At 43.8% G+C, this 144179-nt stretch overlaps 1 protein-coding gene across 1 annotated transcript; it reads left to right on the top strand.

Moving 5' to 3' along the window:
* The first annotated feature begins 54731 nt into the window (after positions 1-54731).
* LOC146867279 (guanylate cyclase activator 2B-like) lies at positions 54732-132265 on the top strand. The gene is made up of 3 exons (XM_085614881.1): positions 54732-55132; positions 113668-113830; positions 131045-132265. The coding sequence occupies exons 1-3, from the start codon at positions 55049-55051 to the stop codon at positions 131110-131112; spliced, it is 315 nt and encodes a 104-aa protein (XP_085471007.1). The 5' UTR covers positions 54732-55048; the 3' UTR covers positions 131113-132265.
* Positions 132266-144179: the final 11914 nt, after the last annotated feature.

Genomic DNA, 144179 nt, shown 5'->3' with positions numbered 1-144179 from the left:
CACAGTGATGCTGCCCCATCACCTTCGCAGTCTGATGTGTCAGTGGCACACAGTGATGCAGCCATTACCCCGCCACACACACCGGACCCACCGGACACATAACCCATATCAGGGGAGTAAGATGAGGATGGTAATTACTGTGTGAGGAAGGAGGTAGTAGCATCCATCACCGCCATATGGCCTGTCCCTGCCTGGTTCTGACCCATGCATCATGCCCTGGGACAATACCTCCCACTGACCCCCGGAACACTCTGCGACATTCACCCAGACCCCGACACGGACTGCCATATCTTCACTGCTGGAGAATTACACAGCAATCCTGCTGCGGACTGCACTCCCTCTCTTCCTAATCACTTTTCAATCCCCAAAGGACTCTGGTTGGCCCACCACTGGGCTTTCATGTAATGTGGGCTTGGATGGCCATGTACAGCTCCAGCTCCGTCAATCACCTGAATGTGAATAAAACATTCTAAATCACACAGATGTGTCATGACTATGTTCACTCACGTATGGAAGTATGGTTGGATGTAGGGACAATGATTGCACATGAAGGTACACCCTGGTAACTGACATCTATACGCATGTGTATCCCTGAGACACATGGCCAATTAGATGACTGTGAAGGTGAGTACTAGCTGTGTCCCCATTGCACATCAACAACAATTTCACAACCCCCCAACGTAGGCACACGTCCATGTATTGAATAGGGTTGTGTGTAGGAATGACCAAATCGGTAGCAGGCCAGGAGTGGTGTCCTACAACTCATGTGACAACAGAACTTTACGTCGCATACCTACTCACACACATCTGTGTGGACACATTCTGTTATGATACATGACATTGCTCCACATGGTCAGAGGTTGGACACCATACTCACATTGCTGTAGTCACGTAAGCGCACAGGTCGGCCAGCACCTAGCCCAAAACAATGTCTGGCTCACAGAGGTGAAGCTTGCAAAAGGGAGCCACCCCCATTGTACCTTCGTCAGTCAGTTCCTCCCTGTGTAGGGACAATGCTCAATGTGGCACACGAGTGGACAATCTAATCAACACTCATCACAGTTAGACACCAGCGGAATTGCATAGATTTTATTGGCATGTGCGTGTCAGTACGGACGAGGCAACGGCCACAACAGGCAGGGACATGCTTAAAACACTTACACGCAGCTTGGGAACATGTCGAGGTGCAGAAAATGGTGAGGCTAAAATGCACAACATTCATCATGGATGGCAACGGTCTCAGCTCACCTTGCCGTGCTGGACAAGTCATGTGTTGTTTGGCGTCTGCCCATTGCCCCGTGTGAGGGGGCATGACTCACTGCCCATGGGATCTGCATAGTGCTCTGCCACCGGAGTGCGCCAACTGTCTTCTCTGCTGACAGTGATCAGGTGAAAGGGTCCGACAGGTTCACATGTCGTGCTACACTGCCATGTGTGTACTCTACCCCCAGCAGTGTGTCTTAATTGGTAACGTTGCCAAACGACGCTGTGTTGCTCCGACCATGGACCTGCATCACCTTGCACTGGTGTATGTCCACACGTGTAGTTTCACGCACATGCATCAAGAATCCTGACGGAGCCAGACATGTCCTCTGTTGTGGTGAGATATGTGAGCATTCCCCACGATGAAACAAGGTGTTGGGACCTGTGCTGTGGGTGACAATCCGATGTGGCTGCAGGTACATAGTTACTCGTCCATGAATGCCCATGCAGCTTCATGTGCAATGTGTTCCAATAGTACGTCGTTGTTGTGTTCAAGGAACACCAGGGTGAGCCAGTGCATTAACTGGTCCAGGCAGGTGTGATCAGCCCACGCCGTTTTGCCAATCCGCAACATAGCCCAAAAGGGGAGCGCCTCGATGTGGTCACTGCACACGAGGAATTGTGGAATCTCTCATGCACAACTGCCAATACATACAAAGTATGTCAAGGCATCCCATACACGCCTGTCTTGGTTACACTTCTGTTCGTGATCCATCAGGGGGCGCACACACAAGTCACAGTCCAATTAATCTACTGTTGTGTTGGATAGGCGGACATCCATTGGACACTCGAATGTGCATGTTCGGCAGTGGAACCAGGGCTGGACGCAGGTGAAGTAGGCGAGGCGGAAGCTCAGCCGGTAACTGATCCACAGCACTACCGGTGGCAGTGCGCCCAGTAAATGCAGCATACGTGCACGGTACTGTTCCACGTGGCGGGGGTTGTGCATGTGCTCGGATGGCCTGCCATTGCGTTGGTGTGTCTCGTGGAACCGGCACTCTTCTGTACTGCGGCAGTTGTGTGGAGGATATGCCACAGCTCTGAGCAATGATTCGAATGTGTGTGCAACGTTGGTGAGAATGGGTCGCTGTTTCCGTGGTGTCAAGGGCATCCCATGTGGGGGTACCTCAGGCAGGGGCTTCTGTGTGTGGGGTGTGGATAAGTTGAATAGTTCATTAGCGCAATGCGCGGTGTGGGAGTCGTCCCCATCTGCCATGGCATCTCTCTTAGGGTGTTCCAGCCGCGTTCTGGACCAAGGTCAGAGGTGCAGGTGTCCTCCCACCTTCTGCATTGGAACAATGGAGCTTTCATCCCTGATGTTTGTCTGACTACTACTTGCGTTTTCAGAATGTGATGTGGCTTTGGCGCTGAGATTGGGACAAGGCCTTGGGCTCATGGTGTACGGATGGCCATACACACACACACATGTTGGCATGTAGAGCCAGGTGCCCACGAGGCCTTGCGCTGCTTGTGTAATCTCACTCCATCTCTCCCTCTCTCTTTCCTTTGTTGGGCGCATGACACACCTTCTTCTCTTGGATTTTGTCTTCCAGGCTGTGTCCTACAGATTGTCCAGTGAGGACCCGCTAGGACTCATCCGAATGGTTGTTTTGGCTTTTGTTTGAACTGTGTTTTGTGTTGGTGAATGCATTGCTGTATGACTGATTCTCCATTTTCTGGCCACGCATTTTCCTGCTTGTACGACATAAGGCAAAATATTTGTTTTGGGATTCATGGTGTTGGTGTGCAGTTTCTTTGTCTGGGGTTGGGGGTGGGCCCGGGGTGGGGGGTTGCGGGCCTGAGTGTGGTGTTGGTGGGTGTTGTGGCCCTCTTGCTGCATGGTCAGTTGCTCGGGGGCATCTGTTGTTCTTCATGTGTGGCTATGGGCTGTGCTCTCTTGTCTGGTGCAGGTTGTGGACTGACTTTGCACCAGGTCTGAGCAGGTGTTATTTTCCTGCTGCTAACGCGGCTTATCGCCTGTTTTGTGCTCTTATCGCAGATCTGGCTGGTCATTGAGAATGTTGTGGAGTGGTGTTGTCACGGTTTTTTGCTTGGGAACGCCTACTCTGCATCTCATTAGTGATAGTTGCCGGGGCCATCCGTGGCGATGTTTGTTGCTGATGCTAACACGGGAAAAGTGGTGCTGTCGGCTGTTTGCACCGGCTTGTGAATAGGGAGGTAAATTTATCACGACTTTGGCTGCTCTAAAGTGCCGTTAAATCGGAGATAGATCCTTGTGAATATCCCCCTATGTTCCATTTCCTAAGGGAGGTAATGGACACATTTTCCACCTTCTCGAGGCAAGTGGTAAATGTGTGTGTGGGCTTTTGTCTGGTGTAGGGTGGGGGGAGAGGGGTAGGGAGAGTTGGGAAAGGTAAGGGATGTAAGATGAATATTTGTTCTGGAAGGGAGGAGCAGGCAAGGCTCTCCCTTGTCAGAGAAAAAAGATTCACTGTGGATGCAGTTTCAAGATCCGGAATTACTAGGTGATAAAGTTGGGTCCGGTGTTTCCGCCCCTGGGAAAACCAACCCCAAGACCAGTCGTGATCAGGCGGAGCAGAATTCCATAGGGCAATTCTGCTGTTTTTACGGGTGTCATTATCCTGTTGTAATGAGGGTCTAAAGTGCTAGGAAATTAAAATATACTGTTTCTGTGTCACACTTCGAAAGTACCTCTTCATATATATATCTATATATATCTATATCTATAGGAAACGTCCTCTGTGTATAAACTGCCTCCTCCTGAACGGAAGTCGCTTCGTTACGGGAGGACCCCACAGAAGCGGGTCCTGTTAAATTGCAGTAAGTCCTTCTCAGTCCATGGAAGGAAAAACGAAGCCGTGTGTGGTCCTTCAAATCTTTATTCAGCCACTTCTGCCAAACGCGTTTCGAGTGTCACGCACTCTTGTTCACTGACAAATGAAATCAAAGCGAGCGGCCATTTTTACGTTGATAACCACGTGATAAAATTGAACTACAAACACAGTGCATTGAAAGACAGACTTGTAGTTCGTAAATCAAACTGTTGCGAGTGAGCAGCGCATGATGATTGACAATTTACGCAATTGGTTAAAATTCATTTGATATTGAATACAACACGCGTAAAACAGACTGTATAAAATATATACAAGCTTTAAAATACAACTATATACATATTAATATATATTAAATAATTTTAAAATATTTTACATGTTATGAAGCTTCTGTTAATTGTCGATGTAGCCCCAGTGGGCTTACGTTAAAAGATATTGCCTGTTGCGCTGCTAGTTTGTGTTTGTGGGCTACATCGACAATTAACAGAAGCTTCATAACATGTAAAATATTTTAAAATTATTTAATATATATTAATATGTATATAGTTGTATTTTAAAGCTTGTATATATTTTATACAGTCTGTTTTACGCGTGTTGTATTCAATATCAAATGAATTTTAACCAATTGCGTAAATTGTCAATCATCATGCGCTGCTCACTCGCAACAGTTTGATTTACGAACTACAAGTCTGTCTTTCAATGCACTGTGTTTGTAGTTCAATTTTATCACGTGGTTATCAATGTAAAAATGGCCGCTCGCTTTGATTTCATTTGTCAGTGAACAAGAGTGCGTGACACTCGAAACGCGTTTGGCAGAAGTGGCTGAATAAAGATTTGAAGGACCACACACGGCTTCGTTTTTCCTTCCATGGACTGAGAAGGACTTACTGCAATTTAACAGGACCCGCTTCTGTGGGGTCCTCCCGTAACGAAGCGACTTCCGTTCAGGAGGAGGCAGTTTATACACAGAGGACGTTTCCTATTTGCAACGCTACCTCCCCCCCGCCGCAAAAAGACTAAAAACTTTTGAAATCGTGAAAATTTCCAGCACCGAGGTTTCCAGCGCGGCCAACTCCGGAGAGGGGAAGACAACGCTGGAACTTTGCGGTAAGGCTGGGTTTCGCTTTTCGATTGCGCGAAGCGGGAGGAAGTAAAGTTTAGGTGCAGTGTATTAACGGCACGCAGCACCAAACGGTTGTGGTCCACAGGGAATCCCTGTTAACAAGTTCTAATGTCAGCCACTGAAATCAAAGAACGCGAGGAGGCAGCTTCTCTAATATTCAATGATGAGTATACAACAACAGATAAAGAATTGGGGGCAGCCCAGAAAATCGGAGCAGGCAGCAATTTAAAAATGCACCTTAAACGCTTTGAAAAATTGCATCGCCTAGAACTATCAAAATGGTGGGAATCTAAATCCCTGCAAAGGTATTTGGAAGTACAGCGAGTGCCCAGAGGTTTACGAATCATGGTGACGCCTACGTACGAGGAGCCCAACCCGGACATGCTACGAGAGTGGGCAGCCAACAATAACGATGCTTCAAGAAGAATGTTAGCTATCCTAATCAAGTATGCGGACATTGATCGCAAAAAAATCCTTGCTGAAATAGAGACACTGTCGGCAATCTTGAGTAAAGAGGAAGATCAAGAACAGATAAAAGAATTCAAAACAGCAATGAAGGAGAGAATAAAGAAATTGGAAATATCGATCAAAGAGAGAAAAGCCCAAAAATTTACAAGAGATAAACAAGATTATGACAGAGGGCAAATTTACACTTTTGCAAAAAAGTTCGACAGCATAAGGAGAAACAAGATGGGTAAAGCTAACAGCACAACTCAAGAACCTCATTCAGAACAAAGTAGCATACAAAGCTCTGAGGTGGATACAGATCAGGACGAAGAGCAACAAGTCCAAGGCCAAACACCATCTGTAATCGATGAATTCGATTTTTTACAAGAAGAACGCAGGTTCAATCTACGACCAAGGCCACAAATACAAGTATCAAGACCACCAAGAGGAAGAGGCAGAGGACGAAGAGGAGGAAGGGGGCAGCTCGCAGGAAGAGGGCAGCAGGGACAGGAGAAGAAGAAGATCAATTGGGACTAACAACACCAAATGAAGTAACAATAGTTAATTTAGCAAAAGTTACTCTCACCAACCAAGAAGAAGAAATATTGAAATTGGGATTATCATTCTGCCCAGAAACCAACTTAGACTATGTCCAGACCCGAATTGACTTATTCAAATTTATTAGACTACTAAAATTGAGGAAACATTTTCTATCGAACCCAATGTTGAAATCATTCCACAGCAACACAAACATCCCTCAGAAAGAAGGGTTACAAGTGGTAGACTTGGATTTGATGTTGGAACTTAAAGATATGGACATGGACAATGAAGAAACAATTGATATAAGAGCCGAGACAATTGCCCATGAAGAAAGTATATCTATTTCGCAAGAGGCACCCACACAATTTAGACCAGCTTCACGCTTCATTCCTATGATGGCCAGAGATGGGATAGACGTGTTTTGTGACATTGTAACCAATGAATTGAAAAAATTGAGCACACAATTGAGCATGAGTGGAAAATCAAATAAATATAGCACTATTAAACATAAAGAATATGAGGCTCTAATCAAAAAATTGTCAGAGAATGACAACTGTATTGTGAGAAATGCAGATAAGGAGGGCAATGTAGTCCTCTGGGATAAACAAAAATATCTAATAGAAGCCTATAAACAACTGAATAACAAACTATGCTATACAAAAGTGGGAAAGAAAGACCTAATAGAAAGCAATAACAGCTATAATATTAAACTGAAAATTTGGTTCGAACAGGGTTTACTCAACCATGATGAATACAAATTTCTTTTAATTGATCATCCCATCACCCCAGTTTTCTATTTAATCCCAAAAATCCACAAAAGTATCACAGATCCCCCAGGGAGTCCAATCATCTCAGCCATAGGAAGTGCCTTAGAGAACACGTCCAGATATGTAGATACTTTTCTGAATCCATTGGTGCAATCTTTACCTTCCTACATTCAGGATACTGGAGACTTCTTAAAAGGAATCTATGATATACCCTGGGAAGATGATTATTTACTTGTAACCATTGATGTGGCAACACTATATACCAGCATTCGCCACAAGGACGGGCTGATGGCTATCAAGCACTTCTTGGGAATGCGGCCGATATCATTATGGTCGCATACCCAAATGATCCTTAACATGGTTGAAAAATGTCTGACAAGTAATTATTTCCTCTTTAATGAGGAATTCTTTCAACAAACCTGCGGTACGGCAATGGGCACCTGCTTCGCCCCCAGCTATGCTAATTTGCATATGGGCTGGTGGGAGGAGCAGGTGGTCAGAACCCAATATAACAAAGAATGGGAAGAAAACATTATGCATTGGAGCAGGTACATAGATGACCTATTTTTAGTGTGGAAAGGCACTGAAAACGAAGTAAAATCTTTTATAAATAGTCTCCAAACGAATGACCTCAATTTAAGTTTTACAAGTGAAGTTAGTCAGACAAGTGTCAACTTTTTAGATGTAACAGTGTTTATAGAAGATGGCAAAATGCAAACCAAATTGTATAGGAAACCCACATCCACTAATACAATTCTACATGCCAAAAGTTTCCACCCGGTAAAATTAAAAAGAAGTATCCCCTACGGGGAATGCTTAAGAACTAAACGGAATTGTAGCAGTGAACAAGGATGCAAACAAGAAATGAAAATTCTAGAAAAACGGTTTAAAGCCAGAGGCTATCCGGACAACTGGGTTGAAGATGCAATGCGTAGAACTAAAGAAAAGAAAAGAGAAGAAATCTTATTTAACAGCAAAAAAGTAAAGCAAAAAAATGAAGTTAGCAAGGATTGTAGATTTGTGACGTCATACAGCATTCAGCATGAAAAATTAAGGAACATCTGTAATAAACACTGGCACTTAATAAAGAACGACCCTATTTTAGGTAAATCTGTTACACGGAGACCCCAAATCACATTCCGGAAAGTAAAATCTCTCAAACAAGCACTTGTGAAAAACACTGTGAGCAAACCACAACCAAAAACTACATGGCTCACAAAACGTAAGGGATTTGTGAGATGCCCCAAGTGCAAAGCTTGCAAACATGGCATAAATACAGAAAGATACAAACCATGTTTTAGCAAGCAATCAAAGAAAGTAAGAGGCAAGTACACCTGTAAAACTGATTTTGCTGTCTACGTGCTTCAGTGCCCTTGTGGGCTGAAGTACGTGGGCAGCACAATCTTAGAGGTACATAAGAGAATCTTACAGCACCTTAGGGCCATCAAAAATGGCGACCGGACATATCCGGTCGCCAGGCATTTTGAGAAATTTCACAAAAAAGATGTACAAGGATTAACATACTATGTAATTGATGCGGTGCCAAGTAATGTAAGAGGGGGAAACCGTGAAAAGACTCTAAGAAAATTAGAGTCACGTTATATTGTTGAACTTAATTCTAAACAACCGGATGGTCTGAACATAGAAGAAGATCTGTACACTCACTTAGTTTGAACAATGGATTATTTTATTTTATTATCTTTTCTTAGCACTAGGTTTTAAAGTTGGGTTTTAGTAAAGGGTTTTAGATTAGTTCATGACTTGTAGTATAAACATGATCTAGAATATGGTTGCAGGCCCACTTGGGCAACACAAACTAGCAGCGCAACAGGCAATATCTTTTAACGTAAGCCCACTGGGGCTACATCGACAATTAACAGAAGCTTCATAACATGTAAAATATTTTAAAATTATCTAATATATATTAATATGTATATAGTTGTATTTTAAAGCTTGTATATATTTTATACAGTCTGTTTTACGCGTGTTGTATTCAATATCAAATGAATTTTAACCAATTGCGTAAATTGTCAATCATCATGCGCTGCTCACTCGCAACAGTTTGATTTACGAACTACAAGTCTGTCTTTCAATGCACTGTGTTTGTAGTTAAATTTTATCACGTGGTTATCAATGTAAAAATGGCCGCTCGCTTTGATTTCATTTGTCAGTGAACAAGAGTGCGTGACACTCGAAACGCGTTTGGCAGAAGTGGCTGAATAAAGATTTGAAGGACCACACACGGCTTTGTTTTTCCTTCCATGGACTGAGAAGGACTTACTGCAATATCTATATCTATCTACATATATATATATATATATATATATATATATATATATATATATATATATATATATATATATATATATATATATATATATATATATATATATATATATATATATATATATATATATATTTAAGTGGATGTGAACTGCTTCATACTGGCTCCAGCACCTCAAGTTTTGCTGGTCTGGAACGGTTTATTATCCTTCATGGCAGGAGAGGGTGAGGCGGCGGAAGGAGGCAGCAGATGGCAAGCGATTGTCTCCTCAGCCAAGATCTTTGGGCCAGATTACAGGTCTGTGACTCACTGACTCACCACAGATCTGATAACAATGAACTTCCCTGTCACAAGAGAGCCAGACAACTGTACTGAGCGCCACGCATCTCAACTCTGCAACCTCTTCACTTCTCTGCATTTCATTTTCTACCGCTGTACTCTGTCCCCTGATCCACAATGTCACAAGTCATTCTTTCGGGATGGCACATTAGAGCTGCACAGCACGAATCTGGATGCAAAACATAATAGTGGTTATACCGTAGACCTCGCTGAAATTATTGGGTGTCTTTAGAAACCTTTTGCTGTTAAAGACTTCTCTAAAATGGATAGACAAATTCAACATTTTGCAAAAATAACTGCCAGTAATGTAATTTCCTACCTGCTATTCCCTCAGTGTTTGTAGTGGAAGGCCTGCCTGCAAAGATTGGTGCACACCACCACACCACACTTCCATCTCATCATTTTACCCCTCTTCCCTCCTGGTGGACACAAGTTACCCCACAGAAAATACAGTCAGACAGACTCTGGATTGAGACTATTGAGGTATCCCTCAGGTACATATAGTTAATTTACATGGGCATACCTCACACAGAAGCGTTGTCTATCTAGTTGCACAAAGTTGGCAGTCTCAGTACTCGTACAGCAGATCTATCCCTCATATTACACTGTTCCTGTGGCATGACTGCATAAACATCAAATAGATCAAAGAACGAGTTGCCTTATTACTGTAAGAATCAGCAAGAATTCTCCTTCCCGTTATGCCCTCATTTTTGGAAGGATGACTAATCAGGGATTTCGATCCTGAATGCTTTATGGGGTTATTTTATTTAACTGTAATAGTGTCACTTCTACAGCAAATTTGGTTGCATGTGGCTCTAACACTAAGCCATCACTGCGAGGCCCACAGTAATTTGGGATGGCATCAGGTTGCACCAGTAATTACCACAAGTATCAGAATAGATGCAGCTTTCCCACAGGATTTCAAATAATCCCACACAGACACCCACGAAATGAGGATTAAGAAGTAGAATCCTGTGTTTTTCCACTAATTTCCTCGTGTGAGTCCTGAATTTCTCCAGCTGGCATTATATACCACTCTCAAAATCAAATGGAAAAGAGCCTTACAGACACATTTTCATCACACATCAGAAGGCCAAAGAATGCTTTTGTCCCTCCACAAGGTACTTTCACAATGGTCTTCCAAAGATAATGAGCTGCGGTTTAGGAGCCACCGCCCAGAAGGCCAGCAACACTGGTTCTTTGCACCTTGTGGCCAATCAACACTATGGGATCGATTCTGATGTCGTTCGGAAGGGCTCCGGATCGGTTTCGGGCTTCCCGAATCTGATCCAGAGCCCTTGTTTCCGACCGACTCATTCCCCATTTGGAACAACCAAGTACGATGCCTGGAAACCATTAGGACTGACCGAAGCAGTTACAAACGGCATCCAGACAGGACGAGCCATTCCGGAGCCGATTCGTACAGATCTATGGATATGGTTTCTGAACGAGTGAGTACGAAGACCGATCCGGACAGCCTTTCCAATTCGGTTTGCCTGAAACAAATCTGCTGCCAGAATTGGTTATGCGGGCCCGTAGCAGGCCCCCCTTCATCCGGGGCCCTCTGAATCGGGCCCGTGGAGGTAACCATGGGTCCCCCTTCCAAAACATGCAGGTTGGGCCAAGCAGAAAAGGGATGACTCTCTTGTCTTCCCCCTGCATAATTCACAGTTTGTTATTTCTGCAGCACACAGTCAAGCAGAATCATGTTTGTTTATTTCCGTTGTCACGCTGATTTATTCCCTGGCCTAGTCACAATTATGAAACAAACTTCCTGATCATTCTGTTAGCTCACTGTACCCTATTCATTCATAGTTACTTGCTGTAGTTCATGTATCTAGTTTGTTCCACCATCTCCGTATAGAATGGACAGAATAAAAAATGCATGTAGTGGGTAGCGCTTAGGTGCTAAGGTAAGATGATGTTTAATTAAAATGTTCTCTGATTTGCTAAGAATGTAACATATTTGTTCATACCATGATGAAACTACAGTTTTGGTAATTTCATATGTGGAAATAATATATAAAAACCCTCTATTTTGGGGCGAGTCAGAAGGCTTTCTTGAATACTTAGATGCTGCAATATACGCTGTCCATTTTCTTTTAATTTTGCTGCCCATTTGGAATTTAAAATAATTTTCAATTTTGCACTTTTCTGTAATGCCCTATTTGCTGAACGAATTCATGGCATTGATTCTATATCGCCTTACTTTTGAATTCTTGTAAAAATCCTTTAAAAAAATCCATTGATTTAGATCTCAGTTATTGAGCGGGCCCTTTAATTTAATTGACTACATTTCTGATTTTTTTTATGTGTTTATCTCGAGAACACATTGCTTTATTGAATTGAGGTTTAACACCGTCTCCAATTCATAAAAGTTTGGGCATTCTTTAGGGTGTCGAAATTGAGGGGTCCCACACTTGAGAACATTTGGGAAGCTATCGACAGAGGTTGACAAACCTGGTAGATGGGTCCCTGGATCTCATATGACGGGTCAGAGTCAACCGAATGGTAGCAACCTATAAAACCTGGTAAGCACCCACTGGGAGAGAATTTATAGTGCACCTTATCGCTACCAGTGTATGTCAAGCTCTTATAAAGTTTTCCGGAGGCCGGCTCAACATACATTGTGCCATAAGGATGTTTGGGCCTTTACTCTTAACCCCTTCCATGCCCATGACGGAACGGTTCCGTCATGAGCATCGGTTGAGCTGTGCTCATGACGGAACCGTTCCGTCATGGCCCCGCCCGCGCTCGAACCCTTCAGCACCGCGGGGGAATCCGCGCAGCGCTGAAGGGGTTAAATAAGACCCACAGTGATCTGAGTGACAATTTTATTGTATTGCATGTGGAGATATGGGGGAGAATATTACATTATATCACTCAATGAGCCGGAAATGTCCTGATCTATCTTGCTGATTACCCTCCACAATTGCGTGTCTTGGGGTATGCGAATATGGGAACTGTTGTCCTCTGATGCAGAACAGTGCAATGTTCCTGCCTGCAAATACATTTTCAGTAACTCCCCTTATGGCAGCTCAACCGCATAATGGGAAATGCAGATGCCAGATAGTCTAGAATTACCCTTTGATGCCAGATGCTCCAACTGTAACATAGGTAGAGAGCAAACTGCCGAGAAAATGGATGAGTTAGTGGCTCAGAGCTCAACAGAGAACCAGGACATGAAAGAAATGCTGAGAAACATGAAGCGCAGCCTACAATCTATTGTTGTGAAAATCAACTGCTTAATAAACCGAATAGACAGGATATCTGAAAGACTTGATAAGCACGGATATTGGATATTGAGGACAACACAAAAGCTAGACTAGGAAAGGACCGTAAAAGAGACATGAACATCGAAATACTGAGAGCCAAGTGTTAGGACTTGGAGCTGTGCTTCAGGTGTAACAACCTACATTACACCATAATAGCCAAATGTACCAATATCAGAAATATGAAATCGTATGTGGAAACTCTATGAAGCGACCTGAAGATCAATTTTCCTTCTTTTTGATGTTTAACATTTTGAACCTGTTGTTATTGAGTAACACAAGACACTGAGAGGGTTCCAGCAGATTAATAACCAGCTAGAAAGGTCTCCCTAACTACATGAACAAATACACATAAACGGTTGCTTGGCGGCCCTCTCTTCCACCCCTAACTATTTTCTCTACTGAGGAGGGAAGTTATCCCGAAACTCGAGACATGTATCGGGTCTAGAGATCATCAGTTCAACAAGTACTTACTTGCACCCACTGGGGTGAACCACTCAAGAACTCCATCAGAGATCATCAGTTCAACAAGTACTTACTTGCACCCACTGGGGTGAACCACTCAAGAACTTCATGTACCAGCTTCCATTGGGGCGACCCGGAGGAGGGGCTAGCGGAGTGCGGTCCATTGCGGTTGTTTATAAAAATGGCTCCCTCGAGCTTTGAGCTGACGAGCTCCTGGACGACGCACCTGCGTGCCTGTGCGGGCACTGAGGCCCTTGACGGTTGCTTGGCGGCCCTCTCTTCCACCCCTAACTATTTTCTCTACTGAGGAGGGAAGTTATCCCGAAACCCGAGCCATGTCTCGGGCGATATTTTAAAACCCGGGACATGTATCGGGTCTAGAGATCATCAGTTCAACAAGTACTTACTTGCACCCACTGGGGTGAACCACTCAAGAACTCCATCAGAGATCATCAGTTCAACAAGTACTTACTTGCACCCACTGGGGTGAACCACTCAAGAACTTCATGTACCAGCTTCCCTTGGGGCGACCCGGAGGAGGGGCTAGCGGAGTGCGGTCCATTGCGGTTGTTTATAAAAATACACATAAATGCTCCTGGTCGCCAGTAATTATGGCCCATTCTAATGGAAACACCCTAAATTGTCTCTCTGCTGCTGAAATAAGTACAACTTCATTTGTTAAGGATGAAAAACCTCACCCACCCTTGGGTGGTATGCTTCGTCATATGGTTTCTCCTCACACCACTGGCAGAATCTAAATGAGTAGAAGAGCCAGTGAGATATCTGGAATCATGGTCCACCTCAATCCTCAGTGGTGTTTAAAGATAACTACCGGGCCGCTGCAGATCGCTGACCTGACCTGATTGCCAGATGGAATACATTTCTGCTTTTCCTAGAGGGTTCAATGACTATGATGAAAATGCTGTTTCTTTTAGACTCTTGTATCTTTTTCAAAATATGCTTATGGCTCCTTCAAAGGGCATTTTAGCGATCCTGAAATATCACATTATTGGACTTGCTTGGGCAGGCAAGCAATTCAAAAGTAGCTAAGCGATATCAACACAAACATATACCAGGGGACGAGGGGATTTGATAGCCCCCGACCAAAACATATATTTCCTTATCACCAAAGTGCAGTTTGGCCATTTTTGGACCAGAAGACTGCCAGATCCTTTACACCTCACCAGAGAAGGAGAAGTCTTTCATCCTTTCCCACTACCTGCTATATTCATTAAGAAACATGATAGATCTAGGGGTGGGCTGCATACAGTCAAGTGCACCTCATATTGAAGGCACGGACTGGCACATAAATGAGCAAGGAGATGCTATATTCTTCTCTAATTTCAGTGGAACACAGTCCCCGGCTGCCAGCTACAGGCTGAGTCCAAGGTGATTTCCCAATTGCAAGGGAGGGAAATCAAGTCTTCGGGTGACTATTCTATAACAGAAAACCCAAAGACCTGGTGCAATTTTAGGGTGAGGTCACCCCACCCAGTCAAACTGTTATACACTTATATTTTATGGATGCACAGCTCCTTAAAAGATATCCTTGCCAGCTTCCCTGAGCATCTGTAGGGTCACGCCTATCTAGATGTTAACATTGTAGCCCACTAACCGAGGCAACCTGGTCTCTCGACTATACCAACAGATAAAAGCTACTGAACCTTAGTAAAGCAAAACAGGAATAGGAGGCAGATCTTGCTCTAACAATTTCTTAATAAACAAGAGAGATTCTGCTGCATGCAGATTGGATTGATGCCGTTGAATTGCAAACATAGACTCATTCATTTCAAATTCCTTCAAAGATTCTATGACACACCATACAGGTTGAGTAAATATGGGCTCTTAGAGCGTAATGCTCTATTCGACACACTAATGATGCTCATATTATGCACTCTAGAAAGGCAACAATGTCCAATCATGCATCATTAACAGCCAAGATATTTTTGGGAAAGTTAAATATAGTAATTTCTCCTGTCTATTCAAAAGAGTATTCATATTGTACACAAAGCTTCAGAGAAACACATCAAAATTGAGTTTCTTTTATTGGCATATAGTCAAAGGAGACATTAGGAAGCATAAGATATCATAGCACAATATACATAAGAGGGAAGATATTGCTATGTGGAATGAGAGGTCACACAGTGAAGATGAAACAAACAGCAACCAAAAATGCCTGATAAAGTGTGATTAATTAAAAATGGCAAAATACATAAAAGGCAAGCAAGTCCAATTGTAAAGTTATTCCATTAGAACATGTATTATTTAAATAAAGTTTAATGAGTTCTGAGCTTCTTTATAGCCAATATAAGCCCAAGAAGTCTTTTTGCCATGGAATGTTGACAAAGTTTTGACCCTCCTGGTGTTCCAGGGTCATCATAAGGATGTGAATAAATGAAGAGCACAATATAAATCCTAAGGCAGATATCCAGTGGCGATAATGCGGGACAATGAGACATTAGTCCTAGTATAAGGAAATTATTTGGTGTTTCCAAGGATGAGGATTTATTTTAGGAATTCTAGAAATGAAGTAGAGAAAAGACAGATATAAGGGTCCATTGATTGAACCAGTCAGCAGTGGGTAGGCACTAAATGAGGTAGAGATATTTAGAAAGCCCAAAACAGGGCGGTCAATTACTAAAGAGCCCTTCAGGAAAGTAATTGATAATTTGTAGGAATAAAACCTTGTGAAAGCATAGGCAGTAGCTGGACCTGCATAACAGGTCTGCCAAACAGAACAAACTGATATGGAACTCGGGGGTTGGTAAAAACCTTTTTTTTTAAGGGACACTGACTATGTCTTGATGTAAACAGTAATGTTTTATTGTCTTAGCACTTTTTCTTGAAAAACTGGTTTTGTATGCAATGATTTTAATTAATTATGCATATTAAACTACAATTACATTGACATTCTCTCCATAGAAAGGATTGAATTCACATTCAGGCACGAGCAGGTCTGCCAAACTGAGTTTATCAAAGTTTTTCACTCGATGTGTTTAAGTAGCCCCAAGGCTATCTTTATGGTATAAAAGTCATACCAGCACTAGGGAGGTAGAGGAGAAGCTTCATGCTGACACTAGATGCTGAAGTCCCGGCCTGCAGAAGCTACAACATGCAGTGGTCTGGCATACCTTGTGGGGTGTCCAACTCGAGACAAGACGGGGTCCTTCGTTCTCTCCCATCAGGTAAGGAGGTTGGTGTAGGAAGGTGGAATCTGACTACATGGTTACCCCCACTTTTTTCCTGGTGTTTTGCTGTTTTTTGACTAGTCTGACTGGGATCCTGCTAATCAGGGCCCCAGTGTCTCTGCTTTCTCCCTAAATTGGTTGTGCATGTACTTTAGGTACACTCCAGATTGGATTCTGGGGTATTTATTTATTTATTTAAACAGTTTTATATAGCGCTGGCTAGACCCGTAGGTATGAGAGCGCTTTACATAAGGTCAGCAAAGTTACAACAATAATAACAATTAAACGTTACATCAAATAAATGAGACACATTAACATGAGAGAAGGAGAGACAGTAGAGAGGGCAGAGGGAGAGGGGGAGTGAGAAGGGAGAGGACGAAGGGGGAAGACGGAATAAGAGATAGAGGGAAGGTGAGCCCAAATACCGAATGGGTAGGTGACGGCCAAGGAGGTAGTCCGAGGCCGGTCTCCCCTACAGCTCTCGAGGAAACTCCAACGGGTATCGATGAGACAGATGGAAAGAAAGGTGACTAGGCAAAAGCAGAACGGCAGAAATACGCTGAGGGGGAGACAGGGAGAAGGGGAGAAACTGTGTCCAAGGTCCGGCTGGGCAGGTGACGGTCAGGGGATGAGCCCAGTCCAATCTCTGCATTAGCTGAACAGAGCAGCTCCACCGGGCGTCGGACATAATGCTCGGACTCCGCTGTCAGGAAAAAGGTCATGTGTAAGCAGGGATTGTCAGATTAGAGCGAGGGAGGGGGTGGGGGAAGCCATGGACCGAAAGAATTGTAGAAGTCCTCTTGAGGTCAGGCATAGTCCTGGAGGGGTTGAGAAAGGTACCCTTATAAGTCCCTAGTATATAGTATACTATGCACCCAGGACCTAGGTATCCCAGAGGCCTCCCAGGGTCTGCAGCATGGATTGTGCCACCCCTGAGACACCATACAAAATGACACCACAGGTCTGCTACAGCAGCCTGTGTAAGGTGGTGCGTGCACCCCTTACTTAGATATAGGTTCACTATATCTATTCTATATCACTGCACATATAAGTCACCCCATGGCAGGCCTTATCAATCCTGAAGGCAGGGTGCTGGGTTTTATGTGAGAGGGTGCCCATGCATGAGCAGAGCCCCTCTGCAGCCTTCGGAACCTATTTTTCGGGGTTATTTGTGATGCAGCCAACCATATATATTTAAGTGCATTATAACCTCGCAGTAAATGCTATCTTTAAAACGGCTGCATAGAAACATGTTGTGTTTGGTGTCAAACACCTTGGAATCTTACCTCCCCGCCAGTAACTTGCAGGGGAGGTATGATTCCACCCTCCTAGAGGTAGAAATATGACACACCGTGCTACATGGTACCAGCTTTCCCGAACCTGGCAATCACAAAATGGATGCTGCCAGCCAAAGACACGAGTCTGCCCTCCAGCTGCTGAGCCAAGCTCGAGCAGGCGAAGGCTTGACAATAGGCTTACTGTCACAGGGAGGTGTGACCACTTCCCAGACAGGCTTTGGTGTATTGGGGCTGGATGGGTGCACTCTGAGAGTGCTTTGAAGTCTGCACTGGGGGCACATTTGGTGTCCCTGTGCATGGTCCAGCTCAAACCGGTTGCAGGAGCCATCAGCTCCTGCTCTGGCGTGAAACTGGACAAAGGACAGGGGTGTAGCCACCCCTCTGTCCTGACCCTCCCATAGGCGGGTCCCCAGAGCTTGTCCCACCCCTTCCTTGGGTATAAAGTAGGAACCCCTAACTACAGTACTTTAGATTGTACCTGGACTAAACTCTGCTACAGAAACCAAGTACTTCGATGATCTACACTACGCTCGATGACTGAATAATCTCCCTTGGAGTAAAGGAGTTACTCCCCTGCAAGACAGGCTCCTTTAACGCATCTGACCGGTTTGCATCTCCCGAGTTCCTGAGCACTCCGAAGATTTATGCAACACAGGAGGTGGGTTCCCGAGGTCTCTGAGGTTGATCTGTGCTGTCAGCAATTCTGAGGCCCGTATCCCTCGTGGGGACGGTGCAACCCGAACCCCTGTGCACCGCAGCAGCATCTGCTTTTTGGTGATCCCTGAGGCTGTGGTTTGGGCTACGTGTAGTCCTGACCCGAGCAGTATTTCCACTGAAGATTTCCAGCCTACACTCCAAGAGTGTTCCGTGGGCTGGTATTTGGTGAATCAGCTCGAGGTCCCTTCGTGATCCCTGGTCCGTCGACCTGTGGGTCCCTGTGAAGGTAACTTTGACTTTCCTGGTTGCTCCAGATGTGCCCTGACTCTCCATAGCTTGGAGAGTCCCCAGGACCTTGCTGGTCCTCCCCGAAGCACTTTCCTCTGCCCGCGTGGGTTGCAGTTGCCAAGGCTTGCTGGTGTTCAATCCGGACACGGACCACCCAGCACTCGACATCCTCCGTGGGACACCTCACCTCCAGACTTTGGTTGTCGTCGACGTCTCCTGGTCCCCGTGGCTGCAGAGTCAAGCTTCACCTCTTCTCACCTGAAGCACCCGACATCGGTGGGCATTCGTCTATCGTGCCCCTGGTCACCCTGAAGTGACCCAGACTCTGTCCCCTCTGCTTTCAGGTTCTTCTCATCTCGGATCCAGGCTTGGATCCCACAGGACACTTTTCATCTCCCCGACTGCAGCACTTTTTCGCATCACGCCATTGAAAACGACGAAGGTTTCCGACATCACTTGACCCCTACGCACCTGTCTCCTCTGGGATAGGTAGCACGGGTATCTCGGTACTCTCAAGGGTGCTGGCCTTGGAACCTTCTATGTTTAACTGGGTTTGCTTATAGTCTGCTCCGAAGTGTCCTTAATCTTAAAATATCCAACCGTGACTTTCCCGTAGAGTTGTATGGAGCTCATCCCCTATGTTCACACACTGCACCCGTCCTCCGTGGGTCCCCTGTGTCACTACCTTGGGTGGTTCCTTGAGGTCCCAGTGATTCTATGTGCTCTAGGCACTGTGTCTAGTCAAGTTGTGGTTGTTATACCACCTTCTTAGTATATGGTTCGGTCTCCCCCTGGAGCCTGCTGTGTATTGTGCTATTTACTGTCGTTCTAGTGATTTAATATTGTGTGCTTTGTTCGCTAATCTCATAAAGAGGTTAGTAGAGAGTGTTTAGTAATAAATACATATATTTTATATATCCCTTGTGTGGTCCTCCTTTCATTTGGTCATTCAGGAGGTTATGATCTGGTAAAACAAGCTGCTTTACATTCCTTCGAGACTTAGCCTGAAGGCTGCTCTCCATAGCTACCACTAGGATAGCTTTCAATAAAGGTTCTCTTTAACCTAATCATCAATAAGGGTTGTTTGGACTGGTGCAAGGTGCCCACTTTAATTAGTGGACAGCATACACCAGCCCAACTTCTCACAGTTGGCTCTTTCCCAGAGGAATCTTGACTTTGCACACACATACATGCTAAGGTACACTTAGGTAGGGTTTGCATCTTAGGAGTACACTTGATTACTGTCATGTATCTATATGCCTGCATATATTCACTGTTTTAGCACCATGGTAGAGTTCTACCTTTTATTTACTCTGTTGGTGCTTGTAATCTTATACACCTGTTTCTGTCTAATAGTTGTCACAGAACACATATTTTATACTAGAATGACGCTGGTTCAATAAACACTTATTGAAAATGTCCCTATAATTTATTCTGTGTATTTGCTCTGAAACTAAGTATGCATGAATGACTGAGCAAAAAGTTCTGTACTATTTCCACGATCCCTGAAGGATCAAAGGCTGTCATGTTCGATAGTTGCCAGAAACTATTTGCTCCTTGGTGAGGTTATGGGGCTTATGGTGGCACTATGAGCTAGCTAGTCTAAAAGGCTGACAAATCCTTTGGAGGTGTCTGGAATCATTCTGGACATCAATCCCTTAGTTTATGCTGTCTAAATGTGCAGATCCTATGAATATGTAGGAACTATGTGAACTATGTGACACAATGGGATCTTCTTCCATAGCGTGGAGGTCCTTTTTCAGTTTTCACAGCCCCTAGCCACCAGGTTTTACCTAGTGGTTTTGCACAGTGAAAACTGTCCATTTCACTGACCACTCTAAATTGGGCAGGCGCCCAAATAGCCAAACCTCTAACAGTCCTTACACCGTTGTGTCATTGTGGACATAAAGAAGGTCCACCCAACACAAAATTAGGTAGGCGGTCCTTCAGGTTTGTGAAGAGGGTACTCTAAATCAGGCAAAAAGTCACCTCAAACTGTATCAAGAACTAAGTAACGTTAATCCCATTCATCTAAATCAGGCCAGGCAAATTGTAGTCCAGACAATTATTTTAAGTCATCTGGGCTACCAAAGACAATATGATTGTAAACTATGAAAAATGCAGCTGCTAGTCTGACCTTTGGACAGAATCAGTGGACATCTTTTCCATAGCATTAGGACAAGCTGCGAAGGCTTCTGATCAGGAAGGGATTGGCCTTCAAGTTCCCTTCTTTTTACCATTGAATATTCTATTAAAAGAACCCTTCTGTTGTTCAGAGCTGTAATGACAAATTTAGATCTCACCTGGAACAAGGAATGTACCGTCACTTTCCCAGGGAGAGAATATCAGTTCCAAACTTATGGAATATAACATATACACAGCACTTCCTAAGGTGGGCAAACTTTCAACACTCCCCCAAAGGCAAGGCAAGAAAACAATAATTTGCGCATCACATGTCAGGAGTAGCACAACTTCCTATAACACAATTACCTGCTAGAAGGGAGTTCACCCATCCTTCTACAACATAATACTTGGCCAAGAAGAGTCCACACCTCCTGCTACAAGGAAAAGACGGATTGGTATATCTGGGATGTATTTATTTGTAAATAGCATCACACAGTAAGCCAAATGCACCTATCATAGCAGACTCTAACATATCAATAGTATGATTGAAACACAATCAAGGCACATATATATATGTAGAAATATATATGTATGGATATAAGAATCAGAAAATTAGAAGGAAAGGATAGAATCAGTAAAGAATCAAGAGACAGTTAGTAGCAGAGACACCTCACCTAATGCTCCATCATTTCACCCCACTTTGTTCAAGGGGAGTCCATTGCTTGAACCGGGCGAAAACTCAGAGGTGAGACCAGCCTCCACTCTTCCGTGACAGCACGTCTGCTCCACGGATGAACTTCCGCTAGGCCAGTGTCGGCTCCCCTTTTTAATACACATTCAAAACACAGCGAAGCTTCTAGCAAGCCCCGCCCCCTAGTTCTCATGAGAGCCCGTACCAGCCTGCTCCAAGGTCACAGCAATGGTTGATCAGGCCCTTGCTATGACTACAAGACAGACCATGTACATTCCTCTGATAAGAACCAGTTCTCTCTAGTCAGTAAAGACAGGAGGAAAGCAAAACATGCCCTCTTCTTCATGCAGGCACAGAAAGTTAGTTAAGCCATGCACACAAAGGCCCAAAGCAAGATGGAATCAGGAAAGCAAGGATGACATGAAATCATGTCAAAGGAGCACATATAATTCTCATCCACACAACTTACAAGCACCACTGTGCACACAGAAAAGTTTGAAGCAAGGTAAAGTCAGAAGGCAGAATGACATTAGACCACGTCAAAGCCAATAGGTCAAAGTCATAATTCACCTAACCCAAATAACATTATACACTTAATCCCTCAGTATACAACATTGAGCACATGTGTGCACCACCACCCACAAGACTGCACCTCAACATCCCATACCTTCTATTCTTGGAAAGACTATTCCACTCAAAGACAGAAGAAAAGCAGGCATATGCAAACCCATCCTACATTAAGGCTAAGGTAACATAACACACTTAAATCAGTACAAAATGGTGGTGGTTGAGGGTCATCATAGGGTGTCAGACCACAAAAGTGGCTCATTCACTACAAGAGCCTACTTCAACGTATTCTTTTCTCAAGTATTTGGGTCTTCTGTTTCCTTAGGTATCAAGAATCCTTCAGGCTCAGAATGGGGGGTGCAATCCTTAAAACCCAACAATAGAAGGGCGATTTGCTTCCTTTCAAAAAAATTTGAAAAACTAGTTTTTTTCAAATTTGAGGTATTGTCAATTGTTATCAGTCATTCCACAGCACTACGACCGTCAGGTATGAACATCAGTGCCCTTTACAAAATTTTAAATCAAATTGATGGTGTCCAATAATTACATCAGTAGTGTAATAAAAGGAAGTCCACCAGTGGCAAAAGTCAGTGCAGGGCTGAATGCACATCTACTCTGTCTCTGTATCTTTACATCCCTGGGGACCCATCAGAATACTGAAGGGACTTTGTGTCCTTGTATAGATGGTGATCTTGGAGATCTGAACAATACCTAAAGCTTCCATGGAGTTGCTGGAAATAGATATGAATATAGATTTTATTTAGTAGTAGCAATCACGTTTTAAACATACACTGCACAAAGGGCGCTATCCATTGAAAAGAAGATGTTTGAGCCCCCTCAAGAAATTTCCAGAACCAAATCGTGCCTGACGTTATGCCCCACCAAAACTAAACTGCTTTATTGTGATATGCCTTCCACAACAATTTGCTGAATTTTAATGACAAAAGAAAATGTTGTTCGAAGTTGTTAGACTTGGCCCTCTCTGCAGGGTCATCCCCAAACGTTTGCCTTCACCCTCCTGTTTTCTGAATCTGTTTTGTTGGCCTTAGGACTCTGTGTACTTTAGCACTTTTAATCAGTGCCAAAGTGATTATGATCCCTCTTTAAAACATATTTAAATTGGCCTACACCCAATGGGACTATTTGGGCCATCAATGGCACAATGGGAGAGAGGAGCTGGGCCCAGCCCCACTTACACTTGACTATGAAGTGTCCTGTCTCCACACAAAGGGCTGCATACCCCCTGTGGTTAGGAGCCAGGGCCGCAAAGGCAGGGTATCTGTTCACTTCAAAGGCATGCCTCTAGAAACTTCACCCACATCAAAGGTGCAACTGGGTATAGATACTGAACCTCAGACACCAACTCTTCAGTACACTTCTAGATCTGTGGCTACTGTGGATACTCTACCATGAAGAAGGACTGCAGTGCTGCTGAAAGGACTGCAACTCTGCTGGATGCTGCTCTAAAGTAACTGCGCCCTACTGTGCTGACCTACCGCGCTCTTTCCTGGAGAAAGAGAACTGGGTCTTCAACTTAATCTTGAGCCCAGGGAACCAGAATGACTCCAAGGGCTAGTCTGCTAGCCTCCTGATCTGAACCTCAGAGACATAAAAGGCTCCCTAACATACTTTACTAGTCCCTGGACAGCTGCAGCAAGTTCCTGTCCTCCAAGTAGTGCCTCTTAGGTCCTGGACCCTTTATGTGGCACATGAGCGCTGGGGCTGATCTTAACCACTATTGTACTTTTGGTAAAATTTTCTCAAAGTTCTTTAAAAAGTTATGTCGTTTTTGGTCTTGCTTTTTTTTATTAAATCCAGCTCTATTTTTTTAACCTTGTGTAGGATCCTTTTTGTGTTGCACAATTACTTTACTCATTGTCTCTAAGTTAAACCTGACTGCTCTGTGCAAAGCTACCAGGGGGTTGAGTTTGGGTTAATTTGGGGTTTGCTTGTGCCTTATCCTGACAACGATTGTGGTTGCTGCATGAGCAGAGGTCATACCCTAGTCAACTAGTAACCCAATTTCTCACAGCCTTGAATTACCTGGGCCGGTACTTCTCATCCAGTATGTTCAGGCACTGGAAGATAAGGGCTACTCAGAATGGCTTGAGCGGTGTCTCCACCGAGAATACAGAGCCAGGCCTCTCCTAATGAGGGCCTTAGAGGGACTGGGGATGAAAACTGGGGACCATCCAGCAATAATAAGGAGGCCATTGGGGGAAATGACAAGATGGAAAAAAGTAATTCTGGTCAGAATGGCAACGCACTTTAACACTTTCATGTTCTCAGTAAGAGAAAAGATGCAGAACTGCTTAATGAGCAACAATGATATGCAGAGGGGAAGTTTCCCTTGGCCCCAATGCAAGGAAGGAAAATGGGTTATACTGTCCCCTTATAGAATAGTAAATGACATCCATAATTGAGATTCACTGGGACCCGCACACCTTAAGCAGGGTATATGAAAATACTGAGCAAAGTAGGTCTGGGGCATTTTATTAACTATCTAAAGTGAAAAATAGGTGACAAAATTGATAACACAAACGTGCCAAAAGGACTTTCAAAACGAAAAGCAGAGTAGGGGCTACAGGGCACCCAGAAACTTGAACAATTTGAAACAAAATAATACATTATAGGCTAGAAGCTGACAGGGGCCTATTCCCAAAAGCATTTTTGCACAGGGAAGTAGTTCTCCAGTAGGACCAATGTTTGTGCTCTCAAATGCTTTACATACACCCCAGCCGGAGATCTCCACCTATGCCTTTCCTATTGCTTATGCACAGATATCTCTGCTTTAAGTGTGGAGAGCTCCGCAAATGGAGCTGCATATTTTTGTAGTAAATGTGCCAGAGACAAGGACAGTAATAGGAAAATGGGGACTATTTACTACTAATAGGCATGGTTAAGAAATATTTAAGGAGGGATTGAGGGATGGACATGCAAATACTATAACACGCTTACAAAAGAGCATGATTATTGCTATTCACAAAAGTTACACTGTTAGATATGGAGGTTTCTAGTTGGCAGGTTGTTACCCTGTCGAAGTGGAGACTCTGCTTCCTAGTCAGGATAAGGGGATACACTTATAAAATTACCACTTCTCGCCCCCTTGGTAGTTTGGCAGGAGCAGTCAGGCTTATCTCAGAGGCAGTGTGTAAAGCATTTGCACATAACATACAGTAATAGAGTGGAAACACTACAAAAGGACACAATACCAGTTTTAGAAAATATCCAATATTTTATCTGTGCAAACAACACCAAAAACGATAAAAATCCACCATACAGTTCTTAGAATTATCAATAAGCAAAATTAGGCTTAAAATACAGTTCCTTGAGGTGGATAGCTCCATCTGGTGCTCTCACAGCATTGTGAACAACAAATCCAAGCAGTTCTGGCTGACTGCGACATGGTGGGTCAGCTAAAAGATCAGGAAGACCCACAAAACAGTTCTGGTTGCAAAACAGCATCAAGGACGGTGTCGGCAGGCGTCGGTTCCAGAGGTCGGTGCAGGAGTTGTCGGCCAATTGAAGTCACACGCGTTGCAGATCAAACTCTGTGCATTTGAAGTCGGGAGCATCGGCAGGCATCAGGGCAGTGATGCAGAGTGCAGCCGTGCTGTGTGCGGTGCCCTCTGGTCATGGTGCAGGCAGCGGCTCGTTGACGGTTGTCCAGGGGAATCTGTGAGACCAGGGCTGCGGTGCGAAATCGTGCGGTTCTCATTGCGGTGCTGGCAGGTCACAGTGCAAGCAGTGGCGTTGTTGTTGCTGAAGTGCTGACGTCAGCTGACGAACCGGAGTTGATGGTACCGGCAGGCCAAGGCTGCGGTGTGGGATGGGGTGGTGCGTCGTGTAACTAAAGAGTGGTTCCCTCAAACCACGGTGTAAGCAGCGTTGATGTTGGCATTGGAGCATTGTGTTCGTGGCTTCCTGGGCAGTGGCATGAAGTGAGACAGTGTGAAGTGCGGTGCCCACAGGTCATGGTGCAAGCTGCAGCTCAGTGGCATCGTCGGTGAGATCAGGGTTGCGGTACGATGAGCCGCGGTGTCCTCTGCCGTGCCCTCAGGACACAAAGCTGGCAGTGGCATCTTTGACGGTGTTGGTTACTTTTTCTTCTGTTGCAGCGCAAAACACACAGTTCCTAGTGCTGGTAACAAATGAACTTGAAATCTTTGCTGTTCCTGAGACTTCTTGAACACGGGGACAGGCTCTACCTCAAGCCCTTGGAGAAACTCAAACAAAGAAGTTGCAGAAAGTTCAGTTCAGTCCTTTTCCTGCCCAAGACAGAAGCAGCCACTGCAGGTCAACACTGCAAAGCACCCAGCAAAGTGGTAGATCCTCCTCACAGCTTCTCCAGCTCTTCTTCTTGGCAGGTACCTTGATCCAAAAGAGTTCTAAAGTCCTGGGGTCTGGGCCCCAATATTTATACCACCTTTTAGTTTGTTCTCTTGTGACAAAAAGTCTCTCAGCTTAGTCCAAACCAGTTGTGTCCTCTCTGGTCCAGCTTCTTGGCAGTGGGTGGAGACAGAATTGCGCAAAGGAGACATGACCTATTCAGGTGCAAGGGAAACTCCTCCCACTACTCTAAATGCAGCCCAGGTCTATTCTGCTCAGCTCTGAGTCACCCAGGAAAGGCAGGACACACCTCAAACCCCCAGTGGCTGTCTGCAGTGAATGCACATCCCAGCACCTGTCACTCCAATACCAGACAGTTAATACACAGTCCAGTAGAGGCACATAAGATGGCTTAGCAAGAAAATGCCCAACTTCTAAAAGTGGCATTTTCAAACACTCAACTTAAAAACTATCTTTACTAATAGATATTTTATTAAATTCTGAGTTTAGAGACTCCTCTATCTTGTCCCAATGGAAAGTTATATTATTAAGATGTTACAAAGCAACCCTCGTGTTAGCCTATAGGACAAATAGCCTTGCAATAGTGAAACACGAAATACACAGCATTTCATGATCAGGACATGTCACACACACCAGAACATGCCCTACCTATCAAATACACTGCACCTTGCCCAGAGGACTACCTTAGGCCTACTTGAGGCAAAAGGGAAGGTTTGTGCCTGGCAAGAGGGTGCACTCGCCAGGTGGACAAGACAATGTAAAACTGTGCACAGACACTGCAGTGGCAGGTCTGAGATACCTTTCCAGGGCTACTCATGTGGGTGGCACAATCAGCGCTGCAAGCCCACTAGCAGCATTTGATTTACAGGCTTTGGCACACATTGTGCACTTTAATAGAGACTTACCAGTAAATCAAATAAGACAAACATGGGAATACCAATCCATAAACACAATTTACAGTAAGAGCAGTTACACTTTAACAGTGAAAAGCAGTGAGAGGCACTAAACCAGCACAACAAAGTCCAACGTACCATCAAAAAGAGGAGGCCAGAAAGCATAAAGACAGGTGAAACAAGCCAAAATATGCCAGGTCTAACATACACTTACAAATTTTTCAATACTAGTACTACCAAAGCAGGTTTAAATCATCTCCAGCCAAGTCTTGGAGCAAGTCAAGTACTGCATATGGCAAATCGTAGAGCCAATGGTAATTCAGTCTCATAAAAATCAGTGGAGAAAGGAAATAACAATAACACCAATACTTGATAGGGAAACATAGACAATTAAATGGAAAAATAGTTTTGAATGTCTAAAAAATATTTTTTTATTAAAATATGTATTAATACACTTACAAACAAAAACAACATGAATTTTACCTTCAAGTTCTGTAAAACACATATTCCAACAAGGCTTCAAACACATGCAACACACCTGCTACTCTAACAAGGGAAGGAGTGAACTGTCAGGACTCGCCACACGCAACAATGTTGACAGTCATTGTATCATTAACCAACCACACACAACCTGCCCACAGCAGCCACTGCTAGACACTGCTTCTCACCTGATGTGATCCTTGACATGTTTACAGACTGGGAGTAGGAGCTCATTTCACCTGCAGCACTCTTTGGTAAAAATAACCTGTCCTCCACTACCTAGCAACTGTATCTTTTTCAGATTGTCATTGAAGATACTGTGGCCATCTCATTGGCAAGCTAATCACAATACTACTGGCTGATACTGACATAGTTCACAAGCTGAGTGCACCACGTTAGCGTCCTGCCATAGTCATAGGTACTCCTTCTCCAGGTAACAGCTACTATAATATGGGGACTCAATGCCAGAAAGGTAGAACACACTGATAGCATTTTTTTTATAGATTACTGGAAAGGAGGGGGCTGGTAAAGGCTGTGTATGAGGGACATGGATGTGATGCCTGCTCATCTGTGAAGGATGGAAGGAAAACAAAATAGCATGAGCGACAATACAAGCCCTATTTGTGAGATAGGGTTGTTGAGTTCTTAACTGGCTTTACATGGGGTTCTTGAGGTCAGGGTGGATAGTAGTGACAATATTCTCATCGAGTGACACCAGACAGACTTGGGATTTATGTCTGTATTTGGTAAGAGTGTGTAGAACCTATTTATAGGAGAAGGCCTCCTTCAACCACCTCCTCTCATCCTGCCACTGTTTATTGAGGTCTCACATTGTGTGTGCTTCCACCATTAATCCATTAAGAGAGTGTGTCTACCCCGGTCACATTGCCACCTTCTACGGTCCACAGAAGAAATATTGAGGCAGACCACATAGTTCCATGTAATAATCAAGAACAAAGGTGAATGCAAGATCTGTCTCCTCCTCCTCAGTAATGTTCCTCTTCATCTTGAGTGGGGCTCCCTGCATCTTGGAATCTGTAAATATTGTATAATATCCTGTTAGTTAGGCAGTCCAAGAGGTAGTGAGAAGAGCCTAGGATGAGTGTTGTTTTTTGGTGATTGCAGAACTCGTGTGTCTGGTATGTGAGATTTGGGTCATGTGTTTGTTGTTTTCTACTCTGTTCCATTTTGAATTCCCCACCTTGGTGGTGGGATCTCTGCCCTGGTGGTGGAGATCTCCACCAGTGGGTAGAGAACTCCCCCAACATCTGTTTGGTAGACATGTGACTGTAAAGTTACTATTAACTCCATCACTCATCTCTCCTTCTTTGGAAAGGTAATTGTAAAAGAAGTAGCATTACAACGTTTGCCCAACATCGACCAACACAGCCTACCGCAAGCCTTCCAGTCGAACTTCAACTCAATGCAGCATAAAAATGTAATTTCTAGAAGTCATTAGTGAGGGTCTGGTGCTCACAGACAGATTTGACCGCTCATTCCTTCTTGTTTTATCAACTGCCTTTAATTTTATTTATAACCAAATGCTGATTTACACATTCTCCTCAATAACACACATTAGTGACACCTTACAAAAAGGGTTCATCTTATTCTTCCACAACTATTCTCTTCCAAATCTCCCTTATTTCTTATCAGTTGCAGAGTTAAAAAAAACCCACAAATAGTCAGCAACACCTCTGGGAAAGTTTGATTATGGGAGAAACCCTTCACATAAAAGCACTTTCAGCAGGAAAATACAGTAGCAGAAAGCTTTTAAAAGCAATAAAATCCCTATGCTCTTTTTTGCAGGAAACCTCTGCAAACTGCATGAAGTAACTTCACATTAAGAAGGTTAACTCTCAGGAGCAGGAGAATAATTGTTTGGATCACTCACAGCAAAGTTTTTAGAGAGAAAGAGCAAAGTTCCAACACCCTTCTTATTGCAATGATTTAGTATGTCGCCATCTTTATGAACATCACTTAGGTTGCAAAGTTTCTAAAAAAAACTGTGGGAAATAGCATCGGGAAAGGATGATTTATGGGGGGAAAAACCATCACATAAAAATACTTTGAGCACGAAAATACAGTGGACAAGGTTTTACATCACAATTCCCAGTGTTATCCCTAAATGTCAACGAAAACAATATTTGATCATAACATTCTGGTCAAAATATCATGCCTAACAAAATATTGGGGCAGAAATATTGCTGCTGACTGTGCTTTTGTTTTTAACAATGCTATCAATAGTTTTAAAAATAGTATACTACGCTAATGGTTTCTAGTATGTTGTAATATGTTTTGATTCATTATTTATGTTATAGTAAACTTTGATTGTAATCTTTTTTGATAATATTGTAGTAATGTGTATTTTGTTGTTTGGCTTTTTAGGTTTATGGGGAATTGGTTATTTTAGCAGTGTATATATGTAGAGGCAGTTGGGGGGGAAATGTTTGATGACGCCCGACCACCCAGTACCTTGGCATATTCCCATATGGCAACGCAGGGAAACAGCAACACCAATTTAAAAGACAAAATTAAGACACTAGAGAAACTCATGAAGCAAGGGCAGAGCAAGTGGTGAGAGACTAGATCGTTACAAAGATATTTGGATGTGGGAAGAATCCCAGGGGGGTTAAGGATACTTACTGCCCCTAGTTACGAAAACCCAGACCCTTGCATGATGAAAGAGTGGGCGGAAACAAACTTAGAATCTTCAAGAAAACCAGTCAGTATACTAGTAAGATATGCGGAAAAGAACAGGATAAAAATACAAGAACAAATTGAGCTAATCAACAACGAATTGAGCTAGATTGTGCAAAATGAGGAGCTGAACAAGCTGAAGGAAGAAATGACCAAGAGACTGCGTGAAGAGGAAGAAAAAAAATTTGCGAGAGAAAAACATACAAATTCCATAGAGACAAAATGGATTATGACTGTGGATGTATATTCACATTCGCTCACAAATATGACTCTTTGAAAGTTTCCAAATTTGGAGGATCTAATACCACACCAAGCACGTCTACCAACAGGGAACAATACGCAAACACATCTAACTCGAACCTTAGTTCCGCAATGGAAAGCGATATGGAGCAGGACCTAAACAACTCAAGGGCAACACAAGTTCCATCCAAATTGTCATTAGCGAAGGAATTGGATTTTTTAGTTCTGGATGGAAGACAACCCTAAGGCCAAGATTACAGGGGAACAAAACAGCAAAAGTAGTTCCAGAAAGCACAGGGAGAGGAGAAAAGTGCAATGGAACCACAACCAATCCCAACAAAAAGCTGAATACCCGCAGATGGAAAGAAAAATAGGGGATGACCTTACCAATAATCGGATAGTCATCAACCTGGCCAATATAGATCTAGACAAAGCGGAGGACCAGCTTTTGGCCCTAGGATTGTTGTATTGCCCTGAAAGTACATTTAATTTCGCAACCACTAGAATGGACATATTTAAGAGTGTGCAAACACGAAAGTAATTATTTTTAATTTACTCCAGAACAAGAGAATGGAAAACACATCATGCAGCAGTACGCCTACAACACAATCGCCCCTTCTAAATCTAACGATTTCAGATCTACCAACTCTAGGGGATTTACAGGATTTAGCCAAAGAAAGCAAAACTGCGAACTCGCAAGATCCAAATTTAAACAGTCAAAGGGTAGAAGCAATCTTGAAAACAACGCTGAATGGCCAATTAAGCACACCTTTCAAACCTAGGTCAACCTTCAACCCAGTAACCCCCAGAGATGCATTAGACATTTTTCCTGAGCATGTTATAACTGGGATTAAACAGCTTCATCACAAAGTGCAGGAAACAGGAAAAAAAGAACAACAAAATAAGCAACAACACCAATACCACCAACTCATGAACAAGTTACACAACAACTCCCAGATCATTATCCGCAATTCGGAGAAGGGCGGCAATTTGGTAATTTGGGGAAGAGATGAGTATGTGGAAGAAGCCATGAGTCAACTAAATGACAGAAACTGATACAAAAAACACAGACATGTTCTCTTTAAAATCCATCTACCATGAGTACTGCAGTAAACTCCTTGCATGGAAGAGTGCCGGTTTGATATCAACGCAGGAATATATATATTTTTGAAACGACAATCCTATAGTCTCTGTAATGTATTTTGTACCCAAAATACATAAGAATCCTTTAAAGCCAATAATATCAGCACGCAACAGCCTTCTAGAAGCATCATCACAATATGTGGCCTTCTTTCTTCAGGAGCATGTACGCCGACTACCATCCTACATCAAATACACAAGTAACTTTTATCTAAAATTCAGTATTTTACATTGCAGGATGATTAGTTACTAATAACACTTGACGTAACTGCGTTGTACACTAGCATCAATCACCAAGATGGATTGAGAACCCTCCAACATTATTTGAATGGCAGATCGAATCAAATGCTGCAGCATAACAAAATGTTGGTCAATATGGTAGAATTTTGTCTTAATAATAATGTTTTTATGTTTCAAAATACACTTTACCAGCAGCTACGAGGGGTAGGAACGGGTGCCAGCTTCTCCCCCAGCTATGCCTGTCTTCACATGGGCTGGTGGGAGGAGCTGGTACTCAAAACCACTCATGAGGTTTATTTCATGGAAAATGTTAAAGTGTGGCTGCGATTTATAGATGATCTCTTTGTGATTTGGCAGGGGACCCTGTCAAGTGCACAGGAGTTCATTGAAGGGCTTAACAATAATGAAATTAACCTTAACTTTACCACAACCATCAGTGTAGAAATGGTGAGCTTCCTGGATGTGCAAGTCTATGTCAAGAACAACCAGATAGAAACTGGAGCCTATAGAAAGGAGACTGCAGGGAAGGCAGTGTTGCATGCATCCAGCTCACACCCACGTCATTTTATACAGAGCATCCCCTATGGGGAGATGCTAAGATGAAAAAGAATGTGCAGTAATGATGATGACTTAAGAGTAGCACACCAGGCCAGCAAAGAGAGATTTCTGGCTAGAGGTTCACGGGCCGCCTACCCTTTTCTTCACCTCTATGAAGAGAGTACCACCTTATAATAGATAAGATTTTTTTCATTTCACCTATAGTCACCGTTACTGTTGTTTGTCTCTGGACAGTACCGAACATATAAGAAAGTTTTACCACTGGGCGATGGTATTGATTCTCATATTCTTGCATAGATAACTTGTGCCATATATGTCTGTATGCTCAGGAGTGACTCATGCCACTTGCCGCTAGTACTACTCCCTATGACTGAGCAAATAATTTTGCTCTCATGCTCTGGTCCACAATTAGCACTTTGACTAATCTGAACTGAGTTGTCTGTTTTGCCACTTTGGCGCTTGGATCACGGCTAAAATACACCACAGCTCAATATCTTGCATGCACTTAATACAGCAGCATACACTGCGTGTGTTAGACTTGGGGGTCTCTAGCTGGCACAGGTATGCACTTGTGACAAATAGGGACCCTCGCCTCTAGTCAGGGTAAAGGGGTACACTCCTAAAATAACCCCTGCTCACCCCCTTGGTAGCTTGGCACGAGCAGACAGGCTTATCTCAGAGGCAGAGTGTAAAGCATTTGTGAACACATACAATAATCAAGTGACAACACTACAGATGGACACCACACAGGTTTTATATCAAAAATAAGTATTCTTTATATAGATTTACGACAAGACCATAAGCAACAAAATCCACAATACTGTTACTTTAAGATGGTAGAATTTAGCTTAGTTCTCTATAGTTCTTAAATGCGACACTTTAAGTCAATGTACCTTTAGATGCGACACGCAGGGCAACGAAAGTGTTGCAACGATGTTGATGCGATGAAAGTTTGGTGCAAAGAAATAAAGAAGTGAAGATCTTCCAGATGCGGCACGCTTCTCCGATGTTGCGAGAAGACTCGATTCGATGCTTCAGCTGCAGCGGTGACACCCCTTTACGCGATGCGACAACAGCGGCTTTGGCGGCGACACTCTTCTCTGACGTTGCGAGATGCTTCCGCTCGATGGGATACTGCAGCAGCGACACCCCTTTACGCGATGCGACGACAACAGCTCCGATAGCGGCACGCTTCTCCGTTGATGCGAGGCGCTTTACTTGATGCGGTGCAATGTGTCAGCTACGATGGCTGCGATGGCGGCACGCTTCTTCGGCGTTGCGAGACACATCTTCGAAGATGCGAGATTCCTCCGCACGATGCGACAACTGCAGTGGCGACACCCCTTTACGCGATGTAACAACAACAGCTCAAACGGCGGCACGCTTCTCCTTCTTGAGTCGCGCTTCCAGCTCCTTGCGACACGCAGTCCCTCAGAAGGCCCCAAAACAGCAGCAGGCACTTCCAAGGAACTCTGGGGAGCTGGTGGTTGAAGTATGTTGTCCCTGAGACTTCAGCAGGAGGCAAGCTCTTTTCAAAGACCTTGGAGATCCTTCACAAGTTGAGCAAAAGTACACACAAAGTTCCTTTCTCCTCTCTTTGGCAGTAGGCCGCCCCTGCAGCCCAATCCCCCAGTTTCAGGGATAGTCTCTCCTCAGTTTTTTCTTGGTTCCTCTCCTCAGCAGAGGTTTCTTCTTGTTTTCCCAAAGTGATCTAAAATCTTGGGATCAGGGTCCCAATACATATACCCCAAAATCCTTTTTCCTCTGAGGGCAGAGGGGCCTTTGCCTTGTTCAAACCGGTTCTGGTCAGTCCTGGAGCACTTTGTTTACCTGACTCCTTCTTTCCTTTCAGAGTGCAGGGCAGAGACATCAGACGCACCACAGGAGATGGAGCCAGCATTGTGGAGGGAAGGCACAGCCCTATTCTGGTCCCAGGTGCAATTCCTCCCTCCCATCTAGATGCAGATCTCTCTATTCACCACCGGGCCACCTCACCCAGACAAGGAATACACAGCCTAGCAGAGGCAGGTTTGAATGGTTAGACAAGAAAATACCTACTTTCTAAAAGTGGTATTTTCAAACACAGGCATACTAAATTCGAATATCTACCATGCTCCCTGAGTCAGTTAGGATTATAAGATGTAATAATCAAACTGCCCATTCTGGCCTATGGAGAACGGGTAGCCTTGCAATAGTGAAAAACGAAAATAGCTGTAATTCACTATTAGAACATGCCACACACACCATGGCGTGTCCTACCTTATCCTTACAATGCACCCTGCCCTTGGGCCTACCATAGGGGTGTCTGATATGAAGAAAAGGGAAGGTTTAGGGACTAGCAAGTGGGTGCACTTGCCCAGTCAGCATGACAGTACCAGACTGCACGCAGGCTCTGCAATGGCAGACCTTAGACACACTTTTACAGGCTGCTTCTGTGGGTGGCACAACCAGTGCTGCAAGCCCACCAGCAGCATTTGGATTTACAAGCCCTGGGCACTCCTGGTGCACTGTACTAGGGTCTGACAGGTAAACCAAATCAACCAATCATGGAATCACAAATTCATACATCAAGTTACAATAGGGAGCACTTGCACTGTGGCACTGGACAGCAGTGGCACAGTGCCCTGAGCATCTAATACCAGCAAAAACACATGAGGCAACAGCAAAAATGGAAGGGAGACCCACGCCAAGGTGCCAGGTCTAACAGCGTGCATGAAGGACAACCATTATTATTTATTTCTACTAACCCCTCTGCTCTTCTATGAGATGTATTGTACAGTATAGTATTGCATTGCATTTACATTGTATACAATCAGTAAGAGCTAATGTTGTGTTTTTTACAGTGTTCTACAGTCTAAAATGGCCGACACTTTTTCAGTTTCTGTGCAATTGAACAGTCATTTGTTCAGTGCCAAGACTATGTAATGCACTGCTTTCACCCGGCTCTTTGTGTGATCAAGGAAGTTTCTTCCAAAACGCTTAACCTTGAGCTTTAAATAAATTACCCTTTACATTGGATTGTGAGAGCGCGTATCATTGGATTTGGTAACAGAAATTGTAACGCCGGCTCAGCTCTACCGGCTTCTGAACGCCATCAAACCACGGGCGGAGCTCCCATGAGGAGCGTCTGGATGGTGGAATATATATATATATATATATATATATATATATATATATATATATATATATATATATGAACCAAACAATCCACCTCCCACGGCGACACCATAGAGGAAAGCACGGACACAAGTGGTTCAGGATTCGATATCACTTTATTTAGTTGTTGTCGCCCTCAATCCCATGCACCAGGAGAGACGTGTTTCAGCCTTCAAGAGGCCTTTGTCAATCTGAACAAGAAGCAGGAGCTCCGAAATGCGTCGGGCTGGATTTAATAAACTGTGACCAATAATCCCGGTTTTCTACAATAAAGAGCGCTGCAAAAAACTGTAGGACTCGGCTGTTTCCTGAGTGTGCCCTCGCAGGGGGACCCATTTTTGTTGTGATGTTATATGGCCAGTCCCAGCCGAGAGGGTTGCACCACCATCATCAAAAGGACATGGGCCATCTCGCACGGACTGACTGTGTTTGAGGTTGCGGAGGAACAGATAGGAGAATACTGAACCAGGTTTTTTTGTATTACAGGCTCACTGGAAAGGTCAAGATCATGCGACAACATATGTGATTGGGACGGAGTCCACTGAGGGAATTAATTGTAAGAGAAAGCGCACTACGAGTCCCGTAAAGCCGAAGGATATGGAAATTTGCCAGGCCCACCATGGGGCGATAAAACAATTAACTAAGAGACTCGGCTGTTTACTCTCTTCCAACCCAATCACTCGCATTGCCTGTGAACAAGGAGCAGGAGCTCCGAAACGCGTTGGGCTGGCTTTAATGAACTGTGACAAATAATCCCGGTTTTCTACAATAAAGAGCGCTGCAAAAAACTGCAGGACTCGATTGTTTTCTGAGTGCGCCCTCGCAGGGGGACCCCTTTTTGTTGTGATATATATATATATTCACTGAAAAAACCATAGGTTTCAGGGGTGTTATAGTTAGCTGGACTTTTCACTTGTACAAAACCATTGAAATTCCCCCGTTATAGTTAGTTCAGCTAACTATAACTCGCGCGCCCGCAATGCACTGCTGATGACGTCACATATTACATCACTCATGACATGGTCAGTGACATCACTCATGACATCACTGATGACATCTCAAATGACATCACTGATGACATCACTGATGACATCATCCAGTGAATGTGTGTTATTCTGAAAATTAAATATGTTTTATATATGTATATCTCAAGGTCGATGGAAGAATAAATGGGTATATAAGTGTCTAAATGGATGATTTGTTTTTGAAAAATTGATTGTGTAACTGACTGATTAAGTGTATCATAGTGAATACATGGCTTAGTGAGTAATGTTTAAATATGTAAATATCTGTATCAGTCTCTCACTTTGTGTATAAGTGGCTGCATGGGTTGGTGAGTAGCTACATGGGTGTCTATATAGGTTATTAGTTGGTTTTTTGAGTATCAGTCTGAGTGTCTGCATGGTTCGGTGGGGGTATTACGTAGTGCATAGGTGCATGAATGAGTGACTCACTGTTTGTATGTGTTGAACACAGTATGTGTGCAGGACTGTATGGGTGGATGAGTGTGTGTATGGGTGTGTTAGTGAGTGAATGACTGTCTCAATAGTGTCTTTATGATTAACTACATATGTTTTAAACTAGTATATGTGACTATTGGTGTATATATGTGAGTATATGTGAGAGTGAGAGATTGAAAGAGTTCCTGTATGAATAAGTATGTGTTTCTATAAGTGATTGTTTAAAAGACTAAGTATGTGTAAGTTTCCGTAGAAGTAAGTGTGGTGGTGTGTGTATAACTGTATATGCAAGTAAATGTATGTTTGATTCTTTATTAGCATGAGTGACTATGTGTGTGAGTAACTATGGATGAGTGGCATTGTGTAACAGGATGTATAGGTGTATGAGTACATATGATGAGTGAGTACATGTATGAGTGACTGTATTGGACTGTTGGTGAATGAGTGGATGTGTATGTGGATCTTAGAATTACTGAAGAGGTTGTTGTAACTGGTATTGGTATGTCCATTGTTTTGAAAATTTTAGTCTCTATTTTTGAATGTGTGTATCAAAGGTTATATTAGGGTGAGAGGAGGTCTGCCACTCTATCACAAGGATGATGTCATCAGTGATGTCATCAGTGATGTCATTTGAGATGTCATCAGTGATGTCATGAGTGATGTCACTGACCATGTCATGAGTGATGTAATATGTGACGTCATCAGCAGTGCATTGCGGGCGCGCGAGTTATAGTTAGCTGAACTAACTATAACGGGGGAATTTCAATGGTTTTGTACAAGTGAAAAGTCCAGCTAACTATAACACCCCTGAAACCTATGGTTTTTTCAGTAAATTTCTGAGGTTTTTTAAATGCTAATTCCTAACTATAACGTGCCTGAAACCTATGGTTTTTTCTGTTAATTTCAAAGGTTTTTTAAATGCTAATTTCTAACTATGCCTACAGAGATAGGACATGTGAAGAAAGAAGAAAAAATGCACAGAAAGAAACAAAAGAAGTGCAGAAAGAAGCAACAGAAGTCCTCAAATACGAAGATAAGTGCAGGAAGAAGGATAACGTGCAGAAAGAACAAAAAGAAGAGCAGAAAGAAGCCTTGTTGCAAAATCATCCTGTACCCTCAACTTTTTCAGACGGATACTGGTGGTAACTGAGTCTGACTAACCAGTCCTAGAGCCAGTGCTATGTTAATAGACACTTAGAATACAGTGAAAACACCTACATACACTAGGGAACATTATGCGTTGGGGTCCCCCTGTGATTAGCCTTACCTCCTCTATAAGCCCCTAGTATATAATAGGGCATGGGGATTAAAACTACCTCTTAAAACAGGCCACAGGGCGTTTTTGCACACGTTAACTCAGGCCCCGTCCCCTCCTTTCACCATTGTGTAAACACGCCCTGTGTCCGTTTTTAGTTGGGAGATTAAGTTCATTTGAGTCCTGAGGGTCCCTAGGGTCCAACTAGCCCACTAGATACCTCCAGTAAGTGCCACAGAGCTGCGTTGCAGAGAGGTGTAAAAAGTGGCACGGCCTGGACCACCTCTCTGCAATGCAGCTCAGTGGCGCTTACTGGAAGCACTTGGTGGGCTAGTTAGCCCCCAGGGGCCCTCAGTATTGAAGGGAAATTATATCCCCAATTTAAAACGTGCCATGGTGCGTGTTTGCACACGTCACCTCAGGCCCCGTCCCCTCCCTTCACCACTGTGTAAACGCGCCCTGTGGCTGTTCTAAGTTGAGAGATTAAGTCCCCTTGAATCCTAAGGGTCCCTAGGGTCACACTAGACCACTAGGTACCTCCAGTAAGCGCCACAGAGCTGCGTTGCAGAGAGGTGTAAAAAGGGGCTTGGCCTCAGAACACCTGTCTGCAGCGCAGCTCCCTGGCGCATATTGGAGATGCCTGTTGGGGGCGCGTTTGCAGAGTGCTGCATGGAGGGGGCATGGTCCCCGGCACGATGCCAGTCTTTTATTTATTTTAATTTTTTAAGAAGGGGGGCTGTGTGGTTCCCCTTCTTATTCTAATTTATTGGCCCTGATGACCCCATCCCCCAGGGCCTGTCTCCTAATTATATTTTTTTGACCCCAATCCCCAGGGCCGGCCACTGTTTTTTATTATTTTAAAAAAATATATATTTATAGACACACCTAGGACATGCTGGACAAACCGTACGTACCTATCACCATGACGATTTGCGTGATATTCATTAAAAGGCGACTATGCATGCAATGAATCCACGTGGAATGTATTTACACCACTAGTGAAGCTCTGACATGTCTGATGCCCTACCGTGCCTAATCCCGGTAGACACCCTTGTCGTTTATTTATACAAACATGGGTAGCTATTGACGGGCACATTTAATACACATGCACACCAAGCCATTCAAAGGGGATTCGACAAAAATTCGACCAAAACTATTCAGGAAACCCCCCTCACGGTTAATAAAACACACATCCACTGCCGGATGTGTAATACTTTTTATTTTACTCTCTGGAAAGGGGACGAACATCACTTGAGAGTCACAGCGCGCTCCTGACAGAGCCCAATGCTGTGTTACACCCACCATTGCCTGCCGAGTGCCACACACCTCTGTGATGTATTCCACTAGCTAGTGCATATGCTATGACACTCTCTAGCCCATGTGCACTGTAACACCACCCCGTGAATATGTCATGCCACACTTGTCTTCGCACGGGTTATGTTGCCCCATCTAACGTGCCTTCCTCGATGCCTATGTTATAACGCACAGTGCTATGCCATACATATTACAATCTGGGATCCATATCTTTGTCACAGTGCATATGCAACGTTACACTCCCCAGCACATATTTTATATTACAACTTTATCCAAGTCCATGTCCCTATCCCATTTCCTTCCATGATTCAATGTACCATTCTTGCGAACATTTTGAACTTGGTAAGAGGGAGATTTTGAAAAAAAACTGGGGTATTGATTTTCCCCTTTGAGTTACATTGAAAAAGAGGATATTGTAGACAGGAGACAGATCAAATAAAGCCCATTTGAGCTTAAAAACATTGGACGTTTCCTGGCTGAATCGGGTCTGTTGGCATGTATGGTTGTACTACCATTGCCTCTTCCTTCTGCCCACAATGGTCTATTACATTGCCACAGCCTTGAAGGAGGGTAGATTTTGTATCACAGGGGGCCCCTGGCCCGTTCTGTCCACACCTGAAGTATGAGACCCTTGTCCTTGCCCTGCCAGCCGCATTTGTAGGCCGTATTAAATTGACCAGCGGGTCCTGTGTTGCTATATAATTATCCTGAGACATCCTTACCACTCAGCCAGCATAAAACCCCTGTGTAGGCCCTTCTGTTCAATATGTAGGCCTCTTTGTTAAATTGACCATAGCTCTGCAATTTTAGTGTATAGCAGTCTGAAGGCAGGTCTGCGAGGCCTTCTGCTCCAAACTAGTAGCCCCCACCCTACCCGAGTGCTCCGTGCTCGGTATCAAAGTTCAACATCCCCCTGAAGCTGTCGACATACAGTAGGCTGCATCCAGGACTGGTACTTGCTTCCTGGGCAGGTTTCCCGCTTTTAAGGAAGTGGCAACCGCAGAGCGTCAAGTTAGGAGAACTGAGGAGATTTTATACATGAATATATTGAATTCCTGTACAATACCCATTATTTTCTGCTTGCTCTATGGAACTTACGATAAGCGATTGGCCTGAGAGACTGACCTTTTCACCCAGTCCATTGTCAGCATTAAGTGGGTAAATGACGAAATGTCTGGTAAAATCTGCAGACGAAGCTTTTCGGTAGCATACGTAGGTAGATGTAGCGTGCAAAGGAGCCCACAAAATGATATAAAAAGGGAGCACCCACAGATATCGACGGACAACCTCGCCGTCTGTATGTAGGTTAACAGGCTGTGCAGGTTTTCCCCAAGAACTGGGAGCTCTTGTCTTCCTTTGCTTAAAATGTCTTGCTCGGCTTTACTTGAAGTATCTTATTCTATTTTACCTATATGAAATGTCATGTTATGTTTAACCATTGTTCTCTTTACTTTTGCATTTAAAAGATGTTGTATTGTAATTGCAGGAATGCTTGCTCTAAGAGTAAATGTGAGTGTCCCTAGGTAACATTTTCCTTGGTGTAACTTGTTTCTCATGATGCATTTATAGATGTGTTTTCTCTCTCTCTCTGTCAGTCCATTAATTGAGATACAGAGAATATCATGACAGCTGTATGATTATCTGGATTCTGTATTTTGTACTTTAGGTCTCTATTCTGCGGTTTCTTTGAAGTTGCATCTTCTCATTAAACTGCCATTGTATTCTGCCTCCAATTCCATGTCTCATATGTCTGTTTTCTTCATTTTTGGAGCAAGCGTTCCTAGGCACCCCGGCTCAAATTAAGGTGCCCCTTTTGTCCCTGACTCACTCTCCTGCTCAGTTCTGTGGTGGCTCCCGGGGCTCTGGGGACCGCCCCTAGCTTCCTTGACCCGTAATAGATCTTCCCTCCAACAGCCTCTCTTGCAAGTCCTGTATTGTTGGTTTGTTGCCCCTGCCCCCCTTTCCACTGCCCTCCATAGTCTGTTGTGCTTCCACGGCCCTTCCTGCCTGCTCAGTGTGGTTAAATTGTTGCCTTTGCACCCTCCTACCTGCCTTCAATTTTCAGAGTCCGTGCCCCTGGCCTCTGCCTCGCAACAGTATCCTAATGAACAACTAGATTGCTAACATTCTATATTTATTACAAAAGTGTGGAGCGCCTGACATCATCTTGATGTAATCAAAACTGTAATACCTAGAGCATTCCTTTAGAAATTACATATATGAGAGGGTCTTATTGGCATCAAAATTATGGTTAGTGCTCTAAAAGACTAAAAGAAGGACATATTTTCTGAGTTTTCAAATAGCGACAAAGCACTTTTAAATTATTTGTTATCTTTATGTTTTTTTATCTAGTTGACAACTTGATTAAATGTTGCACTTAGGGGAGAGGATGTGGTGTTACTTCCAGAACTGCAGACTTTGCAACTGGGGAACCAGGTTGAAGTTTCTGCTTCAGCTCGACATTCTGTGATTCTGGTCAAATCGCTTAGTCTCCCCATGTCTACAACCAAAATGAATTTGTTCTTGTGTGATGTAACCAATGCTCATGTAAAGCACTCCAATACCTGACAAGTCTGCACTATATAACACTGCAAAAACACAAAATAATAAGTGTTTTGCACACTTCTGTCATTGGGCTATATTTGGGCTATATCTGGGTGATTTTGGGCTACATTTGGGCTCTTTTGTCTCCGGTGGCCATCTTGGGAGATTTATTTGTTATGAAGTTTCCTAATTTCCTCATGTACTGCAGTCTCCTCAGTCGGAAATGCTTTCAGTTTTTTACTTTGATTCCATCATGAAGGTATTCAGATATGTCACACATTTGCCATGAATTCTGAATGTTAGCACTCTAGTTGCTCATTAGATCACTGTAGTAAAACTACTGCTCACCATGGAAGTCTGCTCCTGGTATTAAAAGTGCATGTTTCAGTCTGCATGTCAGAATTTTTTAATGAAATAGAAGAGGTTTTGAGAAGTCACTCAAAATGTGCCCTCATTTTCTTTCTTCAGCATTAATCATAATTTCTATGGCAAAATGAACCCCCTCATTGTGTTCCTTTTTAAATTAAATGTTTTAAGTGTTACCAGTTTATTCCAATCAAGATGGCTTCAGGTGTGCCATACTTTTGTCATAATGAAGACAGTAAGTGCTCTAGTTGTTTTTAAGAACATTCTTGGACATTCTGTCATTGGGCTATACTTGGGCTACATCTGGGTGATATTTGGGCTACATTTGGGCTCTTTTGTCTCTGGTGGCCATCTTGGGAGACTTATTTGTTATGACGTTTCCTAATTTCCTCATTTACTGCAGTCTCCTCAGTAGGAAATACTTTCAGTTTTTTACTTTGATTCCATCAAGAAGGCATTCAAATGTGTCACACATTTGCCATAAAATCAGAATGTTAGCACTCTTTTTGCTCATTAGATCACTGGAGTAAAGCTACTGCTCACCAGGGAAAACTGCTGCTGGTATTGAAAGTGCATGTTTCAGTCTGCATGCCAGGATTTGAGAAGTCACTCAAAATGTGCCCTAATTTTTCTTTATGCAGCACTAATCATACTTTTTATGGAAAAATGAACCACCTCATTTTGTTCCTTTTTAAATTAAATGTTTTAAGAGTTACCACTTTAATCCAAGCAAGATGGCTTCAGGTGTGCCATACATTTATCATAAGTAGGACGGTTAGCGCTCTAGTAGTTCTTTGGAACACTCTGGAAAGCTGCAGTAGAACACAAAGGAATCAACTGACAGTCTCTGCCCTTGTTGGATGTACATGTTTTACTGAGAATGTCAGACTTCATTCTCACATGACTGAGAAAGATAATGTGAATTTACAGAAAATAAGCTCTCAGTTTAGCTTATAGATCACCTTCCAAACCTCTGTGGTAAAAGCATGAGAAAATATTTTTCTCTCAATCATGATATCCCAGCAGAAGGCTTTTTCACATGGTGAAATCACCTTAGAACATACCACAATTCCTAAAATGAGTATGGTACCATCAACAAATGATTTATAATGTAACTAAAGTCTTAAAATCTTCTATTAACTGCAATGCTTTTTAATGAGGTGCTATCATGTATATTGGTCCCAAGATGGCTGCCAACACTTCTTGGATGAAGTGCTGACAGCCAATCAGATCTCAGGATGAGATGTGTGGTTAGGCTCCGCCCACATATATATATTGATTTAAATCCTATTTTCTCAGGAACTACTGAACAGATTTACACCAGACCTACAAAAGGCACTTCCTTGACCTGAGGACTACCTCTCTGCCAAATTTCAAGTAACTCTGTTCAGCCGTTCGGGCTGTAGCTGTGTCTAAAGGTCCTATGGAAAAATGTATGGGAAAAACGCGTTTTGGGACCCCCCTTTTGTCTCAGCCCCCGCTTGACGAATCCCCCCGAGACTTTCAGGGTAGGAGCGGAGCATAGCGCCCCACCTATTTTGAAAATTTTGCGAGGATTCATCGACCGGCGCCAAAGTTATTCCAAATAGAATGTTGCGGATTTCCTATGGAAACAGGGTCCTAACTATAACTATCTACTGGCGACTGCCAGTAGATAATATATATATATTCCTATGTCGGGGGTTGGAGCGTCAAGGGGACCGAAGGAAACTTGTGGATATTATTCCTGTCAGAAATGCCATTCCTAAAACAACGCGTCTTTTCCTGCAGTCTTCCCCTCGCAACCCGTCACTAGAAACACTGCTTTCTGGGACATGTAGTTGGTATGGGACCGCAGTGGCAGTGCGGTCACGTGACTTGGGGTGGTATTTTCCCTCCTATGAGGGTAAAGCAGGACACAAAAAGGCGGGGAAAGAGGCTAATTCAGTTAACAGCGGCGTCAGAAGGCTACAAAGCCGAAATGCATCATGCCTATGCTGTATACCATGAAAAGGCTTCCGTGGTTTCACCAATGTGGCCTCTTACCTTTTCTTCGTTGGAGGGGTGTTCTGCTTATGGACATTGTTCACGCTAGCCAGCGGCGTGAAAGAGCCCCGCTCTGTCAAGTGGCGGGAGTTTTGTTGGCATCAGCTGTTCCAGCTTGCTTTTGTGTTTCCGAGCGATCGGATTTACTCCTGCCCACCTCCGCAGTGGACAACGCCATGGATGCTGCCAGAAATGGCCCGTGATTACACGAGGAGCCAGGTGCACTGCCATTATGACTCACATCCTGCCAGATTCCTAAGTCAGGGGTTGGAGCGTCAAGGGGACCCAAGGGAACTTGTGGATATTATTCCTGTCTGAAATGCCATTCCTAAAACAACACGTCTTTTCCCTGCAGCCTTCCCCTTGCAACCCGTCACTAGAAACACTGCTTTCTGGGACATGTAGTTGGTATGTGACCGCAGTGCGGTCACGTGACTTGGGGGCGAATTCAGTTAACAGCGGCGTCAGAAGAAGGCTACAATGCCGAAATGCATCATGCCTATGCTGTATACCATTAAAAGGTTTCCATGGTTTCCCCAATGTGGCCTCTTACCTTTTCTTTGTTGGAGGGGTGTTCTGCTTGTGTATATATATATATATATATATATATATATATATATATATATATATATATATATATATATATGAAGAAATATTCCCCAATCTCCTATGATTGAAGAGCCGGCACTCGAAATCATGGGTATTCTCCCGTTTATTGCATGATTACAATCCACACACAGACACCACAGGGACGCGTTTCAGCAGTCTTGCTGCCTTTCTCAACCAGGTTGAGAAAGGCAGCAAGACTGCTGAAACGCGTCCCTGTGGTGTCCGTGTGTGGATTGTAATCATGCAATAAACGGGAGAATACCCATGATTTCGAGTGCCGGCTCTTCAATCATAGGAGATTGGGGAATATTTCTTCACATTTTCAGCGCTGGCGGCAGCACTATCTTTTGTGCACCACCAGCGATCAGGCAGCATATATATATATGTAAAATCATTGATTAATACATTAACTATGTTCTATTTAATTTTTGATCTATATGCTCAATTATTTTTGACATAAAAATATGCTAATTTTTTGTAAACTACCATTTTAGGCGCTTTTTATTTATTGTGCTGTTTAAAGTGTATATTAATTATTCTAATTATTTTTACCTATTTTTTTAATAATGATTTATTTTGAAAATATTTCTAGTTTTTATTTGTTGGTATGTTTGTATATTAGGGGAAATAGTGGATAGATTTGTCTTTAAAAACACTTAAATTTAGTTATTTATTAACTATTTTTTTTATTTGATAGATCTGTTACGATTTCCGGAGGGAGTCGAGGTTGTCATGTTCTGAGGTTGCACCTCAATTTGTAGCCCAGTAAGGATAGGGGTACAGATGGGGCATTGTACCCTGGAGATTGCTCCGGCTGTGGTGGTCCCAGAGTGGCTCAACTTCCCTAGTCGTAATAGGACGTTCGAGAGACCTCATTTAATAATGGCCTTTGTAGTAAATATGGAATGGACTGAAGGAGTGGGTTTAAAAGGGGGCATACATACTACTAAATGGGAGAGGTTTATGGATGAGTAAGAAGGGATTTAGAGAAGGTTAGAGAGGGGTTCATAGAGTGACCTGCACCCACCCACAAAAGAGTATGTCCAGTGCTATTCGCAATCTTCACTTCTACATCTATTACAGCCAAAAAGAGACCAAAATCAATAGTAAATTATTCTAACTCAGAGCTGAAGGAAGTCTATTGGGACAGAACATTCCTCTTCATGTCAAAGACAGGTATTCCTGCTCTGAGAGCCCAGCTTGACCCTTGAGTGGAACTCAAATTCAGATTTTTCATCATAGGCGAACTCGTATACACATGCATTAAAGGTGATGTGTAGATTTAATTTAAATAGTTTTTATTATATTTTATTGAAAGGTAATGTTACAATACTTTACGCATTTAAATCGTTTGTTAACATTAAATTATATGCAGTTATATTTTTACCTATTTAAAATAATTTAACTTAATTTGTTTTAAAATTATTTCCTATGGGGTTTTATTGTATGTCTTCCACTTCTATGGGATGGTGCTGCAGTACCAGTGTTTGTCCATGTGTGGTACTGCAACTTACTACAGCTCTAAGATTGGGTAATTTGCTACTGTCCTGTGTCCCTTATTGCTGTCGAAATCTATGAAATGCAGTTTGTGAATAGCAATGGACTTATTCTTTTGTGAGTGGATACACATTCCTCACTAAATCCCTCCCTAACCCACTCTAAACGCCTCATTACTTCTCACTAAATCCCTTCCATTTAGTAGTTTTAAACCTCTCCCATTTATTAGTAATGTTATCCCTTTTTCTAGCCACTCCCCTTGGCCTCTACCACGTTGAGTACAAGTAGTAAACTTACACTTGTTGGGAACTCTCCATAGAAAAACTAGGAGAGGTGGAGATTTGTTTTTGTGGGTTTGTGAGTACCATTATGTAGTACTTTAGTATTACAACTGTCGCACTAGTAAACATACTAAAAAATGCGGTTTGTGAATAGGTCCAATATACATTTTCTTTTTAATATAACAGATTTATTTTATGTTTCTGTCATTTTTGTGTGCTGTGTTGGGGGTGACTATTATAAATACATTTTATTTAATAAAATAAAAATAAAGTTGTAAAAGACTGATATATTTGTTTTTTAATGACTTGTAATTTGTTTGATTTGTGATATATTTAAAATGTTAAACTATGTATATTTATGAAATAGTTGTTAATGTTTTTTTTTATCTGTTATAGGTTGCATTTGAGCATCCAAAGTATGCACTTCCCTCATGTTTTTTAGACTAGAAAATAGAATAGTAAATCTGACCCTCCCATTGTATGCTCTTTCCCCAATGTTTGTTACAAGTTTTCAAGCTTCAAGAAAGTCATACAGGTACACAAACCTGAGCACTGACATAAAGATTAAGGGGAAGCAATGAGTATAACAGACCAAACAGAAGAAGCTACAAATCGGTTACATCAAATATAAACATGAATTAGCGAAAATCGAATACCACCCAAAGGTCTCCAAAATTTACAGTTCACATGGGGTTACACTTCATTATTTCTGATAGAAAACCGATGTCCAATAGCAAATTAATTCCTACAGCCCAAATTTAGTAACCTGGAAAGTCAGAAGACAAAGATATCAGCCTGCAGGAAAAGTCAAAAGAACTTTGAGGCCCTTTACAGACATTGAAGATTGACCTGCTGTGTACATACAAATGTGAAGGACCACATGGCATCCTTAACTGGGGCGATAAAATTAGAATCTTGAGAACTTTCTATCTATTTAAAGAATGAATACAAGTGACACCACACATATTGAGCTCTACCCATCCCTAGTTTAAGAACATATTGAAAGAAACATTCATTATATGAGCGGATCACTTCCAGTGTTCAATGCTTTGCCATCATAATTCACCATTAGAAGAAAGGATATCACAACAGAGGAAACTCCACTGCTCAGATATCCAGTTCTTCTGCGAGTTACACCTCAAGGTCACACGCCAAGTCGAAAATACCTAACCTGAACTGTTATGTTGAGAAGCATCGTTTAGATATGAACATACATTTAAATTAGTTTCATTGACTATAGCAGGTCTGCAAACACACATTGATTTAGTAGGGGAAGATTGCAACACAATAATGCACACTAGGGTGTCTGAATGGCACGCTATTTGTAGCAATTACAACCCTCAATGAAGCGCGTCCCAAATGTATACTGCGCCTCTGAACAAACATGTATTTCGGTGACCGTAAACGGTGAAAACTTTCAATATCAGGGATGACAGTCTCTCCCTGAACCACCGAGGCACAACCCTGATACGTTGCCACCTCTAAGGTCCCAATGCAAGCGGCCGCATGTACGCGTCTCGAGTAGGTGTTGGAGGTTGATTTAGCACCCGCTTGCTTAAAAAGCAATGTGTTTATGACTGTTCACACTAAATATTGTTATGGTATAATATATCAAGTGAATGTGGGGATAATTCCCCTTGAGGGAACACTACTACCTGTTTGGTTTTGTATTAGTAGGGGAAGACTAACGCCCCAATTATGATTTTGGAGGTCTCGCAGCATGCAGCCATGCCAGCGATCCACTGCAAGACCGCCAAAGGCATCCGTTCACCGCCCACCAGATTAGGAGTTTAATCCTGTTCAGGCACAGCAATGGAGGCACCAATGAACATTCCTGCGCTGCATGGATTGTGCAGTCTGTGCCATGCAGGAACTAGGGGTGCATGTATACAGGGGGGCACAACATGTGCCCCCCTGCATGCATACCCTGGCCCTGGGGCAACTGGGGGGGGCTTAGTTTCCTCACCACCACCCTTTACATGGCGAGCTCATTATTATTTATTTATTAAAATAAAAAGACATTTGTAAAAGACTGATATATTTGTTTTTTTTAAAGATTTATTGTAATTAGTTTGATTTGTAATACATTTAAAATATTAAACTATGTACATTTATGAAATAATTGGTAATGTTTATTTCATTTGTTATAGGTTGTATTTGAGCACCCGATGTATGCACTTCCCCCATGTTTGTTAGACTAGAAATACAATATTGAATCTGACCCTCACATTGTATGCACTTTCCCCAAAGTCTGTTACAAGTTTTGAAGCTTTAATTAGGTCACTCAGGTCCACAAACCAGAGCTCTGACATAAAGATTAAGGGAAACTGTCTGTTAGGCAGGACTAACGATGAAGCATTATTCATCCTTTTCTCGTGTATCCATTATATGGGCGGTTCATGTAGTGTTTAATCACACGCCGGCTCGTCGTGGCTGGAAGATACATTGTAGTGGTTGAAGGTGAGCAGATAGCCAAGCTTGCTGCATTGAAAGAATGCAGCTTCTGCTGCTTGGTTTAGCTGACTGATGCATTGTACATTGTTTTCAGGGCCTACTGTGATTTATGCGTGAACAGGCGGATGTGGAATTTGTTATCCAGAGAGAGTTTGGGGGATTTATTCAATATGCTGGGTCAGAAACACTCTCCATTTTTGTGTTTTGGGCTTTGAATTCATAAGAAATAGTTATCTTCATTCAGATGGAGTAATTGGGATATCTGGTCTTTTCGCAGAATTGTATTGATTGAATTTACCTATACAGACCATTTGACCTCAAATTATATTCCTAAAGTGAGCCTTTCATTCCACTAAGTAAGGTTTCCCAGCCCAAATGTTGGCCTAAATAGTAATAGCACATATGTTTGTATAGGTGAAATAATTCTGCCAAAGAATGAGGAGCCTACTGGCCTTTAATTTTTGTTGAAATTCTGAATGGTTCTTCCACACATGCATGATGGTCATTTCCAGGTGAGGCAGTACTTAATTTGAGCTGGTGATTTCCGGTGCTAAGCACCAGCACTTAATGATCAACACTTTTTCACGGTCCTGATGAATTGCCTCGATCTTCTTTGACATATTGATGGCAAGAACCATGTTGACCTACACCTGTATCTAGAGCCAACTTGGATCATTATATCGCCTCTGGCCTATACCTGTTTTTAGCATTACCGAGGGTTCCATATATTACATTTCTGCTTTGTCAACACCTCGAGTTCTTTTTAATCCACCACTCTACTCACTTACAACACTTCCACACAGCACCTCACACTTCGCTACGGCAGCTCAAAAGCCCAGTTGGGCATTGCTGCGCCGGCCCAACGAGGAGCTGCCCTATGATGAAGCATGACACCCCTTGGGGTGTGCGAGGGCCCTTGCTCCTGAATGATCAGATCCCCTGCCTTGCTCCTTCAGGCATCTCCGACCTCTTTCCACAATAGGAACAGCATACTTCTGTGTAGACATACATTCAAGGATAACTAGTCAAATCAAGAGTGAAAAGCCTGGTCTTTAAGGCTTTCCTGAACCTGAGCAAAGAGGTGGCCATTTTTAACTCTAAAGGCAGATGGTTTCAGTTTAGTGCTGTACAATGAACAAGGCACCTGTCGCCGCAGGTAGCCAGTCCAGAGGTTACTGGTCCTATTCTGCAACCCTGCCCAGGATCACATCTGGCTGAAGGTGACATCTCCCTGAAACCTTCTCCTCCTCCTCAAGTAGCTGTTCCTCAAGTCCAAGGGCGGCAGTGCAACAAACAATGACATAGTAATTGTCAAAAACGTGTTGTTTCTGTGATTACAGGGCGGAGAGGGTATTCCATTGCAATGGAGAGGGAGTGCGCTCGTAACCAATCTCTCAGTCCACCTACTCGGTTTGTTACTGGCTGGACCATCAGTAGACCAATGACTAAGCATACTCCGGCGCCATCACCGACATACTCCTCCAATGGCCTGACAGAGTATGAGCCTTCTGAGGTAAGCCATCCCAACATCCACACAATTTAGACCGTTTAGATGGCTTTTTTGTTGTTGTCCCTCACCGACTGGTAAAACATGGTGGTGAGGAACAGTAAAAATAAAAGAAATGTAAGAAAAAGTCCCTCATACCATAAGACAAAATTCCCATGATGTGGGTAGAATTAGGTTTTCTTATTTCAAAAGTAAACACTCGCTTTGGGAGTTTGTTTCTGAAAAAGGTAAAGCTTTCAAAAGTTTGGTGTAGGCATCCCTCAGCAATGATGGATGCACACCATGTTGTGACTGCAGTTCATAATGGCCCAAAGAGTTCACCCTTGTGTCGACTGTGAACTCTCAAATAGGTGGGCGGAGTAAAGGCATGGAGAGCGGGGTAAAGCCCTCTACCACATAGAAGTCCTTTACTCTGACCGCCAAATCCTAAATCGATTTCTTAATTACTTATGCTGCTGTCATGTATGTCACTGGTGGCTTGATTCACTGATTGTAGCTGAGGTCAGATGTGGCACGATTACTCTCAATAAGTCTCTCTCCTTTTGTATTGGTTGGTGTGTGTAAATAATTTTAATGCACTCTTTCTGCTGCATATCTTTTCTTTGGGTGACAGTGTTCGAGTGTTTGTATGTGTGCTGATATGCCATTTCCGTTTTTTGTTTTGTTGTGAATTACAGAAGTGTCATTCTTTTGTGTACTCTTTTTTATTTTTTTCAGCGTTTTTCAATAGGTATGCCTTGTGTTTTTTTTAATGTTGTTTTCATAACTCTGGCTGTGTTTGTCATACTATACCACTTAACCTATATTTCAATTGCTCTTTCCTTTCTCGTGACAGTGTCATTCCGGAATCTGTTGTTCCAGTGTACTTCCGTTGTGATTTCCCTGGGGGTACTGCATTTCCGGTATTTGCCTTCCAAGCTGGGCGGGACCAAAACGAGTCTGGTGATGTCTAGTACTACTTGAGAAGTACTAGGTGTTTCCTTTAGTTTGCATTACCCTGTCAGCGCCGTCCCTTCATTTTCAACTTGCCACACTCACTTTAGAAGAGATAATACCCATGTAAGGGTCCTTCACCCTGATCAAATCAACATGAATTCCTTGGTAATACATTTGTCCTTACTCCCATTATTGGCAACACACCCCACCCACACCACAACAGAATATGCATGCATAAATAAATACACAACACAACTTTTGTTTGGGAAAAATATTGCTGCAGGTTTATTCCATACAAAAGTATGCAATATGGTGGGTTATCTTACGGGCGATCCAAGGGCAGGCAGCTGTACCAACCTACGCTGCCCTGCCCGCCTGATGAGCCAAGCACTGTGGAGAATCCAATCAGCGCTACCCTTTTGGGGGTGATCCCCTTACTGGATCATGTGACACATTGGTCCCTTATTACTCACGCCCCTTTCAGGGCGGAGCGTAGCAAGGCAAGCCCCCGGTTGTTCAGGCACCCAACCGCCCGAAGGACTAACGGGGCGCCAACGTAATTATTCCAGGCCTCTCTGCTGAGGTTCCTGGGATTTGGCTCTGGCACCCCAATTGTGCTCTTGCAGAGGTACCGTTCTGTACCCATATGCTTCCAGATCGCCCTGTAACTCCGCCTGAAACGACAAAAGAAAACATTACAACGTTCTATGTACTTCGCCTGACATCCCCACGCCGGGTAAGCTGTAGGGTGGGAGACGGCGTGTCCGGCGCAAAGAGGACGCCAAGATGGCCGGGGGAGGCATAAATACCTCCCCACCTCCTCGGAGCACAGGAAGTGACGTGCCTCTCGCATCTGGTAAGGGGACTCCTCCTCGAGTCCCCCTTATTCGTGGAGGTGATGAAGTGCCCAAATGGGACTAAAGAGGCCGCCCGTTTAGGGTGCCCCCCTGCGGGGGTCCGCGGGCAGCCACAATTCCACTGGCTTCACAAAAAAAATATGAAGCATAATTCAGGCTCTACAGCGCTACGCATTTCTGAATGGAGTTTTATGAATACTAAATATTTCAAACATGTGTAAGGTGCACACATTCACACGGAGGACCATTTTGTGCTGTCCCACATTGGTTTGTGAATTGCGCCCCCGTTTCTGAGATCAAAACATGTTTGGACTTTTAAGGAGATGTTGAAGACATGGGCCGTAGGGTGATCGGATGCTGGCCTTGTCTGACTTGCGTGTCACAGCTATGGCTGATCAGTCGGTCACGTGTTACTCTGGCCCGGAAGCTGCCATTGTAACTGAGCGTTGGGCATCACCCGACACGAGCATGGGAGTGGATTGGGGCGCTGACGCCTGTTTATGATTTACACAGACGTTCTGGCTCGCTTATTTCTTTGAAAATATCTTGGAACTTAATCAAGCTTATGTTATACTTGGCCTCTCATTGGTGCAAGTGTAGGAAGAGAATACTGTGCCTTTCATAGTTTGCATAGGTTGCATACTTGTGGCTAAATCAACTCGATTACTGTTCCAGCGGACACCTCTCTTTTCTCTTATAAATGTATAGGGCTCGAGGTATGTATGTGCCTTGGCTTTATAAATAGTTTCAATTAATATATGTATACGTTGTTTTGATAATTTAAGCTGTATGTCGTCTCTCACAAACAACCGATGGGAAAACGGAGTAAGTAAGCTTGTTATGTCTGGCATTAGCCTAGATCTTTTGATCTTACAAAAATCCTATTTATAACGTATTAATTTATAAGGGCATTCACATAGCCCTCTTGATCCATTGGTATTTTATTGTGTCATTCACATGTTTCTTTTGTCCATTACATCGCACCCATTGGGGACTGGGATTGACGGCATTCTGCCTTTTACACAAGGGGCACATGCCCCCACAAAGTAATTCCCATAAATGCCAGGGGCTATGATAGCAATATGTGCTTTATTGGGACCAAAATATATTTTTGCTTTCAGACAATCTTTTTGTCTATGATGATGTGACCCTGGCAGCTTCCCCAAAAGTAAAGTTTAGCAAAAACCATGAATAAACAAGCATTGGCATAGCCAATAGGTCGCCTTTGGGACCTTATAAGTGTTTAACCATGCAACAGTTGCATAACTAAAAACTTATAAGGTCCCAAAAGCGAGACCTATTGGCTATCACGATCAAAAATCAAAGCGGCCGTGCGGCCGCGAAAGTGAAAGTAATCGCGGTAAAGCGCGGCGCGCGCGCCCGCGCACATGCACTGTAGCTCTAGGCTGGCCTGGTAGCACTTTTTGTAGCCCTCTCATGCGCTGGGTCAGGCGAGACCTAACAAAACCAGCACTGAAAAGCCAAAAAGGCTGGCCACCTTCGCCAGACCTATTGGCTTTGCCAGTGTTTGCTTCCATCGCCGTATGTTTCTGGTGCTGCATCTGTTATCATTTCACCAAATACAATCCTCTCATTATTGTGCCGGTCTTGGCAGGCAGCTGTTCGCCCGCGGGTATCCTGTTGGAGACACTCACTCATCAGTACCTCCGGGCACGCCAGTGATAAGGATCGAAGAGCCAGTATTCCCGCCCAGCAGATACTGCACTGATACGGGTGGCGATGACACCCATGTCCATTTGTTTAGGAGATAGCTCTATGTTGCCTATGTCAGTGTACAGATTAATACATTACCAAGTAAGAGCATCCTGGCTATAACCGTTCGCATCCGACTTTGGTGGAAGCACAGAGCTGTCTTTCAAAGAAGGAGCGCGCGATACAAGAAACGCCAGGCACGAGGCTCGAGACTTCAGCCAAGCACGAGGCTCGGCTCGAGACTCCAGCCAGGCACGAGGATCAGCTGAACACAGAGACGACGTACAACATCGACGAGGGCCGCACCACGGACATACAAGGGCATACATTGAGAGTGGGCGTTCGAGAAAATGTCGGCCCTGAACTACATCACACTGTCGGTGCTACTTGCCCTCATAGTACCTGCGCATGGCTCGAAGGACATCTACATTAAGGTATGCTCTACTGACACCCCACGTCAGTGTTGCTAGGAGTGCGGCGGGTACTCTCTTCAGAAAGCCCAGCTTGCATTTCTAAAAAAATATGCGGTCTGATATGCGGTCCGTCATGACTTTGATTATGATGTTTGATGATTCCGTTGACTTATCATAGTTATGTAACTGCATTCAATCTTCTGATTTACGTTATATTGTTTTGTTATGTGTATAGTGTCCAGGCTGAGTTAGTATGTATGGCCTCCTAGCACTTTTGGCTGTTAGGGCGTGTCTCATTTTAGGAGTCAGGGAGTTCCCATCAGTGGCATAATTCAAAATGATGCCCCCCTCCCTGCAGAAGAGACCCCTGACATTCTCATGGCTTTCGCGTGTCCATAGGCCTTGGGCTGAATGGAAGCACCAGGAAAAGTAGTGGTGTGTGGGTGGGAGCCTGCATCCCGCCTATAGTTCACATTACAGGTCAGAATCTGAGCCATCCTTTGACGATATGTTCTGGTTATTGTATTGAGGATAGTCTCTTGTTAGTTGCGTTTTCATGTTCAATGAGCTGAGGGTTTGTGATTTTTGTGTCTATAGTTCTGCCAGGGCATTTACGACTTTTCTTCCGTATTATGAAACACCTTAGGATTAAATGTACGTTTTTTAAGTTTCTGTCCTCCATTCATCCCTGTTTTTGTCTTACTACATATGTGTTATAACTGGGGGTCTCTAGTGGGCTGATGCAGTTGCCTTATTCCAAATAGGGACCCTTGCTTCTAGTCAGGGAAAGGAGGGACACCTTCTTTGATAACCCCTGCTCACCCCCTGGTAGCTTGGCACGAGCAGCCAGACTTATCTTCAAGGCAATGTGTAAAGCATTTGAAACCACGCTCCCAGTGACACAGTTATAACACTACAAATGGACCCCACACTGATTTATGAAAATAGCGGTATCTTTATCAAGAAGAAAAATACGGTAAGACCACACAATATAAATCCAACATATGCGTATTTCGTAATATATCACTTTGCCGGTTATTAGGCCAACAAACACTTGTAAGTTCTTGTGTTATTATTGAGCAGTTCACGATGTTCAAATGCAGTCCTAATGCAATGTTATGCAGTTCCTATTATCAGACTAATGCAGTTCGTAATGCAAGAATAATGCAATCCTCAATGCAAGTAATCAGGCAGTTCGTAATGCAAGAATAATGCAATCCTCAATGCACGTAAACAGGCAGTTCGTAATGCAAGTATAACACAATCCTTAATGCAAGTAATAAGGCAGTTCGTAATGCAAGAATAATGCAATCCTCAATGTACGTAACCAGGCAGTTTGTAATGCGAGAATAATGCAATCCTCAATGCACGTAATCAGGAAGTTCGTAATGCAAGTATGACGCACTCCTTAATGCAAGTAATAAGGCAGTTTGTAATGCGAATAATAATTTAATCCTCAATGCACGTAATGAGGCAGTTCGTAATGCAGGAATAATCCAATCCCTAATGCAAGTATTAAGGCAGTTCGTAATGCCGGAATAATACCAGGCCAATCAACGTGATTAGCGCGGACACCACTAGGCCCCAACCACAGATAACAGTCCTAAACGTCCGAGGGCGGCCCCAGGGCTGCTGGGCAAGTCCAGGCCGCTCGAAGACTCAGCGCGTCTAACGCGATGCAGCGGGAGAGAGATGGGAGCAATCCTGTACTCCTCCTGCACGCCTCTCCAGGCCACACACGCTTGCGGCTCCCGACCGGAGTCCAAGCCTTACCTGGGGGATGCACTGCCTCGCTCTCTCTCTCTCTTCCCGCTCGTCGGACATCCAGCTGGGCGCTTCCGATGACGACGCAGCTCCGATGCAAGGCGAAGCTGTAGCCGGACAGGTAGCGACGCTGCCTTCTCCGTTGCTGATGATCTTGGGCAGATTCCTTTTGCGAACAACGATCACGATTACCACACAACTTCCTTAGCTTTACAAAATCCTTCAGCACGTTGTGGCTCGGGCCAGCGGCGGCGTTCTTGATCCGCAGCCCCCGTTATGATGGAGGTTCGGGCCACAAACAGCTACACAAGAGCGTCGAGGATGAATGACGCTGCGGAGGCACTGCAGTCACGGGGCACTTTCCAACCTGCACCACAGACTCCCACAGCAGTCTCAGGCTGCACACGCACAAAGCATCGCTGAGACTTGGATGGGTTTCGGGTCACACAGTCCCAGGCAATGCTTACGAAGGTCTCAGGCTGCAAAAAGCATATGCACACAGCGCCGCTGAGACACACTTGGAAACTTTGATGTTCCTGAGTTTCCACAACAGGGAGCTATCTCTCCTCGGGCCCTTTGGGACAAGTTACTTCGGGACACAGCACACAGCAAATTCCTTTCAAGATGGGGGACACAGCACACAGCAAAGGCCCTTAGCATCTCCTTAGTTAAATCAGCAAACTGCAGGCCAGCCCCAGAACACAGAGCAAGGGTGAGTCCTTCTCTTCAGTCTCTTCAGCTGTTCTTCCTTGGCAGATGTTTCTCTTGACCACAAAGTAGTTTCAATACTTTTCAGTCCTGATCAGTCCAGCATTCAGGGGGTTCAGCTTTCATAGTTATACACCTCAATGCCTTTGAAGTCTTTGTGTTCAGGGGGCACTGACCCCTTGTCTAAATCACTTCTTGAAGTCTCCCTGCCAGTGGCACCTTCTTCCTTTGAAGCAGGGGTCTGGTTCCTCAATCACTCAGCATAAGGTGGAGTCATTATTTTATGGCGGCAGCCCAGGCCTCTTCACCTCCAGGGGCTACTCCTCCCCCCTACACTCCAGATGCAGGTCAGTTTGTTGCTGTATCACCTACCCCCTCCCCTGGGTCAAGACCCTTCCCAGATCCTATCACTTTCAAATCCAGACAGTCAATCCACAACCAGGCAGAGACACACAGAATTGTTCGAACAAAAAAAAAACCACCCACTTCTAAAAGCGTGGTTTCTAAACACACAATTCAAAAACCACCTTCACACAAGATGTGTTATTAAATTGTGAGCTCAAGCACACTAAACATCACCTTTCCATCTTACACAGCCTTCCCCATTCTGTCCTATGGGCAAGATGGTCTTGCAACAGTGAAAAAATAAATGGATAGTATTTCACTCAGGACATGGTACACACCTCAGTACATGTCCTACCTTTCACAGACACTGCACCCTGCCTAGGGGGGTACCTTGGGCCCACTATAGTGGTGTCTGATGTGCATGGAAAGGGAAGGGTAAGGCCTGGCAAGCACTTGCCAGCACAACATGGCAGTTAGCAACTATGCGCAGGCACAGCAGTGGCAGGCCTGAGTTCTCTTTTGAGGGCTACTTATGTGGGTGGCAAAATTAGCGCTGCAGACCCATGAGTAGCATTTGCTTTACTAGCCATGGCACATAAAGTGCACTTTACTAGGGACTGTACTAGTAAGGCAAACATACCAATTATGGACAACCAATTATTATAACACTTTATACAGAGAGCACTTGCACTTTGACACTGATCAGCAGTGACAAAGTACCCAAAGCATCTACGCTGGCAACACTATGTCAGAAAAAAGGTCTAGGGGGAAGGAAAAAAGTTAAGGGAACTTTAGACAAAAAGGACCAAGTCCAACAATATGCATATAAGTGCTCTTGCTTGTATAGATGGAATTTAGCAGGGAAACAACAGACCATTGAACATGGACAATATTTCAAAGAAGAAAACATGCATTGGTGTGGCAGATCAAACTCTAGTGTGTTGAGGGAAAATGCTTACTTGAAGAAATTGGTCTTCACTTTCTTCCTGAATTGCAGGAGAGATGCTACAGTTCTAACGTTGATGGGTACATTTTCCCACTTTCGGCTCGGTGCATACATGGAGAAGGCATGTGTTCTGGTTTTTCCCTCTTGTTTCTTTTGGTCTCCAGGCTGGTGGTGACCTGACTCCTGGCATGTGGTAATCCCTAGCAGTATTTAGTTTCTTTGCCAGGTTCTTTTTCTGAGGAACCTTTAGGAGATGAAGTTAGCCTTGAAGATGGTTTGGGCCTGGAGAAGGCACCAGTTAGTTTCCCCTCATCATTAGGTTGATGTGGTTGGTCTTCATCAATGATGAGGTGTGCTTGTGCCTATGCAAGCAAAATGCATTTTTAAAGGAAAATTTGCATTTAATTTATTCTTAAAATATTTTTGCACGGACAGTTGTGTGGAACTTAAGAAGCTAGTTGCAACCTTTTCACTTCTGTTTTACAATGTTCATGTGAGAATGATAGGTTTTATATAAAATGCAAAAAGAACAAGATTAATAAAAGAATACAAATATAGAGTTTCCACTTTAAATACAAATTGGTGTGCCTTATTTTATTAGACCTGATGTTAGCCAAGACCTTTGATGTTACTAAAAATATTTGTTTTACTTATTCGTAATGGCTTTCAGCCAGCACTACTCATTCATTGGTTATCGTGTCAATCACATTTTACTTCTAGCCACCACAGCATACAGCATGGAATGGTTCAGCCCTCTGCAGTCATAGGAGAACTTCAATGCGACCGACAATTTTCTGTCCTTTCACAAGGAGTACATCCACACAAAGCAGATCCCCTAAATGTGTGCTTTTTGAGAACAAAAACATTTCTGCCTTTAATCACTGTTTTATTTTTAGATTGGTGAGGGCCAGAAGCTTCTCCAACAATAACAATTTGCAAGATCAAGAAAATTCCAAACATGCATTGACGAATCCTAAAGGCTGGTGGACAATGCCAGACTGATTGGCATTGTTACTGCTAGCTTAAATGAGCAGCTCTTTGGTCAGCCTACCTACCTCCTTGAAGCTATGAAGAATTCACATGTAGGGGGTTCACTGATTCAATATCAACCCCTATAACATCGACCTACACAAATATCGAGAAACTAATATCTGGCTTAGGCTCCCAGGGCACATGTTGATACTTTCAGTTGATGCTAGTATTTCTATGGTCATGTTGACACATAGGGCGTCCGGTTGCAAGAGCGCAATTATTGCCTCCTCCATCCCCTCGATTTAGTTTTAAGCTTCCTGAATTGTGCCAAATTGGTCTAAGTTGCACAACTCACTTTGCAGCTTTGATTTGGATCCCTGACAGATTATCTTGACTACTTGGTCAACTCTCCTGGGTGAAATTGATGTCTTATTTTGACCTGCTCCCTTAGTCCTTGCTCCTCGCATGGGGGATTAGTGATATTGCGGTCTTGTGCTTTTGGCCCCTTCTTGTTTCACTGGGTAATTCTGCTAAGATGGTGGCACACAGACAGTTCCATGGCCAATTACATGTTTCTCTACATCTACATATTAGGAGTTTCTCTTTGCAATTTCCTTATCAGTGTTTTTAGCTCAGATGTTTCTTGGTCCTTCACCCTGGAAGATTTACGTCCCTCTGTTCCCCTCCACCTACTACCAAGCATAGCATGCACTGCATGCTCACTTTCCTCTACATTTCATAATTCTACGGTGTCTTTTCTGCATTTCCTTGACCGGTGCCTGCTTTTTCATTTGCCCCTTCAGTATCCACAATCCCTCAACATTCGGACCCAGTTAATGAGGCGCCACAGTACAGACCACTACAGTGTGCCCTATCTGTGATATGGGTGCAGGTACTCTGCCATGTGGGCTATTACTGCATAGAAGATGAGGTTGAAGTTCGGCAAGCCTGCAGCAAAAACCAATGTATCTCCATGACAATGATGTGGTCACATATTTAGACTCCAGACAAGACAATCTGAATTTCACATTCACCTCATCATCTTGAATTTCACATTCAAGATGATGAGGTGCATGTGCAACAGAAAATAGTGCATTTCCGAAATCCAAGTAGAATAGAACTAGAGTTAGTTCAGTGTGTAATGGAATCTACATTGAGAACACAGAGCCCAAAGTACCACGGCCACGTCACCGAGCATCCAGTGTTTTTTGCATATTGGATACTTTTCGATGCATCTGGAATGTTGTACTGTGACTGATGTACAAATAAATTGCAATTGCAAAACCCATCATTTTCAAGCAGACACAAGGGTAAATATGCATGATGGATGATTTTGTTTGTGTCTCTTTGCAAACGGATGTATATTCTTGCATTTGCATTCACAGAATGGAGACATTATTTACTGGAACCTCTGTTGCTTAAAGGAGCAGTGGCTGCCCTAAACAATCAAGCAGGAGTTTGAAAAGAAGGCAGTAGGACCACAAAACATTTTAGTACATTTTGCCTGGAGGGTTTTTATTTTGCTAAACAGCAAAAACCGGTACCAGGCTGTCTGGATTATTTGATATTGTGCATTGTAAGCAAGAATTTGCATTGACAACAATAGTGCTTTAAATCTGTACAGGTTCATGTCAGTGATCATTCCTGGACATGGGTTTATTTGGAGCTATTGATGATGAGGATAAGCTCGGCGTTAGCGAGTGTTGAGCCTCGCCCGCTCTGCCGGGTCACTCCCAAGCATTTTGCTTTCTCCCCTCCTGTTTTGCTGAATTAATTTCTGTTGATCTTAGGACTCTGTTCACTTTACCACTGCTAATCAGTGATAAAGTGCTTGTGCTTACTCCCTAAACATAGTAAAATTGTCTTACAGCTGATAATATTTAATGTGCTTATAAATCCCATGCAAAGTGGCACACTATATAGCCAGGGCTAGTAAACTAAATGCTTCTAATGGGCCTGCAGCACCTATTGTACCATCCACTTAAGTAGACCCGCCATTGCAGCCTGGGCGCAGTTTCAAACTGCCAATTCGACTTTGCGAAAATAACCCATTTGCAGGCCTATAACGTCCTTTTTATTAAATATAAGTCACCATTAAGGTATGCCCTAAAAAGCCAACCTGACAGGGTGCATTGCATTTAAAAAGATTGACATGTACTTTTAAGTTTTACATGTCCTGGTAGTGAAAAACTCCCAAATTCGTTTTTCACTACTGTGAGGTGTACCTCTCCCATAGCATAGCTTGGGCTACCTTATTATATGTAGTAAGTGATAACTTTTATTTGGGAGCAGGTAGAAATGTTACGTTTACTGTATAAGAAATTGTAAATTAAAATCATCTTTAAAGGTGAAACCGGATTTTAATACACAATTCTTAAAATGCCACTTTTACAATGATGGCATTCTCATGCCCGAACCGTTTGATGCCTGCAGCCTGATTTCTGGGTCACATGACTAGGTGTAGTTGGCAGCTGGCCTTTGTATATTCCACCCAGGCAACTAAACAATAGAGGGACTGGGTGTTAGCAGGATGGCCCATCCAAGCATAATGGGGTCCTACTTGCACTTCAAAGACCCTTTCCCAGCTCTCACATAAAGAATTTCACACTAGCCTATTGTGCCCACAGGCAGACCAGCATCAGGCAGGGAGTCAGTAAATTCCAGACATGTCTGTGGGGGAGACTCTTTAGATCTTTCTTCCACTTCCAAGCTGCGCTCAGGTATACAAGTAGAACTTTCAGGCCCACTCTTCCGTTCACTTCTGGACTTGCTGCAGTACTTTCAGAGAACTACCTGCTGCCTGTAACCTGCTGTGGACTTCAGAGTATTGCTCTGATGCACCAAGAGGACTGCCTTGCTTCCTGAAGCCTGCACCGTGCCCTCAGAGGCCTGCCCTACTGCTTGACACCCACTTTCCTGATTTAACCCAAGACTTGCAGAGTGACTCAAAGGGAGAGTTATCTAGCATCCTTCCTGATCAGAGCCACAGGGACAGAAAAAGCACCAACCACCTTGAACCTGCACCTGAAACCAGCCTAGGTGAGGCCCGATCCTCCAGGTGGTGCCCCTCTGGTCCTGGACCCTTGGAAGTGGTGCTAAAGGTGCCCAGATAGCCCATAACTAAAATTTTGGGACTTGGAAAATGTTCTGTCTAAAAATGCTACATGAACCAAGAAGAGACAGGGACCAACCTGCTTGCCAATCTCCCAATGTGTATCACTGGTTGGCCTGACTTCGCCGTAGCTCCGACTATGCTCTTCTCCTCAGTAGCAAATCGTATTAAGCGGCTGCTTGCAGAAGGGGTATCTTGTCTCATGGAGCCCTCGTCAGCTATAGACTGCACATATATCCCACTGGAGATTTTCGACTTCCAAAAAAGAGACTAAGTCAGAACTTAGAAATCTTCACTGTACCCTCATTTAGTGGCTCACCGAAGATGACGCCTCCTCCTTGGGCACTGCGGGCTGCCTTGTTCTGCTGAATTTGACCTTCTCAGACATTTTTTTCAAAATTCATCTAAGTCCGAAGGTAGTTGAAGACCGCTTCCACTTCACTTCAAGTGTCCGAACCACGCTCCATCGCCAAGTGCCATTACTTTCAACTTTTCCTCGTTCTTGTGTGGCTAGATGTCCACAGTTGACGCTTTGATCTTTTAGGTGCTATTTTACACTTTAAATGTTACAAAAATTTTGGTGTCAAATAATTTATTAAAATATACTCTATTTTTATTTAAAGTGGTGTGGGATTTTTTCTTGCGTTGTGTTTTCACTTTTCTACTGTTTAAGTGCTGCATATACTTTACACATTGATTCTAAGTTAAGCCTTACTGCTTTTGTGCCAAGCTATCAGAGGGTGAAGCACAGGTTAATTTAGTGAATTTTTGTCACTCACACTGACAAGCATTGTGGCTGTTGCTTGAGCAGGGTTACAGGCCCCTCAACCAACAGCCCAATTTCTCTAAGCGGGTTTCAGTTTCGGTAGGCACTCAGAATCTGAGCTTGGAAAAGTTTGAGGCAATATTTATGGAACTGGAACTATGGGTATTTCTTGAATTAATGCTTCATAACAAAAAAAATATAGAGCACAAGTGGCGCTTGACTGTAATATGTGCTCTAATGTTCCCATCTATTAATTAAACTGTATCTGAATTTGCATAATCCAAGCCAGTTCCCTTCAGGACCACTTGAAGAAAAGGCCACTCCATCCCATTAATTTCCTTTTGCACATCAACTGCGGTTATATGTAGGTGTTTGAAGGATATGTAGGTTACAAGTAGGTGTTTGAAAAGTTGCAAAGTCTGAAGACTTGCAACTTTGCTTATTGCAAGATTCAAAGAATCATAGTGGTTGTGATGATTATAAAAAGGGCAGATTTAGTAACCCATCTCAGTAGCAGGAAACTTTGCTTACATTCTTGAGTGGCAAAGTGTGGAGCATGGATGTGGATTCACCAAATTGCCTGGGGTAGTTGACATGTCTCCACATACCCTTTGACCTCAATAACATTGTAGAAAGTGACTTCACATGACCTTTGACCCTGAATCTCACGAAGTGTTGCCACATTACCTTAATCCTGATGACATCATAATAAAGGGTGTCACTGAAGTCGAGTGTAACACAAAGAGAAAATGTATTGATAAATCACAGTGAGATTCGGAAAAGAAGGTTTTAAAAAAGAATATTGATCATGCCCACTAATACTGATCCATATGTACCATGTTTATTGAATCTTCTCTGTTGGCTTGATTTACTTTTTATCATTGTCAACAAGTTTTGATTTGTGATCACTTTAAGGAAGTATTAGACTTGCAAAGCATAAAAACGACTTTATGTTCAAACACTCCATTACTTGTGGCATAGACAGCTTCAGCTGTTTCGCAACCTTCATGTACTGAATACAATGATACATATGAAAACATAAATATATACATCATAGAGGGACTTTGGCTCATCTCTCTTCATCGATAGGGGTGGGCGGAATTTGCGGAATTAACCTCCGCAAATTATCGCGAGATTGCAGAAAATCTCCGCAAACACGCCGGAAATATCGCGAAGATGCGGAAGTTTTTTGCCGCCTGTTCGCGGTATTTTTTGCGTGTTCGCGGGTCGCCAACTTACCCATGCGGTCGCTCATGGGCGCGGCCATCTTGTTTTCACTTGTCCCGCCCTCTGGCGTTGTTTACTTCCTGTTCCGGGTCGCGCAATGCATGTTCGCGGTCGATATTTCCTGTTCGCGATCGCTTTTACTTGATCGCGTTGCTTTTTGCTTGCTCAGGGAGAAAATATCGCGCGAACTTGCCCACGTGGTCGCAACGGGCGCGGCCATCTTGTTTTCCACTCTATTGCATGGTTCTGGGGCCTGATTTTCAATCCTCCCTAAATCTTTTCAATCCTTTGTTTATAGCCACTTTTTTCGGATCTTTATTACTTATTATTTCTCTAACTATTTTCCTGCCTCTATATTTTTGGTTTTTGTGTACCTTTTTTTTGTTTTTTAGCTACTTTTTCTCTTTGTATTGCCTGCTATTTATTTCCTTTACTCCTTTATTTATTTTACCTTTTCTTTCCCGCCCCGTCCCCAGAACCATGTCCAAGGGCAGGGCTGTTCGCCGGCGCAGCCAGAGCCGCGACCGCCTTCCTTGCGGAAGGCGGCGCCCACAAGGGGTGCATGCACGGGCCTTATTTGGGGAGGCGGAGTTGGCTGCACTAATTTTCTTTGTGCAGCGCCACCTCCCCTCAACCCTGGCAGCAGGTGGCAGGCCTGGGTCCGGGTACGGCCTCCGGGAGCGTCGGCAGCGGTGGGGGAAGGTGCGCCGGGCAGTGTCTCGCATCTCTGGGGTCCGGCGCACCCAGGCACAGCTGACGCACCGGTGGTCCGACATCCTGGACCGTGAGCAGGACCTGCTGGACCTGCTAGGAGTGGAGGTCCCGGGGCTTGGTGAGTACCTATTTAATTATTACAACTTTGTGTCTGTTCTTCTGCTCTATGTTATATATTGCGAATATCTTTTTTTCCTTCCAACCAGATAGAATGTTGCTGCTTGCAATACATTCCAGGTTAATAATGTTTAAAAGTCTTCTGTGATTATGACACAGGTGCTCTTCTGCGCTACTACTAATCTTACTTGTTTGCAGCTTTGCGTTTGCGCTTGCTTAGCGTGATTCTTTACGAGTTTATTTTAGAGAAATTAAGTTACGTAATGCTACAGTGACTCATGTCCACTCCTTACTTTGTCCTGTCACTAATAGATAGGGGCGGATTGATACATAGGTTTAGGTACTTTGTATGAGCTTCTAATTGGTTAGTGGTATGCGTGATGCCCCCTCACTCAGTTACGTGACGTGCTGCTAGTACGCCAGTCTTTAGAACCTTTCTAGTTTGTTCAATGAGTGGAGGTAGGCTTTGCAGTTACTTAGCAGTAGCAGATGAGCATCAATCAAACCAAAATTGTGTATATACAAAAAATGTAGTCATGTTAATGTGTCCTCCATGATTGGATCATACACATTGTTGAGGAATACAGTCGAAATGCATACTTAATGTACAATTGGCATGCCTGGAATAGGTGGGCTAGGTTGGGTGGTAGGTTGTACTAATACTTAGGCTTACTTGTAACTTAGTTTTCTGGAATCAGAATGGAAGAATGGATTACTGTTGATAAATAGTAACTTAAGTAGTCGAACTGCGAATCCCCCGATATTACATGTTGACCAGATGAGATCGGTCAATGTAGTTATTGCAATTGTTTACATTAGTGTTTTTTGACCGTTGTTGAAAAAAATTGTATTTGCTTAAGTTGACACCATCCATCAATGTTTGTCTTTCTTATATCTTTCCTGTTCATCAGCACCCAGGGGCAGACGGGCAGGGACTGGGCAGTCGGCGGGACAGGAACACCACGAGGAGGACACCGCTGAGGGCTCCTCTGCTGGCCCCAGTAAGTCTTCTTGTTTTTAATAATATTTCTTATTCCATAACTTTTACTGCCCCATTTCTCCCGAACTATAGTGTGTTTCCAAATGCTATTTTTTACCACCAATTATCCTTCGATCTGTACGGTTTCAAAAAGCTTATCCCTGCCTCCGCTATGATGACTGAGTACTACTACATACTATCAGTCTGTCTGTCTGTACTGTAGTAGCTAGTCTTGCCCAGTGCCACTCTTTGTGAAAGGTTGTAATATAAAACTCATATTCACCAGTAGCTCGTACAATCCGTTGGGTCGTTGTCTTGTACTACTTTTTACTCTTGTTGATGTTTAGGCTTTGAAAATTCACAGCAACAGCCCTACCAGATTTCTTAATATTTTGATATGATACCCTATAGGACATACAACTGTTGTAGGGATCTTGCACATACATTTGCACCAGAAAATAGGATGTTGGTGATGGTAGGTTGGACCTTCCTTGCACACCTCAATCAGAAATTCCGCACCCACCACAATTCCACTGCTTGACTATAGTACTGTCTTGTCATACCTATTAGGTCTCGGAACCCTCCCCCCAAGACAACCAACAAGTAGACAACCCAGAACATTAACACACCCAACCTCTGTCGTGGAAGCAATTCACATGCACACCCTTACTTTAATTTGCTCAATCGTGTAAGTTAGTCCACTCCACACCAAATACCACAAAGTCTATGTAAGTTTAAAATTTTTATTTCAATTTGAGAAGGTCTGTACACTGTTATCTTAGCAGCACCAACCGGCAAATCAATAACATTAAAACAAAATACATTGTTACACTAATACAGTTGGGAATTAAATCATGATAACTGAAGTGGTGGAAGGCAGCACCACCATCCCATAGCAATTTAGTTTATATACATTTATAAATGAAGATGTGAGTGAAGGGACCCCTCACCTCAGAAGAACCTAGTACTGGTAGTTGGTGCATCGTTCAGAAGCTCTGGTTCGTAGAAGCGAATCTTGCGTCTGTAATGCGAAAAAAGGAAATGGTGTGCGTTAGTATATTGCAACTTGCAAGCATTTCTCAGCCGTGCCAAAAAGTGTAGCATCTATGGATAAGCAATATGGACTAACAGTAACAGTAGTACACCAGTTCTTCCTAAAAAAGTGGCTTGTTAATGTTTGTTGACCGCCTGTACGCAGCGCGTAGACTAGACAGTAGCAGTGTGAGGCAGGTCATGTGGGCTCAAAGGTGTCTTAAGAAGCTGCAAGGTAAAGGTAACGTCACATGTGCATGGCTAGGGCTAATCAAGCAAATGCTACAATGATCATATAACTTAGTGTCTACTCTACTACTACCTGATTTGTACTAGTGATTTATGTTAGTATTAACTCATTTTTCAACCTTGCTACTGATCAATAGGGGGGAGGTGTATATGTTGCCTAATAAATGTGTAATGTTTTCTAGGCGCACTACCGACCACCATTGCTGGGGCCAGCGAAGGCGACGCAGAGGGCGAGGATGCGGCAGTTGCAGATAGCAACGGAGGGGGAGTGGCAGCACCAGTGGCAGGCGGTGGTAAGTTAGATTCATAATCTTTAACTATTGTTGAACTTGACAGCACACTCACTGCAAAGGTGTACTGTATGTATATGTATACTGTAAAGTTGTGAATTAGGGCCCCATTAGGATGGTGGGCGTATTGCCCCCGCCGGGCTGGCTGGAATTCACTGCCGTCACAGCAGGGGCAAACCTCCCGCCATCCCTGTAGAAAATATTCAGACATGTCTAGGCGGAAAAGGGTTCAATATGGCGGTGGTGTCTCTCTCACCACACCGGCAGCCATATAATCTGCATTTTGGAATGCCTTTGCGTGGCGGCATTACCGTCCGCCACGGAAAGGCATGCACACATTGCAGAGTATGCTTGGGGGCCCCCATGGAGGGTACCTACCGATGCTATGGTACCCCCCGACTTTCAAAGCAAAACGTGACAGGCTCCGTGCGAGGCCCGTCATGTTGTGCTTGGAAAAGCAGCACAACATTTTAGCATTGCTTTCAGCGTCACTGTGCCGGGCGCATCATCCTAATTAATTGTCCCCACGGGACCCCCACCCTTTTTAGCAGTCGGATGGCGGGCGGACAAAGTCCGCCCGCTATCCGATGTCGTAAGTAAGTATGAGTTCTTGGGGACGTTTGAAGAGTGAACTAGAAGACTAGAATTCCCTTTAATTGGTATAGGACTAGGAGCCAGAGTATTGAGTAACCAATGGCCTCATCTATCTGATTTCAACTCCGCTTTGAAAGTTTTATGGAGAAGAGCACCTGGTGCACTGTTCAACTAAAAAGTGTAAGACAGGTGGAAGGAAGAAGGACGGGCGACATTTAAAATGTTATGTACTACTGTGCTTTATTTTATAGTGCTACTCTACCATGCCACTATGTGTATAAATAATTACCTTGTCCTACTGTTTTATTAAGACTATATTTTACAATTGTCTTGTTTTTTTCTTTTTGATACACAGCTACTCCGAAAATCAACCGGAAGGAGTTGGCCGCCAAGGCACGGCGCCGGAAGCTGGAGGCAATCCAGCAGGAATACCGGCGGCTGGTGGTCCTAGCCGAGGAGGAGGAGGAGAGTGCAGCAGCAATTGAAGCCTCCTCCAGTGCCCCGGGCCCCAGCCACCGCCCTCCAGCGGTACGGCGCCACCGTCTGGCGGCTGCCCGCCGCCACCGTGCCATCTCCGGTGCCCCCCCCCACTGTGGTTGCAACTGCCGCGGCCTTAGACGCCGCGTCGCCCATTTAGAGGACCAGATTCGTGTCCTCCTCCAGTCCCGCCCCACCAGTTAGTCCCTGTCACTGCCCCTTTTTTAATTCCTGTTTGTTTCCTCACTCGTTTGGGCGTTCTCTATTTCTATGGACAGTCGTTGGGGTTAGGGAGGGGGGTGGGTCAGCTTTTGTGGGTTTAGTTTATTTGTTAGGGTCAATTAAATATATTTTTCTATGTTACATGCAATGTTGTTAATGTTTTGTAGGTGGGGTAACTGTTTTACATCACACTGTTTCTTTGCTGGTGCATGGCCGCCCATAGCGTGTGTTTGATTTCAATAATTTGCTGACTGTATAAGACACAAACAGATAGATGCGACACACCTCACTCATTGACTGGTCCTACTATGCATTCTTTGGAGTGGTGTTTGAAACTGACATCATTGACAACATGTCCATTATTGATTCTGCCTCCCCCAAACTTCTCTCTTACCGGTGCTTGATGTTTATGTCCAACTGTGGCACAGCACTGGCTGCATGGTGAAGATGGTTTCCTTTTTCATACATGCCATGATTGGGGTGGTGGTGGTAGTATAGTAGTAGTATACACTGGCAGGGTAGCAGCATTTCCAAAAAAAGAAAAGGAGATAGTCAATCGCCTTTGAGAGACTGTTAGAGGAGTAGTTGAATGAAGTACATCACAGAATTTACCGAGCAACAATTATATGCTCAAATATTTGACAAAAAAAATGAATGCTGGATATTATGAGGATAGCCTACTAGACAGAGTTACAAACTATAGTTTTGTCGACTTGGCTATGCCTACAGTCTAACAGTTAGTGCTGTATATGAGGAATGACAACAAACAAATCAAATCAATGCCGGCAATTCATGCTGAGGTATATGTTCCTTTGTTAAATAAAATAATCTGTGAAATATCCTACTCATGGGTGGGCAAGCAGAAGAAGATCATCGCTCTGCATTGAAATTGAAGTAGTGTTGCTTTCACCACATCCGCCCCAGCAAGTGTGTGATTAAGTATTGGTGTACATTTAATTTAGTTACACCTCGACAATAAGTCACACAGCCCGGGGGAAGAGGGTTAGGGTCCGTTGATTGGATGGGAAGGGGGATTTTGGGAAAGGTTTGACATAGAAAAACAGTATGCATACATAGACAAACAAACGACAATCATTGAAGACTACCATACCATATCCATTCCATATGTTAAGGTATAAAAAAGGAAATGCATGCATGATGAGACCCGGATTACATACACTTCTATTTCTTGTTCTGTTCCGGCCTTAAAACTTTAACAGATAGCAAATAGAAATTTTAAATATTGGTAGTGAAGAATCGTAAACACAGAGCAAACGTAATGATGATTGATAATAACAACTCCAAGAACACACTGTTGTAAAGAATGTATACAAGATATTAATCAAATTATTTAAAAGAAGTGAAAAGTGGATACTGTTACTGTGTTATCCTGGTCAAAAATGTGGACTGGTTTTTTGCATCTCGGCATTCCTCTTGCTCCTCTCGTCCATCAATCTTGGGTGTGTCGCCTCACCACTCGCCACTGCCCGGCTGGAATAAAAAGGTGATTGATTGGTAAGGTAATTAATATGCATTGTAATGTTTTACAAAGTTTTGGACAAGGCCCGGCCTGTAATTTTAGATTGAAAACCAAAGGGGATATTCAGAAAGAAAGTGAAAACAAATGCACAAGTGATGGTGTAGTGCAACAAGAACACTTTCCGAGGTGGCATGTATGCATATGCATCATCTCTACTGTAGTCTGTTTCCAGCATAGACCTTCAACAGTAACAGGAGAGATCAGGCCCACAGTGCTTACCATTAGCACATCCTACGTTAACACTTTGGAGTCCTTTTTTTTTTTCTCTCAAAGAGTTGGACAAACGCAAAGCACATTATCCATTCCAGACATAGCATTTTACAGTTAAAGTTAGTAAAATCAATGCACTGCAGTCATCCCACCGCTACACTCTATTCAACTTCTACACAGACATTTGGGTGTGCTGTGGTTGTGGTTCACGTGTTTACCTTTAGGCTTTTCCGTTTTATGCCACTCATGAAACATCCTCCTGACTTCATCATCAGCTCTGATACTTCTACTGACTGAAGATCGGCCTGCAGTACAAGTGTAATTTTTAGAACACAACAAGAGTAGAAATATAAATATTACTGACTTGAGTCATTCTTTATTGTGTACAGAAAGATAGATTAACACTAGTACACTTTGACATCATTCACTTTGTGCACAACAAACAACGCAAACACAAAGATCAATAGCTCAGAGTCAGGTGTCCAATGCATGCCATTAATTATCATCATTTATTACCTGTTACTTCTCATCTTAAGTTAACGGGCCGTCTCTTTCGCCATCATCATGACGGACGGTGCTGTTTAAGTCACAGTCATTTGCATTGCGCAGCAGATTGAGTGAGTCCCCTTCCTGTATTGAATTAAAAGCAATGTATCACCAAGATGCAGGAGAAGTACACATTTCTTGTTTGCCAGAAGAGGAAAATTAGTAATTACTAGTGTGTTCTGTAGAAAGTTGATTAGTGGCAGTGCACAATTACATCAATTCATTCATGCGCAACACACACAACAAAATCTACATCACTCAGTCTGCTTTTCTGCGGACAATGCATGGCATCAATCATTACCTGTTGCATCTTATTTTCAGTTAATGGCCAGTCTCTCTCGGCTCTGAAGGAGGATAGCTATAGAAGTCATCAGATTCATGGTCCACTTGTTTTGGAAGGACGAGGAAAGTTTGAATTTGTTGTTACCATCATCCAATCATCATTCATGAGGGAAATGGAATTGACCAGGAGATGCAGTATGATCGAGCGGAGGAGCTGGATTCTGAGGACTGTAGTGTCAAATGGCAGACACCTGAAACTTGTATCTTAAATTAGAAGATTAGAAGACGGTGATAATGCATTGGTTGCGATTCACAAGTTTATAACCGGAACAACAGACACAAACAAAGGGGGAAAAAAGGGAGGAAGACAGTAAGTGCGAGCCTAATTGTCAGGGAAGTATAGCTCGTCCTCAAACTCTGGGGGATCGTCCAGTAGTAGGTAATCATCTGACACAATACTTCCGTCACCTGAGCCGCTGTCCTCATCTTCCTCTGTTGATTCATGCATTGTGTAATTCGGTGGTATGAAGTGCTGATTCATTTTGATCATTGTTAACCTCTCCACGTTTTTGGGAGATAGACTGGTCCTTCTCAAGGTTACAATGGAACCAGCAGCACTGAAAACACGTTCGGAAGAGACACTTGCGACAGGGCAAGCCAGATAGCTTATTGCCAGCCTGCTGAGCTGTGGCCATTCAGACCTTTTCCTATACCAATACTGCACTGGGTTTTGATCAACGTACACCTCTGTTGGGTCGTCCAGATAGGCCTGGACCATCCGCTCAATGTTCAGGGTTGCTGCTGGTAAGCTTTTGTGCTGTTTTTTCTGTGCATCAGCACTGTGCTTACGGCCCATCTTTACATACCAATCTGATAATGATTGTACTCGGCTGAATGATCCAGTTATTGTTTTTGTAGTCGATGGTGATGGTGAGTGTTGCGATTGTGAGCCAACCGCACTGCCCTCAGCCGACGAAGTTGCACTTGATTCTGCATGGCCTGCTTCAGTATCAGTACTTGTTGTGGGTTGATGTGGCGGGCTTTTAATTAGCAGCCCTTCGTTTTCAAACTTGATGGCTGCTTCAGCTATACAACTTTTGTTGCGGGCAACATCAGTGTCGGAAAAAGAAAGGAATAGTCCTAATTTTGCACGTGGATCCAGAATTGTGGCACAAATGTAATGGTCTTGTGACAAAATTTTATTTTGTATCCTTACATTTTCTGATAAGCGCCTGGATAAGCTCTCCACCAAGTCATGGGCTTGCCTTCTGTCCTCTACACCTTTGTAGGATTCAGACACATTATTCAGCTCATGCTCTAGCATTTGCAACAATGGGATCGCTTGGCCCATTGTACAGTCCTCCTTGCTGACTTCACGTGTGAAGACCTCAAAAGGAGACAGCATCTCAGTCAGGCATTGAATTAGGGTCCATTGCTCCCTCTGAAGGGTCATGCCTTTAACACTAGCATCACTGCTTCTGTACCAGACATAATCATTGAGTGACCTGTGCTGTTCGTACAGACGATCAAGCATGTAATACGTTGAGTTCCAACGTGTTGCCACCTCCTGGATGAGTGCCTTGACTGGCACCCTACGCTCACGTTGGAGGATCCTCAGCTGCTTCCGAGCTTTAAAAGAATGGCTGAAATGAGTGCATATTCTTCGGCAGATGGACAGTAAATTGCTTACTATGGGTTCTTTTTTCAGAAAGTCTTGCACTATAATGTTTATGCAGTGTGCCAAACACGGAACCCTGAAATAGGAACCAAGTTCCATGGCCTTAAGTACATTACTGCCATTGTCTGTGGCAACAAAACCAATACCAAGCCCTCTGGGCTGCAGCCATTCCAAAACCTTGGTGCGAAACTCTTCTAAAATGTTTTCAGCCGTATGAGATTTCTCCATGGCGAACATGGCTACAGTTGCATGTTTCCGAGTACCTTCAAAAATCGCAGCTGTGTCAACAACACCTCGTGCAGATAGTTGATCTTTAACCCCCACAAAAGAGATCCAGTGTGCAGTGATACACATGTAATCTGTGGCTTGGCAACTGGTCCACATGTCTGTTGTCAGGTGGATATTGTGCACAGCACTCTTCTGCAAAGCTTGTCCAACCAATTCCAGCACATCATGATGTAGTGCCGGAACAGCAATTCTTGCGAAATAGGACCGGCTTGGAACTTTCCATTTCGGGCAGATGGCAGACACAAATTCAAGGAAACCCACCCCTTCCACAAATGAAAAAGGAAGAAGGTCCAGCGCTAACATTTTAGCCAGCTTCGCATTGTACAATCGTGCCGTTGGGTGGTTGCGTTGGAACTGCCCCTCCAACCTAAACATGCTGTCAATGGTAGGCTGGCTTACTTTCCTTAGTGGTGCCATTAACCCACTAAGGCTCAACGACACAGATTGTCTCATTGAGGTACTCGCCGCCGGTCGCCTTGGTGTCTCACCCACACTCTGAGTATGGCTCTTACTGCGGTGCCACTCTGATGTTACTGAGGAGGATGTGGGCGTTACCACTGCAGTGACTGCACTACTGGAGACAGGGCTAGAAATGCCTCCCTGTTCTTCACCTGCCACCACAATAATATCGCTCCCTGATTCCTGACCAACTTCAAAGGGTTTAGTTTTCCTACTTTCTTTTAACTTAAGTAGGTGATCCTCCCACACAATAGTGTGGTGTATTCTGAGATGACTTGCTTGTCCTCCGGTACCATAGTTTGTACCAAGCTTACCACGCCGAACACCTTGCCGACAAATTGCGCATATAGCAATGTTCTCCTCCTTGGCGCTAACAGAAAAGAAGTCCCAAACTGGGGAGGAGAACTTTCTGGCACTGCTGGATGTGCCACTTTCAACACCAGATGAACTTGAGGGGGTCCTTGAAAATATGTGACCCTGTCCACCTACACTGTGACTTTTACTACCACTTCCTACTGAGGTGGTTGAGCTGGATGTAGGTCCCTGCCGGGCCTTGGAAAATATGGCAGCTGGAGGTAGTGGTGGTGTAACCTGTGTTGGTGAGATCCGTGCTGCATCCCACTCAGTAGCAGCCTTTCTGGATAGGGTTAGAATGTCGGTCTCCAATCCCTTTGGGGCGGGAGTAATGTGCGTGATGACTGGCTCGTCTTCATCAACATCATCACCCCCCTCTTCTACATCTACCTCCATAACTCTAAGTTTTTCTGGGACCTTCCTTTTCAGAAGCAATGTCTTGTGGCGTACTTCACTCTCAGACCGAGCTGGTGGGACCCAAGTGTCATCACGATCATCAGAAGCGGGGCTTGAAGAAGAAGATGATGGACTAAGCCTCCTTTTCCTTGCTGGTGGTCTGGAAGACAATAGATGTTCTGAAACAGTGGTTTGACTTCGCTCCGCTTTGTCTGCAGGAAGCTCGATTTCCTGAAATGCCCCTACGTCAGGAGCAACAACTACTATGGTGGGCTGTTGTGGCGGCTGCTGCTGTTCTGGTTGCGGCGGCTGCTGCTGCTGTTCTGGTTGCGGCGGCTGCTGCTGCTGGTCTGGTTGCGGCGGCTGCTGCTGCTGGTCTGGTTGCGGCGGCTGCTGCTGTTCTGGTTGCGCCGGCTGCTGCTGCTGTTCTGGTTGCGCCGGCTGATGCTGCTGTTCTGGTTGCGCCGGCTGCTGCTGCTGTTCTGGTTGCGCCGGCTGCTGCTGCTGTTCTGGTTGCGCCGGCTGCTGCTGCTGTTCTGGTTGCGCCGGCTGCTGCTGCTGTTCTGGTTGCGCCGGCTGCTGCTGCTGTTCTTGTTGCGGCGGCTGCACACTGATCTGCTGAGTTTGCGCCTGCGTTGAACTTGATTGTGTACTACTTTGCGGTAATGACATTTCTTCAACATCGCTGCCCGTTAGTAGACTGGCTACCTCTGCGACAGTAAAGCCCTTGGGCCTAGGTTGGTGGGGTTGCTGGACCGCTGTGCTGCTCCCAGCTTGGTTCCCGGACAACGCTTTGGTGCCAAAAAAAACCTTGGCCGGCACACCACCAGTCGTGGTTAATGGCACTTCCTTTTTCTGTTCCTTCTTCTCACCAGCAACTTTCTTGGTACTGGACCTGGTACCTTTCTTTGGGGCCATCTTATTCCGACGTCAGGCAGGAGGCAGATGCACAACAAGTTCTGGTCACACGTGGGCGTGATGCGCAGCAGGACTTCTGTCTGGCTGGCAGTACAACGGGTAGCCAGGTGATGCCGATGACACCTCCTACTCTGTCTTTTGTGCACCTAAAAGCAAAGAAGACAGGAGAAGAACATCAGTGAAATGTTGCATTTGTTTTTGTGGTTCAGTTACTTAGTACTGTACTAGTGCAAACAAAAGATAGTCTAGCCATTTATGAATTTTTTTTAACTAGAGCTATGTTATACTACTAGTACTGTGTACAGCCACACTACACTCTCAGGAAGGTGATGTCTAAAAATTCAACAGATCACATAGAAAACACTTGATCAATAAAGCTGTGGCTACCTGCTCTGGTAGCAGTGGATGAAAGCAGGCCTGCTGGCAGACAAGGCCAGGCAAGCTTGCAGGCCTAGGCCTCAAAATGGCCACCAGCCACATGGAGAGCCCCAACAACAACAGCAAGGCCACCCCAAAATACACACTTCCCCAACTCAATCCAATGCCATCCATGCCCAAAATGATGTCTAAAATCAACAGAACACACAGAAAACAGTAGATTACTAAAGCTGTGGCTACCTGCTCTGGTAGCAGTGGATGAAAGCAGGCCTGCTGGCAGACAAGGCCAGGCAAGCTTGCAGGCCTAGGCCTCAAAATGGCCACCAGCCACATGGCGCGCCCCAACAACATCAGCAAGGCCACCCCAAAATACACACTTCCCCAACTCAATCCAATGCCATCCATGCCCAAAATGATGTCTAAAATCAACAGAACACACAGAAAACAGTAGATTACTAAAGCTGTGGCTACCTGCTCTGGTAGCAGTGGATGAAAGCAGGCCTGCTGGCAGACAAGGCCAGGCAAGCTTGCAGGCCTAGGCCTCAAAATGGCCACCAGCCACATGGCGAGCCCCAACAACATCAGCAAGGCCACCCCAAAATACACACTTCCCCAACTCAATCCAATGCCATCCATGCCCAAAATGATGTCTAAAATCAACAGAACACACAGAAAACAGTAGATTACTAAAGCTGTGGCTACCTGCTCTGGTAGCAGTGGATGAAAGCAGGCCTGCTGGCAGACAAGGGCAGGCAAGCTTGCAGGCCTAGGCCTCAAAATGGCCACCAGCCACATGGAGAGCCCCAACAACATCAGCAAGGCCACCCCAAAATACACACTTCCCCAACTCAATCCAATGGCATCCATGCCCAAAATGATGTCTAAAATCAACAGAACACACAGAAAACAGTAGATTACTAAAGCTGTGGCTACCTGCTCTGGTAGCAGTGGATGAAAGCAGGCCTGCTGGCAGACAAGGCCAGGCAAGCTTGCAGGCCTAGGCCTCAAAATGGCCACCAGCCACATGGCGAGCCCCAACAACATCAGCAAGGCCACCCCAAAATACACACTTCCCCAACTCAATCCAATGCCATCCATGCCCAAAATGATGTCTAAAATCAACAGAACACACAGAAAACAGTAGATTACTAAAGCTGTGGCTACCTGCTCTGGTAGCAGTGGATGAAAGCAGGCCTGCTGGCAGACAAGGCCAGGCAAGCTTGCAGGCCTAGGCCTCAAAATGGCCACCAGCCACATGGAGAGCCCCAACAACATCAGCAAGGCCACCCCAAAATACACACTTCCCCAACTCAATCCAATGGCATCCATGCCCAAAATGATGTCTAAAATCAACAGAACACACAGAAAACAGTAGATTACTAAAGCTGTGGCTACCTGCTCTGGTAGCAGTGGATGAAAGCAGGCCTGCTGGCAGACAAGGCCAGGCAAGCTTGCAGGCCTAGGCCTCAAAATGGCCACCAGCCACATGGCGAGCCCCAACAACATCAGCAAGGCCACCCCAAAATACACACTTCCCCAACTCAATCCAATGCCATCCATGCCCAAAATGATGTCTAAAATCAACAGAACACACAGAAAACAGTAGATTACTAAAGCTGTGGCTACCTGCTCTGGTAGCAGTGGATGAAAGCAGGCCTGCTGGCAGACAAGGGCAGGCAAGCTTGCAGGCCTAGGCCTCAAAATGGCCACCAGCCACATGGAGAGCCCCAACAACATCAGCAAGGCCACCCCAAAATACACACTTCCCCAACTCAATCCAATGGCATCCATGCCCAAAATGATGTCTAAAATCAACAGAACACACAGAAAACAGTAGATTACTAAAGCTGTGGCTACCTGCTCTGGTAGCAGTGGATGAAAGCAGGCCTGCTGGCAGACAAGGCCAGGCAAGCTTGCAGGCCTAGGCCTCAAAATGGCCACCAGCCACATGGCGAGCCCCAACAACATCAGCAAGGCCACCCCAAAATACACACTTCCCCAACTCAATCCAATGCCATCCATGCCCAAAATGATGTCTAAAATCAACAGAACACACAGAAAACAGTAGATTACTAAAGCTGTGGCTACCTGCTCTGGTAGCAGTGGATGAAAGCAGGCCTGCTGGCAGACAAGGCCAGGCAAGCTTGCAGGCCTAGGCCTCAAAATGGCCACCAGCCACATGGAGAGCCCCAACAACATCAGCAAGGCCACCCCAAAATACACACTTCCCCAACTCAATCCAATGCCATCCATGCCCTAAATGTGATTGAAAATGAAATATATTCAAAAAACAAAAGGAACAGTTGCTTCATCATGCACACACACACCCATGAGGCCATGCCCATGGCTAGCTCGGGCCTACTACTACAACCCACAAAATTAAAATAAATTAAAAAAAAAAAAAAGGAATGATGATAATTAATTATCAAAAATAAATTGTAGTTACACAACAACTGCAATGCCCACAATCAAACACAACAACCACTTACTTGTAAAATATCCTATTCCAAAAATCCTGAAATCCAATTGCAATGATGCAGCAGACAAAAAGAGAGATCTTTCCAGCTCCAAATCCAAAGGCAGAATGAGCAGGAGATGGACAAAGCACTGGGAGGAGCCTGCTGGACAGGAACAGGAAGTTGGAGAATCTGTGTCACTTCCTCCCTCTCTCCACTTTGTAAAAAAAAAATGACTCCTGGAGTCCTTGCACAAAAAAGGAAAGCCAAATGTGAATGTAAGGAGTTCTTTTCATCCAAAATCAGTATTTGCAGATGGTTTCATGCTGCTAGAGCCGATATTCCTCTCCAAATTGTAAATTTTACATTGTTGAGTTCTCCAGCTTCACATTACTTCCGCCGGCGTGTCGAAAACGATATGATCGCGTTCTCTTCTTTGTCCCTGTCGCGTTGGATATGACGTGTTCGCGGTCTCTTTCTCCTGTTCGCGTTCGATTTCATGTGCCCGCGTCCTCATTCTCTGGCTCGCGATGTAGAATGACATGTTCGAGATCTCAATCTTCTCATACTCGCGCGGTGCATGATCGCGAGAAGAAATACCTGATCGCGCGACAAATGACGTGATCGCGTGAAAAATGACTTGAATGCGGCCGCGAACTCTCGCGAGACAGCGCAAAATGGCTACCAAAATCCAACATCTCGTGGAGAACGCGACCGGGTCAAGAAAACTTGTCGGAGAACGCAGGGATTCAGGTAAGGCGATCGCGCGCGCGCGAGAATGTATTGTTTTACAGCGCGAGCAAGAAAAAAATTATCGCTAAGCTGCGGAATGCGGAAATTTTGACATTTTCGCGCTTTCCGCGGAACGCGAGAATGCCAAAATATCGCAATTTCCGCGAACGGAACGGAATTTTGGCCCAGGCCTATTCATCGACTGGTCTGTTCAACAGTCATTCACACTCTGCTTCCACACACTGCATGGAGCAGTGGGTAAGCGGACATAATCCATTGGCTGCCTTGCAATGTGAGTTGAGACATTGTTTTGCCTTATCACATATGCATAGCCACCTAAACAAGCATTGGCATAGCCAATAGGTCTCGCCTTTGGGAGCTTATAAGTGTTTAGCTATGCAACAGTTGCATAATAAATACTTATAAGTCCCCAAAAGCGAGACCTATTGGCTATGCAAAGCGGCCGTGTGGCCGCGAAAGTGAAAGTGATCGCGATCACGATCAAACATCAATGCGGCCGTGAAAGTAATCACGGTAAAGTGCGGCGTGCGCGCCCGCGCACATGCACTGTAGCTCTATGCTGGCCTGGTAGCACTTTTTGGAGCCCTCTCAATAAGTCTCGCCAGACCAGCGCATGCGCTTGGTCAGGCGAGACCTAAAAAGGAGAGCACATCAGTCTTAGGGATGGTGGGTAAATACTCCATCTTTCTAGTGAATTCTTCTTTCCATTTAACTCTGTCGTCAGGTTACAGTAATCCAGAGCAAATAATTTTCTTTGCACCAACAAGAATCTTATTTTCCTAAGAGATGTATTACATTTAAAAAAGATTTTTATAACAGTTCAAAGTACACGTACCTGCTAAGAAGGACCCACACGTTTTTTATACTGATTGCAATTGTTATTTTTTGTATCTAAAATTGCTATTGGAAGCAGCATGTAATGCTACTATTAGAGGCATGTTTTTTCTTTTTATTTTCTTGACTTATTCTTGCAATAATAAAAAAATAACATCTCACAAGTTTGCCAAGGCCAGACCTATTGCCTTTGCCAGTGCGTGTTTTTCAGGTGTGTACAATAATAAAGTATGGCAAAAAGCTTGCAAAATGTGTATGTTTTCATTTGATTCATATTCCTAGCACTGCTGAATACATTTATGCTACTATACAGAAAGTGTAATGTACCTGAAGGTGCCACAGAAAGTAAATAGTGATCATCAGGGTGTGTTTTCCCTTCTGTTCTTGACAATGCTTTTGTCACTCCCGAGGCCAGAGATCACAAAGGCAGTGCTAGGGCTTGCAAGTGGTAAGAGGAGAGTTGCAGTTGTGAACCCTAACACGCCTAATGATGTCCATTTTGTGGAGAGCTGACTAGAGGCAGCAGTCCTCGGTCAGAGCCCCCATCTCCACCTCAGCCGCAATCCCATGCCAGCACCCCCCATCATCTCAAGATCAATTATATCCCCTCCCTTCTAGGCAAGGTTCAATCGCTTGTACTCCTTGCACCCTGCTGCACTGTCTACAGCACTTCGGCCTATCCATTTCCCCGACCAAACCCTATCTCCATCGCCTGCTGTAGCTCTTATGTTGCCAGTTTCCAGTCTAGGATGTCCCACCAAATTGGACAGGTACTCTTTTGGCTGAAAAACAGCAACGTTCTGTGGGTCACCTCTATGAATTCATAAAACCTTGCCTGCTTTTACAGAGGAAAATGCTCAACTTCACCAGACTTTCCAGACACAGGTAAATCCTTGTCTTGACATTGGTTATTAGAATAAGGATGAATTTAGATGTTGTCATTAACAGCAATACTCCAGTTGGCTCCATGGTTGACAGTGAGATTGAGGATGTGAACTTGCATGTCATTCATGATTTTCCATAAGGCCATTGTGACTGTTTAGTAATACTAATCAGCCACGAGAGTGGCATGCCCGATGACTACAACAAGTGCTTAGTTTGTAAAAGCATTTTTTTTTTTTTTTTAAATGTATTTTTATTTGCTTTTCAGAACATTCATACAAACAATGCGATCAAAGCCCAGCACTTACAGGAGGCATAACAAGGCACAGCTTCGTACCGTCAATTCTAATCTGTACTAACAGTGGTATAGCTCCCCCTACGACCCTGTGGAGTAGTCCCCTGTAATTCCTCCAGCCAGTGTCCACCTTCCGGCAGCTTGCTCAGGTATAATTCACGGATGCTTCACTCACAAGGCTCCTTGGTGCTATCGATACCAGTAAACCAAAACCTAGCTACTACCCTATAGTATGACCCTCCCCTCACCCCCCATCCCCTTCCCTCCCCCCCTCCGGCATGACTTATTGAGTGGATACATGTCAAGGCACCCACTTCTTCCACTCTACCCCACAAGCTTTCCCAACACAGGAGCACCGGCAACCCAAATACAACAATGTCCGACTCTACCCCGCACTCCTAACTCAACCCAGGGGAAGGAAGGACCTGCCCCTCCTACATTTCTGAGGCCGCATCTGTCTCAGAGCCGGCAGCCTTCAAAAGTTCTGTCAGTGCGCCCCAGGCCCGGGCCAACTTAGTTTGTAAAAGCATGAGTGCTGATGGCCAAACTTCTCCTAAGAAGCCAGTGGCCAGCACTATTACATGTTGGCACACCAAATACCAATGCTACATAGTCTAGAATCCACCTCATACCTCTTTAATCCACTACCAGACACTCGTTGACCTCTTATCTCACTGTTGCAGGTTCCTGTTGTCTCCCCTTGTGTCAGTTTATTTGTCTTGCTCTTCCTCCGTCTTGTCGCTTTGTGTGTTTTTTCCTTTTATGGTCTCGGGAAAAGTCTGATGTGGAAAAATAAGTGCCCATAAATGAGTGCTGGTGGTCCCCACCTACAAGACCAGCTCAAATTAAGCCCTAAATACAGAAGGCATAGTGTCTAGCCAAAGCTACAAGAACGGCTGGCGAACTCCTACACAGCCCCCTCGCTTCATCTACAATTTCATTTATCTCTTGTGATGACCATAGACAGTTTATTAACATGGCAAGAGTCTTACCCTTGCACTGACCGAAATCCCAGAAAATTCTCACTCAGTCTCCCAAGTATCTCTTACTCATGTGTTCTCATATATTCCTTCTTTACCTTCCTGACGTTCCCCTTCAGTCAATAAAGGATGGTACAAATCATTTTAATTACTCTAGTTTGCATTGTAAAACATATGCTTTGGATCTAGGCTTAAACTGGTCTACATTATGCCTTGCCTAGGCACCAATCCCACATTAAATTGAAAGTACTCAGAAATAGGTTGTCTCACCTTCTCTCTAAATACTGTGTCCTGTACCACCTGAGAAGTAGCACATTCTATGTGTTTAACTCATGGAAGGAAAGTTTATTGTCTGCATAATAAGGGAGCGGTCGGATAGTGAGCATGGCTGGATGTTGAACACCCAGGTACGGACATCTCCCTTGCGGAGTCAATAGTCTATTATATACCTTTCATCATGCACCAAGGAATAGTATGTGGACCCCTCTCCTATTTGAATTTCTCGGGCACTATATTTCCACCAGTTCGTGTTGCTGCAGACTCATACTTGTTTACCTAGTATGCCTAGTAACATATGGTGCCTACCTTCTGTACCTACAATGGTTTGAATATGTTGGAACTGTTGATCAGTTCTAACTAGTATAGCAACTCCCCTTGAACATGCGTGCTATGATGAGAAATATCGGTGGGCACCCTCAACCCAGGGTCTGGCAAAATTCCCCGCGGATCCTTTTGTGAGATGTGTTTCCTGTAGAAATTCCACAGTGGTTTTATGTCTGTTCAGGTGATCCATAATCTACCTAGTCTTTTTTTTACCCATTTAACCTCCTTATATCCCTGGATACCATGTAGGGTGAGGTATTCGAACCCTGTCAGCTATCTCTGCTTAGATGTACATCAGTTGTCTATCTATACACACCATGCAGCGTAGTTTCAAAATACAGTAGCACGTCTTGAAATTAGCCTGTGCTTATCCAGTTAATTAGGTCTTTCCTAACTTCACCCACTTCCTACCAAACGGAATACCCCAACTTTCAGAAAATGTACCCGCCCCAAATAACTGAAAGATTATATAAGAATAACCAAAATGCTATAAAAGCACCATCTCCTCTGTACTAGTTGCATTTAGTGAATTTACACAGGGGTCCAACACTGACAGCTGACTTTTGCACAGGGGAAATCTAACCAAAGGTGTGGCCAGATATGTGTGATATAGTATAACAAACAGATGAATACCTCTAGGAAGTAGCGGTTACTAGGATTGCAAAATGGTGGGGTAGAGGAGGGGTATACACAATTTTTTTTTTTTTTTAATTACGCTTACTTGCTCACTAGCCACCGCCTTGCTCCCGATCCTCCCCTCCCACACGTCAAGGAACTGCTGCATACTGTGTAGGCTCCCAGATGCCAATCCCAGGGCTCCTCTCATGCTGGAGATACTATTCCCAGCATGAGTGCAGCACTGGGATTGGTCTGAGTGACCAGGTTCGGCGCTCAGACATGGACTAGGAGCCTGTGTTGGCTCTCCACCCAGCTGTACAACACAGCTCGGGTTGGAGAAAGGCTAAGTGTGCATGACGGTTTGGCTTGGCCTCAGAGGGCCGGCCAAACCATCATGCACACTTAGCAGTGCCCACTACTACCTCATCCGCCCTGGTGCTGCAGCATCAGTAAGGATGGCCCCGCCCCTGCCTCAGCTCGCAGCCCAAAGGACAAAAAATCAAATGATAATAAAACTGTTTCATTATCAATTTATTTGCCTCTTCTGGCTTTCAGAAGGGGGGGGGGTGAGGCTCCTCTACCATAACGGAGGAGCCGCCCCTGCCTCCAGGGCACAAGTTAGGGGTCCACGCAGGTGGACGTCATCCATTTACAATTTTCACAGGGTGGACCCAGTTCCTCCAGCCAAGAAGCTGGGCCCCTTGAAATATGCTGAACTTGTCCCAGTGAAATTATCTAACACCGCAATTCATTCAGCAGCGCCTACACGTTGTCTGCTTCCCATTCCCAACTGAAATGTGCAGGGGGTGAGGGGGTGAGTAGCATTGTGACTGGGAGCCCTCTCAAGTTTACCAGCTACATGCCAGAGCAGTGGATGGGGAAAAAAAGCACAAAGCTTGTTATAGCTCACAAGTATGTAAGAGAAACTACGATTTGGAAGCAAGCTGTTGGGCTATGAATGCACTGGAATGTTAGCTGTATTGGTTTGTAGGAGTATTTACAGTAATAACAATTTAAATACTGAAATTTTTGTTTTATTTAATTAATTGCCGGGGCAGAGCAAACAGCCGAAGCTGCTGCAGGTAAGAACGGTGGGGCGGTGGGGCTGGTTGGGGGGGATTTCGTGAGATGACCCCAAGGGAATATTAAATAAATCATTCATTTTCCCTCGTGGTCTTCTCTTGAAATCCTCCTCAGTTGGCCCCACCGCTCTTACCTGCAACGTCCGTGGCGGAGAGCAAATTATGTGGAAGCGTTTACTAAGTTATGCGGCAAGAAAAGGTACATTAAGCAGCATTTTGTGCTATTATTATCTCATTGTTTTGGAATTTGTTAACACTATGTTGGCAAAGGTTTTACCTCATTAGTACGATTTTGACACTCAAATAACTGAAATAAGTAACAGAAAGGTGGCCAGTCAACCTTTGCAAAGGGGTTCCATGTGCCACTGCGCTTTTAGTACCTTTCTATCTGTTTGAGCTAGAAACTATTTCTTTGTTGAAATCTGCTGTTTATGCACCAGATGATGGATTATGTGGCCAATGCTGCAAATCCATAATTATGTGGAAAATGCTGCAACATCATATAATTCCAGTAGACTTAAATGAGGGTTACAGGGTGTAGGAGTCACACATTGTCTTTCCTAGGTCACTGTGATAGATTATAAGGGTTGCAGTTTATGAACTGGAAGTAACAAAAGGATCTATGTGTTAAAAGCAGTAACCACTTACCTATCCACATAAAATAAAAATCTGTCTTCTGCATGTTACATGGTGTGCTTCGCAGTAGACACATTAATGATCTATGCTACTTTGAGTCAAAACTGTGACTAGACAAAACGCAGATTTCTCAAGCACATGCTTTAGTCACCATAGTTTTCTTACCATTATTATTACTCCTTGAGATTTACTGGGCACAGAAAGATCTCTTCAGCAGGTGCCTTAACCCCAAAAGATATTTTAAAGTGCAGCCTTTGCAACCAATTAAGCCAAAACAGATCTACTGTCACATTCCTTCTTGTTGACAATTTCTTTGTGGCAGAGTTTTTTTCTAAAATAAAGTTGACTGTCAGACTACTTTTCCATTACTCAGACCCTTGTGACCTCCACCCCCTCTTCCTTACCACACAAGGACCCCCGATTTATGGGCTCCTGGAGTAAAGTTTTTCCAATTCCAGCTCTGCGGTAAGGATCACACTCAGGGCAGTAATAAGGCTGGAAAACTGTATCAAGCCTGCCTCGTGTCTGTCCTTTGATTTTATCCCAGCATGGCCAGCGAAAGAAGCCTAGAAGACATCAATAGGAAGAATGTTGAAAAACTTCCACCCTGCGATTCTTGCAGAATGCAATACGCCAGGAAACTGGAAGATCAACATTTGTTAAGCGTAGAGATGGGCAAGACAACAAATGAATGGGGGGATCTAATCCAGGGCTGAGCAAAGAGTCTGGCTTTGCTCTAATAGGTTGTGCATGAGCTGAGCTCTGGATAGGTTTGGGAGTATATCATGTAACAAACATTATGTTAGAATATGGCATGGTGTTTTCAAAATTCAAAGGAGTGTATTTAGCATTTGGAAGCGGGCCACCTTAGTCCATCCGATTATGTCACTGCGTTGATTAAAAGTGATGTTTTTTAAACATAAACTTATAAACATTCCTACCCACACCTATAATGACATTTGTAAATCAAGAAGCAAGTCAGTTGTCATGAACACCCTAAAAACATCCCAGATGTTTATTATCAATGAATCAACATGGTTTTTGAACAGCGCACATCCTGAAGTCAGCTGTCTGAAAGTATTCTCATATGTGGTGATAAAGAAAAAGGCGGCTCAGTGAAATGAAAGCCTTGTTTTAGATTACATAATTGGTGCGCATGGCAGCCGCGATTGATCATTGGTGTTCTGGTTGCACACTGTGCAGTTCAGCCCCTGGATGGGCATCTGTTTCTGTTACACGTTAGTGCTTTGTCTTCAATTCTCAGTGCACGAGGTTAGAGCATGGTGACAAGCAGAAGCCACATGAAAGCTTTGCTTATGTTGGACTCGAGGACCCAAGAAGACCACGTGAGCCAGAGCCAATAACCTGGCTTGACACTGGCTCGAGCCTGCAGTTGCTTGCCCATCTCTAGTTGTGCAACATTTAAAAAGGTGAGCAGCCAGAATGTTGGTCTTTTTGTTCCTGTGCCCCTACACCTACCTTAGCCCCACTGGCCCTCCCCTTCCATTGGAGCTGCAGCACACGCTGCACATGGGCAGAAAGAGGAATTGTTGCCTGTTTCTCTCTGTGCACTGCCTTAGTGACTGTTTTCGTATTTCTATCGTAATTTTTGCCTGTTTCTCTCTGTGTGCTGCCTTAGTGACTGTTTTCGTATTTCTATCGTATTTGTTGCCCATTTCCTTCTGCTGTGCTCCTCGCATTCCTTTCCAGCCGCTGCGTCCCCTGCGGCCCCGCCCTCCACCCCTTCTTAATGCAGGACGCTGCGCGGTGAGGGTGCAAACCTTGACCTGTTCTCAGGCCAGGATGCTCCCCCCACCACCCCAGCGTTCCCTGCTGGTGCTGTGTCCTCTGGCTGCTGCCCCTCGCTGCTGCTGGAAGTTCGAAGTTCGAAGCCCTCCTCCACCCGCAGGCTCCCGCAGACTCCCGCCTGCGCCTCATCCCTGGTGGCCCAGTGGTGGGCGGTAAGGATTCGGTCTGATCTGCTGCCTGTCTCCCGTGTTTTTATTGTATTTGTTGCCTGTTTTCTCTGTGCGCTGCTGTAAAGACGGGTCTCACACGAAGTAGTGAAGAGATGATTTATTCTCAATTCAGGTATAAGTAAACCCACCAGTGCGGATGACAGAGACCCTCCAGCACCGGTCAACTCAGAACACGAAGTGAATCCTAACATTCCTCTAAGTATCTAGGTAACACAGAATGCACTTACATCAGAGTGCTGACATACAAGAATTCTAATACTAATAATAATAGTAAAAGGACACCATACAACATGTCCCTTTTTTTTTTTTTTTTTTTTTTTTTTACATAAACAAAAGCAAATAAAACTTAGAAGAAAACACACAAAAAAAAACAGATCATTTTAAAATAAAATCTTCAAACTTCTTGGGCAATTTCACCACCCTCTTAACAGGATCCCCAGAAGAGACATTCCCAGAAATAATCTCCTCTGAAGAAGAGACATTCTGAGAATCAGTAATGGGAACAGACAAATCAGCACAAGACTTAGAATTATCATCAGATGAAGAACTAGCCATACGTGTATCAACACTAGCATGTCTAAAATTGGAACTAGAAACACTACTCTCATTGGAAATTCCTACATCCAAAAATGAATCATTAGCATCATTCACATTAAACAATTTTTCTTGTCCAGGTTTGAGAAGAACTACTGCACCCTTATTCCACCATCCCCTTTTGTGTAAAAAAACTGCAGTTTCCGAGACCTTAACAACTTGCACAGGGGCAGAAAATCTAGACAGACCTTTGCGTGGTAAACCTGGATTAATGATGCGTACCCAACTGCCAACACAAATGTTTTTGTGTTTAGTTCTATGTACGTCATCATGATATATCTTATTTCTCAAGGCAGCCCCATCTAAGTTGTCCTTCACCTTATCTAATGTTTTGTCAAAATCCTTATGAACCATTAACTCACAAGATGGTGACACCAATGTACAACACTCTCTTCCTCTCATCAAATAAAAAGGAGAAAATCCTGTCACTGAATGCGGCATGTTATGATACGCCCAAAGTTTCTCATCAAGAAAATTGAAAACATTCCTCTCACTCTCCAGAGCACACTGAATACCATCCTTAACAAATCTATTAGCCCTTTCCACTTGACCATTAGCTCTCGGACAATATAAAGGAGCTCTCTCAGCTCTAATGCCACACTTTTGTAAGAAAGAAACCATTCTGGACGAAGTGAACTGAACACCATTGTCAGACATAAGTACTCTTGGAAAACCTTCAACACTAAAAATCCTCTCTAAAAATTTGATCACTTCGTCAGTATTTGGGTTCTCAACAAAAGTGTGGTAAATCCATTTTGAAAAATTATCAATCAGAACAATAAGAAATCTATACTGTCTACCTAAAATATCATAGGGACCTGAAAAGTCAATGGATACCTTCTCCCAAGGTCCCTTGGGAATTTCCTGTAAACCAACCGGCTCACAAGAAACTTTACAATGCTTATCTGAACGCACACATATAGCACAAGCATCAACAAATCTTTCAACCATAGTATCCATACCAGGCCACCAGTAGTGTTGTCTAAGAACTCTCTTAGTAGCGGACACCCCATTGTGACCAAAGTGAGCTAACTCAACCAACCTAGACCTGAGACCTATGGGAGGAACCAACAAACTATGTCTGACCAGCAATCCACTCTCAATACTGAGTTCACTAGAAATGTGTGCAAAACTGTGCAAATCTGCCTCAAGATTCCTGAGAGGGGGCCATCCTTGAACAAGAAACTTTTTGACCTTGTTAATCACAACATCTTCATCATAAAATTTAACCCAGTCAGCTTCAGAAATTTTTCCCTCACAATTATTTAACACATCCACCAAAGCAACTACACATTCATGATTATCAACACATGAAGTTTCATCGACTTCTTTAGCTGGCAGTCTAGACAAACAATCAGCCGTGATGTTCTTTCCACCCGAAATATGCTCAATTTTGAAATTAAACTCTTGTAACCTAGCAATAAGTCTTATGAGCCTGGAAGAAGCATTACCTGAGCGTACACCATCCATCATAAACACCAAGGGTTTATGATCTGTGATTAACTTAAAAGACTGTCCCCATAAAAAATTCTTGAACTTTTCTACAGCCCACACACATGCAAGCGCCTCTCTTTCAATTGTACTGTAATGTACCTCAGAACCTTTTAAAGCTCTTGAAATGAAAGAAATAGTTCTTTCTTTCCCATTTACAAACTGAGTGAAAACAGCCCCTAAGCCAATAGAACTGGCATCCACAGTTACCACAGATTCCCCATTAGGATCAAATGTCTTCAACGTAGGAGCCCTAGAAATGAGCTCTTTAACTCTAACAAAAGCTTTGTCATGCTCGTCAGACCAGACAAAAGATGTCCCTTTCCTAAGCAAAAGTCTCAAAGGTTCAACAACCAAAGCATAGCCCTGTACAAACCTAGCATAATACTCTCCAAGTCCCAAAAAAGACCTCAAAGAATCCTTGTCATACGGCTTAATAGCATTGTTAAGAGCACTAATCAGATCAAGTTTAGGAGCAATGCCCTCACCTGAAATCTTGTGTCCTAAATAATCAATTTCCTTCACAAAAAATTTGCATTTTTCTTTGCTAACCGTCATGCCTCTTTGTGCCAGTTTGGTAAGTACTTTGCCAAGAATGGAATCATGTTCTTCATGTGACTTGGCAAAGATGAGTATGTCATCCTGAAATGCTTGTACCCCAACCACATCTTGAAACAATATATCCACCAGCTTTTGAAAAACGCTAGCGGCGGAAGCTAAACCGAATGGCATTCGTAAAAACCTATATACTCCAAAAGGAGTTACAAAAGCAGTCAAGTCTTTAGATTCCTCGTCCAACATTACTTGATGATATGCAGACTTGAGATCAATGATGGAAAAAAATTTAGCTCCATTGACAGCCATGAGCAATTCCTGAATCCTAGGAAGCGGATGACTGTCAATAATTATATTCTTATTCAGTGATCTCAAGTCAATGCATAACCTCAAGTCTCCATTTTTTTTTAATGCAATTACAATAGCCGAAATCCATTCTGAACTATCAGTGGACTCTATTATGCCCTCAGAACACAGATTATCTAAATGCTCTTTGAGCTTTTGACGAACACCCAAGGGTACCATGCGTACTTTGTGCTGCACCGGCCTAGCATCTCTCTTTAACTTAATGTGATGCATAAAACCATTCACGCGACCAACTTTATCAGCAAAAACAGTGTTGAATTTTGATAGAATAAAGTCAGTATTAGAATCTTGTGTTGCAATCTGGTTAACAGAAATGTCACGTAATCTAATAGGAGTATCCGTACCTGGACAAAGCATTATTCCTAGTTTGCCCAGATCATACCACCCGACAATATTCTTGCCATTAACTGCAACGTAAATCTTTGTGAAAATACATCGTCCCTGAAAATTCAATTTTTCCTCAAAATAACCCAACATTTCAATATCAAAATTACCAAATGCTTTAGGGTTGACATCCGTGACACAAAGTTGTATACCTGTCCATTTTTTTTCAAATGTAGCATCAGAAAGCACAGTGATTGGAGAGCCAGAGTCAGCCATTACTTCTAAAACAACATCTCCAATTAAAACTTCTCCTAAAGGTGCTTTAAAACTAACATTAATCATATTAACATCAAAGGAAGAATCATACAATGTAATAATCATATTCTCTAGCTCATTGGTCACATCATTCACAGAATTCACTGTTAAACCATTGTTTATAGTAGTAGAACCACTCCTTACATTCTTGCAAACAGTTTGGAAATGACCAACCTTATTACATTTAGTACACCTTCTTTTAATGGCAGGACATTCCAAACTATTAGCAAGATGAAATCTGGATCCACATCTAAAACAAGACGGTTTGGTAGGCTTTGACACCATGTTAGGTTTAAATATTTTTTTAGTGACTTGAACCGCACATACAGGAGCAACTGGAATCTCTTCAGAAGATAAAACTTTAGATGAACGTATGGACCTTTCAATGCCTTTGGCAATATCGATAACTTCATTTAGCGTAGGATTGCGACAGGCTAACAACCTCTCTTGTATTTTTTTAGATTCACAATTAAATACAAACTGGTCCCTTATGCAAATATCTACGCTTGCCCCAAAATCACAATTTGCAGCAAGAACCCTTAACGCCGCAACATATTGTTCCACCGTTTCGTCAGCAAATTGTTTTCTCTTGTTGAAAGCATGACGTTCAATTAAAATACTAGGTTCTTCAATAAACTGTTTTTCCAATCTAGCAACAGCTTCTTTAAAAATGTCCCAAGAATCGCCAGCTCCAGCAGGTGCTGCAATAGGTGATAAATTTTCAAAAATCTCAATAGCAGCTGACCCTAAATAAGTAAAAAGCAGCGCATGTTTTCTTTCAGCAGGAAATTTCTTTCCATCAATAGCAACTATATAATTTTCAAAAGTTTTGTACCATTTTTTCCACGTTAAAGTGGGATTTCCTGGTGTACTTAAAAAAATTGCTGGTTGATTGCATATTTGGGAAGATGCCATAGTAGAAGAAAGTCAGGAAAAATTGCAATAAGCAGTAAAAGAAAAATCCTAGTAGAAATGAACTTCAAAGCTGAAGGAAAAAAACGAGATGTATACTCAACAAGAAAACAATCCAAATTGCCAAAATAAGAATTTGATGTCAATATTCATCTTAGTAGGCGATGCAGTGAATAATACATGTCATGTGAAACAAGAAAAAACACACGAAACAGTATTATCCAATAATACTCAAAATTCAAAATTAGTGAAGAAAAGTAAACAAAAATTACTTGAACAGTACCAGTCAATCCTTTTCACAGCATGACAATCCGTTTCTTATCATCAAACGATGTCATGTAACGAAGAAACTGGTGCTTGAATTCTGAATGAAAAGAAATCTGCCCAACTTAAAATGGCCGCCACGAACGTCACACCACGAACGTGCTTTCAAGAGGCAGTGGTTCTTGTTTTATAAGCGTGAGCAGCAGACGCACGTAATCGCCGGAACAATGGAAGCTCGAGCAGAAGAAACTCCCGTCTTCAACCGTCATTCACATCAATCCAAGGTAAACTTTACCGTTTGAAGTATTTCACGACCATGAAGACTTCAGTTCTTCAATTTTAGGCTGCTTCCGTTTCAATGCCTTCAATTAATTTTCAGCTGCTTCCGTATCAATGCCTTCGTGCACTTTTCTTTATCTCTTTTAAAAAAAAACTTGTAAGAGAATAAAAAAAAAATCGTAGTGCAGAGAGATACTCGGGTCCTTCCTTCACGGTGGGTTATCCCAGTCGTCGCCAATGTAAAGACGGGTCTCAATTCAGGTATAAGTAAACCCACCAGTGCGGATGACAGAGACCCTCCAGCACCGGTCAACTCAGAACACGAAGTGAATCCTAACATTCCTCTAAGTATCTAGGTAACACAGAATGCACTTACATCAGAGTGCTGACATACAAGAATTCTAATACTAATAATAATAGTAAAAGGACACCATACAACAGCTGCCTTAGTGACTGTTTTTCGTATTTCTATTGCATTTGTTGCCTGTTTTTCTCTGTGCGCTGCCTTAGTGACTGTCTTTCGTATTTCTATCATAATTGTTGCCTGTTTTTCTCTGTGCGCTGCCTTAGTGACTGTTTTTCGTATTTCTATCGTAATTGTTGCCTGTTTCTTTCTGTGCGCTGCCTTAGTGACTGTTTTTGTATTACTACCATATTTGTTGCCCGTTTCCTTCTGCTGTGCTCCCCACATTCCTTTCCCGCCGTTGCTGTCCCGTCCCCCTCCTCTCCCATTCGCTTCCCGCCACCCGCCTCCCAGCTGCTCCTCCCTCCCTCCACCCCTTCTTAATGCAGGATGCTGCGCGGCCGCGCAGCAGGCGCGCCGCTGGCGCGCTGGAGGCGCGCCAGAGGCAAGCCCGTCTGCGCCCTTCCGTGCCTGGACCGCGCCCCGTGCCAGAACCCCTGGACCCCGCGCACCCCACCGCACCATACCCAGCCTCAGCTACGACGCCGACTCTCCCCACGTTCTCAACACCGGCCGAGACCAAGGCTGCAACCAGGCCGCCCCGAAACGCAACCACGGACCCTTTTCCTTCCGCAGCTGCAGCTTCACCTGCGACAGAACCAGCAAACCATCAAGGACCAGACCCAACCACCTCCGCTGCATTCTCCTCAACACCCGCTCCGCACGCAGACACGCCATCGAGCTCTGGGACCTGCTCGACGCCACTGCCCTGGACGTAGCCTTCCTGACCGAGACGTGGTGGAAAGACTCCTCTGCTCCAGACGTCGCCATTGCCATCCCAGACGGCTACAAGATCTCCCGCAGGGACCGCGCCAATGGCATCAGAGGAGGAATTGCCATTGTCCACAAGTCCACCCTGAAGGTCACCACCCACGCAGACGACACCCTCAACGCCACCGAACACCTGCACTTCCAGATCCACACCGACCCCAACACCACCCTCAGAGGAACGCTCGTCTACAGACCCCCCGGATCCCCGGGCCCAGTTCAGCGACTCCATCGCCGACCTCGCCAGCACCCACGCACTCACCTCCATGGACTACATCCTCCTCGGGGACCTGAACTTCCACATCGAGAACAACAACGACGTCAACTCCACCACACTGATCGGCAACCTCGACAACCTCGGCCTCAGACAACTCGTCACTGCACCCACCCACGCCGCCGGCCACACGCTGGACGCCGTCTTCTCCACAAGCACCCACGTCACCTTCAACCACACCACCGAACCCCACTGGACCGACCACCGCTGCATTCACTTCACCTTCAAAAAACCTACCACGCACCACCACACCCAACAGCTGCCCCGCCGCGGATGGAGCAAAGTCACCGAAGACCAGCTGCTCACCACCCTCTCCTAGAACCCACCCACCGACCCCACCAACCCAGATTCCGCAGCCCGCAACCTCAGACAGTGGATCGATGACTGTGCCAACACCCTCGCCCCACTGAGGAAACCCCCCAACAGCCACACCAGCAAGAGAGCCACCTTGTTCACCGACGAGCTCCTGGCCTCCATGCACGCATGCCGGAAACTGGAGAAGAAATGGCTCCATGAACGTACACCGGACAACCACGCAGCCCACAAGGACGCCACCCGTAGACACCACCACCTCATCAGATCAGCCAAGAGATCCTCCTTCAAAGACCGCCTGGATAACAGCGCACACGACAGCAAACAGCTCTTCCGCATCGTTAAAGAACTATCCAACCCCAGCACCAACACCAACGACATCCCGCCCTCACAGGAACTGTGCGACTCACTGGCCATCTTCTTCCACCGCAAGATCGCTGACATCCACGACAGTTTCAACACCACGACCGACCCGACCACGCCAGACTCCACCCCTCCTCCGAACACCAACAACGCCAACCGCCTTACCTCCTGGTCCAACGTTAGCGATGGCGAGACACGCAAGGTCATGAACTCCATCCACTCAGGATCTCCGACAGACCCGTGCCCACTCCACATATTCAACAAGGCAGACGCAGCCATCGCCCCCCAACTACGGAAGGTCATCAACATCTCCTTCGAAACAGCGACATTCCCGGAAAGCTGGAAGCATGCCGAAATCAACGCCCTCCTCAAGAAGCCCAAGGCGGACCCCAAGGACCTCAAGAACTTCCGGCCCATCTCCCTACTCCCATTCCCAGCGAAGGTCATCAAGAAAATCGCAACATGCAACTGACCCACCACCTCGAAGACAACAACATACTAGACCCATCCGAATTCGGATTCAGACGAAACCACAGCACCGAGACTGCCCTAATCGCCGCCACAGACGACATCAGGCGCCAATTAGACAACGGCGAAACATCAGCCCTCACCCTCCTAGACCTCTCGGCCGCCTTCAACACGGTCTGTCATCGCACTCTAAAAACACGCCTCCAAGAAGCCGGCATCCAAGAGAAGGCCCTCGACTGGACCACATCCTCCCTCTCCGGCAGATCCCAGAGCGTCCGCCTCCCACCCTTCCGATCCAAAGCCACCGACATCATCTGCGGCGTCCCCCAGGGCTCCTCCCTCAGCCCTACGCTGTTCAACATCTACATGGCCCCCCTCGCACAAGTGGCCCGCCACCACAACCTTAACATCATCTCCTATGCCGACGACACTAAGCTCAACCTCTCCCTCACCAAGGACCCGCGCACCGCCAAAACCAACATCCACGACGGAATGAAGGCCATCGCCGACTGGATGAGGAGCAACCGGCTGAAACTGAACTCGGACAAGACAGAGGTCCTCATCCTCGGACCCAACCCCTCGGCCTGGGACGACTCCTGGTGGCCGACCACTCTCGGGACAGCACCGACACCCACCGACCACGCACGCAATCTAGGATTCATCCTCGACTCCTCCCTCTCCATGTCCAAACAGGTCAACGCCGTCTCCTCCTCCTGCTACAACACCCTCCGCAATCTTCGCAGGATCTACAAGTGGATCCCGACCGAAACAAGAAGAACGGTGACACAGGCCCTCGTCAGCAGCAGGCTGGACTACGGCAACGCACTCTACGCTGGAATCCCAGCCAAACACCTACGACAACTACAGCGCATCCAAAATGCCTCCGCCCGACTGATCGTCAACGTGTCCCGCCGCAGCCACATCACCCCTCACCTGACAAACCTACACTGGCTCCCCGTTGACAAGAGGATCGCCTTCAAACTCCTCACCCACGCACACAAAGCACTCCACGACACCGGACCAGCCTACCTGAACAGCAGACTCAGCTTCCACACCCCCACCTGCCAGCTCCGCTCCGCCAGCCTCACACTCGCCGCCGTCCCCCACATCCAACGAACAACCTCCGGTGGCAGATCCTTCTCCTACCTCGCTGCCAAGACCTGGAACACCCTACCTACACAGCTACGGCAGACCGAAGACTTACTCGCCTTCAGAAGACTCCTCAAGACCTGGCTCTTTGAGCAGTAGCGCAACTCCCCCCCCCCGCCCTTCCTTCTCAGCGCCTTGAGACCCTCACGGGTAAGTAGCGCACTTTAAAAATATCATGATTGATTGATTGATTGGGCTCAGTAAGACTCTCCTTACAATAAAGGTACTCACCATATCTTAGGAGTTTATTGCCCCTCTTAGAGAGAACATATTCAGGTTGTCTTGCATTTTCCATCTTGTTTTCTGAAAGAAAAAATGTATGTTTGGTATTTTAACCATTATCTTGCAAAAAAATCTTAAAATTGATTATTGATTTTCATGCTCTGCTTTGTAAAGGAAAAATTTTATTTGCTGCAATTCTGTTTGAGGAGAGTTTGTATGATTTTTAATGGCATATCCTGTGAAAATTAAAAAAAGGTTATTTTAACCCTGGTGTCCTGTTGAAAGAAAATAGGTTAGTTCCTCAAAGTCTTTTGGGAGAAGAGATTTAACTAAACCTTATTGTTCAGTCAGAAATAAAAAATATTTAAAACTTGTTTTTATCATGAAATGTTTATGCTTTCTTTTGGAGATGGAGTTTAGGCTTAAGTTGGATATTTTTTTCTGAAGTCTTCAAAGGTAGTTTGTGGTAGATTTTTCAAATCTTCTTTTAATGGTGTAGATCTGAAATAATATAAAAATGAATGATACAAAGTTTTATATGTGTTTCAAAAATGTTAGTTCAAGCTGTCAAAGAAATTCAGAGGTCATGCATTTGATACACAGTATGCAAACACATACTTTTTACATTTGGTTTGCAATTTTGCTCAAGGAATTTGTTTCTCCGTGGTTGTTATGATGTAATTTGTTGAGGAAAATGGTTATTCGTGAACCTCTTAAACTGATGGATTGTCAAATTGATGTGATTGTTGCTTTATGTTCAAAGCTGGTGTTCTTTGTTATAAAGAATGGTTGGATGTTGATCTAGATTTTTCCACAAAGAATAGGGAAAATGTTTTCACAATGGAATTGTTTAATAATTGTTTAATATGTATTTTTCACAGATTTGGCACAGGACTGAATTGGAGTAATAGACTCTATCAGACTCAACTCTGTCCCCGAGGTGGGACAGAGTTGAGTCTGAATAGTAATTTTGCCCTCAGTCGGTGTCCATCACCATCCCTGAGTTGGTACAGGGTGGAGTTGAAATAGTAAATCTGCCCCCTGTCAATGACTAGAACCTTCCATTATTTGGCACAGGGAAGAGTTGGAATAGTAAAGGTGTGCCCCAGTCAGTGTCCAGTAACTCCCCCGAGTTGGGACAGGGTGGAGTTGGAATAGCAATTCTGCCCCGCAGTTAGTGTCCAGCAACTTCCTTGTGTTGGCACCGGGGAAGTTGGAATAGTTAACCTGCCTTCCGGCCAGTGATCCCCATCTTCTCTCATTTCTCAGATTTTTTTTACCCTTTCTTAAAAAATTATATTACTTCATTTCTAAGAATCCTCACTATTTGAAATAATGTAATAACATTAAAAAAATGTACATTATTACTACAAATGTGTTTCTTCATTTGCTTCTTAAAAAAATGTTTGTTGTCTCGTTCTGACAAACTTCTTTATTGAAATATTTCTGAAAAGCACTAGAAAAAATGATTTAAATGTTATTGATTGATTGATTGATTGATTGATAGGCTTTATTTCGATATATGAATATCATAAAAGCTTTACAACAAGTAAAAATAGTCACAGTTATTACAATATATACAAAAGAGAAATAAAAACAGTGACATGATCCAATAAAATACAGTTAAAAATAGAATTAAATTGAGACCGACAGCCTGTTTACACGAATCAACCAAGACCACTTTAGAAATTTTGACACCCCACAAACCACCAAGGTGGATGTGTCGGACAATAAGATGCGTAGGGCCACAATGTGCTGGTGAGTACCTAAAAGTCTACACAGTGGTTTGAGCCAGCGCCTCCTAGGTGTACAATAATCTGGGCATTCAAAAAGAATATGTGCCACCGTCTCGACCCGCGTGGGACAAAGGGCACAGAAGGGGGAGGACTGGAGGGATGATTTCCACCGGGCTGTTAGGTCGCCTACAGGTAAAGTGTAGGAGGCCCTTAAAATGTTATTATAAATGCTTTTTGGAAATTAGTTTCATTCTAGCATTCATTACTGTGAGAAATAATACTTACATTTGCCAATACGTGGCACTGTGAAAGCGAAATAGAGAGGTTGTGGCAACTTTTCTCTGAAGTGTGAGTAGTCACCTCAGTGGTTAATGACACACTGATTAGAAAATGCTGGACACCCATATAGATTATATTTTGTTTGGTTAAACCTAAATTTATTTTAAGACATGTCTTAAAGCTTAATTGTCTATCTTTGTACACATAACTAAACCTATCATTTGAACAATGTATGAATTTTAAGTGTTTAATTGTAACCTTTGCCTAACTTGTGGTCTGCCATCATGTATGGGACATTTATAGCTTAGGTTAATAAAACGCTGTATAGAATAATTTCATGGAACTATGGATAACTTACAATTACAAAGGTTGCTTAATGTGCAAACATTTTTTTTATATCATATTTTTTAAAATTAAAAATGCATTTGAAAGACGTGTGCCACTAGTATGTGTTGTAAGAGTATGCATGGGTACATATTGTTTTAATATAAATGAACTGCAATGCATTATAAACACATGTGTGGTAAAGTCATATGCGTGGTTAAGGCATACGTGGTAAAGGATGCATGGTGAAGGCTATACATTTGTCTCTGAAGCAGCCATGCCCTAGGTCTCTAAGCTCAAGATTTATAGCATTCCATGCCCTAAACTGATCTTTCAGGGGTAATAAAACCACCATAACTCTCTACCTAGAGATATAAAAACTCAACCTAACCTACTCATATTCAGAAAACTTGCAAAAACTCCCCTCTTCTGATCGCACTGAACATATGGAAATCATACTTCTTTTGCTGCACTTAATAGGCTGCTCTGTCCTGCTTTATTGTCAGTGTTTCAAGCCTAGTTTTAGATGGCAAAGGGGCACATTACGATGGTGGGCAGATCGTTGTGGGGATAGGGACCGCCTGCCATGCATACGGCGGTCCCGCACTGGAGGTGGCATCTTGCCATTTAATATTGCGGCGGGTGCTGCTGACTTCAGAATCCGCCGCAATGCCAAAAAGCAGGTTGTGCATTTCACTGCACTACGTGGCAGGCACCACACTGTGCCTGCCACTTAGTGCTGTAAAATGTAGGGGGTACCATGGATGCCCCCAGTGCACCCACACTTCCCCCAACACAAGGGGGGCCCGCAACGGGCCCCCGAAACAAATCCCCACTAGCCTTTCCATGGAGGACGGTGCCTGCTAGGCACCTCCACCATTTTAGCCTATCTGGACCTTCCGCCAGGCAATCGTAATGATTGCCTGTGGCGGCTCCGTGGCAGACGGTCTTTGCGTCCACCACAGTCACAGTCTGGATCCCCCAGCCATCGTAATGTGGCGGGGGAAAATCGCGGTCCAATGGCGGAAGGCCCGCCACCGCACGGCTGACGGTAGCGGGCCTTCCGCCATCATAATGACCCCCAAACATTTCTGTAGAAGAAAAGTTTTCTGTAGAAGAAAAGTTTTCTGTAAAGTGAAGGAGAGATATACAAAACTGTTAAAAAATAAATATTCCAAGGAAATGGCAATTTAAGATCATGTACATCGGGGTGAGTTGGGGAGGAAAGCAGAATTCCTTTTGCCGTAACAGAGGTCTGAGAAGCAGGGAGAAGGTGCAAGCTTGGTGTGTGGGTAAATGACATTCCAGATCCGCCGGGCACAGATCAATAAATGTTTCCTCTTTTGTTTTGAGCCTAGATCATCTTGGCTGCTTGTGATCTTTTGAATCCCACATCCAAGTGTGAGGAGAACAGCATCCTGCATTATGTTCTCTGGGGAGAAGCAAGAGGCCAAAACATAAAATTAAGTAGCACATTAGGCATTGTGAACTGAGGCAGAATTCAGAAAAACGCCATGTGTGGGGTCCTCTTTGAGACTACAGAAGTGCGCAGGTTCGCACCATTTGTAATTAAGAACAAGCATTAACAGAGACAGTAGGTCTATCTTTTTCGCGACGGAAAAAAACATCTGAATGGATTAGAGAGTGTATGTCTGTGGCTGTGTGGACGTGTCATTTGGTGAATGTGACAATGAGTGCCTGTTTGAACTGATGAGTGGATGGATGACTGTATTGGATGAGTACCACGATGGATGAATAGGTGAATGAGTGCGTGGATTAAGGAGTTACTGAGTGCCCTGATGGATGAATAAATTGACTTGTTAAAAATTGTCACACAACCTGGGGCGTGCCCTGAATCAACAGAGTAAGATTCAATTGTTTTTATTTTGTCATCCTATCCAATTTCAATTTCAGTTGTCACTATGCATTTGTACCAATTTAGACCTGAGCTAGGAAATACCTAAACATCTTTATAAAGACAAAAAAGGCTAAAAGCTCAAAAAAGGGGAGTGGATAAGGAAGAAAAATAAAACAATAGTGACCCTACTTAGAAGATGGCACATAAGTGTTGGAAAAAGTGTAAGAAAGAGTTAAAGTTGAAAACCATGAAAAAGGAAAAAACCATAAGGGGCAAAGATGTTTGGTTATGTTTTGGCTTTTGCAGTGTGTAATACCTTGACGTGGTTATCCCCAAGACTGTGAAATCCACAGCAGAGACCTTAGCACCTCTTGTTTAGAACTGTGGACATATTCCACTTACTGTTTGCTTCTAATGACTCGATAACGAGTGCAAATTTCAGATGCATCAACGCCTACCAAAACAGTGTGGGAGAAAATAGAGTTCATTAGCAAGGGAAGTGATAGGAAAGTGAGCTGAGGTATAGCTAGTAATTAACTTTATGTTTGTGGTACACTTCAGGGCCCAACTATCCTTCTTTGCACTCTCTGTCTACTGGTCAGTAGTCATATTTGCATACTGTAATGCTGACCAAAGGTCCACTTGCTCAGTGAATGCTGTTACAGCAATATCCAGTCACTGGAAATGGTTTTTAATAAGGGCATACAAAGTGCCATATACAAAACTGATGGGCCATCAATAACAGAAGAACATCCATGTGTGAGTCGTTATATATTTGGCGTAAACCCGCAATACTGCCTCAAGTTAAGTTACAATATTAATGTTTTAATAACGTTTGAGTATGCCAGTAAGACTTGTTTTATGTACTTAACCTGGGCTAATGGAATTATGCGATTTTGCAGACACAGCAGTTTCCACATAAATATTGATTTGCCACAGTTGCCACATAATCCATGATTTCCTGCTTAAACTGCAGACTTTACCAAAAAAGCTGTTTTAGCTCAAACTGATCAAAGGTTACTTGAAAGATGGCAACATGTGTTGTTGTGCAGTAGAAGATCCTTCACAAAGGTTGAATGGTCATTTTTCTGTTGTCGTTTGCTATGTTTGGGTGTCAGACTGGTGCTAATGAGGTGAAACCTCTGCCCAGATAGTTGTACCATGTGTTGAATAATGAGGTAATACCATCAAAAAATGTGCAACATTGTGCTGCATAATATGCCTTTTCTTGTTGCATAATTTAGCAAACCATGCAGCACAATTTGAGTGGCCCTGACATACACCCAACTTCATAGTCTATTAGGTTTCCAATAGGTCTATGTACACACTAATATTGTTTTATATAGTCACATACCCAGATATTGATGGTATGTTAGGACCATTGGGCCATCACATCTACTCATCTTTAGTAACTTCTAGACTCTAATCGGCACCTCTGCCTTTGCTCCTGGTGCTTTAAACATGTCTGTGTGCACTACGTACTCTAAATAATGTACTAACCCCATATGCACATATCTAAATAAAGAGTAAGGCCACCAGGTCCACCTATTTTTCCCATTTTTCTATCTGCTATACCTTCAGTGACTTAGGGCCTGATTATGAGTTAGGCGGTCCATAGGACCGCTGAACCCCTGGCGGTGGTCCCTGGACTGCCAGACTGTTGGTCCGCCAGCTGTATTGCTAGTACAGCAGTAGGACCACCACAACCTCCTGGGATCATGGATCCCACAGCAGTCAGAGGCCCTTATATGCTTGGCTGGGCCGCTGCAGCACTGCCAAGCATATTAGGAGTTTCCTGACTGCCTCACTTTCAATGGCGTGTGCCCACCATTAAAGTGCGGCAGTGAGGAAATGGCCCCCTGTTACCTCAAGGGATGCATGCAGTGGGGCACATGGTGTGCCCCCCTGTCTGCATGCACCCCCTTTCCTGCATGGCAGGGACTTTACAGTACATGCCATGCAGGAACAAGTTTTGACTTCCCATTACGGTGCCTTTTTCATAGGCACTGCCGTGGTAATGCCAAAGGACTGCCTGCCAGACCAGAAGAAAACTCCTAATCTGGTGGGCAGCCGGCAGTCGAGTTTGGTGGTCCTGGAGCGAGGTGTTGGCTTGGCGGCCCGCTCCACGACTGCCAAACTTGTAATCCGGCCCTTAGTCTCAACCTCTGTCTTTTCCTTGACGCTATTTGTCTTATACTTTATATATACTATAGAAAGAGAGAGTGAGAGAGAGAGAGAGAGAGAGCGTCACCATCCGCAGTCACACAATCTTTCCTTGCCTCTGTACTATGATTATCCTATCCTGTATAATAATGAAAGACACACACACACAGACATCTCCACTGTATGATTCACTCTCACACACCTCAAGCAGATGAGATGTGTAACATCTCGGGTGTGTGTTTCTTTCATAATGTGCGATGATGTGAATTGATATCCCGCCATCTGTCTGGCTGGGTATGCTCTGTCGATAGCGACAGCCGTGGTGATGGGGCATGAAAGGAGTGCCAGAAGAAAATCATGTAGGGGACAGATCCATCTGGTCCTACACAAGTGAACCTACTATAGCCAGTTCTTTGCTTGTCCCTGACTAATTAGTTCTTTACCATACTGTCGAGCATATTAACGAGAGTTTATCGTGCAGGAACGTACTTTTTGTGACATTCCTGTGGTGATAAACCCTTCACCTTATATAAGGCCACCTTTTACACAGCACTTTGCGTGAAAGGGGCGGGCAATGGTGGTTGTGGTGGGCATTTGGTCACAACACCTATTGCTTTTTGACTCTGCCCTCTATTTACAAGGGTGGCGTAAATATGGGGCAGCGCCAAAATTAAGAACAAAAAAACCTGTTCCTAACATGGCGAAACGAGGAGAGATTATTAATTTCTCCTCGTTTTTGCTATTTCTATGTGTACTGCATTGTGCAGCACACATCGAAACAGCAAATTGCCATGAATGATTGGTTATGTGCAGGAAGAAGTCCCTTGCTGCACATAAAAATTCATAAAAAAAAGGACGATTTGCAACTTCTATGTGTGCTGCACAATGCAGCACACATAGGAGTTACTAATCACCAATAGTGACTGTTTATGTGCAGGAAGGGACATCTCAATGCACATGGTGCAAGGGTGCCTGCATTGGCGCTAGGCAGCTGAATTTAGCACCAGTGCTAATGAAAACATAGGGGTGCTCCGTATCATTGTAAATACGACGCATCCTTGTGTTCTCAGAATGGCGGAGCGCGGCATTAGCAATTATGGCTTAACCCTGCCCTCCGCCATTCTCTTGTAAATATGCCCCTGTGTGTCTCATTTTACGATTAAGGGTGATTTGAACTGCAGTTCTTGAATGACTTCACCTATAACTCCTTTTCTTTTCTTCACTGTTAGTTTTTCAAATCTTGTGACTTTGACTGACAGAGTGCTGGAGATGTTAGTTTGGAGGCATTTTGCAATTTGCATTTATCTTCTAATACCTGAGTCCTTACAGATTTTGAGTTGGCCTTTAATTTTCAGGCACCTATGCCAGTTATAGAAGAACAGAATGTGCTTTTGACAGTCAGTGTAATATCTGTTGGTTTCGTTTGCTTAGGCTCTTTCTTCTAGGTTGATACATTTGTTTCAGAGAGTTTTCCATTGAAAGGCTTTTTTGGTCAGTTGTACATCTTATAAAGAGCTCTTTTGGATTTGTCCCATTTAATAGTGTCACACCATAATCTGCATCTTGTTTTGTATGTACCTGATAGAACATGCAAATGGAGACCCACAGATGCCCAAAAATGCTGTCATATCATATCCCAAGAGGAGGTAACAACATTCCATATATGTCAGGGTCAGACTTATGCTATGGGTGGACACCATCATGCTAAGAATTCCCAGGAAAATACACAAATTACCGCCATTGTGCCGAGGAACAGTATTATATCTGTTGATGCCATCATCTAATGGGTGTCCAGAGTATGCAAAGGATTCGCAACACTATTCCAGGGATGGCAGTTGGCTAAGGCAAGACAACACCATGACATAGATGTACTCATTATGCTAAGTATTTCCACCATGTACCACTATAGTGCATTATTCCGAACCCAGTATGCTCAAAGGTGTGTAGGCCATCTTACCATGGATGCCTGCATTATGCCAATAATTACCATCACGATAGCAAGAACTATCACCTTTATACCAGAGGTGAGTCTCCTCTCATCAAAGAGAAATCATTATGCTGGTTAGGCAGGGAAATGGGAGTCTCCAGATGCCATAGAATAATGGCTTTTCACAGAATAGGTTGCTGCTAAGTTGAGTATTTATGCATGCATGTGGTATTTGTATAGTGGGAACCAAGACAAAAGGCGGCAGAGTTCTGTCCAATGTCAAAGGAAAGGTACAGTCAACAAGTGAATGGAATGGTAGCTGAGTTTAGGCAGCAGAAGTAACCTGTTGCTGCATAGTAATGTAGTAGTTTTCAACGAAGTGATTCCTCATATCATTTCTAAATTCGATCAAGGTTGGGGCAGTCATGATACATAGAGAGATGTTTGAGTTCCTTGTTGCATAGATGAGAAGGCTTGTTGCCTTGTTTTTTCATTTTTTTTTTTTTCAAACTTCATTGCCTCTAGTTTGATGGTGTCCTGACAGCGGTTGTAAAGAAAGTCACCTAAACTTGTGAGCATATCAGTCAGGTATTGAAGTTGTATTGGTTTTGTGTAATATTCATCTATGTCTGAAGATGGTTTGGCCGACAAGGGGAGGTAGTTAAGTTCCATCAGGATGGGGGCGATGTGGTCATATTTCTTCAGGCCTTGAATGAAGCAAGCTGATGCAAGTAGGATGTGGATGCCCTTAAATTTAGCTGAGCAGTTTGGAGTTGGGGAGGCCATTGGAACAGCGGGTAACCCCATCCTGATGTGAAAGTACAAGTGATTGAACAGCAGTTCTGAAGTCAATTTCTGAGAGGAATGGTTTCACTTTCTTTAGAAGAGAATGCTGGCACCAGACGGCATTTCTTTTGTTGGCAATGAGTTCCTTGCGGGTGAGGTTGGTGTTTAGGGTAAATTCAAATTACTTATCATTGGGTGAAATATGGGTTTGAATATGTCAGGTTCTTTTTCCTTGAGCAAGATTTGGAATATTTGTTGCTTTTTGTTCTTAGAAAATAACAGGAGTTCTTTCTCGGTGGTGTTGAGCTTCAAGTCAGTGGTTGTCATCCAGGTCTAGATGAGAGTCCTTAAGATGTTGGATGTCTGGAGCTGAAGAAAACGTTCAAGTAGAGTTTTGTGTTGTCTGCATTTTGGTGAATTTCGATGCTGGTGTAGGTGAGTAGAGACCCAAGAGCCCAAATATAGAGGTAAAAGATGACAGCAGACAAGATAAAGCCTGTGGACTGTGCAGGTGATAGGGATATCCTCGGACCTGCAAGGGCCTATGTGAAAGGACTGATGTTTATTAGATAGGGTTCAAGAAAACCAGTGAAGAAAGTTGCTAGTGAATCCTATTCCAGACTTTCTGGTGTGGATAGGAGCGCGATTGTCGATGCTGTTGAAGGCAGTTGAGGGGTTCACCAAAATTACAAGGCATGGTTGTCTTTATCTGTCAAGAGGAGAGCATCATCTATGACTTATGGTAGCTGTCTCCATGCTGCAGCAAGTCAGATCGGTTGGCATGCAGTTCATGGTTGGTGTTGATGTGAACATGGAGTTGAGCATAGGCTTCTTTTTAAATGATCTTACCAAGAAGGGTAGTTGAATAGGAGACCAGAAATTGGTAAGAGCATTGGATTCTAGAGTGGTTTTCAGAGCTTCTGAGAAGATGTTGTTGGTGAGGGAGGTACAGACAATGATGAGAACGGGTGGGAGAACTTTTCAAGAGACAGCTTTGATGAAGGATGAGTGGAATTTCAAAACCTACCAATCTAGGGAAAGAGAATCCAAGTTGGAGTTGCAAATAAAGTAATGAAAAACCTTATAACCGAGGATGTGCCTGCAAAAATATGGAAATTCAAGGAGAATCACCAATTTGTGGTATGTAATTCAAATTCTGTGTGTTTGGTGGGATGGGGTCTGTTGTGCAAGCTGAATCGAACCAATTATTGCACCCCAAAGGGTATGGAGTTCCAAACTGATGCTGAAGATGTTGCTTTTAAGTTGGCTAGCCAAACCCTAACAGTTGAGGTGTTCCCTATAATGACAAGTGAAGAGTTACCCCTAGATCTCTGAGATACAGTGAGGTCGGAAGTTTGGGATTTTTCAGGCAAGGACATTGGCTTCATCAAAGGAGTTGAACCTGTCCGTAAACAGAGAAAACCTAATGTTGAGTACCCAAGAATCCCACAATATAATCTGACCACTTAAACAATTGCTGGAATCACTACAGTAACTAAGACAATGATCCAACAAAGTGTTTTAAAGGAGATTATGGGGAGCCCATGGAATTCACTCATGATGAGCTTACAGAAGCCTAGTGGTAAGTACTGCTTAGTTCAACATCTCCAAAAGATAAAAACATTGTAGTGTCTTGTTGTCATGTGGCACCAAATCCTGCTGTGATTTTGTTTTAGATTCCATGTGAGGCTGAGTGGTGTACTGGTTTTTATCTTTGTCAGGCCTTTTTCTCTATACTGTTGCATGAGGGCAGTCAGTTCCTTTTTGCATCTCGGTTCGGCAGTCTTGTTTTAAGATGGTGCCGAGTCCCACAAGGGTATATGGAGAGTCTGTCCATTTTCAACCAGATTCTGAAAAAGAACCTGGAGTCCATGGTTATGTCCTGTAACTCTGCCCTTGTGCAGTATATTGACAATCTGCTAGTTGCGTCAAATGCGCAAGAAGTCTGAAAGACTGATACTATTGCTCTGTTGAACCACTTGGCTGAGAATGGACATAAGGTGTCCTCCAGTAAGTTGCAATACTGTTTGAGAGAAGTCTTGTATCTCAGACATCACATTAAGAAAGAAGTCTGGAAGGTATCGCAGGAAAGAATCTCAGTGATTCTGCAAATGAAGCCACCAGCAACACAGAAAGAAGTCAGGAAGTTTTTGGGAATGGTGAGCTACTGTTGCCAGTGTATACCCAATTATTTCCTAATGACTAAGGGGCTCATTATGATGGCGGGCGGACACCATAGCGGTGTTTGGGACCACCCGCCAGACATGAGGCGGTCCCACCACTGCTATTAGGATGCACCTGCCATACTGGTGGGCGTATCCTGGGCCTTTAACATTGCGGGCGGTGATGCTGGCTGCAGCACCATACGCAATGATAAAGGTGCTTGCACTGCATTTCCCTGCACCACGTGGCAGGCACTGCGCGGTGCCTGCCACTTGGTGCATGGAAATACAGGGGGGTACCATGGGTACCCCCCGGTGCAGCGACACCACTCCCCCCCAAGGGGGGCCCGCAACAGGCCCCCAAACCCAATCCCCGTCAGCCCAATGCCGCCATGGAATGTCCTCCTAAAACCCACATCCTAATATGGCGGACGGGGCCTGCTGGGCACCGCCACCATATTAGTGGCCCTGCTCCTTCTGACAGGCAATCGGTGGGATTGCCTCCGGTGATTGCCTCCGGCGGAAAAGCGGCGGACGGACTTTCTGTCTGCCACGGTACCCACCGCCATCCTAATTTGGCGGTCGGAAATCACCATGTGATGGCGGAAGGACTGCCACTGCCGGCCCGGCAGTGGCGGTCCTTCTGCCATCATAATGAGCCCCTAAGCCTTTACAGAGGTTGACACAAAAGGATGTGCTGGATCTGGTACCCTGTGATAACGATTGTTTGGTTGACTTCATAGACTTGAGAGAAAGCCTCTGCCATTCCCCCAGCACTGGGAATGCCTGATTACAACAAAGTTTTTTCACTTTTCTGTAGTGAGAGGGAGGGCTGTGCAATGTTAGTGCTTACACAGATGCATGGAAGTGCCCGTAGACCTGTTGCCTATTTTCTGTGACCCTGGAGCTAGTAGTTGCAGCGTTGCCCGAGTGTTTCAAATCCATGGCTGCTGCTAGTGTCAGCACTGAGGGGTACAAAGGCATTGTTTAGGTCATCCTCTAACTGAGTGTGCCCCATTCTGTGGCAACATTGTTGATGTGTGCTCACACTCACATTTGACAAACAGTCACCTGATCCAGTATGAGCAAATTATTCTTGCAGGTGAGAATATCACATTAAAGCTATGTGATATTTTAAACCTTGCCACCTTATTGCCTCTTACTGAGAGTGATAGAGATGAGGGTGAAGTGGAGCATGACTGTCTCTCTGTTACTGAACTGTGCACCAAGCCATGATCATATATAGAAGCCGAGCCATTGCCTGAATCTGATTTTGCATTGTTCATGGATGGCTCATGTTTGTGAGACCATGGAGGAAACTTAAGCGCTGACTATGCTGTACAGTTTCAAGAGTAGTTGAAGCTTCATGGCTTCAAGGAGTATCTTCTGCACAAGTGGCTGAATTAATTGCTCTTTCAAGAGTGTGCTGTGTCTCAGACCAGCAGAGAGTGAACATTTTCACTGATAGTCAGTATTGCTTTGGTGTTGTTCACGATTTCGAACAGTTATGGTCTCAGAGGGGTTTATGTTCTCTTCAGGGTCTCCCATCTGGAACAGAGAAGCAGTAAGAGAGCTCCTTAAGGCATTGCAAATGCCTGATCAAGTTGCAGTCGTAAAATATGTTGCCCATTGTAAGGGGGATGATTATGTGACCTTCTGCAACAGATATGTTGACGAAGTCGCAAATTATTGTGCTCACAATGCTTGCACATTTAATGGTGAGTCCACTAATAAAAGAACAGATTAGACCAACCTCAACCTTTTTTTAACAACTGCTGATATGTGGAGGAGGTCAAGGAAGAAGTTTCAAATGCAGAACAGCAAAGTTGGATTAAGGCAGGATGTGCCAAGACAGAAGATGATGATAGTTAGGTTTCAGGGGATGTAAGACCTGTGTTGCCTAATAGTCTATTGCTACTGATGGCCAGGCATTTTCACAGTCCTACTCATGCAGGGAGAGATGCCATGGTCAGATCATTTAGACAGACCTGGTTTAATCCTAGGTTTAGATTGATGGTTGGAGCATTTTGTCACAGATGTGTTGTGTGTCAGTAGAACAATGTAGGGAAAAGAACTGAAGCAACATTGAGTCATATGGCAAGATCAGGTGGTCCCTTCAACTGGTAGAAGGTATATTTCATTGAAATGCCTGTGTGCAAATGTTTGAGATATGTCCTGATTGTTGTGTGCATCGTTGCACACTAGGTTGAGCCATACCCAACTAGTAGGAATGAAAGTCTTATAGCAGCAAAGTTGCTTTTGTGAAAGTTAATACCTAGGTTTGGCTTTCCGACTTCTCTGGAATCAGACCAGGGAACACATTTCCACAACGAAATCTTGAGACTGTTGTGTGCAGTATTACAAGTTGAGCAGAGACTGCATTGTAGCTATAAATCTGAGGCTTCAGGTCTGGTGAAACAAATCAATGGAACATTGTAATCCATACTTGCAAAAGTGTGTGCATCTACATCTTTGAAGCAGCCTGATACTTTTCCTCTTGTGCTGATGAGTCTTCTCAGCATACCTAATCAGAGGACGGGTTGTTTCCCCATCAGATGATCATGGGTAGAGCTATGAGACTGCCAGCTGTACCTGCAAACGTGTTTGTGAACATAACCAATGACATGATACTTTATTAGTGCAAAGGACTGGCTGACGTGGTGCATTCTGTGTCTCATCGGGTTAAAGCCGTCACCCCGCTTCATCAGGAGCAGTGCCATGACCCTAGTCCACACCTGAGGTCTGAGGCTTTCCCACACTCATCGTAATTGGCCCCTAAGTGTTTGAATGCTTGTGTTAGCACATTTTATATTCATTCTGAGGATTTTCCCCAGATATAGTTTGTCTGCTTTTGACTGGCGTAATGACCCAGGGGAAGAGCCTGCAGGTGTGTCTTTGTCACCAAACTCACAGTTCAGATTCCACCACAAACTCCTGCTTAATAAAGATTCAGTATTATTCAGAAAGTTTGTGTAAAGAGTGCCTAAGGCTCAAATGCACTCAAATCCCAAAATAATTTCTATTTTCTTTGCAGATTAATTGAAATCACAAACTTCATTTGATCCCACCTAAAGGAGAGAACCTGTATTAGAATCCATCAGAGAAATTAAAGTTTTCAAACCTATATAAAACCCAACATTTGCAACTCTGCTTTGTTCTAACCTTTCCCACAGAGCACAAATTATCGTGAGAGACGAGCTACTCGATCAATATACTGTTCTAGTCTACCAGACAGTTGTACATTAGACACACTAAGGCACACTCTTTCTGCTTTTTTTAACGTGTGCCAACTCTTGTCTCTTTAAAAAGGGGGGGGGGGGTTGATCAAAAAAATGCTTAATTGTCAAGTAAGTGCTGAAGACTTTCTCTTTGTCAGCCACATATAGCTTAACATATAATATACATTTGTGAAGCACATACACACCCTTGGGTCTCTTAGCCCTGAAATAGCAGATATATTACCTTACTCAATGGAAGTTTTTTTTATCATCCTCGGAACGATGAAAGGCTGAGTGAACCCTCCAAGATTCAACCCTGTAATCATGAAGTTAAGCACAGATTATTGGAGTGGATGAATTAGCTTGCTGGGCCACCAGCCCAAGACACAAATGCTAGTGAGTCAGTTGAAGCTCACTCAAACACATATTAATTTTTCCTGTTCCCTGCTCAGATCAATTTAATGACGAATTAGTCGTACTAATGAGAAATGTAGATATTTGTAACAACTCTCTAATGCATAAAAATAAATAATATAGGCTTTACAAAAGGAATTTCTCCCGAGGTTGTGCCCTACCATTTTCTTAAATTGAATTCAATCAGAACATTTGCCCATCCTTCTGCAAGGCCTTAATCAGTTGCAACTTGATCCAAATACTTTGGGCCTGATTATGTGTTTGGCGGTCTAATGGACCGCTAAACCCACAGTAGTGTGGTGACAACCGTTGCAACAGTGGTCGGATCGCCGTATTACAAATACTGCGGTCGGACCGCCATAGGACCACCACAAACACCAGGGATCCGGATTAACTGGAGGTGCCGCGGTGGTCAGAGGCTTGCAATTTGCTGGTGTGCCCCTGCGGCACCGCCAAGCATATTACGAGTTTCTTCACTGCCACACTTTTCATGGTGGTAAGCCCGCCGTGAAAAGTGTGGTGGCAAGGAAACAAAGGTGGGCATACAGGGCTCTCTGTTGTCTTAAGGTCTGGGGATGCATGCAGGGGGGCACACGGTGAGTCCCCCTGTGTGCATGCACCCCCTGTTCCAGCATGGCATGGACTTTACAGTCCATGTCATGCTGGAAGTAGCTGTGGTGGTCCCTTGGGGCTGCCTTCGCAAGGCAGTGAGAGCCTTTGAAAGGCAGTGCCGTGGGCCGGCTGCCAAAGGACCACCCACCTGGATAACAATTGTAATCTGACAGGCTGTCGGCGGTGGAGTTTGGTAGTGAGGGAGCGGGGCGGTGGAGTGCTGCCTCGCTCCCACATCGCCAAATGCATAACCAGGCCCTTAGTCCTTCAATTTGACATCTATCTGGGCCAAATTCTTCAGTTCCAGCGGCATTAGTACTTTAATAGCCAAAACTTCAGATAGCTGGGCCCTAGGACAATTCTTGGTATTATTATATTTTGCCTTAGTTTTCTATAGGACGCTAAATTCATGTCTAATCTCGTCAAGCACATCTAGGTAACCTAAACATTGGTATAAATGCCTCAACCTCACAAATACATTTTGACTTTTCCTATTTTTAAGGAGGCAATGTAGACCTTAGCAGGTGTCCTGTTGGTCTGCGAGGTAAGCAGGGGCCATGAACTCCGCTTCTGTGGATGAGGACTCCCGACTTCTGTGCATTCAACAGTGCGGCAGTTGTACAATAGGAAGAGAAGTTTGCCAAGTGACTCTCATAATTTTGTGACCTCTCAAAGATTGCAATTCTTCATAAGTAAACCTCCAAACAATTGGTATGTTTCTGAAAAAATACAAAAACAAATAGCACGGATGTGCAGCAAGTTTGTTTCCAGCACCACAATGCCATTTGTGTTGCTTGGCGATTTGGACCACTAGGGTTTTCCTGGTGGGCCTTGAAACAAAACTGTAAGTCTGAAGAATTTCCTAAATAGGATCGGCCTTCTAACATACTATTGGCTCTACGGAGGCCAGACAAATGACAGAGCTACTTCCCCTACCTCTAAAAGTGGTGAGTCAGTCACAAGTTTGAGGGGAGGTGGAGCTCTACTGATTTGAACCAGTACAACAACTCTGCTAACTCCACATAAGGCCCTCAGTCTCGCTTACACTTTAAGAAAATGTCATCAAACCCAGAAGGTTTGCTACATAGTTCACTAATTATTTCTTTCTCCTGTGTAATGGCAGCAGAGTGCCTTAAGTGTGTCACAGCTGTGTGTTGCATCGCAATACTTTACATTAATGAATATTTTTATTTTTGAGTAATATGAATTCTATCAGTTGAAATGGTGTTTGGCGGTACAATATCCTGTCTAACAGTAATTATAATGTTTTATCACAGGATGGTGAATTCTCAATTTCAGTCCTAGCTGTGTGGAAGCTGAGGGATCTCGGTATTGATTTGACCAAAATCTGCTCTGCTCCTTTCTGGAATCCAGATCTTCCTACTGATCTGGAATCAATTTGCAAGAGCAAGGATGCAGCCACTGTCTTTAGAAGGCTAGGTAAGTTGCTACCATCTGAATTTTCTTATTGAGATCACTTGCAATAACTCATTTTCATTTTTTTCCCCAAGTCCCACTACCTTTCACTGAGAAATTAGGAGTGAAGTTGACAAAAACTACCAAGTTTTATTTGTGTATGTTACTGACTTTCATGCAAAATGAATATGGAGAAAAGGGCCCTGACACATATTCAGCTAAGTAACCCTATAGCAACACAGTCCAGGGGACAACATTTTCCCTTCTTATTTTTTCCTATCCCTGGGTCATAATAATGCTTTTGTTTTATTTTAATCACTAAGCAGAGCTTCTCTCATCTGGATTCCAGTTAGACATCTTGCACCTGTAGATTTCTACCAGAGCTAGACTCATCTCAGCATACCTCTATCAGGTCACTTTTCTCACAGGATGTACCTCACCTCGGCTATGGCTTGAACCGAGAAACTCAACGAGGTGTCTGCAGTAAACAAGTATGGTGGATTGTTCCTTGCACAGGGAAAGAGAGGCCCACACTTAATAGTCTGTTTTGTCTTTTGAAATGTTCCTATCTTCCCAAAATAAATTCAGCTTGATATATTGCACTTGCACCGGACATACATTTTTAAAATTAGTATTATTTTTTATTTTTTAACTAGGGCCTGGCAGCTGTAAGGTACTACTGGCCAATCACATTCCTTTTCATACTTATTGAATTATATATTTAGCTTTTACATTTTAATTTGCTAATAAACATGGCTGTCTTCCATGACAGAATAGTCAATTAAAAATGCCCGCCTGAGCCATGACACATGCATGCACTTCTGTGGACATCTTGAAATTCGTTTTGTATAATACCAAACCCATTTCAAGATTGCCAGCCATTCGTGTGTATGCAGCTTGAAGCAAGCAAATGAGTGAGTACTGATGCTTACGTATGCATGCAATCAGCAAAAAAGCATTGGCAAAGCCAACACCTCGCCCGAACACGATCTTCTTGCTTTGCCAATGATTGCATTCATAGACAAATGCAAGTTAGAATCCCTAACCGAAATGCACAGGAATCCACAAAATGTGCGGGCGTATATTGTCATATCTCGAATATGACTCGTAAACAACGCGAGTCATCACAACGCGTGCCATTACAACGCAGTCGTTACAACGACTGCGTTCTTACCACGCAAAGCTATTACTGCGCAAGTCAGTACATCGACTTGCAGTAGATGGCGTGCTGACACTAGAAATGTATAATTTACTATTCCAACTCCAGCCTACGTAACAGTAGGGAAGGTGTTGCAATAGTAAACTATACTATTCCTAATGTTAGCACGCCATCTACTGCAAGTCGACGTAACAACTTGCGTAGTAATGGCATTGCGTGGTAACAACGCGGTCATTGTAACGACCGCGTTGTAATGGCATCGTGATGTGATGCCCACGTTGTAGTGGCTGTTTCCCTCATATCTCTTGTTCGATCATATATGGAGTGTTCACATCAGTCTGAATGCATGGGTTTGAAGGCAGGTTTCTTTTTGCACTAAAACGCTACCCAGTGAATATTCTTACACCATTGGATACAGAAACAGCAAACGACAACGCAAGAGGAGACATTATTTAAAAAAATGTTTAACAGCCTGAGACTTTCTAAAATGAAAAGGACCACTGACAAGCAGCCTCGCTCATGACCACATTTCATCGTCGATTACAGTTCCCATGTAAATAACGTGATAACTTAGGCATTCATACACCGAGCAATGTTTGCTAAGTTTCACACTCTGTGAATTTAAAAGAAGTGTGTTCATCAGCTGAGTACAATAAACCCCATTAACAAACTGCGGTACAAATGTGTTCATAAGAAAACGCATGCATTTTATATTGAGTACTGCATATTTTTTTACATTGGCCAAGATGAGCATTTAAAAATTGATTGTGTTTCATTTGCAGATTATGAGCAATAATTATACTTTTTATTATGACGTTGAGAAACACAGCGAAGAATGTGGTCTCATGTGGATGTGCAAGTCTGTGCAGTGCCTAATTAAAATCTGGGGTAGTAGGAGAAAAAGGAGAGAAAGGAAGATAAAATAGTCCCTCATGCACGGCACAGGAAGTATGTGCCTCACCTACAAGAAAATGACGCAGCGCAGCAAACCATTTAGCGGCTCCCTGCCGCATCCATGAGCTTTCCCCCTGGTACACAATTGGCTGCCATGATCCAGCGCAGACCCCCTTGCTTCAATTTGCAAGGGTGCCTGTGTCCTGCGGGGATGATTGTTGCTCGCCTTCCTGCACAAAAACAATCATTAATGGCATTTTCTTCTTTCTGCATAGAAAGAGGAACAAATGAGGAGAAATAAAAGTATTTCTCCTTGTTGCACCATTCCTACGCCTCCCCTGGGGAGACATAGGATTCTGACGCATTCCTATTTCCAAGGCTATGAAAAGTCACGCAGGGTGACTTTATGTGACCTTGTAAATATGGGCAAGCCCATTGCGACTCCGGTGCGTCAAAAAAAGTGACACACCTGCTGTGCAATGGGCTTGTAAATAAGTCTCAGCGTATTACAACAAAACATGGTGAGGCTGAATAGAAGGAGAACATGGGATCAGGAGCAGGAAACTAAAAAAAGCCACTTCATCATGAGCAAAGCAAGGACTCAAACCCCCACACTTGGATGCAGTAGGTCTGTTGCTCACAGACAGCTGCATGCAAGACCTAAACAGATAATCGAATAAGGTTTTAAAAAGAGAGAAAAGGGCAACACAATCTGAGTGTGGACTGTCGTGATGGGGACTGTACTGAGACTATGGACTCATCTTGAACAATGCCTTGCTTTGTAAAAACAATATAGGGCTAGGGGGGGTGTTCTAGCATAGAGAGCTGTCAACTTTGGAACATGGAGAACCTGGAACAGATCTCGGTTTCCACTCAACATCCTTTTATTCCGGGCAGATCACTAAATACCCATTTTGCCTAAAAAATACAAACAAATTGGTCGTGTTGTAAAGAGCTCCAATGCACTGGATCAGTTTCGTGGTATAAGAAAGTTTTAAAAAACACACAAGGTCTAAAGTGATTGTTAATTAGCTGTTAATCTGATAGCTCTGTAATTCTGTGCAAAAGCTTTCAGTGCACAGCTGGGTGATATGTGCTTCTATGAGAGTACAGTAACGTGTTCAATTGTTAATGCGTTGAGGTGACCACAGCATTTTAATGCCCGATACCTCTTGGTTGGGGTAGGAAAAATATGCTGTGGAATGAAGCAGTGTGGGATCAGCATATGCAGTACCACAGCTCAGGAGTAGCTTGAGTAATGACATTGTAGGGCATGTCAGGGAGAATTGCACTTCTCAACATACAAAGCCAAAGTGCTCAGGGCTGACAAATTGAAAGAGCACCGCTGACCATTTCTTGAGGTCCGCACATCAAATTCCTATGCAGATTTTCCCGCTCTAGGTCCACCAGACTTTCTGAGCATTGATTCTTTTCTCAATAGAGTGGGCGGTTCAAAGTGTGGTGGGCGGAGCAGGATGTTGGCTGCCCCATCAACCTCAGCAGACTTCCCCCCTTGGTCTAAATAACCCTTTTAGCCTTTGCTGGACGGTCAGTTAAGCTGACATTGCAGATGATGCCCACATCTCTACCTGTCAATGAAAAAAATCCCTCCCTACCTGGCCAGGAAATGTTGCAGAAAGGGCAACTGATGCTGTAGTGGATGAGCTTTTGGCAAAAGTGAATGACGGGTGTTTGCAAAATGATTGGCATTCTTTTGTATTTTTCAGAAACAAGCCCCAGAACTTGTCCGAGACATTTCTGTGTTTTCCTGACCGCACTGTAAAGCTTCACATGGCAGTCCTTGGAAGGAAATATCACTGCTGGAGACCACGTCCAAATTAGAATGATGCTTTTTCCCCAAAATGGCTCCAACAACAGGGCCAGCGGAGGCCCCACAATTGTTTATATATGATTCCCCCATCTCTAAACGAGGCAAGTACCCATAAGTTTGATGGGACAGAACGATTTACAATAGGCTCCCATTCTGCCAAATCCCATATGAGGCCCTAAATTCTTATAAACTATATTAGTGTAGACAAGTATTTGGCTGCTCATAAGGAAACAACAAAGGATAATGCTCAGTGCTCAGTGACAGGACTTCACATGGTCAAAAGATAATTCTGAAGATCCTGTTTAGGTAGCTGTAGGACATGCATGTTCATGATAATATGATAAGAGGCACATTATACAGACACATACATTGGGATTGCTGGTGAATAATCCATAGCGGCAAGTTGAGGAATAGTGCTGAGCCTAGACTATAATTCCTTATTTAGAAAGTGTGGCAAGAAAATCAGAAATATAAATAACAAAAAATTAAAGAAGTTACAATTATACATTACTCTGACTCTAAGTTATCAAGAATACTGAAATACATTAAATCACTATGGTTCTACTCAGAGGCGCAACTAGAGCCAAATTTCGGAGGGGGGGGGGGGGGCTAAGAAACATTTTCAGGGGGAGCTAAATCTTTTAAGCCATAATGCAGAGTGGAGCTGCAGGGGCTCTTAGAAGGGGTGAAACAACAGCAAGGCCTCATTAACATGCAAATGGTCTTTTAAAGACCTGTGAAGTGCTCGGGTGCGGCTGTGTGTGTGCCCGGGAAGCTGCCACACACGAGGGTGTGGGCTGAAGCACTTTGAGTCCAATGGGTGTTGCGCGCCTGGTTCTACTACATAAATAGCTTACCTATGCCGTGATGACATTTTAATTCTTTCAGGAACACCGATCCTTTTTATTATTCAGTGACCCAATAGTTGATGGCACGTATTCAAATATTGACGTTTGTACATGAATTTTTTATAACTGATATCAATCTCTTTCACTAGGTGAGCTGGGACAAGGGGTTATTTGGATCTCTGCTTCTGCTATCATTAGATGTGCCATAAGGGACCTGAAATAAATCACATTCTTTACTTGCTTGCATAATGTAGGCTGCTCTGGCTGCCGCTCCGCCTTGCCAGTGAGGACTGAGACACCACTAAATCAATCACTTTGATTTAACCGTATTAAAACCTCTTGCCAAATTTACTCTACTAATGATCAAAGCCACAGCATATGAAACCAGATTGTCTCGGCTGCGTTGCACATCCTGCATTCACTTTAATACCTCTCTTTAATTTTGCAGGAGTGTAATGCAATCTGTTCATGGAATAGAACTTAGCTGCATAGTATAAATGGTAAATCCATCTTTGTAGAAGTCTTATGGACACCATGAAGAGAAAGTAGTAAATATATCAATGGAGGACATGCATATATTTGTATGTGAAAGTGAGGCTAGTTGCTTGAAATGAGTACACAGAAAGCATATTAACCCCTTCGCCGCGGCGGGAATTCCGCCGCGGCGCGGGGGGGTGCGGGGGGCAGCGCGGCGGGCCTGTGCTCATGACGGAGCCACTCCGTCATGAGCCACAGTTGAGCTGTGCTCATGACGGAACGGTTCCGTCATGACTCCGCCCATTTGCGTTGTCGCCCCGCACAGGCGGGGAAACAGCGCCGCGCAGGCGGAGCGGCCGCCGACAGGATTGCCATGACGGAACCGTTCCGTCATGAGCACACGGCAACCGTGGCTCATGACGGAACGGTTCCGTCATGAGCAGGGAAGGGGTTAATAGTTTGTTGTGAGAATTGTGATTGGGTGTGACAGTGAGCAGTGGGAATGCTGAGTGTGGAATTAAATAAAATGTAGATCAAGAGAACTGTCCTGAAACGAAGGTTGGGGGAAAAGGGCTTTCTGTAATGGATTAATGAACTGAAGAAAAGTGTCCTTATTGTCGTATTCTCACAGAGAAAAATGAGCACGTTTATAAGAGTCTTCCAGACGTGAAGGAATGGATATTAATGTGGAGGTGATCAATGGAGTCAAAATATAATTAAAACAACTAGACAAGCATCTTTTTCTAAATTGGTTTCCTTAAAGTTCTCTAGAGCTAGGAAGGCATTTTATCCCACCTAGCATTTCCCCAATGGGCCGGAGCCTTTGGAGACCAGTTTTGAAAGCTTGGGACGAAGGTCATGAAAAAGCGATCAAATTGAGCGGAGAGAAGGGAAGAGGGAGAGATTGAGTGGATGGAGAGAGAGAGACTGCACAAGGAGACAAAGGGAGCAGGGATGATTTGAGGGTTTTTCCCAGGGCGGCTTTTAGTTCCCCAGCCCAGCTCTGGAGTAATCATTTGAGAACTGAAGTAAAAACCATGAAGGATGGTGGAAGATAACAGTACTGCTATATCCAGCCTGGCAGTAATTTGCTTTTGGTGACAACTACGATGAGTGCATAAGAGATCTATGCATGTTAAGGTGCAGGAGTTAAAAAATAAAGAAGGACGTTTGCTTGAGGCTCCATTTTTCCCGACTATCTGACTTGGCTTGTTTGGGTACATTGTTATATATTTAAATCACATGGGGCCTGATGCACTAAAAATATATTTAGCAATTCCTAAATACCATCACATACTGAATCACAAATTAGGAATCACTACATTTGATTTATGTGTCTTCCATTTTGGCAAATAGTGATTTGTAAGTATTCGTAATTTTGAAATACCGAATTGCATAAGGTGAATCGGTATGAGTCACCAATAGGGACTGTCGCGCTGATGAGTTATAACCACACCCACGTTAGGACAGCAGAAAAATATCTTATGTCCTATCACAACAGGAATTCAAACCACCATGTCCAAGCAGGAGCCACAGTTTTGGGTTCAATTATGTCAAATTGTACCACAAATTTCATCCACAACATCTCGTCTTTGGGACTGTTTGCTATTTGTTTGACCATAATGTAATACTATCCTTTGTTTTTGATGTGCGTTTTGTTCTATACTACTGTTGGACCTAACATACTGACCTCCTTGGCATGGTTTCCCCTTCACCTTTATGTCTTTAACCCTCCTGTTTTTGCTGACTTTGGTTGTTGATGACCTTAGTGCTCTGCACACCTTACCACTGCTGACCAGTGCTAAAGTGCCTGTGCTCTTTCCTTAAGACATGTTAATATTGGCTTACCCCCATTTGTACGTCCCTAGTAAAGTGGAACTAAATGTGCTTAGGGCCTGTAAATTAAATGCTACTAGTGAGCCTGCAGCACTGATTGTGCCACCCACTTAAGTAGCCCCTTAAACAATCTCAGGCCTGCCATTGCAGCCGGTGTATGTGCAGTTTTATATGACATTTTTACCTGGAAATTTAAACTTTTTGCCAGGCCCAAACCTTCCTTTTTAATACATATAAGTCACCCTTAGGGTAGGTCTTGGACAGCACAGAGGGCAGGCTGCTGTATACTTAAAAGGTGGGACATATATTTTTAAGTCTTACATATCCTGGTAGTGAAAAGCTCTCAAATTAGTTTTTCACTACTACAAGGCCTACCTCTCCCATAGACTAACATTGAAGTTACCTTAGTACATATTATAAGTGTAATTTCCAAATGGGTGCAGGTCACTAGTTTATGTTCAGTGTCTCTGGAAAAGAAATTGAAAATCCCTACTCATGGTAAAGTTGGATTTTTAATTGCAGGTTTTTGTAATACCACTTTTAGAAAGTATTCCTACCATAGCCCTTTACTGCCTGTAGCCTGTACCTGGGCCATGACTGGGTAGAGCTGACATTGAACCTTGTGTAGTCCTCCTAGAGAGCCACACACAATAGGGAGCTTAGGGGTGCCTGGATGGGCCATCACTGGCAGGATAAGAGGGAGGAGCTGGATAACCCCACCTACACTTGAATAGGCTGTGTCCTGCCTCCACACAAAGGTCTACATACCCCATGTAGTTAGTCTGGAGCAAGGACAGGGAGGACAGGATGCATGGGGACTTCAAAAGGAACCCTCTAGAAGCTGCTCAACAACCTCAAAGGCACGACTCTATGTGTAAAAGTAGAACCTCATACACCACCATTTCAGTAAACCTCTGCACCTGTAAATGCTCTGCCAGGAAGATGGACTGATGTACTGCTGAAGGACTGTCCCTTTGCTGGACTGCACTCTGCTGGACTACTGGTATGGTGTGCAGACTTACTGCCTGGGTGAGAGAGAATGGACCTGCATCTCTTGAACCCAGAGCCCCAGAGAGACTCCTGTGGTCTAGTTGGCTGGTCTCCTGACTTGAGCCTCAGAGAAAGACTCCAACAACCCTGCACCTGGACTCTGCCTCCTGTGAGCCTACCCTGCCAAATGGTGCCACTTCAGTCCTGAACCCTTGCAAGTGGGCCTAAGGTGCTCTGCCAGCCTTTGTGGACACAGCAGGAATCAATGCATCTCTTCTGCTGCACAGCCTAACCCTGAGCAGAACTGACTCATGGCTGCTGCTGCATGAATCAGACCCGCTGCAAACACCCGCATCCCATCCTGTTGCCACATCAGAACCTCTGCAATGCAATTCACCCTCATTACAGGACTTTGCCTGTCTCATCGACGGCAGCCTCGATGACAGCGCCAGACTGCATTACAGCCTTGCAGCTCCTCGGTACTGACGCATCGTCCCGACTGCATGACGCATCCCCAACTCTGGATTTCTCATTTCAAGCCCTTTTCAGTAGGGATCTTTGATTCAGCAGGACCTCGCTCCGCAGCCTCACCACATCTCAATACCAACGCATCGCTTTGGCTGCGTGACACATCTTCAACATGAAACCTCGTAATGCTCCAAAAACTAGGATTGAAGGTACTTTGTTCAGTGGGCCTAACTGGGTCCCTGTAGCCCGGTAGCCATTACAGTGCAACGCTGATGGGCTGTTCTGGGATGCAGTCTCCTGCCAGTCCCAGATCTATGTGCTGTTTGTCTAGTATTACAATGAAATCACCACCCCAGAGAATTGCAGTGTGGCCCAGCATTTGTATCTGGAGACATAGGTTGTGAAAGAAAGAAGGGTCATCCATGAATGCTCCACAGGTACAGATCAGCGTGATTGGAAGGGCGTACATGAGTGCATGCACAATCACGTATTTCCCCTTCAGGTCTGTCAGGGATTTGATCAGGTGAATTGGTGAGTTGCACCCAACTAGGATCGCTACCTCTTGGGTATACTGCGAGTAGGAGGTGACAAACTTGTGTTCCACCTATACGACTTGGAGTTTAATGTCCATCCAGGTTGTCAGGTTTATCTCCTGTAAAACACACACATCTTTCATGTCTGGTGACATAGGTCATTACCTGCCTAATTTTACTGGGGCCGTTAAGACAATGGCTGTTACATGATCGAAATGTATCCGTACTAAAGGTTTCATACTTAGTAGTTCTGATCCACATGTTTGGGTGACATACCTCCGCTGGTGGGGTGGAAACCACTGTGCCCAGATGTGATGTGTGCATGTCCAGTCTATATAGCCAATGTGCTGTGCAACGCCAACAAAACCCCTTTGATTCCATTCCTTGTAACTTTTCCCCACCCACTCCGGCTCCCCCAACAAGTCTGGTGCCCGTCTAAACTCACAGCAGGAAATTTGAAAGCAACATTCTTCATCAGAGGACATCCTAACTCTGCAAGCTAAGGGACAGTCACTCCACTAGCCATATTCTGTGCCCAGTAGAGCAGGAATTTACCATTAGCAATTTTCATTCATTCAATCAGCGTCACCTCTCTGAGGGCTGCCCCTTTGTGGTGAGTGGCGGTGCAGATGCTGACGAAGCAATTGAGTTCTCCACTGAGAACAGTGGTGTGAAGTTGAACTCAGCGAATAGATGTTTCAGCAATGCTGCCATGTACTCTTTCATTCTGCCATAATTTGGGGTTTCTGCAACTCACGGCGCGATCATACCTCCAAGTCTTTGTTTTTTGCTTGTATAACCACATGTACCTTTTCCATCAAAAGCAATTTTTCCCACTGGTCATTTGGCACATCCTCCAAGTCCAGCATCTATTGTCCCAGCCTCTCAATGTGATCTCCATGTGCGTCCACCCTCTCTTTCGTGCGGTCTAAATGATTTGTTAGGGTGTTGATATTGGAATCGTTTTCCAGGCTATGTTTGATATCCAGCAGCAGGTGTTTAAGGTCCAGGTCTGGATCAGTGGTTGGTGGCGAGTAGCAGAAATATTGGATTTAAGGAGGGAGGCACTGAAAATTCTGTGTAAAGACCAATTTCAATTGGCAAAACTGTGTTTAAATAAAGACTGCCCATGATGTGCATTGTGTTTTAATACATCTCTTACTTCTTTGCCTTTATTCTCACTGGAACTGTAATGCTTTTGTTTCATTTTCAGGTCCCTAATGCCAGTTGTGTGCAGTTGAACTTCTCTTCAGTTGCACAGAACATCTGGCTGTGTGTGTGTGATGCGTGGAATGTGTATTATGGGTCTACAGGAAATGAGCCCAGAGGTTTCTGGACATTGGAGTTCTGTTCCAACTTCGAGGTGCTGCGGACAATGCATGTTGATGATTGTTTTAGCATATGTTGTGTACTTTAGGCTACAGCATAGCACCACAGTCTGCTGGTGGCATGAGTGAAGGTGCTGTGTTTTTGCAGCACACAGCACATAAGCAGCTCGATGGTGCGTTGGTGCCAGGGATGTTTTACTTTTGAATCGTGCAAGGGTGTGAGAAGTTATTTTTAGGTACACACTGAAGGGAACTATAACCCAACCTCTCTGTGTTTCTGCAGTGAAGAAAACAAAGAGCAGTACACCTCGTCTTCACCCCGTTGCCCTCTTGTGCTACATATGGTGCTGTTCGCACTACCGGTGCTAAATTGCAGCACAGGCTACATATTTTCTGCCTATTGACAGATTTCCACGGTATCTAGCGGAGTTTTTCTGTAACTACACAGAATACCGCGGAGTAAAACTCAGCAAGTTCCACCCACCCCTAGTTGGATCCAACATGACAATCAGTGGAACAACCCCTCTCCGACTCTATGGCCTCCATAATACAGGCAATACAGGATTTCCAGGCATCCCTCAAGGGAAAAATCAGAGAACTTACAATAAATGAACAAATGAATGAATAACAGTATTTATAAACAGAGCAGCTACTCCTGTGAGTGTCCCCACCATAGTGGAAATACCCCATCACAATTCCACTATCAATAAACAAAAAACTACAGATTCTATATAGGACTTTTCTCTGGGCAAGGAGGCAGTCCAGAATATCCATCGCTAAGTGTACCCTACAACCATTTGATGGAGGTTTGGGTGTGACAAACGTCCAGCTATACTACTGGGCAGCACAAATGTTAGTGATCAATGGCTCAGTGTTCCATTTAAAACTTGAGGGACTTGGGGAGAAGGGTGCTCTAAATCATAATTAGAACTACCAAGAGTCACCCCGACCTTCCCCATGCCACCAAAACCACTAAATGAGCATGGCAGCACACATTGAAGTACATTTGGTGCAAGAACCCCACATGAAGAGCTCTTTTGTGGGCAGGGGACTGGTTGGCCAGTGCCAGTCAAGCTGCGGACGTCCACGACTGGGACGTGATAGGCCTTTCCCAGTTCGGCAATGTCTGGTCCTGGACCCACATACACTCATATGACATGCTCAAAACTGAGTACGACCTACAAACTCAAAGTTCTTTAGATGTTTGCAGCTTAGGAGTCTACTTGACTCATTGAGAGGCTCTCCAGATAAACCACCAGATTTTAGCCTATTAGAGGCCAAATTGACTCTAGAGCCTATTGGAAAACACAGTATGCCAAGGCTTTACCACTCCCTAGTAGTGAATGCCCCTGACTCCCTAGTGGACTATCCCTCCAACTTGCAGCCTGATGTAGGTGACTTACAAGATGATGAGCGGAGGGAGGCCATAATGGCTCCAAGAGATTTTTACCATCCCTGCCTGCCAATGACTCATCCAACTGAAATACTTCCTCAGAGTTTATATTACACCTGTGCATATGTGGGAGATGGGGAGGAAACAAGATCCCAGATGTATTAGCTGTGATGCAGAAGGAGGTATGTTAATGCATGTGAAATGGCAATGGCAGCCCAACAAACATTTCTGGTCCCAGATCGAATGTGTCTTAGCAACAGTAGTGGGAAGCACACTACAATTACACCGCAAATGGCCTTGCTGGGTGAGTGGCCAGAGACACTGGCAATTGCTCACAGGGATAGGGTGCTAGGTGGGCACGTGTGACATCGACCACATGTGGGTTTCTAGAGAAACCCCAATACTTAAGATGTGGAAAATGGGCATGAGCCAATGCACCCTAGATAGATGTACAGAGCCATGGGCTGCCCTAAAAACATATGAGTGGATATGTGGCCCGTGGCTGGTCTATACTCAGGAGGTAGCATTTTGGCACAAAGACCCAAAAGAGGGGGTTTGATGTTATCCCACTGGGGCACTGAGGGATATGAGCCACATGTACACCTACAGAATGTGTGAGGCTCACAACCATGTCGCCCTGGCATGGTTTCTACAATTATTTTTCTCCTCCCCCAACTGTGCGATGTCTATTGACAGGGCAAACTGTGTAAGCACAAGGCACTGCATCTTTTCCCTGTTTGTTTTTTGGTTCATTACCATGATTCAAAAATTCTATAAAAACTTATATTTAAAAAAATCTTATACAATGTTGATATATAGTTGTTGGAAGCTCAATAGTGAAGTATAAACCATGGAGCTGGAAAAGGTATACATATGGAATTGAAGAGCTGAAATAAATAAAGAAAGAAAGATGCAGGGAATGAGTCTTAAAGCAGGGCTGAGATATGGTAGTTGCAATTTTAATAAGAGAGTGAGTTTGAAAGTAATTAGCTGGTCAGTATTTGTGAGGATCTGGGTGCACTATATGATATGGCTGTGGAGCCTTATCATGGAGTACACTTGCAGAGACCTCCCTAGGCCCAGGATTAGGGCGTAGGTTTTGGCTATCTGGGATTCCTTTGTTGGTGTACCTGTCAACTGGTAGCAGCAAAAAAGGAATCCAAGATAGCTAAAACCTGCACCCGAGGCTGATCAACATGGGATGGCGATCAGAAACTGGATTCGTTGGAAGTAGAGGACACAAACCCCCACCAAAGATATTGCAACCAACTGCTATGCTTCGTAATCAGTAGTGCCGCAGCTACTGTGCAACTACTGCAACGTAGAGGACTTTGAAGAATGCCGATCTCCATGCCAAAGTCACCCCACATCACCCGTGATCTGGGGAACCACCACCGAGACACCCCCATCGACCACACCACAGCAGGGGCATCTCTCTTGAGCATCTTTGCTTGTATCCCTCAGCATCAGCACCACTCCATTGATTCATATGGAGGTTGTGTTCTAAAGTTGGGGACCTTCTTTAAAAATGCTCTGGTGGCCAGGTAACTATTCAAAGTATCCTTTTAGGCCATCTAAACCTCATCCCTGTCAGGTTTTCAAACTTTAAGTTTGCCAATGCTTGTTTGCTTTTGCACTTAAAAGTGATAAAAAATCTGTATCTCTGGAACCCCGGATTTTAATGATCAGGGTCTCTAAAAATTCTTAAAAATACGCACTATTTTTTATAAATTGTTGTGTCTTTTTATTGGTGTGTGGTTTTCTTATGCTGCTCTATGGTAATGTTAAATGCTTTACACTAAGTTTCTTTGCCAAGCCTTCCTGCTCACAGCAACAGCTAACCAAAGTTGAGCTATGGTTGAGTAAACTATACTGACTGGACCCAGGAAGATCTCTGTGAGTATACTCACGATAAGGCCCCAGAGCCACATCATATAGTACACCCATATCCTCACAGTATTAGAATGTAGTATTACATTTCCAGCACTATAAGGCTAGTATAAGAAAGTACCTCAGTTGTGTCACAGTCCACCACTATTCCTTCTCTGGATTTGGTAGCTTTAGTACTCTTTGTGCTATGCCACTGCTAAACAGTGGCAAAGTGTGTGTGCTTGTCCATAAAAACATGTACTGTGTATCTAATTGTCTTATTTACCTTTCCAGTCAGACCATGGTAGATGGTGAAAGACCAGTAGCATAAAACGTAATTCTCATATGTGAAATGCAGCTTGTATTTACACCACCTGACAAAAATGTATAGCTCCAGAGAGCGTTGTGGTCTTTTAGGGCTGCAGTTTAGGAGCTTGCAGTGCCACTTGGAAAGTAAACACGCTTTCCATGAATTTAGGTACCCCTAACGTATACCTTGTAAGAGTGTACAGCTGGATGCTTATTATATAAATATGTGGCATACTAGACATTGGGAAAAGTATGCCCTCATAATGAGCAATAACAAAAGGTTGTTTTCACTCTGTAAGTAAGCTGCATTTTTTAGAAACTAGCAAGATATAAATAAATCATTTTTATATATCTAGGCCTTGAAAAATATTAGTGTTTATTGAAAGTTATGTTTTACTTAGTTTAAAAAATCTAATTCATTTGTGAAAGTGGAATTTCAATACCTTAAGTAGCAAAATAACTTTAGGTAATTGTACTTTGCTACCTGAGAGTAAACTGGTTTACAACTGGTTTGCCTCTCAGTCCTGTTCTAGAGATTGTCATCATGTTCTTGGCTGACATGTTAATGACCCTCCACCAGGAAGACAATGTCTGTCGTCAAGCATAAGGAAGGCAGGAGTGGTGGTAACAGTGGTAACAGTGACCTCTTACAGGGATTAACCACCTGGGAGCCGGTCAGGAGCAGCTTTTAAAGGAGAAATGCAAAATGTTGCTGTCAGGATCAGGAAACACAGCCACGGATTCCCAGTGTCACCCTAGACTTTCTGTCTGTTTCCACCGCAGGTGGGGATATCAGTTCTAGCACTGTCAGAGGGTAAGGCATCTCAACTTCTTATGGGAGTGGGCTGGTGCAAAGACTATGGTTCCTGCAGGTGCAAGAAGTCCAGGGCTATAGGAAAGTGCCCCTTTTTGTATGGTCACCCCTTCACTCAATGCTCCAAATGCTGATGGTTTTGACTCTGATAGTGCACGCTAATCTGCTGCCCAGACACCTGTGTGCTCATCCAAAACTGTTATGTTTGACTTTACCCCCTTATAAGGCCCTAGTATATGGTACTAGGTGTACCCAGAGCATAGGTTGTAAAGAGGTCCCCAGGACTGCAGCATGGTTTTGTGCCACCCTTGGAGACCCAAGCAAACTATTGAAAGCCGGACTGCCATTGTAGACTGCACGAGCAGTGCACACTGCTCGAACTCGTCTCTGCCCTCACCACGTGTGGCTCAGTCAATGCACTGCCTTTAATGGAAGTCAGGCACCACTTAGGAAGGCCTCCTCAGCCCAGGAGGCAGGTTGCGTTATATTAAAGGTGTGGACATATAAGTGCAGGCCTATATGTCTCTATAGTTGCGTTCCCTATTGAATGGTACTGTAAGTGTTACCAGTCCATAGGATAACATGGCCTGCTAGCTGGACACTCTCGAGATTGAAAGCTCCATTATGGTACCACCAAAATATGTCATAGTTGATATCAAACAACATGCCTTCTCACCCCTGACACGATTCTCGTGCCCTGGGTAACATGGCATGCACCCAGGTGGAACATTAGAGCTTGCCCACCTGGTTGCCCCAGCTTCACTGTGCTCTGCTTTCATGCAGCTGCCAAAAAAGGATTCTGACCACCTGCCAGGCTTGTGATCTCTCCCAGGAGTCAAGAACAAAGGCTTGGGCAGGAAGGAGGTCACACCTCCCTGCTTTCAAGCAGGAAAGTGAATTGGCACATCAAGCTGTGAGCTTCAAAGGCTCACTGCCTCAGATATGCATCTGAGCTATCCCCCTGAGGAGGACACAGCCCTGCCCTTGCCCCAGGCACTCTTGCTGCCAGACAGGTGGGAAATAAGATATGCAGGAGGTGTGGACCTCCAAGAAAGCTGGCCACACCTCTAGTGTTGGAAGCCTGAGCTGTACTCCTAAAATAGAACTCTGCCATCTTAGGAGGGTGGGAATAGTGGGTTCTGGGTAGAAACTATGACCTACACCACCTCATTTGGTTGCCACAGATGCAGACTAGCTGCCCATTGGCTGCTAGCTCCCACACCCCCAACTCCTCTAAATCAAGGATTTAAGGAGCGCCCCCTACACCAGAACCTTAGCTCTGGACAATTTACTTGAAGGAAGGACCAAGAGCAGACCTGTGTCACTGACAACAGGACTTTGCCCACAGCACAAAGCAAAAGAGGGATACTTTGTCTTTGAGGCAACAGACATAGAACTGAGTAAACAACCTTCATCCTTGGCTAAAACTGGACTATCTCGAAGAGAGGGGCGCTTGTGGAAGCCAGAAGCACCCTCAGTCTCCCCAAGACTAGTGACACTAGTGCACTGCAAACTGCAGGCAAAATCCCTCCCTCGATCCAAAGAATCACTGGCTATTGGGCCCTCCATGGGATCACCCAATTCCAGGTGATCCAGTGCATTGTAGGATTTGTAGTCTCACCTGCCCCAAGTTTTAGGCCGCAACATTACTCTCTTGGGCCCAGTGAAGTTTCAGAGGCGTTTTTCTGTGATTACTCCTGCCAAGGCTTGTTGGTTACCAATCCAGTAACCAACCCCCCACACTCTAATCTGCTTCTACAAGGAACAGTGTGCAACCATTATCCAATGTCTGCAGCTGTGGTTTGCCTTATCTATTTGGTGTCTTTTTTCTCAATAAACCTTTCTCGATGTTTTTTTTATTGGTTTGGAGATTTTATTGTGATATTTTTGTCCCATTACATTTGTTGATACTGCTTGAATTGAACACAGATGTATCTGTAGTATTGCATGCTGCCACAGCTACGACCGAATGAGCAGAGATTCTCTTAGTACTGAGTTGTGACCTAACCAGATTGTGCTAATTATGGGGCATATTATCAAGCCAGGCGATAAAACTATCGCCGCTTTAGCGGCAGAAAACTGACCCTAAAACGGCGATAATGGGCTTGATAATATGCTCTATGGAATTCAAATTGAAGCTCAGGTTAGATGTCCTTCACATCTAACATGGGCTTCAATTGGAATTCCATAGAGCATATTATCAAGCCCATTATCGCCGTTTTAGCGGCAGTTTTCTGCCGCTAAAGCGGCGATAATTTTATCGCCTGGCTTGATAATATGCTCCTAAGTACTTTCTTCCCAAATTCATTAGCCAGTTTATGACGTCAGTGATTCTGGGCTGGATACAATTGGAAAAGAGGGGTTTTCTTTTGTTTTTCCGGCTTTTCGTAAGTGTGGGGTGTCTGTAGTGTGATGTTCCTATCTGAAAGGTACTGTATCAAAGTTTGAAATGTACAGTTATAAACCATTCTCCTTTTTACCATCAACAGTGCAAGCAGCAGAAACAGTTGATGAGTGTGAATTATGTGCCAACCCAGCCTGCCCTGGCTGCCTCTGAATATGAAATGACACCGGAAAAATGCAAATCCAAGCGCAAGCAACAAGCAGCATCCAGCTCCGGAAACAGAAATGTCAGCATCTAAAGGGTCATATTTGTTCTTTCTATTGAGAGAATTAGCTTCCCTTACACAACGCACTTCTTTCATAAATCTTCTGTTTAAAATGCATTGTTCAAATGTCATATGGTAAATCGTTGTGCGATCTGCTTGGACATAACATTACTCACAATGGTAATTAAATATTTTGGGGGGCCGAAAATCCGTCGTGGAATGGGGGAGAAATACAACCATTCTGTACCCACATTTTCCAGATGATAAAAGCGTTTCTGATTTAGAGAAATAATAATGAGAAAGTTAGCATAGCACTGTTTATAATGCTTTTAGAGTATCAGTGTCTATTTTTAGTGCCTTGCACAGCACTGATTTCATGCAAAGCACTTTATAGGCAATGTCAAGAGATGTAAATGCAAATTGAAGAGTGAGGTGAAAACTCTCTCTCTCTCTCGCGCAGCATCAGAAATTGAAAGGGCGATTTACTTGCATAAAATAACTCGCTCTTAAAGACAGGAGTAATCATCATTGAGCATGTCAGTGTGGCGATGCTGGGCATTTTACTCTGGGGGGCGCTGTTGGCAAACGTTCAGTATTTCCCCAATATCTTTATTCACGCAAATGCACAGCAGTGACATTTGACACTTTCACCTAAGAATCATTTCTCTTTTGCATTTATACAGTGTAGAGGGATGAAGGAAAATGAACTCTTTGATGGAGTACACTATATCTAACAATGGTGCACAATTTATGCAGGGACGTTTCAAGGATTTTGAGGGCCCTGGGCCAAATATATTTTAGGGTCCCCTGTTCAGAACAGCTTTGATTTTATGGTCCCGTTTCGATTCCTTCATGCCCTCTTTGGTCACATTCGAAATGTGTGTACATCTGATATTCAGGTATAGTGATGTGTGTTTTCAGTATTGTAACCCAGCAGCAGCTCACTAATATTGCAAACAATCTCTTTCACAAGCTCCCATCTCTCATATGTGAGGTCCTGTATTGGTCTAAAATAAACTCTTTATATTGATGTTGCATTAAACATAAACATATTTTGTCTGCTAAATGTCTGTAATAAACTCTCACACATTAAAAAATAAATGATAGAAAAACTTTATTTACAACAATCTGTTGAAACATCATTCAAGGTAATCAGGGCAAGACTCTCTGCAGAACATTCTGTTGCTCTATTGGGCCCCCCCTGAAAGGCTGGGGCCCTGGGCCAGAGTCCACTTTGCCCATGCTTTCAAACATCTCTGAATATATGCAGTTTAAACATCGGATTATCAATTTCACCCAGTCTATATTTTTCTTAAAACAGTTCACTTTATAGATCCTCCTTCACATTGCACAGGTTCAGGTATCGGGATCTCGATGGCCAGGATCACGTTTACCATGGCACTACCAAAACATTGTAACTTACTGAATTTGTAACTTTTCCATCCAAATGAAAATTACAACTTTTTGTTAATTCAGAAATATTTCCACTGTCATCAAATTTATGCATTCATGGCCTACAAATTGCACAAACACCCACAGAAGATGCTTGGAGTTAACAAGGATGTCTGAATTGTTTATGTTTCTCTAACTATTATCTTGGCTAACGAACTCTTGTGTAACTTATTTTAAAAAAAAATAATACTGGTGAAATCTGAAATGAAAAAGGCTGACAATAAGATTATCGGAGCCCTAGCCAAGATGGCTACCTATCATAATTATCTACTAGCCCACTATGCCGCAAGCTGAAATATGTGCCTTTTTACATTAATCTCCTGAGAGTGCAGCTTACGACCTTAAGGTTGGGTCAATCAATTTTACAGAGGGTCACTGGAAACTGGAGTTGGCTGTATAGTAATGAGAGTAGGCTATGCCACTGAGTGCTGTGACAATCATGCCCTTTGTATTTAAACATATGTGAACGTCTTTTGAAGGGGTTTTTATCCCCAGTGGAAGAGGTACAGCAAGATAATGAGTCATGGCTCACCCATGAGAACTTATATAGGTACTCCAGTTCTTAAACATTATATTAAGTATATGTACACATTTTGTAACATTTTAATGTGCTTTTTGGTTTTAGTTTTGTATATCCAGTTCATACAAATAATTAGGGGCTCATTACAATGTCGGGCGGAGCAGTCTGGAGCTGCCCAACCTAAGGTTGGCGGTTCCGACCGTAGTATTAGGATGCAACCGCGGGCGGAAACATCCATTGTACTATGGCAGCTTGTGAGGCAGGCAGAAAAGGACCCCAGCACCAAGCTGCCATATTAAAATGGATGTATGGAAACATCTCTGCACCGTGTGGCAGGCACCTGACGGTCCCACCGACACCATAATGAGGCCCTATGTTTTTTAAAATAACTTTTGTAAATAAATACATACATTAAAATTAAGAGCTTAATTTAAAAATATATACTTTTATATTGGTTTCTATTATCTACAGTAACAATATTTCCAATGCATATCAATCTTTCTAGCCTTCATTTTGTTAATTTTCATTTGACAAGTGAGCTGAACACTGCGTTTCAACCTACTTCAAGTTTGTAAATTCCCCTAAAAATATAGACCTTTGCAAGCGTTCACAAAATTTGCATTGCATGTCATTTCCTAATCGTCCGAAAATCTCATTTTGCTTCCTTAGCATCTTGTAACTCTCACACCATCACACTTACCCATATCTTACTCATGAGTGAGTCACTCAGTACTTGCTTATTTTATGCATGAGTAAATAAGAACTTTTTCAATTTCCTCAGGCTTAAATTATTTGTAGTCGGTTGCATGGACTACTTCTAAGCTATGCATGCCTAAATATAACTTTTTGCTAGAATAAGTAATTTAATGAATGAAAAAAAAATCTTCTTGAATACAATTCTAAGAAAATCTTACATCGGCCTAGACTTCTTTAGAACCAATTTTACAAATATATTTTCTAACTTTTGCCCTCTTTCGTTTCCAATCTCAATATTTCTAATGGTGCCAACTGTCTTTAAATTGAGCATAAGTACTTGGATCCTCCATTCCATTTCTCATAAATTCAGTATTCCAATTTACTCACAATTTCCATAAAGGAAGCATGACGATGACAGTCGTAAGTGTTATGTTATGTTATGTTATATAAGCTTGTAGAGCGCACTAATACCCGAAGGTGTCCTGGCGCTGTAGCAGAGTGTCTGAAGGAGAAATGAACAAAACTCAATACCAGGGACGAAGTCAAGGCATGGTAGAAAACAGCCAGGTCTTCAGGCCTCTTCTAAAAGAGAGGAGATCAGATGTGGCTCTAAGAAAAGGAGGCAGTTCGTTCCAAGCATAGGAAGCCTTCCGCACAAAGCTCTTGCCGCCCCAGTTGGCCTTTTTGGCCCTGGTGATGACTGCCAGTTTTGCCTCACTGGAGCGAAGTGCTCTCCGCGGGTGATACCACTGGAAACGTTCACTAAGGTCATATGGTCCCACTCCGTGTAACGATTTGTGTGCTATACAGAGGGCCTTGAAAAGCACCCGATGTTTCATGGGAAGCCAGTGCAGGTCTCGAAGACCTTTACTAACGGATACAAACTTGGGAGTACTAGTTAACAATCTAGCTGCCGCATTCTGGGCCATCTGGAGTCTGCTAAGATGTTTATTATGAACAGTGAGATAGAGACCATTACAATAGTCCAGGTGGGACAGAGCTAGAGCCGACACAACAGATCTGAAACTATCAGTAGATAAATAGGGTTTGATTTTTCTCAGCGTCCTGATGGTTAAGAAGCAGGTAGAGGTCACTCTGTTTACCTGATTCTCGAAAGAAAGCCTATTATCAATAATAACCCCCAGGTCCTTTACTTTGGTAGTAGGGGGGGGGAGGAGGGCCCAGATCGCTAGGCCACCAGGCGGGAGACCAAAAGCAAGGTTTATTTCCAAACAGGATAACCTCCGTTTTGCCAACGTTCAGTTTCAAACAATTATTGACCATCCAGCTAGTGATGGCAATCATACAATTCTGGCAGATGGACGCTTTAATTGCTTCCATCCCTTTATTTAGGGAGATCACGATCTGGGTATCGTCGGCATAGGATGTTAGCCTTAGGCCAAAGGATCGTATCAGAGGTGCAAGGGGCTTCACGTAAACATTGAAGAGCGTAGGGCTCAGCGATGACCCCTGCGGAACTCCACAGGGAAGAACGAATGACTTAGAAGAGAAAGACCCCATTTCCACATTTTGAGTTCTGTGGGTTAAAAAGGACTTCAGGAGGGCTAAGGCAGAGCCCTGAATCCCGGTCTGGGATAGGCGTTCCAATAGTATCTCATGGTGCACCGTATCAAAGGCCGCCGATAGGTCTAACAGAATCAGGATGGCTGAGCGACCCTGGTCGACGGTTTCCCTAATCTCTTCTGTTGCTTTCAGCAGGGCCGATTCGGTACTGTGCCCAGCTCGAAACCCATATTGTGAGTGGTCCAGCAGGTTGTGAGTATTAAGAAAAAGGCTGAGTTGGATATTCATCGCCTTCTCCAGGATCTTGGCAGGAAAAGGAAGACAGGAAATGGGCCTGTAATTGATGGGGTCCTTGGGGTCAAGATTGGGTTTTTTTAGGAGAGGAAGGATTGAAGCTGTTTTCCAGGCCAGAGGGTAGTGTCCTGAGCCCAATATCTGGTTGAGTAAGGGAGTGAGGGTATTTGCAATGATGTCAGGGGATAGATTAATTATTGAAGCAGAACAGGGATCTTTAGGAGAGCCGGATCTGCAGCCCCGCACCAGATTGGCCACCACCTGAGTGGAAAGTGGCATGAACTTGTCAAGGATGGATGTAAAGTTGGAGGGCAACTGATCCAAGCTAGCCTCTAAGAGAAGTCTAGAGGGTTTATTAAAGGATGAAAAAATAACATCCACTTTGGATAGGAAGAATTGCGCTAGAGTGTCACAGAGCTCGGCACTGCTGTGTACGATGGGTTTGGGGGGGGAGATAGGAGTCGTGATGGTTTTAAAAAGTTCCTTTACAGAGGATTTGGCTTCGTTGATTTTTTTAGAAAAGTAAGCCTTTTTTTCGGACAGCAGTCGATTTTTGTAATCTAGGAGGCGAGATCTATACCTCTCTTTATTAATGGAGAGATAGCCGTTCCTCCAAAACCGCTCCAAAAGTTTACAATCAGATTTCAGCTCTTGGAGGGTCTGTGAAAACCAGGGGGCAGAGGGTGTCCTGCGCTTAGGAAAGCACCATTTAACAGGGGCAAGTTTGAGGCAAGCTGAGTTAATCCAGTCATCATAGGCACCAGCCGCCTCCTCTATATTAGGGAGGAAGTCAGGGACTGAGCTAGTCAGTACTATACTAAAATTGATAGGGTTCAAGTTTTTCCACGCCCGGGTAGCTATCCCATCCCTGTGATTTAAATGGGCTTGTGGAGGAGCTGACTGAGAAATCTCGAAGAGGATAGCCGAGTGGTCAGTCCAAGGTAGAGGCATAGTGCCCACAATTGACAGACATGGTGAGTTAGTGAAGATCCCATCCAGGGTATGACCAGCTTTGTAAGTGGGTCCAAGTACCTGTTGCCGAAGGTCAACTGCACTCATAACGTCAATCAATTGAGCCGTATCTGGGTCAAGAGGGTCGTTCAAGTGAGAATTGAAATCGCCTATAGCGGTGAACGTTTTAGCACATAGACCTTCTTCCAGCAATAGGCCAATGGAGTTAAGAAAACCCCCTTTAGTACCTGGGGGACGGTAGATAAGCATCACCTTAAGTGTGTCATGAGGGCCGAAGCGTACGTTTATAGGTAAAGCTTCGCACGCGCTATTGGATGCATCCTCAAAAATGGGATTGAGATTTTTGTGGTAAATCACCGCCAGGCCGCCACCTCTCCTTTGAGGGCGATCAAGGCTATAGCTAAGAAATTCGGGGGGAGAGACCCTAACCAAATCTGGTCCAGACGTTTTGTCTGTCCAGGATTCGGTGATAAAGGCCATCTTAACATCCTGCTCCTCAATCAGGAGGGAGCATTCGTGGCTGTGCTTAACTAGGGATCGGGCATTCACCAGAAGACATTTAAAAGGAGATGCCGTCCTAGGTGGGTTAAGTATCGTGCAACCTGGTGAAAAATATTTAATGGGGGCATCCAAAATTAGTGGAAGTGGGCCTAGGCAGCCTTCACAGCATACCGGCAGGGAGTTGGCTGGAGTAAAAGGAGAAAATCTAGGGCAGGGGGAGATGCCAGTAGCAGGATTCATCTTCAAAAGCATGTCCCTCGTGTAGGGTCTAAGGATCCCTGTTGGAGAGACAGAGTTCCTCGCCCTGAGCCCGGCACGAGCGCGGACGGGCGCAGACGGGCTTGCCTTTGGCGCGCCCGCTGCGCGCGTCCGCTGCGCGGTCGCGTCATGGCGTGCTTAAATGTCATCAGCGACTAGAATGCTAACCCAGCAATGGCTGCCGCTCACCGGGACCACCTGCAAGTAAGATCTTAAAAACAAAGTATTTTAAAAGAAAGCTGAGTAAAATGAGGCCAGAGGGCAATGTGCAAAATAGCAAGATACGAAAATAAACAGTAAACAAATACCGTCACTTCTCACTAGCCACTCGCAACACTCGCTCTGCTTCACACACGCACCTGGAGGGTATTGAACACAACCCTCCAGGCAAACACTAGTGAGGTCTGATATCTGCGTTAAGTCTATTTCTTGAGATGGTGTTTCAGTCTGGCATCTTCTCATGCAGTCCACATCGGGTTGTATAATGATGGTCTTTGCTGTTTTATCGCAGAGCTGACCATCTACTTTTATGCACTTGAAGTGTGCAAAGTGAATTAATTTAATCTGATATTGCTTTGAGTCAATGATTTATTTTTAGAGAGTGCAGCTAGGAAACAATGAGCAAGGTTTGCGTCTTTTTGTTTCTGAGCTGGAGGCAGCTGCCAATTCACCTGCAAAGCTCCTGGATGCCCTTATGGGTGATTAGCGTGCTATACAAATATACATGAACATAACATGACAGCTGTGCTGTGCTGTCTGAAAACAAAGCACTAATTCAGAGAAATATTGTGTTAACTTAATTCACTTTACACACACTCTCTTACTTAACACACAGACAGGAGTATAAAATAGGCCATCATGATATGGCCTATGATGTCAAGCTCCACTGTATGACATTCCTGATTCCTGTAGGGCTGCATAGTTTAACCAGAGCTATAACCCTCCACCATGGGGATGCCAAAGAAAATATAACTCTACCATGGTTAAATGTGCTGCTTTCCTTGCATTGTTTCCAGACTGGATAAAAAACGGCCAGCTCTTGGGAGCTATTTTCTGATCGGAATCCTATGTACATATTAACATGAATCAATTGCAATGGAAAGGAAAACACTGAAATGTTTAGAAATACATTTTCTGAGCTATGTTTAACTGGGCCTCAACTAGGATTTGTCTTAATTTTGAGTAATATTGCTACTGTCTCACAGTAGTCAGTGTTTATATTTCTCATTTGACACAGCACACAGAAAAATGTGCTCTGTTTATTCTCTATACCAGAGCATCGTTGGGTCATATTTCTGTGTTTTTAAAAAACCATTAAAAATGTGCAGTTTATTTTCTAAATATATGCTGTTCTTAATGAACTTCGGTGGAAGCCTTTGCTACATTCATGGCTTTCTTGCTTTCATGCTGTGGCCAGAACAACTGACCTCCTTGAAATAGCACTGTCCATGAACTATTTCAGATTCAATTCCACATACTACCAGCAATGTTCAGGTACATCTATGGGCGCAATTTAGCTAATTTGTATGTGGGTGCCTTGGAAGAAAGACATATCAATAACGCCTCCAATCCATTCTTTAACAACATAAGATGTTGGAGGCGTTATATTGATGACATCTTTTTTATATGGAGAGGTGATGACTCTAGCTTGAAAATGTTTGTTGAATATCTTCATGCGTGTCAGTCCTCTTTGAAATTCACATACAATTGTGACAAGGAGTCGGTTCCATTTTTGGACCTTAAGATTAGACATAGCAATAACCACCTGAATGTTACACTCTATCGTAAACCAACAGATAGAAATACCCTCCTCCAATACAATAGCTTTCACCCAAGGGCTTTAAAGGATGGGCTACCATATGGACAATTCTTAAGACTTAGAAGGAATTGCACAGAGAAGGAAGATTTTTTCAGGGAGGCCAATATACTGAATACCAAACTGAGGGAGAGGGGGTACCCAAAATAATTGGTCAAAACATCGATGAAACGAGCATGGTATAGCCCTTGTGAAATACTTTTGGAGAAAACAACCAAAAAAACAACCATACAGATGGCATGTGTTACCACCTTTTGTCCACTGAGCACACAAATTAAAAAGACCATTAAAAGACATTGGCTCACTTTGAACACTCTGGAAGTATGTCAGGAACTACCTTTGTTTTCCTTTAGAAAAGGGAAGAATATAAGAGACCATCTGGTTCATTCTGACACAAGTGTTACTAAAATCAAAACCACTATCAATGACCTTTGGTCCTTACCACCAGTAATTGGTCATTTTAAATGTGGAAACTGTATTGCTTGTAAATTCATGATGGAAACAAAGTTCCTTGTCCATGAAAACATCAACTATGCCTTACGAGACTTCTCCAACTGCTCAACGGCAAATGTGATATACTGTATCTGGTGTCCTTGTAATTTGATCTACATTGGGCAAACTACCCAGCCAGTTAAAGTGCCAATCTGCCAACATCGCAGTAGGATACGGTGTTTGACAGAAAATGCTCCTCTGGTAGAACACTATAAAGAAAAATCACACTCATCAGAAGATATCAGGTGGCAGGTGATTGAAAAAGTGTGGTTACCTACCAGAGGAGGTGATATGTCCTTACTGCTACAAACCCTAGAATGCAAATGGATTGATAAATGTCAATCGACGAACAGAGGGTTGAACAGTCTAGAAGAATGGCGAAGATTCATTAGTCTCCATTGAAAGGGTATATATATATGTGAATTTTGAGTAGGGCTCTGCTCAATCCATATTGTATTTCCCTTATTGGAGATATGGAGATCAATAATGAATGTTTTGATATACCATCTGTATTTCAATCTGTTATGCTATATATCTGTTAATTGGTCTATATTGTATAAATATTTGCATATTGTTTGTTTCTTTGTTTGTATAATTTTGTTTATCTTTTTTTGAATGTCATAAGTGATTAATTAAATTAAACGGATACTGACTATAGACGCAACTATCATGGTACAAATAACTGTGGTCAATATTGATCACGTTAAATGTAGAGATTAGTTCCTCTTTTGAGTATGTGTGGACATCAGTTTCTACCTTACATTGAGTATTGCTAACCCCCCCTTTTTAATTCTCTAAGTAATTGGTGCCGTATACTCAATGTCCAATTCTTTCCCATCTGTCGTAATGAGATATCCTACTGGATGGGTCCCACCCTATCATTGTGTGAAGCACATGGATATAATAGTTCCATAATACTGCTAGTATTCTCATTATCGTTGATATTATCTTGATCTCAATTAATCGACTGTTCCGCCTTTTAATCTTGAATCACCAGTAACAGAACTCCAAGATGGCCGCTACCAATCCTTCAGATTAGGTCCCAGTGTACAAGTATAGACATTGATGTTATATCATTCGTCCATTGGGAATTAAATAATTTTTAATTCTAGATGTTTGCCACACTGCTGCACCTTGATATCCCAGCGATATAGTTCGTGACACTCCAAGATGGCCGCCACTCTTCTTCGAGCCATTCTCTAGTTCACTAGTGTAGACATTGACACTACAGTATTCATCTATTGGACAGTATTGTGTATGATACAGAAGGAGTTCCGTACTAAGTATCGCTTTATCTCTTTAATCTAAGACGATTATTTACGTGATATGCTATGATTAAATATAGATCGCGACCTTTTAAGAAGGCCGCTGATATCTCTTAGCCTTATTCGATTTACGCATGCGCGGGTTATGGCTCCGTTTCTATTTCTATCAGTCTCACAGTGCACTCGGCATCGCACCGGATGAATTGAGACGCTTAAATCGCCGCCCAGAGATATCGTATAGTAAGTAAGTCACCGCTTGCCTCTTATTCCGTAGTTTTGCGACCCCCATAGCTATTAGACAGCTTTTTACAATTTTGCTGTTACTTTTCAGTTATTCACTCTGCTGCTAACATATCACGGACAAGAACAAGACTATTCAACTAAAAATGTGAGTGTCGCCCATTTACTCTATTCACTCTATTATCGCTAATGATACAATCCGGGTGAGAGTATATATGACAAAGAACGGGGTAGACAAGATATTATGAAAGAGGGCTTATCTCAGGGAGTTCTCAATTGGCATTTGGCTATATTCTTACTGTGTCCTATTTTAGGATAGGTTGGGGAGTTAGACCCTACGTATATCTAGGCTGGAATGAATTAATTATCTCTTGATGTTAAAGAAATTGGATCTTGAGAGACGGTCTAAGGATACTTACATGGTGTTATGTATTTTAATTAGGCTGGATCAATTGACTAAGATCCTTCAAACCCTGTTTTGACCAGTGGTAGAACATAGAAAATTTTGGAAATTTCAGACTATCATTACCATTAGGTAAGTGAAACGGTAACCTGTATTAATATAATATTCTTTATGGACGGCCCTGTTACATTATTGGCACTTACACAATTCTAATTTTAGTTCCCAGATAACTGTCCTGAAGAGACCCCTTATCCAATGTGGGTTGAAACGTCGTCGACACAAACTAAGAGAGAGCGAGAAAGATTCATGCTATTGTTGAATGCCTCTCATTGTTTTTAAGACCTTTCTTTGAATCCCTATTCACTAATTTTCACTTTGAAGGCTATAATCACTTCACTGGGTTCACTTTTTCACTTTCTATCATTGTGCCTCAAATGTCAAAAATCTTGCCTTTGACTGTGTGTGTGAATAAATTGTTATTCGCAAAATAAATTAATTTTACTTCGGCTGAAGTATACAAGTGTCCAGGTTACTGCTTCAAATCTAATTGAAATAATTCTCTTTTTGTTTTTGTGATTGATTCAGTTATGAGTGTATAATTGTACTCTTTATTGAAAAATGTGTTACTTTAAATAAGTTCCTTGTGAACTTTGTAATTGCTTATTATAGAATTAAATGTGGCACATGCCAAGAATGGATGTTCCAATTTGGTAGGCTGGGACAGAGGAACTGAGGGAAAAATAAAGGAGTGACGCACTAAGAGGTGACTGAGTAGGTGCAAGGAAACAACGCACCTTGTGTGTTGTGGTTGCAATGCATTTAAAACATTAACTGAAGCAGACACACATTACACAGCCAACACTGCAGTCAAGAATTGACCCATACTGTGCTTTGTTCATAGGTGGCAAAAATGCCATGGGTAGTGGGATGATGAATGATAGGTAGGATACATCTTGGTAATTTACCAAATACAGCAAGTCAAGGGAGTAGAACAAAGAATAAAAAAATACCTCCCACTTAGAACCATAGTTTTGTATGATAACCCTACATAAACCAAATAAATAAAGTAATTGAGCAGCATGCTCCTCATGAGAAGAGCAGCCTTGCTTATTCATCCAAACAATCCAAATATTCATTCATCCTTTAATTCTAATTCACCCATAGACACCATGATTAAGCTTTACTTTCTTTCATCCGGTTTTTCATCATAATTTCCAATCCATTATCCTTCCATTCTTTCTTGTCCCCCTCAAGCCATCAACGCTCATTATGTGAGCTTTTGCTGAGTTACAGATAGAAGAGGCCATAATAAAAACTCAACCACCACTGTGGCTGGTAATGCGGGGGTGGGGGGGTTCACTTTGCGGTCACATGTTGTTGATGACGATGCCCTGGCAATAGCTAGAGAGCATTGTAATAGCAAGAAGTTGTGTGACTTACTAGTGACCTTCCGGCTGCCGCTTCCTCCCCTCCAACTGACCCGTCTCCTCCTGCAGTGGCACTGGAGCTGGCATCACCAATGTTCTATGTGGCTAGAATAAAACTTTACACATAATTTAGATACCGGATACGGAACCCCAAATACAACTGCAACACAGCACTACAGTTCAGTGAGCACTGCAGTATCTTGTAAATATCACTCTGGGCACTTGACTAGTTGGTTCGCAAAGTTAGACAAGCCAGGGGTGGAATAATGGTCAATGAAAGACATATGGTGTTGGTTGGCAAATGCAATCAGAGTGGGACCTCATACTTTTTTACAGCCATGCTGCACTGTCATGGGAAACTGCTGGTATACTGTAACTATAAATGAATGAGACAGCAGCACATCACATTGCGGGGGGGGGTCCATGATGACCATGGCCACTCTCTCGTGAACTCAACTGTGTTAGGGCATGAGCAGGAAAAGGAAAGCCTTCTCAACAAGCATACAAGGTGAATTTTATTTATAATAGTAGCTAACTTGGGCCTGCTACCTGAATCTTCATGATAGACAGCACCGACATTCCTATACCGCACACATTTTAACCTCAGAAGTCCACAACAAGCATAAAAGAACTTACTGGGATCAGCAGTGTCCTCGGCAGCGGCGCTGGTGGTCGGTGTCGGCTGACCAGCTTCTCCTGGACCCTCAACAACGTCCCTCTTCTTGCCCTTGGGTGCTGATGAAAGAAATTAAAGAAGATAAAAAAAGTTGATTAGTGATTCAGTTAATAATCTGCACAAACATTTTTATGACAAACAAACACAGTCACATTGTGCTTCTCTAAAACAGATCGCTACTGCTACTGGTTTTTAGTCGAGTCTATTGACTGTCATTGAGCTACCCATACTAATCCTGAAATCCCTATTCTAAATTACCCTAACAAAAACTACATTTGGATCTAATGCATTGCAGTGAATGTTCATTGATTCTTTTTCCCATTTCTCCACCCCCTTGATGAACCAACTCAATCTCCCTTTCTTGTGGTGCATAGATTCATACTACACATCACTGTGAAATAAATAACTTGGAACTGTACGAGCTACATACAAAGTGACAGAGAGAATGCGCTACTCACTGATTCTCTATATTGGCAGGA

The sequence above is a fragment of the Triturus cristatus genome, chromosome 1_2, assembly GCF_964204655.1.
Source record: "Triturus cristatus chromosome 1_2, aTriCri1.1, whole genome shotgun sequence".
Taxonomy (NCBI): Eukaryota; Metazoa; Chordata; class Amphibia; order Caudata; family Salamandridae; genus Triturus; species Triturus cristatus.
The sequence above is the reverse complement of the archived record's forward strand: the minus strand, read 5'-3'. Positions and strand labels throughout refer to the sequence as shown.

Coding starts and splice junctions, on each gene's coding strand:
- LOC146867279 (XM_085614881.1), top strand. CDS start 55,049: ATGTCGGCCCTGAACTACATCACACTGTCGGTGCTACTTGCCCTCATA. Junction 55,133..113,667: donor CGAAGGACATCTACATTAAG/GTATGCTCTACT, acceptor GTTTTATCACAG/GATGGTGAATTCTCAATTTC. Junction 113,831..131,044: donor CACTGTCTTTAGAAGGCTAG/GTAAGTTGCTAC, acceptor TACCATCAACAG/TGCAAGCAGCAGAAACAGTT.